Source organism: Vanellus vanellus, assembly GCF_965231255.1.
Source record: "Vanellus vanellus genome assembly, chromosome: 23".
In the NCBI taxonomy this organism is placed as follows: Eukaryota; Metazoa; Chordata; class Aves; order Charadriiformes; family Charadriidae; genus Vanellus; species Vanellus vanellus.
In genome coordinates this window covers 247,374-387,289 of record NC_138928.1, presented here as the reverse complement: position 1 = coordinate 387,289, position 139,916 = coordinate 247,374, and the positions used below count along the sequence as shown (strand labels likewise).

General features: G+C 57.3%; 3 protein-coding genes across 13 annotated transcripts; all 3 read right to left on the bottom strand.

Annotated features, from left to right (window-relative positions):
• Positions 1-32,183: 32,183 nt before the first annotated feature.
• ELF3 (E74 like ETS transcription factor 3) lies at positions 32,184-35,091 on the bottom strand (the record flags this gene model as incomplete). The annotated part of the gene is made up of 8 exons (XM_082494617.1): positions 32,184-32,304; positions 32,448-32,643; positions 32,825-32,941; positions 33,188-33,277; positions 33,473-33,592; positions 33,686-33,772; positions 34,033-34,254; positions 34,929-35,091. 8 exons carry the CDS (start codon positions 35,089-35,091, stop codon positions 32,184-32,186), a joined length of 1,116 nt encoding a protein of 371 aa, XP_082350743.1.
• A 9,804-nt stretch (positions 35,092-44,895) lies between these two features.
• Positions 44,896-83,774, bottom strand: KIF21B (kinesin family member 21B; the record flags this gene model as incomplete). 2 transcript variants are annotated; one of them, XM_082494442.1, is made up of 35 exons in its annotated part: positions 44,896-44,950; positions 46,213-46,412; positions 46,831-47,001; positions 47,750-47,867; positions 48,378-48,542; positions 49,413-49,593; positions 49,865-50,001; positions 52,079-52,117; positions 52,816-52,929; positions 53,098-53,172; positions 53,641-53,846; positions 54,349-54,406; positions 54,654-54,714; positions 54,992-55,157; positions 55,295-55,396; positions 56,237-56,431; positions 56,528-56,675; positions 57,070-57,299; positions 57,684-57,752; positions 58,186-58,293; positions 58,448-58,647; positions 59,294-59,485; positions 59,795-59,912; positions 60,924-61,005; positions 61,298-61,522; positions 62,016-62,079; positions 62,194-62,383; positions 62,787-62,982; positions 63,598-63,713; positions 64,234-64,401; positions 64,786-64,920; positions 65,159-65,308; positions 68,277-68,459; positions 68,811-69,033; positions 83,737-83,774. In XM_082494442.1, the coding sequence occupies 35 exons, from the start codon at positions 83,772-83,774 to the stop codon at positions 44,896-44,898; spliced, it is 4,878 nt and encodes a 1,625-aa protein (XP_082350568.1). The 2 variants fall into 2 exon arrangements, with proteins under 2 accessions (XP_082350568.1, XP_082350569.1); XM_082494443.1 differs by lacking the exon at positions 52,079-52,117.
• A 4,446-nt stretch (positions 83,775-88,220) lies between these two features.
• CACNA1S (calcium voltage-gated channel subunit alpha1 S) lies at positions 88,221-136,510 on the bottom strand. Of its 10 annotated transcripts, XM_082494402.1 has the most exons (45): positions 136,232-136,510; positions 131,190-131,295; positions 122,706-122,792; positions 122,177-122,316; positions 121,477-121,610; positions 120,726-120,878; positions 120,249-120,454; positions 119,541-119,644; positions 118,181-118,329; positions 117,091-117,172; positions 116,400-116,560; positions 115,454-115,679; positions 114,678-114,885; positions 114,231-114,351; positions 113,645-113,759; positions 113,424-113,517; positions 112,543-112,612; positions 112,183-112,315; positions 111,767-111,896; positions 110,968-111,027; positions 110,242-110,348; positions 109,748-109,835; positions 109,378-109,485; positions 108,476-108,528; positions 108,057-108,203; positions 107,582-107,783; positions 106,004-106,162; positions 105,555-105,665; positions 104,973-105,056; positions 101,465-101,521; positions 99,369-99,497; positions 98,660-98,725; positions 98,076-98,167; positions 97,414-97,573; positions 96,773-96,900; positions 96,241-96,337; positions 94,722-94,824; positions 93,479-93,580; positions 93,219-93,343; positions 92,039-92,167; positions 91,103-91,302; positions 90,285-90,349; positions 89,699-89,808; positions 89,019-89,135; positions 88,221-88,713 (listed from the first exon to the last, which is right to left on the bottom strand). In XM_082494402.1, exons 1-45 carry the CDS (start codon positions 136,390-136,392, stop codon positions 88,453-88,455), a joined length of 5,640 nt encoding a protein of 1,879 aa, XP_082350528.1. In that variant the 5' UTR covers positions 136,393-136,510; the 3' UTR covers positions 88,221-88,452. The 10 variants fall into 10 exon arrangements, 5 of the variants coding, with proteins under 5 accessions (XP_082350528.1, XP_082350530.1, XP_082350529.1 ...); XM_082494404.1 differs by lacking the exon at positions 89,019-89,135; XM_082494403.1 differs by lacking the exon at positions 122,706-122,792.
• Between the last annotated feature and the right edge of the window lie 3,406 nt (positions 136,511-139,916).

Here is a 139,916-nt window from a genome sequence, read left to right as displayed (position 1 = left end):
GCACTGCAGCCAGGAATTTTCCACCTGTACTGCTTTATTTTCTCAGGCTCTGGGGCTCGTTCCGAGATCACAGAGCGGAGCAGGAAAGACAGGGAACCACTGCTTAAAACCTGGCCCGGGCCCTTGCTGGCCGTTCCTGGCAGACAGCGATCCCCAGGAAGGAAGCAGGAACATCCTCAAGGTGTGACACCAGCTCCCGCATCGGGGACGCGTGTGCCTGGGCCTGCCTCCGACCGAGCGACGGAGCACTCATCTGCAGCAAAGAGCTGGTGGTGGTGGCAGGCTTGGCTGCTGACTCACGGGCTGAGAGAGGGCAGGTGCCTGTCCTGCCCCCCCCAAGTGTGAAACTACAGAAATTGCTCCTGGCTCTTTTTTTTTTTTTTTTTTTTTTTTTTTTTGCCGAGCATGACAGGACAGTGAACACAGGGAGTCAGCACAGAGAGGAGGGAAGGCATTTCGGGGATGGAGGGGGGCGCTCCGCAGCTGAGAGACCCTGCTGTTTGCAGATCTCATGGGGCTTTTCAAGTGGTTTGTGTGGCCAATGTCCCCCGTACCAGGGAACTCACATGTGACCGGGGTCTAGACTAGAGATTGACAGAGACGGCACTGTCTCCAAGGAGATTATTCATGGTTGCCATAGAAACTGGTTATTTTTTTCCCCCCTGTGTCCCTCACTGTTACTGATATGATAATTGAAATAAAACCTTATTTCAGTCCCTGGAGCTTGCTGGAGGGACGGGTGTATCCCAGGGGGTGCCATCTGCCAGAGACCACAGAGGTGCTGCCGTCCAGGTGGGTTCATGCCACATACAGGGTGATGAGAAGTGGTCAGGGAAGAGCAGCTACCAAATGAGGGGCATTGCTAAACGAGGACTGCAAGAAGGAGAAGAGGCTCAGGTCTGTGTCCTAGGGGCGACCCCCCAGCCCCGGCATGCCCTGCCATGGCATCTGCTACTCAGTACAGGGAGCATGGGGTAAGGTTGGTCCCCTGTAGGAAAGGAGCCCGTCCCATCCCATGCCCTGCTCCCTGTATGCCTGTTGGTGCACGTCCCAGTGCCGCCGCGCTGCAGGGTGGTGGCAGCCTGGGGGAGCACAGCAGCCGACAGTCTTATCGCCACCCTCTCCTGCCCTCCATCTGAGGGGAGAGGCTGCAGACAGGAGAGTCACACGAGTGGGAAAATAGGAGCAGCAAAGGACCAACCAGCTTTGTTACTGATTTAAAGGCATGGGTGGCCTCTGGATGTGCTGTGTGGCACCTCCCTGGACACCCTGGGACCCCCGGAATGGGGGCAAGGGTTTTATATCATGCAGGCAAGGGTTTTATATCCTGCAGGACCAAGAAGCCTGCCAGGTCCTGCTGCAGCAGGGACGCCGCAGGTCAGCCCAAGCCGAGGGAGAGCCACCACGGGCCGGTCCTGGGAGGGGAAGGGGCGACGGGCTGGGCTGGACGCACATTAGGGGACCCATTCCTGAGAAGCAGCAGATGTAAAACCTGCCGTGCCCATGGGCGCACACACCCTGCGGGCAGATATTCCTGGCATGGGGTGGGTGAAGACATTTCTCTTTCATGTGTGGGCCCTGCCCTCTCTGATGTTCCTGCTGCAGAGCCGGGGCAGCGGGGCAGCCGGGGTGAACGCTCGGGCACCGGCAGGGAGGAGCGGGCACCCGGCAGGAGCCCAGAGGGCAGCGGGGGTGGCTGAGCCCTCCCTCCCCAGGCAGACAGAGCAGGTATCGGGAGTGATGCCTGACCGTGGCACCGCACGGCCACCTCTCGCCAGCTGTCCCCGTGGCCCCGTGATGCCCGAGGAGCCGGCTCCCCAGCAGCAGTGAGCGTTGCCCGGTTGCCCGCCTTGCCCCTGCCACTGCTCCTGCCAGGCTGGGGACGCCGGTTTCTGCCTGCAGCTTGTAATGAGAGCTCCTGCCAGCCTGAACCTAGCTCGGTAACCAAGCAATAAAAATCCCAGGGACAATGCAATGACACAGGTCCCTTCCCAGCCATTGGCGCTGGGAACTGACATGAATCACGCCATGGAAACCAGCCAGCGAAGAGGCCGGCAGGAGACGGGCCCCCACGTGGTTTTCTCTGGAGGGCTCAGCCTTGCCCAGATCCAGACTGGGTTAACTGGAAACTACGTTTTGAGGTTAACTGCTGAAAACATCTCGTGTATGTGACATGACAAAAGGTCCTGGCTGGCCAGGCACAAGCAGTATTCAGCAGATGATGGCATCGCTCTGCGGTGCCCCATATCCAGGGTGGCGGGGATCAACACGGACCTGTTGAAAGCACCTGAGGCCTCTGCTGATTGCTCCATGGCCTCTTTTCTGGGGATCCCCATGTGCCAGGCACTCCTGCCCATGGTACCGCAGGTGCTTCCAGTTGCAGTGGGTTGCAGGAGCACTGGTGACCCTTGCTGTTAGGTGTTCATCCCCAGCAGTGCTGGCAGCAGCACGGCCAACTTCACCTGCAGAAGAAAGCAGGGATATTGATTGATTGATAGGATGAGGGGTAATGGTTTTAAACTGAAAGAGGGTAGATTTAGATTAGATACGATGTTGATGTTGATTCTATGATTCCAGCTCATTGCGGAAAGAAGTGTTGGTGTTTCTGCTTCTGACCAGCATTTCCCATCTCAAACTCCACTAGAAGCTGAAATGAAATAAAACATCAGTTGAATCTGTTGTCCTTGGCTTTCCTCTAGGGAAGTTTTTCAAAATAGCACATTCTGCTCTAAAACCATCCGTAGAAAGGGACTTGCCCATCACTCTCTGTGTCCTGCCTACTTGGGACACGTAACCTGGTAGCTGGCAGAAGGTGGCTGGGCGGTTGGGACGGCAATTAGCAAATGGTGTAAGGAAAGCAGGGGAACTTCTGTCTCTCTCCCACATGACATCATGTGGATATAAATTCTCTGATGTGCCACCACCTCCCCGTGGGTTGGGGCCGTGTTTCGCTGCACCCAGCAGCTTTTGGCTGCCCTGCGAGCACGCTCCTGACCTCGGCGTGCTGCATCACTTTCCCCTTGGGCAGAGGCAGGGTGCCAGCAGCAGCGCGGGAGCAGAGAGCTGGCCAGAGGCTCCTCACCCGGCTTCCCACCATGAGCCAGCGAGGCCGGGGTGGGGACACGGTCCCTCCTCTGCCCGGCTGAGCCTGGTGAGCAGGTTCAGGGCTGAGGAGGATGGGCTGTCCGTCCTGGAAGGCACCGGCTGCCCGGGTCCTGGTAAACACATTGCGAAAGGCTGGGTTTGGCTGAGCCTGAGCCTCACCCCCACCACATTGCAGCTGAGTCATCCCATGCTCGAGGCTGCTCCTTTCGCCGTCCTGCTTGGCCAGCCTACCCTCCCCTCTGCATGGTGGCGCCATTGGGGTCCCCCCCTCCTGCGGGCAACGCAGCACGGTGCAGGGTCCTGGCTCGTCCACGGCACTGCCTGAAGTGAGTCACAACCTCTATCCTGCCTTAGTTTCCCCATCCACGTTATAAAGTCTCCCAGGTAGGAGGCAGCTGACTCGGTTTCCCAGCAGCCTGCGAGAGGGCAGACATGTCAGATACGTCCTCTGCGAGGCCGAGCACATCACGCACTACACCCGTGTCAAACATACAGTTTCCCAGAGGGGTCTCAGAGCTGGGGACAGTTTCTCCATCCTGTGAAGGGTTGGCAGTACAGTCCTTCTGGATACCACCAGGATGGGCACCCAGGGCCAGCCAAAGCTGCTGGGCGATTGAAATGCCTCTTGCCAGAGCGCAGTGCAAATGCAGCTTGCAAAGCAATGTATGGAGAAAAAAAAAACATGTGGACATGCTGCCTGCTCTGCCCTGGAGAGTTTGGCTCTGCCTCTTTGAGCCAGCAGACACTGAATCCCTGGCAGTAGCGCTCAACTGGCTCCCCGTCTCCTTCATCACTGGGGTCCAGGCATGGACTGGTGCTGGGAGACCCTCAAGGACATCTCTACACCTTTCACTACCTCCGAGAAGAGCCAGCTGTGCCAAGGTCGTGTGAGGGAGGACTTTAGCTCCTTGCTCTGAAGCGATGCAATTCCCTGGCATGGAAACAAGCCACTGTGGCAGCATGCCAGGAGGGTGCTGCCACCCGTCTGGTGCAGCGTGACACCAGGACTCGTGGCGCAGGGCACTGGGCTGGCTGCCCCAGCCCATCCTGGGGAGGTACCCAAAGCTGTCCCAGCCCGGCCAGCTCCAAGCCCCCAGCTGTGGCTCTGCTCCCCAGCACCCCTGGGCAGGAGGAGGGGCAGGGGTTGGTGGGGGTCCCGGCTGGGGCCCCTGAACTGGTGGCTGTGGAGCAGGTGCCGGGGCTCAGCCATGCCCATTGTGCAACTCCTGACCCAGTGGCCCGTGCACAGCGTGGTGCAGGTTGCCAGCACCGGGTTTATGGGGAAAGGCATGAGCAGCCTTGGAAGGCAGCAGTGGGGCTCAGCTCTTGGCTCTCCCCACCACCTGTGTCAGGGCTGGGCAGAGCTACTGGATCACTCCCATGCACCTCGAGCTGGTCTAGGCACTGCCCATGAGCTTGGAGAGCTGGAGGCGATGGGCAGGCTCAGCTCCTGGGGTGCTGGGTGTTTCTGTCTCAGGCAGGTAAACCCCACACAGCTGTGTCCTCCTCTGCTTTACTGGTTTGCTTGCCACAGGGATCTCCCCATCCTTTGGCTTGCACATTGCAGGCTAGCTGTGGTGTGCAGCCATGCCCTGCACATGCTGGTGCGTATCATCCTAGGCACGTTCACAGCTTTTCCCAGCGTGGGTCTGCCCTGTGGCTCTGAGCAGCCTTGCTGAGCACGAGCCATCCTGCCTGGCACTGAACAAGACACCCGTCATGTTGGAAACGTGCTCCAGACTGGGTGCTCAGTGCGGGAAGGTGCCCTGGAGCAGGCTTCCTTCATCAGCCACAAGATCTAAATCTGGTCTCAACACCAAGTTGGGGTTTCCTTAAACTCCTCTCCCTCAGGAGCTGGCAATACTGGAACAGCAATAACCTCTGGGGAGATGGAAACACTGCAAAGGTGCCAGACCCAGCACTGCTCCAGGTGCTCAGAGCTCCCTGCCTGGCTTTCCCTGCTCACCTCCATGCCGGTCCCCCAGGACTCAGCACTGTAGCAGAGCTCTGTCACTCAGAGCTGCATCCCCAGCTCAAGCCAACTCAGCTTGCCCTCAGGGACCAGCGCCAGCCCTGTCACCTGGTCACTTACCATTAATCACCTGCAAAATAACCACCAGCCTGAGGGTGCCAGTGGCAGAGAGCTGTGCTCAGGCTGGCACAGCCTGGACCAACCATCACCTGGCAGAACCTCTTGGGCTACAGAGCCATCAGGCAGGACCCACAGCCAAGGAGAGCCTGGGCTAGCAGTCTCTCAAGTCTCCTGGGATCCACCTCTCCAGGAAACAGCCCAAAATCTCCTGGTGCCCCTGGGCAGTTTAGACTCCATCCCACCCTTCTGCTTAGCAAAGGACCTGGAGTACAGTGTGCACCAGGTGCTGTCTGTACCTATAGCTCACCCTTAGTGTCCTCCAGAGACAACTGCCTGATTTCATGTCATGCTTCAAGGTTGGCCAGCCCCTTTTCTTCTTTGGACCACTTGCTGGAGCTTCAAAATGGCACTGCTCACACTGTGAGTGCAACCCCAGCATCCCTAACAGCCAGGCGTGACCTGATGCCACTGTTCAGGCTATGTCTGTGCTCTTCCATGCTTCATCTACTTCTAATATATTGCTCAAGCCTTGGGACCATAGAGGCACAAGCTCCCCTGGTCTCAGGCACAAAAAAATCCCTCTCATGGTTTTGCCCCATTCTGTAGACCTCCTGCTCCACCATGGGCTGTGCAAGTCTGTGGGGAGTTGAAGCTACAGCAGAGAGGCTGGGCAGCCTGCTTGGCTGAGGGTGTCCAGACCACCCGCACACCCCTGTGAAGTTTGGCCTTTGGATAGATGGCTCTTGGGAGCTTGGACCTGGATTGCGTGAATCTCTGGACACGGTCAGGATAGGCAGGCTGGCTCAGGCAGGAGATTTACTTCAGCCAGTCCCAGGCTGTCTGCTACATCCAGGTCTCAGACCCTGCAGTGCGCACTGCCTGAAGCCAGTCAGGCAGCAAACTGAAGGATCACAGAATCACGGAGTCTTCAGAGTTGGAATGGACCTCTAGAGATCATCTAGTCCCACTCCCCTGCCAAAGCAGGATTGCCCGGAGCACATCGCACAGGACTGCATCCAGGCGGGTCTTGAAAACCTCCAGAGAAGGGCACTCCACCCCCTCCCTGGGCAGCCTGTGCCAGTGCTCTGTCACCCTCACCGCAAAGAAGTTCTTCCGTGTATTTGAACGGAACTTCCTATGTTCTAACTTGTGCACTTGTGCCCGTTGCCCCTCGTCCAATCACTGGGAACCACTGAGAAGAGCCTGGCTCCATCCTCCTTCAACCCACCCTTTAGGTACTTGTAAGCATTCATAAGGTCTCCCCTCAGCCTTCTCTTCTCCAGGCTAAAGAGTGCCGGCTCTTTCAGCCTTTCCTCATAAGGGAGATGCTCCAATCCCTTAATCATCTTAGTTGCCCTTCGCTGGACTCGCTCCAGCAGTTCCCTGTCCCTCTTGAACTGGGGAGCCCAGAACTGGACACAGTATTCCAGTTGTGGCCTCACCAGTGCAGAGTAGAGGGGGAGAAGGACCTCCTTCACCTACTGGCCACACTCTTCCCTGTGCAGCCCAGGATTCCATTGGCCTCTTTGGCAACAAGGGCACATTGCTGGGTCATGGATAATTTACTGTCTACTAGGACCCCCAGATCCTTCTCCTCCGAGCTACTTCCCAGCAGGTCCGCCCCTAACCTATACTGGTGCTTTACGTTCTTCCTCCCCAGGTGCAGGACCTTGCAAGGATGATGCAGGAGGAACTCTTAGGTTAGGTTAAGCAATGCCTGGCAGAGAGAAGAGAGTGAGGAGATCTTGTGAAGCCCTTGCAATGAGAACCTATGGAGAAAGAGTAGGACTTGCAGCTCCTGGGCAGGCATAAGCTAATCCCCTTATCCAGGCATCCATCCCTGCAGAGAGCACACAGAGCCAGGACAACATGCAAACACCTGCAAGCAAATTGTGTCCGCAGCTGCATGCAGACTCCCACTCATTAGGGCACATACACAGAGGCACACGCATTCACATGCATGCCAAAATGGACTTGCAGCACCTGCAGTGCCAGATGTGCACGGACAGCTTCATGTCTGCTCTGACACGGTCTCAGCTGGATCTCAGCCTTCAGTGGAAAAGGCACCCTCCTCCTTCAGGGATGCTTCACATGAAGTATGGGCTGGGACATCTGTACTGACCCAGAAGAGCAATTACCCGATGCAAACTGCCACATATGGCATGAGATGATTTGTCCCCAGCCTCCCTTCCTAACACCCCTACACGTACCGGTTTGGGTGTGGGGCATCTATCAGATCACCATGGCCTGAGTGTGGGGTGGACACTGGCTGGGAGCAGCCTCTAGGCCAGTCTGCAGGTATGAGTGGAAGATGCTGCAGGGAGCATGACAGACCCTTGAGCATCCTGGAGATATGCAGGGATCCAGTCTGATCCACCTCAGTGCTGCTTAGGGGAGGCAAATAGCTGCTGTGAAGCCCCCCACCTGCAGTAGACCCTTTATACATTGTGAATTCAGTTTTGCTGGGGCAGCAGGGAGCATGCTTGCCTCTGGGGCTGGTGGAGGGAGATGCAATCAAAGTGCAAGAGGGGCTGTGGCAGCTTATGGACGGCATGGTTTAAACAGGGCAAGTTGCCCTCCAGCTTGCTTATGGAGTAAAGCCACTCTCAAGCAGCAAGGACACATGCAGAGGCAGAGAAGCACGAGTTTTGGTACCATGGAGGCTCTTGGCTCCTTGCCCAGGTGGGTGCCAGTGATGCCTACGCAGTGTTGGATCCTCGGGGTGCCGGGAGTGGGTCAGGAGGCCAGCAGCACCCACAGGAGGCCAGCGTCTGGGTGGGCGTTTCTGTCTGGAGACTAGGAAAGGGTTAGCGTTCCTGGTGATGCCTGCATCCAGGTATGCGAGGTATGTGCCAGCACAAGCACACCAGGCTCAGCAGGGGAGAGACGCTCCTTGCTCCGGCTGGGTTGCCTAGAGATAGCTCTGCTGGAGCATGGTGGGGAAAGGGAGAAGGGGGGGGTGGTGCGGAGATGGGCTCCCACGTCCCACGCCCTGCTGACGACAAGAGCTTTGTGGGGCCAAGCGGAGAGGTTGGCCGCTGGCCTTAGCTGGTGCTCTGCTCCCTGGGGAATTTACCTGGCAAATGAGCAGGTGTCCCCGCTTCACCGCTCCTGCACTGCCTAGATTTGCTTTGCAAAACCAGAAGGTGACATCCAGCACAAGGAGAGGGCAACAAACGCACCCAGAAACCACACACAAGGACACTGCTGGTTTTGTCTGTATTATCCATTAATCGATCAGCCTGTCAGTCACCATGACCACAGCCTCCACAGCAGGTACTGCTGTAGGACCTCTGCTCCGGCTCTGGCATGCCCCATCCCACAGGGTCTGCCAACCCTCTGTGGGTACAGGTGAGAGGTGGGTTGGTGTATGACAGTGGAGCCAGCTGCTGCTGGAAGATGGAAGATAGTGGCCAACGCTGCTGGCTTCCCCAGGGACAACTCATTTTGTTCCTCAGGCTGAGAACAGCCATGAGATACTTGGCTCCATGATGGTGTAAGGGGATGATAAGCATCACCCAAGCATAGACCAAAGTGGTCAGATTGGACACAAACATGTCTTCAGTGCATGTCCCCAGAGCACTTGTGGGGACACCCTGTTCCCCAGGGACCAGACCTCGGAGCTCATCTACTCAAAATCTTGCCTCGTACCCCAGGAAAAACTGACTGTAACAAACCAAGGGAACTTGCATGACCGGTCCCCGTGCCTGCTGCTGGGGAACAATGTGTTGTTTTGACAAAGGCAAATGCAAACCACAGCCTCCAGCAGCCCCATGCCAAGCTGGGACCCATAGAAGGAGGTGCAGACTCCCAGGGTAGGCAAGGGAGCTAAGCAGGCTGCAGTGGGGAGAAGAAGGGGAGATGAAGGTGCCCCTGCAGCTTCCCAGGCTGGGGAAGGCTGCAGAGCTGGAAAAGGTACAGAGACAGACCATGTAGATGATGAAGATGCTTTTTTTCAGATGCTGTTTTTCCTGTTCAAAGTCTCAAAGGGGGACAAGGGCCAACAGGCTGTTGAGGACCTTCTCTCCAAGTCCTTCTCTGTTCTTGGTGACCAGCTCCTAGGCTCTGTAGCAGGGCTGTCCAACCAGCAAAGTCCATGGTGCCTTGAGAAATAAAGGCTTAGGGCTTCCTCCTGCTGCTCAGGCACTGGCAGAGTGCACCAGGCTGAACGTGCGGTCTGGAGCAGCGAGGGGTCCCAGGACAGTGCCTGAGGAGCTGCTGTTTCAGGGGCAATGCCGGGAGCCTTCCCCTCTGAAGGCAATACGCAGCACCGGTGTCCACCTTGCAGCGCCCCGGCCCAGGGACCTGCTCCGCGAGCCCTGACGTGACCTGCTCCCGATGGCGGGGTGTTGGGTGCGATGCACTGGGAGGCACAGAAACCCCCCATGTGCAGAAATCCCCCATGTGCCTGCTTGGCCCATCCCAGAGGCTGGATTTCGGGTTAGCCCCTGGGGCTGGGGACATGCAGGGGTTTCCCCCAGGGAAGCAGGATGGTTTTGTGATGCATCCTGGGGACCAAAGGCTCTCTCCCCGGGCTATGCATTGGGGAAATTTGACATCCTGGCAGTAAAAGCATCCCATTTCCCACGGGGAATGAGGACGCTGAGCTGGGTGGGCTCCTCCCACGGCTGTCCCTCGTTGTGTCACCCCCCCCGGAGAAGCAGCCAACCCTGATGAGGGCTTGTATGGAGGCGCATCCTTCCCGCACGCTGGCCTGCTCAGCACAGGGAGGGTCCAGCACACACTGCAGCATAAAGAGCTCATTGTTCCCAAATGGAAATCATCATCCTGGTGACCTGGAAACACAGAGCAGCTCTGTCAGCAAAGCTATAGGGTTTCAAAGGCTGAGATCAAAGGGCCCTCTGGGGTCGGACTCTGCCAGGCCTTCAGAGACACCTGTAATAAAAGGCACCTCCTTCTAATTATTCTTATTTTGCCTGTGACAGCCACTGTTGCACACTGAGGGAGCAGCGGCAGTGGCAGGGACATCGTCCCCGCTGTGACAGGCACGGACAAAGGGCCGTTGTGCGGGGAAGGGCAGGCGCGGGAGCTTCGGCAGAGCAGCCTTCACCCCCTCGCCTGCTGCGAGCCCCAGCTGCGCCCCTCGCCCTCTCCTGCCACCCACCATCCCTGGACAGGCACCCTCCACTGCCCCCAGAACATCCCCCGGTGATGTCCCCCTGACAGGTCTGTGCCACACAGCTGAGCAGGCTGGAGGCAGACAGAGCTGTGCTGGACTGATGGCTGGTGGGGACCTGATGTCTCCCGGTATGATTTGGCAGCCCCAGCACTGTGCACTGGGAACCGGCTCCGCTGCCTCTGCAGAACCCTGAAATCTCTCCTGGAGGCGGCTCCTCAGACTGCTTTCCTCAGCCTCTTATCTCCTGAACTTCAGACCCCACCGTCATTATCTGCAGACACACCTCGTGCGCGCAGCTATCAGCCTGTGAACACTGTATTTCTCTGTCTGCTTTAAATTGGCAGAGGTGGCCCTGGAAATGCCACTGCTTTTATGCAACCGGGCCGTGCTGCCCAGGGGCACATCCCTCCGGCCTGGGTCAGTGCAGCTCCTGGCACAGCAGGGACGCTAAGTCCTCTTGGCTAGTACCTACTGAGTAGATCACGGAGGGGTGAGAAGATATTTCAGGTTCCCTTTTGAGAGGTGTAAATTGCTTCCAAAGTGCAAGGCCAGGCACCTGCCTGCCTGCAGGTCCGTCAGAGAGCAAAGCTCCTCATGGCACTCGGGTGATGAGCGGGGTGTGTTCTCAGTAGGTCGGGCTCAGCATGTGTTAGGAGGAAAACTAGGACTGTCTCTGACCTGGAACGTCATACGAGAAATTAACATAGCTCCCCCGCAAATTGTTGTGCTAATTAGAGGAGGAGGTGGTGATTTACAGCCCTACAGCCAAGGGTCAGCCAGGTCCTGGACTGGTGCGGGGTTAGCTCTGACCATGGGCTGCAGGTTCCTGAGGAGCTGAGTGTGCACGGTCGCAGCATGGCCCTTTTTGGGTCTGCTGCCTTGAAGGCCAGGGCCCTAGAGATCTCACTCGCAAGGCCAGGCCAACACACGTCAACCTCAGATGGGGACATGACACTCCACCGCTGCCACCCCTGGTTTGAAGCCAGCTCATCCTTCCCCAGGCAGCGCTGGGGAGATACTTCAACATTTCCCTTCCCTCCTCCATCGGGGCAGCCAAGGGGAGCTGAGAGCGCAGGGGGCTGTGGGTACATCATCCCAGGCCCTGTGGCTCTAGATGTGACACCAGCATGGGACATGCCTGGGGCTCAGAGAGAAGAGCAGGGTGCTACATGTGGGGTGGGAGGGATGTTGCGGATGGGGCACAGTGTTGCTCCCCCACAGCGGGACTGACTGGTCCAGGTTCTGCTCCTCAGGACAGCGCACAATGGCAAATTTAGCTTGACGGCACCAACCATGCTCCCTGCTGGGTCCTCAGGGGCCACCAATCTCTCTGTTCCTGGGAGCTTGGTCTGCCTGGCTGACATGGTGCAGCTGTAAATCTGCACTCTGTGAACGTGGCTTAAGGCCGAGTGGGGGGACACTGGTGGGACTGCGGCATCCAGACCCCCTGTACTGAGGTCTCCCACGCCACAGGTCATCCAGTTCTCCTCCTGGGACAAGAGACCCTGCGCGCTGTGCTCTGAGCTGTCTCAGGGAAGAGGTGAGGGGCTGGCAGGGCCCTGGGGTGCCATCGGCTCTGGCTGTGCACTGGGAGCCCCCCAAATGCCGCTTGTCGCTGTGGCAAGGCTGCTGGGCTGTGCCAGCCTCTGTTTGCCCTCATTTCGGCTCCTTCCGGCACAGCCGTGTTTGCCTTCACATGGCACCCGGCGCTGAGCAAACAGTGTGTGGGGAGAGACAAGCAGCTGGCAGGGAGGGCCAGCGCCGGCCGTGTCCCCGCTGCTGCCTCCCTGTGCTCCCCCCGTTGCAGGCTTTGCAATAAAAATGCAGATCCAGTTTGAGCTGGGAGGCTGCAGGTTGGGGAGACCTGGGGAGCCACAACCGCTGGAGCAAGAAGGGTTGTTGTGGGGACTGGGAGAGATTCACCCGCCTTGCTTTCAGGGGCGAACCGATCCGCTTTACCCTACGGATGCTGCCACCCCTATACGATGGTGGTGGTGATGACATGAGAATTTCTACATGGGAAAGGCAAATTGCCGTGACAGGGTGGGTGCTGGGAGGAGGTGTGCACACTGGGTCTGTAGCAGTCTAGCCGCGAGTTCTGAACCTGTACCATCCTTCCTCCATGCCATTGTTGTCCCAGGGACAAGGTCTCAGCCATGGCAGCGCTCTGAACTCTTCCTTTTGCTGTTAGGGTTTGTTATCTCCTGTTTGGGGGCCTGAGCCATGGCTAGCTAGGGCTAATAGCCAGGAGAGCTCACAGGCACCCTAGGACTTGATCCCATGTCTCTGGCGCTGCCGGCTTAGCCAGAGACAGGCTCTTCAGGCTTCTCCCAGGCAAGTCCCCACTGGGAAACTGCACTGATCAAATGGTTGGGCTGGTTTGAAGTGATTTCTCCAAGTTCAGAAGGATAACATGAAGACATCTACAGACCGAAGTCTGCTGATGACAGAGCAAAACCCCTCTGGTCTCAGTCTGGGATGAATTCAAGGCAGTAAAGTTATACCGGTTGGTGCTGGTGTCTTCTCTCAGCAGAAATGGGACAATTGATGTGTTCATTTATGTCACTTGTGAACTGGTTTAAGCCAAACTAGAAGAAAGCCAGTGCTATACCAGCAAAAGAACAAACAGCTCAGATCTGCACTTGGAGAATGATCCTCAGGTTTACATGGGCTCACCAGCTCCACACAGGAGGGGTCCTAGTCAATACACAGTTTGTTATAGGCACTGTCTGGGTGTCCCGTGTGGTCATTGCCCTCCTGTGGCCATTTCCAGGCTGGCAGAGTCCAGCACTGTGTACGTGGACAAAGCTGGAGATGGGCCAGGCTGGCTCAGGACACCCCATCACCAGCATGAGCTGCACTCAGAGAAGCAGCTGCAGTAGATTGGGGTGTTCCTACAGCCCTCCCTGCTTCACTGCATTGGTTCCTAAAGCACTGCTGGCGATCAGCTTCTCCTGGTGATTAGCTTAAGTCTCACCTGCTCCCGCTGAGCTGGTCCCAGCCTCGCTAGACAAAAGGGCCATGGCAGCATGTTGCTGAGACACCACCAGCCAAGCTGCAGCAGGACTGATGGGCACAACCACACACACTCACACCATCACATCCTACTGCTCATCAGTGCATGCCTTCAATCCTCCCACAGGATGCCAAGTGGCCCAAGAGCTGGAGTGTCCCCAGAAGAACACATTTCCCTCTGCAGGTCATTAGCAGCAAAGAATGAGCACATGGTGCCAAAACACCTCGGGAGTCCCGTGGCACTGGAGAGGCAGCACCAGGTTTCTGGTCCTGACTCAAAAATGCTGCACTTCCCAGATGGAGTCATATCTGCAGCCATGATCAGCATGGGGCCATCTGGGCGTGACTCTGCCGGGAACTCCCACAAGGATCTGATGATCCTTGAGAGGCGGGACTGCTGTCCCATCCCCACTGCTGGGGAAGAAGGTGCCCAGGTGGACCAGGCATGGGGTGACAAAAGCAGGAGCTGGAGTGACACTGTGGTTAGTGGGGTGACATTTATTGATGGAGGATAAATATGAACATCTCAGCAGCCTTCTTCCACAGCCCCAGGTTGCACATAGGGATATAGTTCCCTTGAGCAAACCTACCAGCTTTCCACTTGGCCTGCCCCCCCAAAACACACAGACACTGCTGTTTGCAGCCAGGCTCCGCAGGCGAGCAAGCTGTACCTCAGGTGGGGAGTCGGTTTGGACAGCCAAGCTCATGCCATGAAGGGCATTGCTGCTGCCAGGCTGGTGGGAGTGAAGTCTCATGGCAGCCAATACCTGTATTTTTGGCCTTTTGTAGACATAAAGCTCCTCTGACCACAGGATAGCCCAAAGCTGACCAAGACCCTTCCTTTTCCTGCGGCCTCACTTATTTTGGCTCCTGTTCTCCTTCCCTACTCACTGCCCCCCGTCCCAGGAGCAAAGGGGAGACATGGCACCAGGTGTCACAGAATCATAGGATTGTTGTGGTTGGAAGAGACCTTTAAGATCATCAAGTCCAACCATTAGCCTAACCTGACAAAACCATTTCTAAACCACATCCCCAGGTACCACATCTACCCTTTTTTAAACACCTCCAGGGATGGCGAATCCATCACCTCCCTCAGCAGCCTATTCCAATGTTTGGTAACCCTTTCGGTGAATTTTTTTTTTCCTAATATCCAATCTAAACCTCGCCTGGAATAACTTGAACCAATTTCCTCTCGTCCTATCACTTGTCACCAGGGAGAAGAGGTCACCCCCCACCTCTCTACAAACTCCTTTCAGGTAGTTATGGCGAGTGATAAGGTCTCAGCCTCCTCTTCTCCAGGCTAAAGAACCCCAGCTCCCTCAGTCGTTCCTCATAAGACACGTCCTCCAGACCCCTCACCAGCTCCGTTGCCCTTCTCTGGACACACTCCAGCACCTCAATGTCCTTCTTGTAGTGAGGGGCCCAAAACTGAACGCAGTACTCGAGGTGGGGCCTCACCAGAGCCGAGTACAGGGGGATGATCACTGCCCTAGTCCTGCTCACCACACCATTCCTGATACAGGCAACCGCGAACCGTTTTGCTGCAGCCCAGCAGTGTCTTTGTGTGGTCATGAATCAAAGGCGCTGAGCTGCCCACTGCGGGCCCAGCGCTCCATGAGCTGGTCCAGATGTGGGATGAACTCATGTCAGGGCTGGGGCAGATCCAGACAAGCCCCAAAGGGCTGGATGTGATGTCTGCATTGGGTCCTGGCCACAGGACAGTGCTGCATGGACCCTGGGCTCAGGGCTTTTGCTTCACTTGTTGCTGCAGCCTCATGCTTCCCAAACAGCCTGCAGGAGGGTCTGGGTGGGCCACCCGCTCTGGGTTGGGGACTGGGAGAGAACCGGGTGCTCTGAGCCCTTCCCACCCTCCAGGGCACACGTCCGGCCCCGGCTGGGGGGTATGGTGTGGGGTGCCTGGGTTTGGCCTTGGCAGGGGCCAGGGACACAGGCACAGCAGAGGAAGAGCTGCCCTCAGGGCCCCGAGGTGCACGTTTTCCTTCCAAACAAGCTGTTAGCATTCACCTCCATAAATAAATAAATACCAGGAGCCTGGCACTCGCCTGCTCCCAGCCATTACAAAGAGGCCAGTGTTTGCAGCCAGGCTCCTCCTCCGGTGTTGTCAGGGCTTGCTCATCCCTGGGGCCGACGGGGTTTTGTGAAGTGGGCTGTTCTCCAGGGCGCGAGATCCGCTAGCGAGAGCCTGAGGGGCTGGCCGGGGGCAGAGCCCTCGGGATGCCAGGGTGCCGAGGTGGAGCAGGTCCTGGAGATGGGAGGGAGGGAGGTGGGGAATTTCCACGGCCAGCAGCTGAGCTGAGCCCGCTCCTTGGGAAGCCCAATGACACAGAGAGACGTGGTGGCCAACCCAAGGTCAGGCTATGAGTCAGCAGCATGAATAGCAAGGTGCAGGGCTGGGGACGAGCCTACAAACTCCACGGCACATGTAGCAGCGTCAGGAAAAGCCCGCAAGGCTGCAGGGTTCCTGCCCAGTGTGAACTGCCCTGCTTCTGAGAAGACAGGAGTGAAGTTCAGAGGGTCCCTCAGCCCTTCCCCTCCCTGCAAGCCCGTCCTTTCTCTGGGGAATGGGGGCAAAGTGCTGCCTTCATCCAAGGTGGATATCTTATCCAGTCCTTTGTTAAAAGGAGTAAGCAGCTCTGCCACACTTGCTAAGCCCTACATCTGCTGTTTCGGGGATGCACAGGCTCTGCCACAGCAGAGGGCAGAAGGCAGACAAGCACAGCGCAAGAGCAGGACTGCAGGGCTCCAGGCCAGGGGGAAAGGAGGGCTTTCAAAATGGGGTTTGGTTTGAGGTTTCCACTGCCACTCTCAGTGTTGCTTTTTATTACCGTGAGCAAAAGATTTGCAGGCAAATTAGTTTCAGGAACAGTACACCTCTGAAAAGAACCAGAGCTCCCCAGAGCCTGCAGCCCTGGCCCCACAGCTGTGCTGCTGGCACGGGGCTGCCCCGGCTCCGCGGGGTCCCGTCCCTGCGGCAGACCTGAGCCGCAGCCAGGCACAGAGCCACCTCTGCGCCCTAAACGTCCTCTGCAGAGAAGAGACCTCCCAGAGCTGCCGGAGGAGCAGGGTCGTGGCGGGGCTGACACACTCCTGCAGGAGGGGAGGCTGGGCCATGCCTGACCTCCTGCGCCCATCGCGCCTCTCCTGGGGACCTGCTGGCTCGGGCAGACGAGGTGGCCTGGGTTCTTCCTGTGCTGTGCCCTGTCCCTTGCTGCCAGATGGCAGATGGGGTGGGAAGGCAGAATAGCAGAGCGGGGGGTCCCCAGTCACTGCGGCCACAGACTGCAGACAGGGGCGCCTCAGCCAGGACATCCAGCCCCTGGCTTTTGCTGCTGCACCAAGGAACAAGAAAGTGGTGCTGGGGACCACTGTGGCTAAGCTGAGCTAAAAGCTGGCCACCCTCAGCAGCCCTGGGAGACCCAGCAAGCTTGCAAGACCTCCAGCTGCCCTGGAAATCTGGGTGGGTGCCGGGAACCTCCCGGCTTCCCGCATCTCTGCCGGGAGTCCAGCCAGAAGGCGATGATCCCCGGGTCCACGTGCCCATTGCTGGGGGAGGCGGGCAGGAATGCAGACCCAGCTGTTACAAACCCGCCAGGCACTTGGCTGGGGGGAATCCTCAGTCCCAAAACGTTTATTTCACATGAGTTGGTGGCGTGCTGTATTTATCCCAGGGCAAAGGGTTTCTCTCTGTCCTCCCACCCGCCCCCTGTGCCCCGCTGCCGCTCTGCTCTCCCGGGGTGACCTGGATGATGGAGGTGTGGTTCAGCCCGGGCGCTGGCAGAACCCACATCTACCCTTTATGTAGTTCATGACCCAACGTCTGTTTGCAAAATGAATGTCTGGGCGGTGCCGCACCCCTGGCTGACATGACGTCCTCGCTCAGCGCTGTGCTCGGGGGCCCTGCCCACACGTACATGCGCGCGCGCACACACACACACACACACACAAACCTCCCACAACACAAACAACGCTTGGGTTACACCAGCCCCGGATCAGTGGTGGTGGTGTGAGGCTGCAGGGGGGGTTCCTCCACTCACCACGTTGGGTAGGAAGGGACCACTCTGGCATTGGCTCCATGGCCCACCACTCAACAGTGTCTGTGGCTATATTTCAGCTGGGAAAGAGAAAATTTCCAACCATCATCAGGGCAGGAAGGAGCTGCAATCATGTCCCAGGCAAGCAGCTAGAGCAAGGACCAGACATGGTGTTAAGGCAATGCTTGATCTGTCCACAACAAGAGGGACCCACGAGGTCCCTCAGCCCCTGGGGGCAGAGGTCCCTGCTGGCCCCCTGCCCTGGGCTGGGGACGGAGCCAAGGGCAGCGTGGCCAGACCAGCCCTTTGCTGGGATCCGGCTGCTCTGCAGCCATGGGGCAGGCCTGGGGCAGCGCGGGGTGGATGGACCCTGGGAGCATCCTCAGCTCTCACAGTGCATCCCCGGTCCCTCCTTAGTTTTCTGGAGGCCTTGGCCAAGGCCAAATGTCTGTACAGACCACACGTGGCAGCAGGTTTCCAGTCCTGATTCCTCCAAGGGACCCTCTGGGTTAGCAGCCGAGACCCGCTCCAACAGCCAAACCACCAGCCCAAGGGGTAGAGCAAGGATGGACGTAGATGGGGGAGGCATTGTGGTACCTTGGATGCTCCTTCCTTCTCTTTCCCTTAGGATTTGTTTCCAGAGAAGAGCCTCAGGCTTGCTGAAACCTACAGACATGTTCTTTGAGCTACCCTGCCTAGGGCTGGATCGTAGCGCAGTGGGAGAAGACAGGTGTTTACAGGTTCACTGTGTTTATGGGATCCCAAAAGTAAAATGGGAAGAACCAGACAGCCCCAGGGGCCGGCACATATGTGTGTGCACATAGGCACACAGAAAAGATGGGTGCAAGGATGGGGAGTACGTGTGTGCAGGGCTGGGGCATGCATGAGAGGAGCGAGGGGTCTGTGTGGGCAGAGGGGGTGTAAGGTGCAGGGGATGAGGGGACAGCACCACAACCTGCCCAGTGGCACGTGGGGTAGGCATAGGGTCCACAGAGGCTGTGGCCGTGGCACGTCCCAGCTGGAAAAGGACCTGTTGGAGAAAAGAGGAGGAGCAGCTTCCCATGAAACATCGCCAGGTCTCCAAGGTACCCAGGGGGCCCAAGGCCTTGGGATGGCAGACCAGAAGGGCTGCTGTGCCCGGTCCCTGTGCCCTGTGGGGTCATGGCCCCACCAAAAGGAGTTTCCCCAGTTTGGTGACCAGGTGACCAAGGAGAGCCTGGGGAGGGCAGGAGGGGGCTCCTGGGGCCATGAAAAACATTCTGGTCCATCTGGGACATTTAACACACTGGGTTCTGTCTGGGAAGATGACAGTGAGGGACACACTGACTGTCAGAGAAGAAGGTCCTGTCCCAGCCAGCAGAGGGATGCTTTCATGCTGCAAAAGCCCTCACAGGGGGTTTCTGTTGATCCCATCCAGGTCAGGTCTCCTGATCTGACCCAACTGTGACCCATCCTGACCCCAAACCGCCTTTTCCGGGCTTGATGATAATTATGCCCCGCAGACTGTTCAGCCTCTCTGCCACACCTTGTAGGCGGGGGCAAAGTCTGCTGCTCCCCCGTATGTGCCCCATGGCTATACCACAGTGCCCGGTGCCGGGCTCCCGAGCCCCCACCTCCCCAGAGCCCCCGTGGGAAGAGGAGGGGGGCTGCAGCCTGCCTGACTGCCCGCACCCCCAGACACCCCCGGCTCCCGCTCACCTGTGGTTGCCCGGGGCCCCGGCGGACCTTGAATAACCTGTTCCTACTCCTCCTCTTGCCTCATGACAAAGCACCTGGCATGCAGCAAGGAGGGTAACCACAGCAAAATGAGCTCATCGCCACCCCAGGGACAGTGTGGGACAATCACAGGGCCACAGGAGCTGCAGCCAAGGGCCCCTTCCCCATCCAGCTTTCTCTGCGGCAAACCCATGTTAGGTGCCTGTTTCCTCGGGATAAATGGGATTTGCTCTTGGTGTTTGGGGACAGGGGGGCATCAAGCTGGAGACTATATTGTAGGCTCTGCATCTAGATTGCCAAAGTGCTGTTGTAGATCCAGGGTGAGCATCTGGCCTCCCCACCGCCCCGTGCACCAGCAGTTTAGCCTGGGTGTCTGCACGGTGCCAAGTCACTTCTTGCCATGCTGCACCCTCAGCCTTCCTCACCTCCCAGCTGCAGTCATTTGCTTTGAACGCTGGCCAGCACGTCTGCCTCATGGTAGACCTGATTGCCGCTTTCATCCAAGTGAACTCCCATCACCCTACCCCTGCTTTCTGGGACCTACGTGTTCTGCTCAACTGACAGCCCTAGGGATACTTGGTGGCCTTCTCCTGGGCAAACTGAGATAAAAACCAGTCGTTTGGTGTGATGGGTGAACAACCCACTGTGGCCAGCTTGCTGGGGCAGAGGGGTGCCCACCTACCTCTCCGCCTGGGCAGCTGCATGGCACTGTCACCCCAGCGTGTGGGGCACCCAGGGAGCTGGAACAGCTTCAGCAGCACCCCACGGGCGGGGGGGGTGCAGTGTTGGTGTGTGAAGCAGGGATCCCATGGGATCTTTGGGTTGCACCTCACAGGCAGGAGCAGCAAGAGGACACAGGACTGTCCTTCTGCCTAGAGGACACAGACACAGCCCACACCTCTGCTTTGTTTGCAAGAGGGTCAAGCTGTCTGCAGCCAGTCTTGGAGACCTTGAGCTGTTTGGCTTGTTTGCAAGTGGCTGGGCAAGATGCTGAGGCTCGTCGCCTGGGGCTGGAGTGGCCCGGCCGGATGCTGGAGGCTATTTGTGACCCTCAGTTAGGTGCTGAGGTGCTGTTAGTGCTGGAGGTCTCTGACCCCAGTGAGTCTGTCCCTGTAGTACTGAGCTCAGGTCACCAATATGTCCCTGGGGACCGAAACTAGGAAAATAAATGGTGTGCAATCACACAGCCCTTGGACACCGCCCACCCATGCACCAAATGGGCCCTCGCAGTCCCTGCTGAGGTGGGCAGATGGGTGCCAGAGCAGGCAGGGTGCTGGCCAGCACTCCCACAAGTACAGGCCTGGGATTGCCACCTCTTGCCAAAATACCAGGGATGGGGGAGAGTCCACCCATGGGCTGCTTGCACCTTCACCAGGCAGGGCTGAGGGTCAGCTCTTGACTGTAGGGGATACCTGCTGCCCCAAAACAGGGAGCGCTCATCCTGTATCCTCAGTTGCCCTTGCTTGTTGCTTCCAGCTGGCCCAGGGCTGGAGCAGGGCACGACACACCACTGTGATTCCTTGGCCCCATCAGCACCCCACAGGGATTTCTGCCCATCCCAAAGCCCTCCCCAACCCAGGGGGCTGGGAGCAAGAAGACAGGCTGGGGAGTGATCGGCTGGCCACAGTGGGGCTGGGGGCCTGGGGGGCACCTGGGCATCTTCTGCAGGTGGTGGGAATGGGGACATCAGTGTGACCTGGGCTACCACCATGCTGGGTGCAGCCTGTCTGAGGGGGTGTGTGTGTGTGGCCGCAGGTGAAGGGTTGTGTGAGAGCTCGTGTGAGTAACCGTATGTGTAACTGCTTACATGCTTGAGTAATGCGGTGTGTAATGCTGTGTGTGTCTGTCTGTACGCCTGCGACTACCATGCTGCGCGTGCAACGCACTGTGTGTCTGCGTGCAACTGTGTCCGTAACTATCCTGTTGTGTAGGCATCTGTTGTGTATCTGCGTTTGCAACTGTTTACCAGAGCAACACACTCTGCACGCATCTGTAACCGTATGTCTGCAAGTGTGTCTCTCACTGTGTAACCCATGGTCTGTGCGGTCACGCGCGTGCAACTGAGTGGGCTTGTGGGTAACATGCCACGGCGCAGGATGTCCCCCGCCAGCAGTGAGTTGCCTCCTGGTGTCCCTCTGTGCCAGAGTGTCCCGGTTTGAGCAACACAGGACTAGTTTATCTTCTAATGCTTGGGAAAACTGCACTTTAAAAAGACTCTGGTGCCTGAATTTGTGAAAATATTTACTTCATAGCCAGCAATGGTGTGTGGGGCTCAAGGTCTCAGTGTTTTTGAGCTCACCAGGTGCAGGGATGAGGAGGAGCGAGACCCGGGCACTTGACCCAAGCTGGCCAACAGGAGTATTTCATACCATGAATGGCACATTCAATACAAATTAGACAGTTTTCTGAGTTCTCTCTCTCCCTTGATGGCGGCGACCCTGAGAACTCCTTGTCCCAGTGCCGGACCCCTGAGCCCTTCCCTTCCTCCCAAAGCCGCAGTGCTCAGTGTCCAACATTGGTTGTCCCCTGTTGGGAGTGTACAGTGTCTTGTGGATAGAATGGGCTGAGTATAATCCTTGTAGCTTTCATATTGGTATCGGGATCAATACTAGTCCTTTAGTATTATTAGTGTCAATTATTTAGTCTTATCCTATTAAATCTCTTTATATTTAAACCCTCGTGTTTCCTTGTTTTTCCCCGATTCCCCTTCCTGGGTGGGAAGGGGTCATCGGGTGATAGAAAACTTGTCTAATCGACAATAAATTGTTGTGGGTTTCTCAAACCATAGCGCAGGGGCAGAGCCGCGCAGTCCCTGCAGGGCGCCACTGCTGCCCAGGGGTTCCGCTCCTGCCTGCTGCAGCGGGGCGATCCCTGGCAGGGCCCCGGCAGGTTGGGGCAGGCGTGCAGGCAGCGGGTGCCAGCAGCTGCCCCCACCCTTGCTCTACCTGTCAGACCGGTGGGGCTGGCCGCCTGCCACCGCCTGCCACCGTCACTTCTGGGAAGGGAGGATGCGGGAGGGATGGGTCTCGCCGCAAAGGTTGGGGACCTGCACGCAGCTAGATCGACCCTTGGGACCAGCTCCCTGGGGCAGCTTGGGAAGGGCTCCCAGTATCAGGGACGCTGGAAAGCCTGGAGGGCTGGGCTGTGTGTGCCCAAGGGGAGGGGACTGCAGCCCACAAACACTCAGCCCCTCCATGTGCCCAGCTCCTCTGCTGCTGTGCTCAGAGAACCCCTGAGGCACATCCCGGGACCCCTCCTCCTAGTCCCATGGCTGGAGCAGGGTCTCCTGCACTTGGGTCCCACCACCTGGTTGGAGTGCGGAAGGTGAAGGGCTTCCCCTGCATGCCTTGGGGAAGTCAGTGCCCATCTGCCCCTGTAGCTCCTACCCAGACCACCTTGGCCACGGGCAGAAGCTGACTTGGGGCCAGACACTTTCTGTCCATCCTGGTGGACCTGCTTCTTGCTCTGACCCTGGCTCCCGACAAGGCCAGCACCCCAGAAAGGCACCAGTTGGAGCCTGGTGCCAGGCGAGCCAGGTCTTGCTGTGCTCAGCTGGGTACTCTGGGAATTTACAGGGAAGAAAACTGGGACGCTCAGCAGCTCTGGCACCTCCACATCTGGAAGCCTGTGTAGATCACCTGATGGGCAATAGCCACGCTGTGACCACTGTATCAGATGCTGCTCGTGCACCAGAAAGTGCTTGGTGCCACTAACACAGAGGCTGTCCTTAGTGCAGGTGCAGAGATGGTCAGAACTGGGGCATGCAGATCTCATTGGGACAATGCAGATGGTGAGCATGTTGTATGGTCTCATCCCACAAGACTTTGCCCCAAAGTCCCTATCCCCCCTCATCTCAGCAGCACCTCCCTATGGCTCAGGCACTGGGCTTCTTATCAGTTCAGCCTGCTGGTCCCCTAAAACACATCTCATATAATAGTAATGGTGTAGGTGGCTCCCACAAAGCGTGCTCTGAAACTCAGCTCATTTTAGAAAGGCCTGGGGCAATGAGATCCTAGTGTAGAACCCACCCTTCGCCTGAAAGCAGGCTCAGGCCTGGGCTTGCTCGGCTGCAGTCCTGAAGGCAAAAAACTAGAGGAGTGCCAGCTCTCTGGAGAGCCTGAAGATCCCACAGGAGCTGCCACCACGTTACTCCATGATGACAGCACCTCAGCCGGCTGGAAGTGCCCCAGCTGAGACTAGTGTCTGTGGCCTGGACATTGTGGCCATGAGCGCTTGCCAGCAGATGGGGGTCACCTTGCTCTGGGACATGTTGGGACAGCAAAGACCCTTCCACCTGGGGGGTCAGTCCCCTGAGTGTAGAAAGCCTAGCCAAGCCAAGGGGATTAGCCCCCAGCCAGATCAATGTGAAGGGACATCCTCAAAGGCTTTGTGTTGGGATGACCAGGACTAGATCCTCAGCTCATCTCTGCCAAGATCTTCACCTCCCTGGCTCACCCCATCCTTTGGAGAAGTAGGGAGCTCTGCCACTCCACCCCAAGCAGACCTTTGCCCTGGGGCTGTGGAGGAGAGCACAGCTGACGCAAGAGCAGGTCTCGTGCTCAGCAGGTGTGCCCACAGTTCAGCAGGGCACCGCCATCCCTGTCTCTGCCTACTGACACACCAGGCAGCTGGAAATTTCTGATGTTCGTGGCCAATGGCAGGATACATCACTTGGGCTGGCGGGGGTCACCCTGCCCTGCATCGCAGCTGTGCTCTCTGGTGCTGTGTTTTTCTAGAAGTTTTGGAAGAGTTTGAACTGGGGCGTGTCCCCACTGGCCCAGCCATCAACTTCGGTGGCCAGCAGGCAGGGAAATCTGGCAAACACCATACCATATGGTACAGCAGGCTGGATATTTCATCTCTACTCACCGACCCCTTGAGCTCTCCCAGAAATAGAGACAGGAAGGGTGTGATGCTCCCGTCCATTGCCATAGCAGTCCTGACCTCCCAGGCCCACCGCAGAGTGAAACACTAACTGTGTGATGGTTTCCATATCCCCCCCAGGTGCTCTTGTCACATCGCTGGCCATCGGCAGCCCTTATGCCATACCTGGTGCTGGAGGCCAGGAACCCCCCCGAGCTCTTCATGGAGCACCCAGAAAGAGAGCATGCACCCTCCATCCAGGCCTGATGGACACAATAAAATGCTCAGCAAATGGTTCCCCACATGTCTGGCTTCTTTAGGCACCCAGGAACGGGGCATTGCAGTGGGGTGGTCAGCTTCTGTCTTCCAGCTCCCACCACTGCCTTGCATCTTCTCTCAGGTGTTTCACATACCAGTGCTCCCCATCTTTCTTCCCTCTCCACCACCTCGTTCCCCTCCTCCTTCCTCTCTGACTGCATGTGTTCATGTCGTCTGTCACGGGGTGCTGGGGTGCTTCAGCGGGGGAAGGCAGGCAGCTGGGACAGCCTTGCTCATACACCTCCATGCTGCAGCAAGGCAGGTCAGGCCAGGAGGAGTGTCCTGGCCACACTGGCTTTCAAAACTGTAGCTTCCAAGAGTTTCTCAATGACCAGTGCCTTGCTGAACTGGGGCCAGAATGGTACCCAAAACGGTTTGGTGGACTCAAACACCTTAACTTGCTACCTGTATTCTCAGCTGAAAACTTAAAGGTGAGCACGTGGCCACAGCTGGGTAGGACGGTGAGCAACAAATGGAGATAAGGGCTACTGGAGGCCTCACTGTGAAATGAATCTGCAGAAGCTGAAGGAAAGAAAATATCAGCTGGGAGCTGCAGGCGTTGAGTTAACACAGCTCTTGTCGTCCCCCCTCCCACACCTGCAGTGTCTGCAACTGTCCCCATCCCCATGTGCTCTCATCACGAAGCCTGGAGGAAGCCTTTCCAGGACACAGGGGTTTCAGGACGACACTTCCTGATGGTTTGACAGAGGGCTTCTGGGTTTGTTTCTGCCTGGCCTGCTCAGCAGGAAGCAGGGAGGAGAGATAGAGGTGTGTGGTTGCCCATGGAAAGGTAGGAGATCTCAGGAAGCGTTGGTCCGTTGAAATGATATGTGTGTGTAAAGGGACTTGGGCTGCAGTAACCCTGGGCAGCCTCTTCAGCATCTGCCAACCTGCCGCTGATGCCGTGAGCTCAGTCAGGACCTTCAGTTCATGCTGTCTCGTTCCTGGGCTTTCCAGCTTGCACACAGTGACTCCATTTGCAAGCTGGTGCGGTGCCAGGCTCTGCCGTTTGGTGGATAACAAAGGGTAGAGTTGGCCAGGAAACAAGAATGCGATGAACATTTCTTTTTGTTTCACAATGAAACAGGGCTGGGATTTTTGGTGGCAGTGGTAAGGGGGGAAGGGAGGAAGCTGGAAAGACACAAGAAGACCCACCAGTGCCACCACTTTGAGGATACCAAAGATCAAGACCTGAACATCTATCCTGACCTGGGCAGTACAGGATCTGGCATTTTCTGCAGGAGGGGGAGCATCTGCGCAGGGCAGATGGGCTGGGGAGGGTGCAGAGATGCAGCATTGTCAGACCTGTGTGGGAATAAAGCTTTGGGCTGGGAGCAGGTCCCCAAGTCTGTTCCTGAGGAGCAGGGACCAGCCGATGTGGCCAGCAGGAGCCACACGTGCAGCGCGGCCAAGCCACACGCAAAGCCCTGGTCCCAGAGAAGCAGCAAGCACAGCACGGGATAGATGGGGCTGGTGCTATCCATTCCCATGGGTGACAGGGCATCTTCTGCTTTGCTCCCAGGCTGTAGGGAAAATGCCTGGTGCAGAATCACCATGGGAGCAACCAGGAGCCAACTGCCTGGGGAGCCTGAACCCTCCAGCCCCATCCTGGATGTGCTGGGATGCTAGGGAGGCAAGCAGAGGACCTCCTAGTACAAGCCCCTAGGAGCTCTGGCTGGAGGCAAGGGATGGGTGGGATGCAGAAGCTTGAACTCAGTACTGGCCATAGGGAAAGGGGAAGATGGTCATGAACAGGCAGAGGCATGTGGCATGCCCGAGGGTGGTACCCCCGTGCCCTGCAGGTGCTCCCCGGTGTGCCCAGCCCACTGGTCGCCTGCTGTCTCTGGTTCCAGGCAGCCACCGCAGTGGCTTCCCCGTTCCTACAGCAGGAACAGCCACTCTCTTGTTTAACAACCAAACAGCCAGGCGTTTTAACAGTTCAGTTACCGTCGGCGGGTGGCTCTCCTGGACGAGCCAGACACCCCCGAGGCAGCTACTGCTGGAAGCAATTATCAAAGAAACTGTTGGGCTTCAAGGCAGAGGGGAGCGTTGTCTGGGAGCCCAGGTAACTGCTGTTACCCTGGGGAGGAGGGACGCAGCCCCGGGGGGCCTGCCCAGCCCCAGGCACGCCAGCCCAGCCCTGAAACCAGGCTGCGTTTGAACCTGCCGTGGCAGCACCCTGCTGCAAACCCCCGGCAGCACTGTCCTTCCCAGCTCCGACGTGATATATATCCCCTGGGCAATAACTCTGCCTTCCTTGTCACACCTGAGCAGCAACCCTCCCCTCATATAATTCAGCTTCCAGAAGCGCAGGTAGATACCATCCCCTCCCCTTACAGCACGCTCCCCAGCACAATTCACCTTCCTGCCCCCGGCACAGCCCCCAAAGATCCATCCATGAGACTCCTCACAGGACTGCAACCTGCAGCTGTGCAACCTGCCCCACACCCTGCACTGCGGAGATCGCCTCCCATGCAACGCCCTTGGTCCCCGAGGTGTTCCTTGTTCCCCACTCCATGGATGTCTGTCCCCAGAGCAGAGCCCCTCTTGAGACGGTGGGTCTCCTGCTCTTCCATCCCTGTGCACTAACCTTGGCCACCCCTGGGTCGGCTCAGGGGTATGCAGATGGGGTGCCCCAATAGGAGGATGCTTCTCCAGGCTTATTTGTACCAGCTGATTGCTAATCTTCTGGAAAAGCACCCAAAACAGCTGTGCAGCCGAAACTGCCTGACACTTCTGCTCTCTAACAGTTTCCATGGCAGTCTGGGCATTTTGGAGCCTGGTTCTGTCCGCGCTGAATCCCGCACGCCTGCTCCAGGTACAGCCAGTCCTGCAACCGGGGAGATATTAGCCTGGGTGGCAGAAAGCAAGCCCAGGGCTGGTCAAGGACTGGCAAGGGCAATGCCAGGTGAAATCCAGCAGGGAGAGGGTTTCTCGTCACAGCTGCAGAAGTCCAGCTGCAATAAGTGTCTCCCACAGACTTCCAAGGCTTTTTTTTTTACCCTGGATGTTTTTAGGAGGACCAGACCCAGCAATTTACACACCCTCCTTTCTTTCTGCAAGCTTGTTCCCAGAGTCTGAAGGGTTGATTCCCACCTGGACCAGGTACCCCAGGGAGAAACACACCAAAGAAACGCCCCACCAAAGAAACGTTTCCCCCGAGGAAAGAAGACATTGGATATTTGAGAGCCAACCTTCCTTTTGGGTCAGGTGCTGCCCTGGCCCCACACCTGGGCTCTCTCCTCCTGCCCTCTCTGTGGAGTTGGGGTTGGTCTCCATCCTTGTGCTACTGGGAGCTCCCTCGCACATGGCAATGGGAAGGCGTCTGGGAGCCCACACCCCCAGTACAGGGTTCAGTCCTGCTCCCCGATAGCGCTGAGCCAGAGGCAGGAGGGTAAGAAAGGGTGAAAGCCAGTTGGGACAGCAGGGAGCTTGAAGAAAAGGCAGTGGGAGTGGGAGGGAGAGCGGGGGGGTCCCAGGGAGGTGGTTTCTGCCTCCCGCAGGCTGCCCCCATCCCCACCACATTCCCATCTACCCTGATCCGCTGCAGGGATGGCCACAGTCCGGCTCAGCTGGAAAATCAGGTCATGCTGTTGTGCTCAGGGGCAGTTCATAGTGTGGCATGTGGGATATTGGACACCTTGCTGGCCCAGCTGAAACCTCTCCCCTCACCCCATTTCTCTGCTCTCATTTGCCACGTATCAGCCACAGCAACCTGCATTGGGTCCACGGGTCCCAAGCAAGCACTGGCCAGGGAAAACTTCCCTAACTGGGACCAGTCATCAGCAATGGCCCCTGTGTCCCTTTGGGGTGTCTTGGCAGAGAGAAAACACACTTTAATGCTCAAACTTGAAGGGTGACCAAGATATTTCTATGGGAACTCTGTGCCAGAAACATGTTCAGCCTGGGACCACCTGGTGGGAAAGGTCTCCCAGCAGACCCCAGTGTAAATGTGTAAGGGCAGGTTGTTTGGGAGGAAAATCCTCTTTTTCTCTATTTTCTGCCTTGGCTTGCCACAGCCATAAAATCCAGGCACCTCCAAGGAGATTAAAAGAAATAAATAAACCATCTCTTTTTCATGCCGATGTGCTGGAAGGCTCTGCTGGGTTGGCTCTGGGTCTATGGACCTCCAGCCTCCTGGGGACGCTCCCAAGCCTCCCGGCTGGTGTGCCCCCCGTGCGGTGATGGCAGTGGGGTGGCAGTGGTGGGTGGTGGGGACACCGGGGGCACAGGAGGCGAGGCAGACAGGTTCCCTGCTGCTGCTGGAACTGGTTAAACATTGTCCCAGGCCAGTTAGGTAACGCAAAGAAAGCAGCGGGAAAGAAATGAAACTGCTTGAGCAAACAAGGTGCGCTTGGCAGGGCAACAGGCTGCGTGACAAAGTGCTCCCCTCTCCCTGCCAACCTGCCAGGGTTATCTATTGATGGAGAATAAACACCTCACCCACAACCCCAAACTTGGAGGGACAGCAGCCAGAAGCACAGATGTCTCCTGCAAGACCTGGCCTGGGGCTGGGCTTGCCCTGCTCACCACGTCCCCTACTCGGACACATTGATTGCCGCCAAGCACCATCCCGGCCCCGTCTCAAGCCTGCTGCTTGTATGGGCAGCCTGAGCATCTTGGCATCATCCCTCCTGCCACCCTGTCCAGACTATTCCTTGTGGCAGCTCCAGGAGGTCAAGGATGGTCCTGGAGCACCCTCCGCTTGCTGGAGCCGGCAGATGCCAGCCGGGAAAACCTGTTCCCTGGGGAAGGTTACGCAAGGAACATGACGGACATCTGGCTGCAGCCCAGACCACGGACTGGCTCCTGGTTCACACCCAGGGACTGGGACCTCTTTCACCACAGGGCAACCCTGATGGCCTCATCTCAGCATGTGGATCTGGGAGCAGTAAAACTTCAGTCCAGCGCACTAGGAGGCAAGGGATGGAGGTTTTCCATATGATTTTGTCATCCCTGGGATTTTGCATGATTGAAGACCCCCTCTGCAAGATGCTGAATTGCCAGGGTGGGCATGGCATGGCATGGCATGGCATGGCATGGCATGGCATGGCATGGCATGGCATGGCATGGCATGGCTGCAGGAGACCAGGCATCCCAGCTGGACCAGTAAGGCAACTCTTCATGTAAACAGCAGTTGAACACATCCAAAAGAGGTTCGATCTGGTCCATGGGCACCTCCTGCCCCTAGCAAAGCAAATGGGTCATGCCCTTGGTGCCACTGTAGCATCTTCAGGAGGACCTTCAGCTGCTACTGAGCCCACAGCCTAGGGGCTGCCAGCAGCAAAATAGGCCACCTAGGGCCATGGCCACTGGGAGTCTGGAAGCAAAACAGGAGACTTGCAGCCGGGTCTGTAGTTCTCCCGGCCCCTGGACACATCTCTTGCTATCCACATCCTGGTGAAACAGGGGTCTGGTCTTCCCCAGGCAGCACAGTGGCTTGATGCTCTGAGCCACCAGCCTCATGCTTGAGCTGAGGCCAGGCAGACTGGGAGCAGTTCCAGCTGCTGCAGCCAGGACAGCCCAGGGGAGACATCACAGATGGTCCATGTGAGATCTTACTTTGAAGGACTTATTTCTCTCTCTCTTTTGCATCTGGTCACACTCTTGCAAGTGCAGGATGGGTGATTTTCAACTGTACCATGTCTCCAGCAGTACCGAAGGGCAGTCAGGGAACAATGGATAGGTTGTCCTGCCAAAAAGGCATCTCAGGCTTTGTAATGTACCTTTACTGCCTAGGGACTTCCCAAAAACTCCCTTCACTCCCCTGCTGGTGGGCTGGCTCCCCTCCTTAGTCACGCCAGGCACTGGCTGAAACCATTCAGAAAGATGTGGCATTGCATTCGCCTGGGCATCCCAGACCTCATCAAGCTCCAAGCTCAGAGGAGGGGTCCCAGGGCCTTTCCCCTTGAGGGCAAACAGAACCTGAGCAGTGCTATCCTCTGCAGGGTCCTGTACACTAGCAAGAGGGTAGGTAGCAACAAGACCCTCTAGTGCCCGGCAGTATTCAGGAAGACTCATCATGAAATGCAGGCAATGCACGCCAACCAGGAGCAATGTGTGGACCACTGTTTGCCAAGCCTGTGGTAGAAACATATCTGAGAGCCTGCTTGGCCTCCAACCCCATATCCCGTGGGTTGGACAGATCCTCCCAGCACCCCTGGGACACCCTCCCTGCCTCCTCACGGCTGGGATAGCTGGGGGAGGCTGGTGTTGCCATTGAGCAAGAAGGGCCTGATGATGCGTTTGGGCTGTCCACGTTGCCAGGCCTTAGCAGTTCCCTCTCCTGAAGACGTGGTCCTTAACAGGCACCCAGGTCCTAGGAGAGGCTCCCAAATAGACAGACTTGAAGATGAGCAAGCCTTAAACATATTGCAGCGCATGTGCTCCTGCTTGATGTCCCTTCACGTCTCAGAAGAGAGCACTGGCCAGAGAGGGGCTGGAGGTCCTCCCACAACTTGTGACTCCCAGCCAGGCTGGGACCTTACTGTGGGGGGAGCTGAGAGGGAAGCCCCCCCAGCAGACCATGGCAGACTGGGCTCTGGGATCAGGAATTTGCTTCCCAGCATCCAGTGCTCCAGGAAAGCTCTCCTGCAAAGATGAGTGCCAGGGATGAATTTCTGGAGGGTCCTCAGAAGAGACAAGGTTTGGGAGCGGGTGTGAGATGCCCCTGCATGGCTGGCTTTGAGACAAGACGGCCAGATCTCACTCCCACCAGCTTAGGGACAAGCAGCCCACCTCACCCTAAGGAAGAGCCTGTGACCCTGTGCCAGGATGACCAGGCAAGTCCAGGGCACAGCAGGCAGAATGGATGGTGGTAGACAGGATTCATGCAATAGGACACCCCAGGTAATATGAGTCTGGTCCCCACCATGTCTTTAAGAAAAACAAGCAAAATGACAGGGAGGTACAAAAAAACCCAACCAAACAACAATTTATTCCTCTTATGTTCCCATTAGAAAAGGAGGAGACCGCATGCACCGGCTGGGTGCCTGGCTGGGCTGGCATCCCCCTCCTGTGGCTGACACAGAGCCAGTCTGTGCCCCCGTGACATCATTTCAGTCCAGCTGAGCATCACCACCTGCCACAGGACACACGTGTGCCCTACAATGCACACTCTCACACGGGAACATCTTACTCATGAAAAAATATATCTGTACATTCATTCATATTTTGGTCTTACATAAATTAGAAGCTACTTTTGGGGGAAAGGCCTGTTTCTAGATACAGGCAGCCGGGCTGGAAATGCAGAGTGGCACTGCTGTGCCAAGTCCTCTCCCCATCTGAGGGCTCTCCAGGGCCAGGTGAAGCTCCACAATATTCTCATCTTCTCTCAGCAGGTGCCACACTGAGAAGCTTCTGCACAGGGGGGGCTTCACCCATCCCACGTGGAGCAAACAGGATGGTGGGCACCTTCAGCATGGTGCGAGCAGTGATAAGGGAGGACCCCGTAGCTGGGACAAGGTCTGTTCGATCACAGGTGAGAATGTGGTGCTGCCCCTCTGCCCAGTCAGGAGGTGGGTGACAGCAGGAGACCTGTTGGGCTCCCACTGCAGTGTCAGCTGCCACTCGAACTTCTCTTCCCCATTGCGTTTGTCCAGGCTTTGAAATAACCAAAGTCACCGCAACTCCAGTTGGAGGTACAAATCCAGCGAGGGAAATAACGGTTTACAATAACCTACTGGAGCCAAAATATTAGCTTTAAACACCTCAGTGCCGGCAGTCACCAGCACGCACGAGCATGCCCATGCAAAGGTCGGAGTTTCACACGCTGCACAGGGCAGCAGCTTCCAGATACAGCTGCAGGCAAAGTTTCCTGCCATGGAGCTCAGCTCGGGGCTGGCCCCGAGGGGCTTGTCAGACCCCAGCTCATCCAGGACTCCTACAGCTCCTTGTTCCTGTTGAGCACCTCCTCCTCCTTCCAGCCGCTGGAGTTCTTCCCAAACTTGTACACTAGCCGTCGCCCATCAACTCTCTCCAGGATCTCTCGTTTGTAGTAATATCTGGAGGAGATGGAGGTGGAATCAGGGCTCTGGACGCGGCCCCACATGCTGAGGAGCTGCTGTGGGGGCTCAAGGCTGAGCCCTGGTGGGGATGACCCAGCCCTGTGGGGCAGGTCCCCCCTGGGACAAGGGAGGGCACTCACCGCATGGCTCGGCTCAGCTTCTCATAGGTCATGCTGCTGTTTTTCTTCTTCTGGCCCCAGAGTTGAGCCACTGCTTCTGAGCGCAGGAACTTGAAGACGCCTTCCCGCCGGTCCTCCCACTTCATCAGCCCCTCGTTCAGCTCAGGGTGGATCAGGATGTCCCGGATGAACTCCCACAGGTGGGTACCTCTTGGGGCTGGAAAAGGAGAGCAAGCTGTAGAGGAGGGAAGATACTGCACGTCTCTGCACTTTGGATCTCCCTAAACCCCGCCTGCCAAGAGGCACGGCCAGCAGACACGGGCCTTCCTCCCATCTCCCCGCCATGGAGCCAAGCTGGGGGAGGCAGGCCAAGCTCCTGGCCTGAAGGGTCCACGTACAGTGCTTGCTTTTCCGGCTCTCCAGGCAGTCTCTGCTCTCCTTGCTGAGTTTTCGGGGCCGTCCCCGTTTCCGCTTGCCGTGTTTGCTGTCCCCTTTCTTGCTCCCTGCAAAGCCAACTGTAGACACAGAGAAGGGGACACGTTACGCCGTGCAGAGCCTGCTGAGTTGCACGCTCTCTCAATGGAGAGAAACAGACCCAGGGCACACAGAAAACCAGCCCCCTCCCTCCTTCCCAGTGTCAGCGTGGATATTCAGGTGGTGGCCCTAAGTCATTGCCAGATGGGATGTGCTCTGCAGCTACTGGAAGTGCCCGGGAGCAAGCCCTCCTCTCCCAGCTCCCCAGGGGGAAGCAAACAACTCACCGTCAGGGAAGAGCTTTGCTTCTGCGGGGTCGAGGTCGAGGTCACTTCCACCGGAGTCCTGGGAGTTAGGACTGTGGGACATCACAGGTCCTGAGAGGCAAAGGGACAGGGCTCAGACCTCCAGCTGCTGGCATCTGGAGATGCTTCCCCCTGCCGCCCCGCACCAGGTCCCAGCAGGCAGCCTGGTGCAGAACCCCAACCCGCTCTTGGTGGTGGGGGCAGTTCCCCACTGATCTCCCACATCAGCGCAAGCGAAGGCGGCTTTTTGCTGGGCAAAACACTCACCTGAGATATCAGAGCTGCCTGGAGACATGGCACCAGGCAAGCAGGTGAAGTCTGTGGATAGGAAAGGGTTTGTGGGCTTCATGTCTTCCAGGGAGTCCTTGAGACAGGGATTTCCCAGCTCTGGAAGGGGCAGAGAAGGGAAGAAGGTGTCAGCCCTGCCCGCATCAGCACGCAGTCCCTGGGGAAAAGGCTTGGCCGGGGTCCCTCTCTTACCCAGGTGGCTGGAGTTCAGGAAGGTCTCCTGGGAAGTCGCATCCTCTTTTTCCAGCAAGTCAATGATCCAGTTCAGCTCATCAGAGGCTGCAGGGGTGGGGGAACTGGGATTAGCAATGCCTGTTTGGTATGGAGGGGAATGGTGCGTACTGGGAGCTGAGCCCAGCCCTGCCTGGACTCTGGTCTGTGCCCCCATTGTCCCTCTGTGCAGCCTCCCCAGTGAAACCTCCCCCAGACAGCCCTCCACAGTGCCCAGGAAGCAGAGGGTCCTGGGTTGGTGGTGGGGGTCTCAGCCTTATTCTTTGAGCTTCCAGGCTTGGGTACAAAGGGGACATTGGGACACTCACTGATCTCGTGCAGGCGGTCATAGAGCTCATCCCCCAGGGGCCCAAAGATGAGGCGCATCTGGTCCCTGGTGCAGTGGCAGAGCGCGTGCCCGTCCATGTTGCAGCAGGAGAAGTCGATGGAGCTGGCATCATACTTGTTCTTCTCTACATGGTAGCTGATCCACTCCAGCACCTGCACCTTCGTCCAGAAGTATGGGAGCTCACTGAACCACTCCGGCTTGTCTGCAAGGGACGGAGAGAGGGGCTCAGGGGCAGGGCAGCGGTGCCAGCACCGTGTGGCACGTGTGGGCTGCCAGCTGCAGTTGGGCACCGGGTCCAGTCCCATGGCGATCACGCGGGGCATAGCGGGGCCCTGCACTTGGAGGGTTATGGGACTGACAAGCACTTAGCATCTGCTCCCAGATCACCTCACTCGGCCCTGCTCCTGTCCTGGGGGACAGCAAGGACCTGATGCTCCCCCCACCATTGGTTTCAGTGCCATTTGTCCTCTCAATGCTGGGATCCGCCCTGCTCTGCTGGTGCGTTTCCTGTGCCTCCCCCAGGGCCATCCCATGACGGTCCCACTGGTGGAGTGGTGACCCCCACCACCGACCGTACTTCCAAACTGCTCTCCTGGTGAGCCCTGGCAGCCCGTCCCCTGGGACGCACTGATGGAGCGGGATAATGATTCCCTCATCCACCCCATGGGTCTGACATGCTCCAAGCAGCTGCACTTTGTGCCACCCAGGGTCTCCTACAGCAACCTTTTAGCCAACACATCCCTGGGGAAACTGAGGCATGGCGGAAGCTGCTGACTTGCCCCAGTGGGACAAGAACCTTTCAATGCTCTTCCAAGCCTCGCTGCTGCCTTTTATGCTGGCTCCCCTGGGCAGCCACCACCGCTCCCCTGGTCCTACCTGTGCTCTGTGCCGGGGGCTGGCTGGTGGGGAGGTTCAGCCCCAGTGTGCCGTCGTCCCCAGGGTGTCCCAGCATGTCCAAGGTTGGCTGCACCTCATCCGGCTGGTACATGGCGCTGATGTAGTTAGAGAAGATGTTGCTGATCTCGCAAGATCCTGCCATCAAGCTCTGTGCCGGGAGACGACAGTGAGCCCCGGCCCCATGGAGGTGGGGGGACCAGAGCCCGCAGCACCCCCAGGACTGGGCTGGGTGAGGCCGAGCTCTCCCTCCCTCCCTCCCTCTCTCCCTCCACCCATCGTCACCACTCAGGTCAATTCTGCAGAAACACCCGCCCAGCACCCGCCAGCTGGGGCTGGGGCCTGACTCACCACCGCCCCGGGGCCGGGAGCGAGGGAGGCTGAGCCGGAGCAAACCGGGGACACGGCGTCACTGTGCCTGCAGAAGAGCCCTGTCCCCGGCAGCCTGGCCTCACCAGCCCCACTGGCAGCCACAGCAAGCAGGTGGCTCGCAGAGAATGGCGTTGGCCAGCCCCTCTGTGGGGACGGGCATTGCAGGGCACTCAGCCATCCAGCGCTGCCCCACAGCACAGCAGTGCTTGGGCTGGCACAGCCTGCTGCCCCGCTGCCCACTGCAGGGACTCTGGTGCCGGCAGCTCCAGTCCTCTCAACCAGTTGCAAGAAGCACATCCCGGTAACTCTGCAGCCAGGAGGGGACCAAGCCCCTGCCCGACCCTTGTGGAAGAGCCAAATCTTCCTGTTCTCTTGACAAAACCTGGGGGCTGGAGGGGGGCCCCTCCAGAAAGCCATCTCGTCGGCCCCCAGAAAGGTCTGGGAGAATAGGCGTGCGGCGAGAAAAGACCAAGGGCATCCCCCGGCGAGAGCGAAGATGCACAGGGAGGGGAGCAAAACAGCCGTCTCAGGCTGGGGGACATCAACAGGCCCCAGACGAAAAAGCTTTGGTACCTTCTGCGATGGCAATCCCGGCAGCGGCAGCTAATCCAGAGAGCAGCGAGGGGAGACGGAGCGCGCCCTGCCCGGCCGCTAGCCACTGCTCATGGGCCTGGGGAGGCTGGTGCCGATGGGCAAGCCCTGCCCGCGTCTCCTCTTTTATAGCACGGGCGGCGTAACGCGATCTGGCGGCCCGAGGGGAATTCCAGCCCGAAACGTTCATGCTCCCAGATCCAGGTGATTTGCATAATATGAACCACCGGGTCCCAGCCCAGCGCTGCCTTGCCGGGAAATCTGGGTTGGCCAGTTTAATCATTGTCAGAGCCCTTGCCCTACTGGTGCCCAGAGTTTCACCCACACCAGCTTCGCGGGGTGTTTTCTTCGCTGCCGTTTGCCCGGTTCGTGTTTGTTTGCTCGCAGCAGCAGCAGGTTCACTCAGCTCCGGCTGCCAAGCAAACACACCCAGCAGCGCTGGAGCGGGCTGCGCATCCCTCCCTGGGGCTCTGCCGGCGGCAAACGGGCTGGGACCGCTGCCCGGGGTGCCCACCCAGCCGTGTGGCATCCCCCTGTCCTTGGGAGGGCTGCCCATCCCTCATACCGAGAGGGTGTTTGCATGGGTGCCTTGGCTACAGTGGGCGCACAGGCTCGGTCACTCCGCAGTCTGGCACAGGCACAGCTTCTCCCAAAGGGGGAGAAAGGACCCGGTGACCCGTCTGGGTAGATGCTTGGAGCGGGACTCAGGTGGGGACACGTGGTCTGCGTGGGGATGGAGCAGAGACCAGGCAGGTGCCCAAGTATTGCTGCGCTCTGTTAGGATGGGTTGATTTTTGCCTGGGGGGAGGTCTGGGACAGGCTGCAGAGCCGTGATGGCCCACTCCCCAAGCGCCTGGCACAGGCACACACATACACTCACCAGGGACACGTGCCAAGGGGCAAGACAGGGTTGTGGGATGGATTTGGGGAATTATCTTCTGGTGGTTCTTGCCTCTCTGGCTCTTGGGCAGGGGTACTTGGGATCCTGTCTGGATATGTTCATGCTGGTTTTAACTCTGTGCTAACAGAGGAGCCTCAGGCCAGTCCAAGCGAACACCTTGGCACACTTTTCCCTGGTGCTGGTACTTTGCCGAGCCAGCCACATCCACGCCACACATGAGCTGGCACTCATTGTGTGAGCAAGGCAGACCCCGGCATGACACAGCCATCTCTATGTCTTTGTCACTTCAAACCGGTGCCTGGCAGCAAACCATCTCATGTGACGAGGTGGTGACAGACTGTCGCAAACGTGGATGCTCTACTTCGGCCCATGGGCCAGCAAGGGCAGGGTGGCTGTGTGCCCCATCCCCCTTGTCACGTCACGCTGGCCTGCCATGCCGTGCTGTGTCCCCAGGGCAGGCAGGGCCAGCGTGCCAGCCAGGAGGCACCAGGTCACGCCAGCTGATCACCTGCCCCAGCTTCATTCCTCCATGGCACAGTCACAAGTGCTGGGTGCTGCCAGGCCCTTTTGTTTCCTGGGCACAGCATCCCACAGCGCACAGGGACATCACTGTGCCGGGGAGCAGCCCCTGCCGTCGCTGCCACAGGGGACACCAAGACCACCGGGGAAAACACTGGTGCTGAGCAGACACAAGCCTGAAGCCTCTGTTCAGCCGGGAGCTGAGCCCAGGGCTCCACTCTGCCTGGGGACCTGGCCACCCGGCTGGGCTTCCAGTGCTTGTGGTTAGAAACCTGCCCCTGGGGAAGCTTTTTCCACCCACTGCTGAAATGCAGGCATCTCTGCAGCAGAGTGGGACACGACAGCTCTGTGCTGTGCCCTGGGCCACAGGTCAAGGGACAGTGGAGAGGGCATTTAGGAGTCTCCTGCCCAAACCCTGCCCAGGCCACCAACGGTTCTCCCCCACCCTGGGGGATCTGATCTGATGGGGCACTCTGGCATGGACCACACTGAGCATCCCCTTTCCCAGGTCTCCCTCCTCAGCAGACTCACAGCAGACGCCCAGGTCAGTCCATGCACCCGGGCTATGCCACTGATGGGAGAGGTGCCCTCAGTGGGTGACATTCCCCCGGTCCCTTACACGTGCCTGATATGCTGGGAGCCCTCTGAGTCCTCCGGGGGCCCAGCCTGCCCCCTTCCTTCCCCTTGTGTTTGGGAGCCAGCATGACAGAGGGCCTGACAATCCTCCCCAACACCCTGCAGGTGCCCTCCAGCTTTACTGACCTGGAGAAATGGCCTTCCTGCCCATCTGCCCGACCGATGTGCCACAACCCAGGCCCTATAATGGGCCATGGGAAGAAGATCACAGTGGGGGACACTCCCTGGAGATGCTGAGACACTGTGCCGGGAGCATGGGAGAGCATAAGCCTCTCCTGGGGTATCCCCGTGCCTTCCCCAGAGCCACAGTGCAGCAGCAAGCTGCTGGATGTCATCCATGGGACCCTCCACCGCTGAGGAGCAGCCGCAGCACTGATGGGCTCAGAGGAACTCCTCCTTGAGCCTGGAGATGGGTGGCAGAGGGCTGCCACAATCTCATCACTGGAGCCACTGGCTCCTAGGGGCGTGTCCCTGCTGGCCCCTCGCTGCTGGTCTGAGCTCCCACGGCACCTTCAGGTATGTGGGGAGCATGGCACAGGGTGCTGCCTGGGCGGCTTGGCACCTTGGCTGCAGTGAGACAGAGATGGTCATGAGTTTAGAGTCAGCTGGTGACATGAGGGCCAGGTGTCTGTGGTGCAGTGAATAGCTGGGACACTGGGTGGGAGGGGGATGCTACTGATGTCACCTGCCCTGCCAGGAGTCATTGAGCCTGTGATACCCCCACATTTGTTGCCCCTACGGATCCTGCTTGCCCCTGCAGAGCTACGGTGTGGCTGTGGTATTGGAGGCTCACATCGCGATAAGCCATAACGCAGGCTGAGGGTGATGCAGGACACGGTGCTGGGGACTGGTATGGCTCTGGGCACTGCCAGCCCTCCAGAGACACCGCTGGGGCTGGACTGGTACCACTCTTAGGCCGAGCACTGCAAGGTGTATTTGGAGCCCAGGGTTGGGGTCCCCAGCTCTCACCCTGCGGCAGCAGCAGGGTGTGGGGTGCCCCAGGCAGGGAGCGGGGTGCGTGCCAGGAGGAACCGCATCCGGGGTGGTCGGTGCGGGCACAGCCCATGGCTGACGGCTCCCCGCTCAGCTGCTCTGTCCAACCAGTTTAACCAGTGCCGACTGGCTGGGAAAGAGAAAGTGGAGGTTGCTGGGGCTGAGGCCCTGCCCCGCGGGGTTGGGGGTACAGCTCGCTGCCCCCCTCCTCGGCCCTACAACACCCGGGGCTGAGGCAGGTTGGCTTGGGGGGCACAGGCTGGTGCCAGCTTCGGTCACCTCTGGACTCTCAGTGGGCACCACATGCTGACACTGGGGTCACCCTCCCCTCCACCACCACCAGCATCCCCCCCCCCCCGCCCCCAGCATCCCCGCCTGGGCAGCCGGGGGGGAACCCTGCTGCCCCCAGCTCCGGCGGCTCTGCCGAGCCCCGGGCCCCGTGGTCCCGCAGCCGGGGCTGCCACCTGCCGGCTGTCCCCAAAGCCACCGCTCCTTCAGCCAGCCGGGCTGCTCCCCGGCACGGGATGGGCGCCTGCCCCGTAGCCCCAGGGAGCCCCCAAGCCCCCAGCCCCAGGAAAACCGGCCGTCCCGAGGGCTGTGGGCAACCACCCGAGCCCCCACCCCATAGCACCTTTCCGCAATCCCAGGGCCCCGCCAGCTTGGGGACCCGGGGACCCCTTCCTCGGGGGGGGGGGGGGGTGATGTGATGCTGCAGGGTTGGGGATGCTCTGACTTCTGCGGGGGTTGGCTGCCGCTTGGGACCGCCTGGGTGGCCCCTTTCCTGCCCTCCTCACCGGGAGAGAGGGGCAGAGCCAGCCCGGCTGGGTCTGGGCTTCCTCCACCTCCCACTGCGATCACGTCTGCCCTGTCTGCCTGAGGACTCAGTGGCTGTAAGGATGCAGGTCACCTTCTCACACCACCCAAGGTAGGGCCAGAAGGGCTGTAGCAGCATCAGTTCACCCATCCTTTCCTCCAGCCCCTTTGCCAGCTGTATCAGGGTGGGACAGGGGAAGCCCTCTTCAAAGCCACACCTGCTCCATCACTTCATTTCAGTACATTTTATTTGTGAAGACAAAAGGCAAGGAACAATCACAACCGTTGAAAAAAAAAAACAAAAACATGTACATCATGAGACTAAAATAACTTACACTATTTACAGGAACACACCGAGGTATAAAATATATGTACACGCCCTGGCTCCTGCCAAACCCAGACCGCTGGGCTGGGCTGCACGACCCAGCAGAGAAAAAAAAAGCCTTCACAAGAGTTGGCCTCTAGAAAACAGCTCCGAGCAAGAAAAGGCACCTGCTATTTGCGATACTTGCGCAGCGGGAAGGGGTGACAGAGCAGGCGACGCGACGCTCCAGCTGCCCAAGCCCTGCCGCAGAGCTGGAGCGGAGGGTGCTGGGTGGTCCCAGGACATAAGGGATGTGGAAAAGCTGGCAGGTACCAGGGGCAGAGCTGTGATGGATGAGGGGACAAACCGCCAAAGGCGGGAGGAAGGTGCAGGGCTGTGCTTTTCTGGGTGTGAGTCCCAGGAGGGCAGGACAGGGCTTGAGGGCTTGGGGGGGGGGGGGGGGGGGGGAGTGTCAAGGCTGCACTGGGCTCCCTCCCATTTACAGCTGGAGCACCATGCAGCACATGGAGGGGCCAGGGTCAGGGCTCCCCTTCCCTCCCCAGGAGGGTGAAGGGGACTCAGGGAGGGCATGCAGCCTGCAGGTCAGAGCAAAGCTCCGGTGAGCTTGCTGAAAAGCAAGTGAGAGCGCTGTGCTTTGCAGGGATCGTACCTGGACCCCATCCAGCATGGGACAGGGGAAGGACTGGGACAGGGGCACTGGGAGAGCACCCTGGGGAGCAGGCACTGGTTCTGCAGCACCAAGGCAGGAGGCAGCATCCAAGACCCCAAAGCAGCTGTGCTGAGAGGTGCTGGAGAGGAACAACGTACCTGGAGGGGACGGGACCCTGGTGCTCCAGCTCCTCACAGCTGGCCAGACTGGGAAATACATCGCCAGCCTGTCCTTTTGTGCCATAGGCGCTGTGGGTGCCAGGGAAGGCTCACAGTGGTTTGGGGGCTCAGTGCTTTCAGGCTCCTGAGTCATCTCCACCTCTTGTGTGCAAAGCTCAGCTCTGTTCCAGCACTACACCCTCAGCAGAGGCTGGAGCTGGACCCCTGTGTGCTGGAGGGAGGAGACCCATGGAGCAAGAGTCAGGGCCCGGGGAGAAAAGCATCACCCAGCAATTTGAGCAAGGGAAGGACCTCCCTGGACTGCAGGTATCATCACACCCTTGGCACAAACCAAGGCACCGAAGGGCGAAGCGAAACGAGGTGCATGGTGCGAAGGCAGCTCCAATCTGCCCCTGAAATGGTCGGGGGGGGGAGGGGCTGGCAGTGGGGCTCAGAGCTCACAAGAAGGGACTTAAGCTATGCAGCAGTGCAAGTCCTGAGCCCCAGGGGAGACCCTAGCACAGTGCAAAAGGATGAAACAGCTCACATGCTTCCTCCGGCAGGCAAAGAGCCCTCACCATCATCCCTAGCCTTACCTCCACTTTGGTTGTCCAAGCCCACGGCCCAGTCTGAGCTCTGAAGGACCAGAGTCCAAGTGGCCGCCCTTGCTAGACCACCTGCACGTTGGGACCTTGTGCTTTAGTGTTTGGGGGAACCTTCCACCCCCAAACTGACAGTGCGGCTCAGAGCTCCGAGCCCCTTCCCAAACCCCATTGTGCTGGGGGAGGGGGGCACGGCCCCGTGTTGGCTCCCCAGCCCTGAGCAGGGGACAATCTGGGGGTTCCAGGGTTACGCTGGTTTACGTTCAGTGCCTGGGACAGGATCTAGATTCAACTATGTTTTGGGGGTGAAAAAAAAAAAAAAAAAAAAAAAAATCAAACATCACACATGAGAATCAGCTTCCCTCACAGACTGCCCCCACCCGCAGAGGCTTTTACAGCACCAGTTCCCTGCTGCTCCAGGATGCCACCGAATCACAGCAGACTCTGGAAAATGGGGACTAGGACCAGCCCGTTCCAGTGATGTGCTTTGCATGACATTTTCCATACAAGAAGGGCTTCACTGCATCCACAGAGAAGATCTGTGAGAGCAGAAGCAGGAATAGAGGCTGAGCTGAGCCTTTCAGAGGTCCCTTTCCATACTTCAAAGGGATAAGAGGGACTACTTCCAGGCTGCAAATCAACCCAATAGCTAATGGAAACAATGCCAAGCCTCAGTCCAAGCATCCCAACAGCAATGGGAGCAAAATCTCAGTGTTGCGACTCAGCCAGGGGATCCCACTGCAAAGGTGAGAGCTGGGAGCACAGGGGAGAGCAGGATGCTGGTCCTGCTGCGCTGCCCGGGAGGAGGCAGGAAGGGGGACACGAGGGGCGGCTCAGACATGCAGTGGGGGAGTGGGGGGAGGCCACGTGTCCCCAGGACAAATTCAAGTCTCAAAACAATAATTAAAAGAAGAAAAGAACTAAAAACACAGTTCCCCACCCCATCCCCAAAACAAAACCCAACGGTGACAGCACCCAGCTTGCACCGTGAGGTAGGTAAACCAGCTCAACACCCGAGAAACGCTCTTCTGCATGGGAAAATAACAACCCACACAGATACTAAGACATACACACACACACACAGAGCTATGGGACCACAGTCATCCCTCGCTTCAAAGACATCCCCTTCTCTGGATGCTTGCTGCTGTGCGACAGCACAGCTCCCTCCGCTCGCAGGCTGCAAAAGCCTTGAAGCCCCCTCAACATGCTGCTGGACGTTGCAGCGGGGTGGATGCTCAGCATCATCCAGGATTGGCCACTCAGCCTTGGGAAATTAAGCAGGCACTTGCAGCCCTACGCACAGGAAGAAACTGGTGGAGAAAGGCAAGGCAGATCTGACCCCCAAACCCCCAAGAGCAGGTCCCTTCACCAACTTCAGGAGGGAGCAGCGAGAGGTTTCAGGTCAGGCACTGGCAGATCTTGGTGCAGACACTGATGTACATGGTTCACCTGGCTACAGACAGACAGACCGAGACACACACACACACACACACACACGCGTACGCATGATGCAGCTGCCGGTCCCGGGCTGTGCAGGGCTCGGCTGCGATCATGAAGGACTGGTCCCTTGGCAGGGTCACACCCGCACGTGCCATCACACCCTTCACCAAGGCAAGGCAGCAGGATGGTGTCTTTTCCCCCCAAAAGGCAAAAAATCCTCATGAAATCAACAGAGATGCTCCTGCCTTTCAGGATGCAGAGGAATTCCAGTGCTCCACCTGGATTGGATGGCTGCTGGCAAATGACCTGGGGCTGGTCCATAAGTCATCATGGTTGGAGAAAGCAGAGGGAAAACAGTCTGTGCTTTATGGGGCAGGTCCTAGAGCCCCTGGCCTCAGAGATCCCAGTTCAGTGCTGGTGGGATCACGTGAAGAAATCCTTAAATTTGAGTTCAGATGCTGCTTCTTCTGTGACAGAGGTGAAGTGAGAGCATGTGAGAGAAGAGGACCACTCCCAGGGTCTCCTCAGCCATCCCACAAAAAGCCTTGCCTGGCCCAGGGCAGGGGGATGGTCCAATGAGCCACAGGAGAGAGAGAAGAAAGTGTGAGACTAGGGCCTTGCCAGCCCCTTGCACAGGAGAGAGGATGGACATAGCCTGGAGAAGCTGTGTCCTTGGGGACACACTCCTGGATGGAGCACCCAGCCTTTCATGGAGGCTGGATTGTGCAAGGTCATCCACTGCAGGATTGTCCTTCAAGCATGGGATGAATCAGGGGACTTGTGCGAGACCAGTGTGTGCAAACCCTTTCTTCATCCCACTCCTGGCACAGCCGACTCCATCCTGGCCGCTCCGGCTGCTCCGTGCCTCACTGGGCCCCCTCTGGTTCTGGATCCACAGGGGCCGATGGGCCAAACCTGAGCTAGGCCCCTCCCGGGCAGAAGGCTGAGAGCAGAGCCTTGGGGAAGGAGTTACAGCTTCCAGCTCCCAGTGATGGCAAAACAAGATGGGCCACAGGGGTGGGGGATGACAAATCCAGCCTTGGCTGCTTTGCCCCGTAACCTCTGTTCCTGCTTTGTTTCTCCATCTCAAGGGGGTTAATATGCTGCAGGAACCCACCACAAAACCCCTGCTGAGGGCCAACATGTCAAGAGCAGGGCTAAGCAGCCCTTCCCTTCCTCACTTCAGAGCAGGGTGGGCACATGGGGAAGACCCCAAGAGCTACAGGTCACCGAGTTTACAACTGGGGTTTGAAGAATGTTGAAGGGAACTGCAGAGGGTTTGTCTGGAAGTTGCCTGACGGTTGGGTCATGGCAAAGGAGCTCAGAGGTGTACACCTCCAATTGCTAAGGACAGGTAGATGGAGGATCAGGAATGGTGGGATTACCTGGAAATCCTTCTGCAGACCCCCACAGCAGAGAGGCTGTCCCATGAGTAATGTCTCCAAAGAAGCAGCCCCTCTATGCTGTGGTCCTGGCCAGTAGACACCAAATGTCCTCATGGCCGTGGAGAAAGACTCCTGCAGGAACCAGCCCTGGAGCCAACAGGGACAGAAGGAGCACATCATGGTGGAGCCCACATGAGCTCATGGTGGCAGGAGGGAATTGGGTGTCTCTGAGAAGAAGCCAAGGAGATCTGACCCCCAGAAGTCCCTGCAGGCATTGCAGCAGGGTGGGTGAAAAGAGAGACGAAACATTTCCTGGTCACTGGAAAACCATCAAGAAACCTCAGCAGGAGGGAAGGTGGAGTTGACAGTGCCCCATGGAGCTGCCTTCTCACAGGAGCTGGCAGTGCTCAAAGTACCAGATGGGACATCATCCACCCTGTTGGGTCAGGCACAAAGAAATCCCTGTCCCTGGGCTGAGCTCCTGTAGATGACAGGGTCTTGATAGCAAGGGAGAGGTACCCCAACCTTCACCCTCCTGGCATGTCTTCCAGTTGTTTCGCAGTTCCTAGTTCGACCCTGCAGGTAACCTCCTCCCACTCCAGAGCTTCACTGTCAAGTCGCTGAGAAACAAAGGTGAGAGGGATGGTGTGACCCAGAGGTTCCTGTAGGAGCCCCGCAGGCATGCTGCAGAGAGGCACCGCGAGGAGAAATGCTCCCCACCCCCAGCCCACGGCAGCATGCAGCCCACAAGACTTCCAGGCCCTTTTCTCTTGGCAGGAGGTTGCCCGATCCATTTTGGGGAGCAGGCAGGCCCAGTGGGGCTCAGCCTCCAGCTCACCCCACTGGCAGCAACTGGGGACAAAGGGAAATGATGACTTCCAGGGCTGACCCGAACAACAGGGCTCCTGCACTCCTTGAATGAGCTCTAACTAGGTGAAACCACAGGGAGCTGCTGTGCTTGGTCTCTCCAGGGCATGGGCTGCTTCGGGGGTGGCTGCTGACTCCCGCCCCACCATCCATGCAAGCCACAGCTTCCATGGAACTGCCACAGTAGATGTGGGCACTCGGTAAGGGGGGGAAAAAAAAAAAAAAGGCAAACCAAAACAACATGGGATTATGGCTGGGACAAAGGGGCAAGTCACTGCTAGCAAAGATTTATCAAGTGGGAAAAAACGCAAAATAGTTTCATACCGTGAAGAAGCAGCTCAGACCAGAGAGAAAGAAAGAAAAAGAGACAGAGGAGCAAAAGCAAGCAATAGAGAGAAAGACAGAGGGAGAAAGAGATGGAGAGAAAGAGAAAAGGAAAGAAAAGACAGAAGAAGAGCGCATGAGCAAGAGAGTCAGAAAGAGCAGGAGGGTCAAGGCAGACTAGTAGCACGGCCCTTTATGGCAAGGACGCGTCGTGGAAGGCAAGGGGTGAGCCCAGGCACGTAATTCCATAACTTTACCCGGCAGTCACTGTGGCACAGATGGGAGGTGGGGCAGAGGAGAGACAGAGAGAGACAGAGAAAAAGGAAGGGAGAAAAAGGGACATGGTCGAAAAGAGGATATCAGAGTCTTGCTGCCAAAAAGCTCCCCGAAAGCAGCAGAGGATGCCCAGCCCAGGGGAGAGGGGTCCCTGTGTGGGAAATAACCCAGGGCATCACCGGTGCATGGGCAGGGGACGGCTGAGGGAACAGCTCTTGGCACTGCAGTGGGCAGGCCGTGTCATGGGGCAGGCTAAGGTCAGCAAAATGAGATGAAGGAGTGGAGGGACTAGAAAGCTGCAAGACTCCCTCATTCCCTCCCTCCCTGTCCACTCAGCACAAACCCACCCAGACCCGGGTGTCCAGGGGTCTCCCACCTCCTAGGGGCTCTGGGGAGCAGAAGGCCCAGGACTCACCTGGAGGCTGTGAAAATGTGCTTTGAGTTGGTGCAGATGGCGTTGATGGGGCTGTCGTGCCCTTTGATCTCCCCAACTGGGGTGAAGGTGTCCACATTCCAGACTTTGATCATGCCTCCTCGGCAGGCACTCAGCACCATGGGGCGTCCAGGGATGAAGGCCAGGGCACAGACCCAGTCTTTGTGGGCATTAGGGATTTGCTGTAAGTACAAGCACAGAGCGGAGATCATGACCAACCTCATCTGCAGCACCACCAGCAGCCTCATGCACCCAACCTGGGAGGCTCGCCTGGGGCTAGTGATGCAAAGTTAGGAGGCCAAAGGGGTGGATTCAAGAGTCAGGGTTTGGTTTGTCCCCTAGGCAGGAGACAACAATCCTGTCTTCAGAGAGGAACACAACATCTGGCACTGCAATTGATGCTGCAGCCTGCATGCCAGGGGGAGCTGGCAACCCCGAGTACCCTACAGCACAAACTTATGGGGGTGCAAAGCCATCTCGCACATGCGCTGCCAGATTCCCAGGAACGGGAGCGCCCGTTAGCTCAGTGCAGGACCCCGTAGCGATACTCCTCTGCCCCACGTTACCATGAGGACCTCTGCTGTATGCTTCCCTTCAGACCTGGATAAGTTCCTGCTGCTCCAGATCCCACTTCTTTATGCCGTTGTCCCTGGAGCCGCTGAAGAGGATGTCTCCTTGGATGGCCAGGCACTCAATGCCGTCGTAGTGAGGGGGCTCAAAGTTGTGAGTGGGGCCAATATTGCCCACCATGCCCTCAGCAATCTCAAACACCTAGGGGAAAAACAGCGGGTGAGATATTCCAGACGGCCCTGGAAACAGAGTTGAACATCTCTGGGAGAACTTGACCATTACCCTCTGTTTTCTAGGCTCAGGGCACCCAGAGTGATGCTGGAAAGGGGAGTGGGCATTGGCCAGTGGAGGCTTTTTTGGACCTGAGGTCTCTCCAGGTGTCCTGCTACCATCAGGGGAGGTCTGCCACCAGAGACAGCCCCCATTCTCCTGCATTTTACTCGTGGTGAGCTTTCGCACACCTCCATGAGATAAGCTAACAGCTTGCAGCTGTTAGAAGAGTGGGGTCCTGCCTCCCTCATCATCTCACCATCCCTCTTCACTCCCCTAGTGCCAGTTGCAATTCAATCTGCTAAAAACCAGCAAAAACCTAAAAGGGAGGGGCAAGCTGTGCTGGAGCTGTGAAGGAGCAGGTGCAAAACACCTGTATTGGGGAGGAGAATCGAGCAGAACAGGACAAGCTGCTAATCTGGGTCAGCCATAACATGCAAGTACCAGCCACAGAGCCCGAGGGATGAGAGATGCAAATCCATCTCCAAAGGTGCATTTGTACTGTGGACCAAGCAAAAGGCAAGATTTGGGGTGAGGAGGTGTGCAAAAACCTTGCATGCAGAGGTGAAAACAGAAATCTGGGCTCAGATTTCAGGAGGAGAGAAGACACCTTAGGGGTTGCTAACATCTGGGCTTCCCTATAGGGACACGGGGCTCTCCTCTCCAAGGAGCAGAGTACCTTGACGTAGTGATCTTTGGAGCCTGTCACCACCAGGTCATGGTTGCTCGCCGTCTGGTTTACCGTGAGACACATCACAGGCCCAATGTGGCCGCTCAGCTTCCCGATGGGCTGCAACCTGAGTTCAATAACATGGATCAGCCAGCCCCTTCCCGGGTGCTGAAGCTCCTCCAAGGTTCTCTCCCAGGCAGAGACCCCCACAGCCCTGGAGCAGGGACACCCCCCTTCCTAGTGATGCCAGGGGAGGAAGGCAGCCTCGGGACATGCCAACCCCTGGCTATAGAGCCTAGGCTGCCGCACAGGGTCAGCAGCCCAGTGCCCACCTGGCAGGGAGATGGGCAAGGGGAAAAGCAGGGGAGTAGTGCTGCTCATCCCACGTGTCTTTCCCTTTCTCCTAAGCTGTGGCCCAGCTCACGGACAAACCTCCCACCTCAAGGAGCTCTATTGCTGGTCATCACCCCTCGAGTCCCATAGGAAAGGGTCCTGAAAGCCCTTATTCCGGGCAACTTCCATCGCTAAAAAGGCTTTCACTTTCCCTATGGGGAGTCATTTCAGACCCCTCTGAGCAGACCTTGTCTCCACTCAGCACCCACAAGCTGTCCTGCCCACCCTAGCACTACCCCCTCACCTGCTCAGCTCCCAGATGCGGACAGAGTTACCAGTGGCAGCATAGAGCGTGGTGCCAGTGGGGTTGAGAGCAATCTGGTTGATCTGGTGCTCCCCCTGCACACTGGTGACAGTGCGGGTGGTGGTCCCAGCACACGCGTCCCCAGAGATCACCTGTCCAGAAGATCTAAGAGAGAGAGAGAGATCGAGGGATGAGCAGCAATTAGAGCCACCGAGGCCCCACCGAGGAATTGCATGGGTCTGTTCACTCCAGGCTGGCACAGGTGAGTCCCACATCAGGGAAAGGCTCTAGAGGTATCACTGTCTCTCTGGCCATTGTGGGATCAACAAGACCTCTGTCCCCTAGGTCAGTGCCCTTCTTGCAGACGGAGCCAAGGATAGCAGGTGCCTGCATGACATGGAGCAGCCTGCCCTGGTTTCCATTTGAGGGCTGGCTCTTCTCCCATTCCTCTTTGCTTCCTGCAGGAAGAGCTGACTAGTGCTGGCAGTCAGAGGTATTTGTCCTCTGCGCCAGGGGAGAAGCACCTTCAGGCCAAGGTAGATGAGCTGAGGCTGGAAGGAAAAAGGAGCTCTATGCTGGAGTAAGCTGGTAACCCTGGCCTGCCATACTCTCCTAACATTTGAGCCCTGCTCCAGACTGGCAGACCAGTTAGAGCCTGTCCCAATGCTCCTTTCTTGGTCCTCAAAACTCCTCATAACGATTTGAGTTTCCCACTGGAGAGCCTGTGATTTACTCAGCCACGATGTTGTTAGTGGCTGTGCCTTCCCTACAGAGCTGCTGGCTCTCTTGGCCACCCCCAGAAGTAGGTGCGAATCTCCTCAAAGCTCTTTACCCTGAGCCTTCGCTGCACAAGGTCCCCAAGTGTCCCCTCACCCCAAGCTCCCTGTTCCCTAAAGATGCAGCGCTGCAAACTGGTACTAAAGCTGGTACTTGGCCCTGTCCCCAGCCCCAGTAGGTCCTGGGACCGGTTTCTGCAAAGCCAGAGATGCCCAGAATGCCCAGGTTCCCCCACAGCTGTTCCCGCCTGCCACATACGTGAGGGTGCGGATGCACCGGGCCGAGTCCCGGATGTCCCACACTTTGATGTACGACGTGGACACAGTGAACACCAGCCCCGTGTGGCTGCAGTACTTGATGGAAACAACGTTGTTGGGGTGACCCTTGAGGGAAGCAATTTCTTGTCCCGTCACCAGGTTCCACATTTTGCAGCTCCGGTCTGTGGGAGGAGGAACATGCCCAGGAGTGTCAGGCTGGTGGCAATACCCCTTTCTGAGCATTGCCTCCCCCCACCCACAGGGCCAGAGGAAAGGAACCAGCCAGCCCCAGCACCGGGGCAGTGCAGGGCAAGGCTCAATGCTGAGGACAGGAGAGAAACCAAGGAGGAACCATCCCTATGGTGCCTGGCACTTCACGTAATTCCCTGTGCCGACCTGCTCCCATGAGTCTGCAGGCCAGCAACCCCCATGTCCTCTCTGTCCATCACGCACCTTTGGACCCAGTGAAAAGCAGCTCATCGGTGGCATCCAGGCAGAGCACAGGCTTGGTGTGTCCTTCTGCCACAGAGACGCACTGCAGCGGGGCTGTCCGGGCATTCTTGGTGCCACCCACCGGGTTAATGATGCCCCTTGCGTGGGAAAGAAAGAAGCAGCATGGTGGGGGGAGGTGTGCGGAAAGGCTCTGTGCTACACAGTCCCAGGGGCATAGGAGTGCAAGAGCTGCCTCACTCCAAGCATATTCCATCACCTGGTGGGCAATGAGCCTCTCCATCTGAACCCAGCACGTCTCACCAAAGATCTTCATGGAAACCCTGGAAAGCCCCTGCCTACTGCTTCTGCCCCATCAATACAGACTGGGAAAGGGGCTGCCCAGCAGCCTCTGCTTTCCTGCTGAACCTCTCATGCCTGGCCAGCATGGACCCAAGGAGACGGGAAACCCAGCTCGTTGGTCCTCAGGTCAGTTTGCAACAAACTACACCCTCTCCAGGTGTAGCCCTAAAGGGGCTACAGGAGACATGGGGAGGGACTCTTGACCAGGGAGGGGAGTGATAGGACAAGGGGAAACGGTTTAAACTGAAAGAGGGGAGATTTAGATTAGATATTCAGAAGAAATTCTTTCCTGTGAGGGTGGTGAGGCACTGGCCCAGGTTGCCCAGAGAAGCTGTGGCTGCCCCATCCCTGGAGGTGTTCAAGGCCAGGTTGGATGGGGCTTTGAGCAACCTGGTCTAGTTGGAGGTGTCCCTGCCCAGGGCAGGGGGGTTGAACTAGATGATCTTTAAGATCCCTTCCAACTCTAACCGCTCTGTGATTTGGAGACAGGGACCTGCTCCTTTACATAAGACCACAAGGGCGACAGGACAGCCCTGGCATTTGCATCCAGTGTCCCTGTTGCGATGGCTGTAGAAGTTCTGCACCCACCACTGGCTCTGGGCAGGAGAGGACCTGTCCCTGGCAAACCTTCCTCCATGGGACACCTGCTGCCTGTCCCTCTGGACACAGCATCTGCCATTCCTGTCCACTTTAGCAGTGCTCAGGGTGCTGAGGACCAACAGTCCTACCCTTCCAGATCCTAGTGTGCATGGCCATCAACAGCTCTTCCCAGTTGGTGTCCCAAAGCACAGCTTCCCCACAGCCATGGGGCCCTGGTCTGTGCTCATCTCTTCTTATAGGTGGGGAAACTGAGGCACAGGGCTGGAGAAGAGCAGGCTGGAGGCCATGTAAGGTTTGCATTAGTCATGAGGACTAAACACAGGCTCATTAATTTGGGTTTGGAAATCACACGCATGTGATTCTTCTTTCTCAATTAGCAGCTGCACTTACAAACTCAAATTAAACAGCCCTCCCCTGACCCCTAGTGTTTCTACCAGTCTCGAGGTGACACTGAATCTAAACAGAAATCCCTGCTCCCCACGGTGAGATGTCATGGATGGACTTTGATTGCTGCCTGACTGCAAACTGCTCAAGGTGCTGCAGCACAGACACCTCTGGTGACACCACGCCAGGGACTGTGGGAACTCAGGGCATGGGCAATGTGCAGGAACACCCGGGTACTGGAGGTCTGATGTTCTTAAAGGATGGGGAAAATGTGGCCCTCGTGTTGGGAAACCCCTCCTACAGGCAGGAGGTTGCAGTGGGACAAGCACAGGAGCAACTTAACCCCAAGACTGAACTTTGCACCACAATCTGACTTGGTTTCTTTGGGAAAGACATCTACCCACCCACAACCCAGCACCAGGGAAGCACAACGGGGTGTGGGGAGCACCTGGAGATAATTTTCCTGGAAGATGCTTGCAAGAAGGACACGCTGGGAGTACCCAAGGTTACTTGCCCCCTTCCCCAAGATCACACCATCCTGCTGGAGAGCTGGGGGACGGGATGGGACATGGTGGTGTCATGCTGATGACAGCCCATCAGAGATGGAGGAGAACGTGCTGCCACCCCAAACCAGCCAGTGCCCATAGGTGAGCCCAGTGACAAGTTTCCAAGGGCTGATCAGAGCAGGGAACCATTCAAACTCGCAACCGAGAGGACAGTGTCAGGCACTGGAGGTGACATGCCAGGAGGGGACAGCGCACACAAGCTGGGAGGTGGGGGAGAGCAGCAAGGCGCAGGTGGAGCATGCAGGGACAAGGGAGAGCAGACTCGTGAGACAGAGAGAAGGAGGAGGAGAGGAAGAAGGGATAATAAATAGAAAGTTGTCTATACCTCAGCACCTCCGAGACAGAGGAATCGCTGTCATCAGACCTAGGGGCAGAAAATTAGCAGGATTATGGGAGAGAAAACCCAGACTAGAAGAGGCAGCAGAGGAGTCAGAGATGGAGGATTGTTATTGCATCCAAGCCAGTGTAGGACAGAGAGAAGGAGGAGGGGAGAGAGGGAGAAAGGGAAGCACACATGGAGAACCAGGGGAGAGGGCAGAGGAGCAGGAGGGCATGTGAGGATCAAACAGCAGGTCTCCATCAGGGAACGTCAGCGCTGCTAGCAATACTCCGAGAAGCGGACAGCTGCCTGACCTGCTGCAGGGAGAGGCTGGGAGGCTGGAGCAGCATTTGTGGGTTGGTGCCGGTCCTTCAGCTTCCTGCAAGCCCCCATCCCGCCTCACCCCATCCTGCTCCATAGCCTTTTCCACTGGTCCAAGTCTGGCACCTCCGTGTCTCCAGGTAGGGCTTAGCCAGAGGACAGGACTGCAAGCTCCTGCAAGCAGCCAGCTCGCACGGGAGACACAGCAGGTGGGACAGGGCAAGGGTCCAACACGGCCCTTGCAGAGCATCTGCTCCCTCATGGAGAGGAGCAGGGAGTGAAGATGGTGGCAGGAGGCTGGCTGGACCTCACCCAGGTCCTGTACTCCTACACCCCACCATGGGACCCAGTATGTGCCGGCTAATTTGCTGTTATGGTACAGGTCCCCCTCCCTCACACCCCCCCACCCCACCAGGACTTACTTATCCAAGGCAGACCCCTGGCTCTGGTTGCTCGTGAGACGAGAGAAGACATTGCGGTCATTGCGTGGACGGGTGGGTGGTGATGAGGGAGGTGTGAAGCCAACATCTGGAGGCCTGAGCCAGGAAGGATTAGAGGGACACGTGACTTGGGATTTGCTCACCTGGCAGCTGCCTGGCATACCAGTGCCCAGCAAGAGCCAATGCGGCCAGCATCTCCCACACTTGTCTGGGCTACCCAGCCTCTCCATGCCCAGATGGCCATTTCTCCAGCTCCCAACTCACCTGGCAGGTTGCCCACGGTCATAAGATTTCCTCCTTGTCAGAGGCGAAGTGTCTGAGCCACGAGATTGCCTGGGACTAAAGTGAAATAGCACAGTGGGTGCCTGCTCCCCCTGTTGGGATCCCTCCATGCTGAAGAATCCGGCAGAGCAAAGGAGAAGCTGGGCTGCCGTGGAGTCACAATCTCAAGATCAGAGGGTGCCTCAAGTCATCCCATAAGCGCAGAGGCTTTTGGCAACCCAAGAAGCCTCCAAGAATGCCGATAGCCTAGGGCAGCGAGCTGGGGATCCTCGCGTGCCCTCCTTCTTTCCCTCCTCCTGGAGTACCCATCTTTCCCATCTGCAGAGGACACCAATGTACTTTATACACTCTCCAAAGCCCGCTGGAGAAACCTGCCACTGCTTGCTGCAGACAGGCCTGGGTAGATGCAGAATTGGTCTCACCCTCACCACTCTGCAACTCCACAGCCAGGGCACAGCTTCCCACCTGCTGGCCCATGCCTCCACGAGCCTCCCAATGCCCAGAGACCCCTCGCCCCATGCTCACAAGGTGCTTCCTCGCGTGGGCAGGCTGATGGTGCGTGACACCTTCTCCTTGTAATAGGGGTCTCGGATGGAGAAGCTGATCCCATCCTCTTTGATCTCCATGAGGGATGCCAAGGACTTGGTGATGTTCTTGGTAGAGACGTCCAGCGTGGGTCCTAGACACTCGGCTGACACTGCCTTCATCTGCCCTGAGAGCTTTGGCTCTCCCTGGAGCAGGACAGAGGGCTCAGGCACAGGCAGCACAGGGGGAGGACTGCAGGAGCAGCCAGAGAGCTGTGGGATGGAGCAGCTCATGCTCTCTGGCCACAGGAGGCTGAGTTCTCCCTACATTGTGCTGGGATGCCCATCACAGTGCTGGCTCTCCATACTCTAAACAAATGCTTAGAGGTGCTTTCCTCCACTTTGCCCACAGCAGATGTAGCACTGCACAGGAACCTCCTTGGTGCCCACCCAAATTTGGAGGGTATTGGCTGGTATGGTGGATGTTTCCCAAGTCTCTGGTGCTTCAGAGGACCATAGGACCAGGAGGCCTGGGTTCTGCCTTGCCTAGAGCTGACCCCACCCAGAGATGAGCCATACTGCCTTATGCCAGGCCTGGCTCTCCAACGGTCAGACTACAGAGCAGAGGTCTGGAGCATCGCTGTACAACATGCCCCTCCATTCTTCCTCCCATTCCTTGTGATGGGGCCACACAGAAAGGCCAACTAACCTTGAACTTGAAGTCATCCTGGCTTGCTGAGCCCTTCATGGTGAAAGACTGGGAGATGCTGCAAGGGAAAGGGAGCAAAGATAGATCTTCAGTGCCGAACCCCTCTCAGAGAACCAATTGCCACCAGCCCATCAAACTCCTTGTGTCACCCCCTGCTCTCCAGCACCCTTTCTCCAAGGGATGACCTAATCTTCTCTCCCTGCTAATGTCTAAGACTCCTCTCTGCGAGGTTCTGTGGGTGGCACCAGATATCTCACCCCACCCCTGGCCTCCCCAGCCACCACCAGAGGGTGGTGGGCACTCACCTCCCATCTGAAGCTAGGCTGAACTCTGAGACCTCCTCATCTGTGCTGGTGTAGCCATTCTCTGTGCAGGAGGGAGACAGAACATCAGCAGTGCAGAGAGGACCCACCGTGAGGCGGAGGGGACAGCACAGGCAGTTGCGGGGGGCAGTGGCCAGTCCTTGTCCCTGTACTGTGGTGGCCGGAGAACACATCCCCACCCAGCATCACCCTTGGGGGAACCCTGGGCACACTGGTACCAGCCATGGCACCTCCGGGTGCTTCTTGGTGCTGGCACACGTGGGTACCTTGCCCCAAAGACAGCATGCCCGGTGCAAGGACGCGCCAGCCCTGGGTCCTACCTTGCTGGACATTGTGGATCAGGGCCTGCAGTTCGGGATGCGACTCAGCCTTCTCCCGCAGGGCATCCAGGATGGCGTGGTTCTGCGAGGAGCCTGTCATGTCCGTCTGCCGCAGGCGCCCCTCCAGCAGGCGGATCTGGGCCTCCTTCTGTGCCACCTGCAGGCCCTGCAGAAGGACAGACACGCCGGGCCTCAGGTGGGTGTTTCGTGTCCCTGCCAGCAGGTCCCCACCCTGGCACCCTGCTCCCCTCCCCAGCTGTGGGACACTCTATCACACATCCATGTCCTGGCTTGGCCCCGCACCTTGTCGATGGAGGCCTTCAGGAAGTTGTCTAGCAGGAGCCGGGCTTCAGCCAGGGAGCAGGAGCTGATCACCACCGAGGTGTCCGTGGAGTCTAGCTCCTCCTGAAATGTGGAGGGACGAGTGTTGGATGCATCAGGGGAGCTTTGCTGCTGGGCGTGGGATGGGCAGAATGGTCACCACAGCCAGCACAGCACCTCCACCACCCTGCCAGCACTGCCCAGTCCCGACACTTGCTCTCCTCAGTCTGCCCAAGTGGGTACTGGGAAGATCCAGCCATGGAGATGGCCAACACAACTTGAAGGGCTTCTGTGTTGCTACAGGAATCCTGGTGCAAACACTTAATTAGACACTAATTTGCAGACACCAGCCTCATCCAGACCCACGGCAGATGAGGTCACTGGTCCAAAGGCCAGTGTGAATTAACAACAGCCCCTTCTTCCCTGCCAGCCTGGGTGACAGCCGGGGACAATCTGAAGACAGCACACAGCCTTCAGCCCAGGCTGCAGCCACTAGAGGGGAGCCAGGAGCTGCACAGCATCTCTGTGGCATGCCCAGTGTCTAAACTGGACACAAAGCCTGCACGGTTTCTGCTAGAAAGAAAGGCAGTCCTCCCCGATGTATCCAGTGCACGAAACTCCCACGGGGACAAGTGACCACCAGCCCCACGGGCAGGATGGGAGCCACAGCTTCCCTACATCCTGGGACAGTGGGGCATGGGGCACCAGCAGCGGGTGCATGGATGTGCAAGGACCTGGAAGCGCTCCCCTCCACAATTAACCCCCAAATGAGGAGCAACTGTGCGGGTGAAGCCTCATGGAGTGCGTGGCATGGCTCACAGGAGGACTCCGGGATACCTAGACTGGCCATGCCCATGGACACCCTCGCCTCCCAGGGATGCTCCTGCTCTCTCTCTGCCAGCTGGGCCCAGTCCAGCCGCCTACCTTGGTCTCCTCGATCTGCATGATGGTGGCCTGGCAGTCAGAAATGCTATCGTTGATGTAGTCAATGTTGGCCCCCAGCACCTCGATCTCCTCATTCAGCTCCTGCAGCCCCTTCTGCTCCTTAGGGCTCTCTGCCTGCAGTTTCGCCCTCTTGCCCAGCAACGCTTCCTGCAGCAGTGCCAGCTCCTCACGTTTCTGGGGGGAAATTGAGGGGGATTTGCACTGTCGCCATTCTATCCGCCTGCCCCGCACCCACCACCCAGCCCTCTCTGTCCCCATTGCCACCGTCACCTTGATGAGCCGCTCCATGTCAGCTTCTAGGTTAACGATGGTCATCCTCTGCATGACGATGTCAAAGATGCGCCGCTCCAGAGACTGCCACTTGAGGCGGGCAGCTTTGCTGAAGGTCTGGCTGGCCCCCTTCTTGGGGAACTTCTTCCTACAGCCAGAGGGGAGAAGAGGCAAATGGGTGACCAGCCTGGAAATCTGTGCTTGCCCCAAAAGGATGCTTGGCCTCTGGCTGGCCAGGAGCAGAAGAGGCATCTGCATCGTTTCTGGATTGCCCAACTTTTCCATTGTCCCTTAGCAAAGAGAGGGACAAGAGATGAGCCACGAAGGGTTTGTGCCATGGTGTTCAACACTGGTGGAAGGCCAGCACTCTGCTCAAGCCCAGGTGACAGTCAGTCACACACCGCCAGCACAGTCTGTCATCGGGCCAGTGGTTTAACACAGGCCAAATGCACAATAAGAAGCTGGCATTCAACCTTCGTCACCAGCCAGACATGGGAGTCCTGGCATGGCTCATCATCCATCCACACAGTCCCTGCCCTGACCTGGTGGGCCGAGCCCCATTCACGGAAGACGAGGGGTCTCCCAGGAAGTTGTTGATTTTCCTGTTCCACTGGCGCACGATGCTGGAGACGGAGCGAGCACCAGACTCGGGCTCGGAAGAGGTGGTGCTGGCCGAAACCTCCGCACCAGAGTCCAGCATGGCCGGCTTCTGGCTGGTCCTGCCCGCGACCCGGTCTGACATGGGCTTGGCGAGACGGCGCAGCGCCGAGACCTGCCCAGAGGAGAGGTGGAGGAAAAGGGTGTCAGACAGCCCAAACCTGTCACCATCACCCCCAGGTCCCCACGGGGTCAAAAGCAGCAGTTCTGGAGACCTGAAGCCCTGGGGCCACTTGTGCCCCATGGGTTTTCCCCTTCTCCCTCAGAGCCCATCCTGCTGCCAGGCTCAGCTGCCCCAGGAGACAGGCAATTCCCTGCTGCCTGCAACCATCTCCCACCTGGTTGCTGAACCATAAAAATCTTCCCACCCTTTTGGGAAATCCACTTCCAGAGCTAGCACTGTCTGGAGGACAGGGTGCCTCTGAGCCAAGAGCTGGGGCTGGGACCCCGATGGGGGCTAGGGGTTGTGTGGAGGCAAAACCACCCCCCTACCCCTCACCTCCTGGGTTTTCCTCCGCAGCACTATTTCCTGCTGCCGCTTCTGAGACTCCAGAGCCCGGATCTGAAACTGCACAAGAGAGATTTAGAGAGTCCTGGGGTCCTGCCCGGACACCCCAGCGATGGTCGCAGTCCCAGGGCTCCCACCACCAAACCTTGGAGCAGTTACTTCTGCATGAACAGTCTCACTTCTGATTTTAACAGTGAGCAGGTTTCCAGCCTCCACGCTGGCCCCAAGGACACATTGCCTCCCAAGCACGGCGAGGAGCTCACAGCATCTCCCACATCCACACTGGGAGCTGTGGGAAGCCCTTGGGAGCCATTCAGCTGGGGCTGCGTGGCCCCTGGCGAGGCCATGGGTGCAGTCATGGGCCCCGAGCTTCACCGACTGGCATTTATGAGCACCTTGGAGTGCCAGAGCAGGACAAACATCCAGTCCCAGCCAGCCCAGTTCCCCCCTGCGCAGAGACACCCAGCAACATGCGGGCAGACTGGGCTCTCACCTCCTGCCGGCGCTGCTCCTTCTTGAGCTGTGCAATCTCCCGATTCCTCTTTGTCTCTGCCAGCCGCCTCCGCTGCTGCTCCTCCCGCATCTGCTTCATCAGCGCAACCTGGAACCGGAAGGTACCACTTGTCGGTGTGGACACCCAACCACCAGACAGACAGATGTTCTGCACTTGCTACCAGGGGTGGAAAACATCACTTCTGAGCAGGGAGCCAGACTTGACCAGGGGATGCCCTCCCTGCCCTGACATGTCCAGGTACCTTTGCCTTCTTCATCTCAGCCACCTCCGCCTGCAGTTTCCTCAGCTCCCGCTCGTAGCGAGACTGGTTCTTGAGCAGGCGAGCATGCTCCTTCTGGGCTGCCTGGAGCTTCTGCAGATCCCGGTTCATCTCCTTCAACCGCTTCTCGTAGTCTGCTTTGATCTTGTTGGCTTTCTCCTCTGTGTAGCACTCCATGGTGCCTGGGGGGAGCAAGAAGAAAGCTTGTGATGGCCGTGCACCCCAGGCTCCTCCTGCACCTACACACCCTGCCCAGAGGCACTGGGCACTGCTCCCTCCCCATCCCTCTCCCCCCTGCTCTGGCCCCATCACAGGCTGGCGTCTGCCTGGGGGCACCCACTGGAAGAGTTGGGTTCGGGCTCAGAGCAGGGTGGGGACAGTGGGTTACAGCACTGGGCTGAGAGGAGCTGCAGACCCTAGACCCACAGCCACATGCTTGGGTGATCCTGCCCTGCTGAGCCCAGAGATCAGCTACACCACTAGGTCTTTGGGGACTCCATGTGCCCCTCAGCACCTCAGTTTCCCCAAGTATTCCCACATCCCATGAAGCAGTGTTCAAGGCTAGAAGAGGCATTGCCTCGCCACCCTATCCAGCCACCTCTGCAGCACCAGTGGGGTTTAGGAGCTCTTTAGCTGACTGGTCCCTCTCCCACAGCAAGACAAGCAGGGTCTTTGAAGTCCCAGGGGCTCAAGCAGAGGCAGGGGGGTGGCAAAGCTCTACCAGAGCGTGCAGGGGGTGGATGCTTTGTGTCTGAGTCAGCTGGGTAGGAGTGGGGACTGGGGCCCGACGCCGTGGGGATGGGATCCCATAGCTGAGGCAGTTCTCACTGAGGTTCTGCAGGACCCGGTCCCGCTCCAGCTGTGTGTCCCGGATCTTGTTCTGTAGCAGGATCAGCTTCTCCTCATACTGGTGCTTGAGGGTCTGCAGGCGCCGCTGGCTGTTCTCTAGCTCATCAATCAGCTTCTGCTTGATCTCTATCTCGCAAGTCAGATCCGCCAGGTCGGCCTGGAAATTCACGGCTGGAGGCCAGTGGGGAACAGTTAGGCTGGGAGGGATGGGGCAGCATCGCTCCCACGGCCCCACTGAGCCACAGCACAAGGAGAGGGCAGAGGAAGTCAATGGGAACCCACATCGCTGGGGAGCAGCAGCACCCCAAAGAGCATTGGAGACTCCCTGCAGCAACCCTGATGCTTTTCCAAGCCCCCCAGAGGAGACGTGGCTAGGGCATCCCAGCAGACGCTCCCTTCCCAGGACCAGAGCTCAGGCCCAGGAGACACCAGCAAATGCACCCCCATACCCTGAGCTGCATGTGTGGCTCCACTCTTTACCCTTCTCCTCTGCATCTGAGTCTGAGTCCACCAGGCTCTCTTCACTGCCAGAGTCCTCATCTTCATCCTCACGTCCATCCTCTTCCTCACAGCCGCTCTCGTCCTGTTCTTCCTCCTCCTCCTAAGAGATCACAGAATCACAGAATAGTCAGGGTTGGAAGGGACCTCTGGAAATCATCTAGTCCAACCGCCCCGCCAGAGCAGGGGCACCTACAGCAGTTGCACAGGATGGCGTCCAGATGGGTTTTGAATGTCTCCAGAGTGGGAGACTCCACAACCTCTCTGGGCAGCCTGTGCCAGTGCTCTGCCACCCTCAAAGGAAAGAAGTTCCTCCTCATGTTAAGATGGAGCTTCCTGTGGTCAAGTTTGTGCCCATTCCCTCTTGTCCTGTCACTGGGCACCACTGAAAAAAAGACTGTTCCCATCCCCCTGGCACCGTCCCTTTAAGTATTTGTAAGCATTAATAAGATCTCCCTTCAATCTTCTTTTCTCTAGACTAAAAAGACCCAAGTCCCTCAGTCTTTTCTCATAAGAGAGATGTTCCAATCCCCTCATCATCTTTGTAGCCCTTTGCTGGACCCTTTCCAGCAGATCCCCATCTTTCTTGAACTGGGGAGCCCAGAACTGGACACAGTACTCCAGATGCGGCCTCACCAGGGTGATGAGTGCCTGACCTCAGCTTGCAGCATGCCCTTGCCCTTCTCTCTGCAGCTCTTCCTTCCTCCAAACCTGAGCTGACCTCACAGCAATGGGCTGCAGCCCTCACAACAGGCTTCCCACCCAGGATGCCCAGGGGCTGCAGCACTGTTTCAGGCCTCCCCAGCGTACGCTGTTGAGAGGAGCAGCTCAGGGCCCCATCCATCCCCTCCCAGCTGAGTAGCACTGCATCGCCCAAGCCCCCTTCACCTACGCTTGTTGAAACTAATCCCCAAAAGATGTGGGCTTCTTGCTCCACAGCAGGACTGGCAGGGGACCATCCAGCTCCTCCCTACTCCAGCACGGAGCTCTCGGCTCCACAACCCGTCCAGCCTGCTTGCAGAGCCAGGCTGGGCTTGGACCCTCTCCCACGTGGGGCAACGACAATGCTCCACACCCAAACAAACTCGGTATGAGCACGAAGCCCACTCACCTCTTCCACCTCATTCTCATCTGTTTCCTCCCCGTTGTCCTGATGCAGTTTCTGCCGCTTCTTAAACGCTTCCTTCTCCGGGCTGGGGGAGAGCAGAGGGGAGCCGGTGAGTCTCAGCACGGGGAAGTCCAGGGATGAGTCCTGCTGGAGCCCCCCCTCATCTCCTGCTTTTGGACCCTTTTGGGGAAAACAGCCTCCAGGATCGTGTGGTGGGTGACCAGGAAACCAAGGAGGGGAACCCAGGCATCTGGGCTCTGTTTCAGTGCTCCGGCTTTAGCATGGATGGGGGAAGAAGCAGGATACCTGACCCAAGTACAGACAGGGACCGACACGCAGCCTTGTCCTTCCCAACGCTGCGCAGCAGCTGCCTTCACCTTTTCCTCCGCTGCCTCCTCTCTTTCTTTTTCAGCCGCTCCAGGTCCTGCTTGGCCCGTCGGAGGACGTCGGAGGCCTCTGTCTCCACCGGAGCAGCAGGGCTGCACAGGCCAGCCAAGCCAGGTGCTGGGGACGAGCCCATGGAGTAAGGGGGCCGAGCAGAGACACGCGAGAGGCTACGACGCAGAGACTCATTCATGGACTCGCTCTCCAGGAGCTTTGTCCTAGGGAGCGAAAACGGGATGTGGTTAAAGAGGGGACATACCACTGTCCCCAGAGGAGGGGATCTTGCCTGGTTTAAGGATGGCGTGAGCCAGGGACAGTCACCACAAAGCCGTTCCCCTTCATGCTGGGTCAGGAATGAAGGTCAGGATACTGCAAGACAGGGTCCTGGGATTGTGCAAGACATTGGGATGGACCCAGCTTGGGTGGGGGGACGGGACACACCTGTCCCTGGGAGACACTAGGAATTCCTGCCAGGATCTTCTTCTCCATCAATGGCCACACAAAGGACAAGACTGGCCAAAGCAATATCTGGCACCAAGGCTGGGACTCCCACAGCCCCAGTGGTCTTGGCTGCTACTCCATCAGGGCTGATGACTCACCCCAGTGACACTGGAGGCACAGAGCTGTGAGCCACACCTGGGCTCAGACCCCACCATGGCACCCACTGGACCAGGGACCCAGGTGACTCACCAGCCCCCGTGCCCCGCTCACCTCAGCTCTTCAATCTCCCGGATGTAGTTCTGGATGAGGGCACCAATGGCTTCATTACCATCACCTGGAGGAGCAGAGGCGTGGGTGGATCAAGCCGAGACATGGGCTGTACCGCATCACCCATCCCAGCTACGCTGGCTGGGCTGACCCACCATGCCATGCACTAGCCCAACCTCACCTGCCTTGGCCAGCATCAGATTGGCCTCCTGGCTCATGAGGTGGGTGACCCTGCTGTTGATAGCATCGATGGCCTCCTGCATGGCCTTCACCCGCATGCGCAGGGCGCTGTTCTCCTTCTGCAGCATGGCGTTCTCACGGAAAAGGTCACTGTAACCCTCCGAGCCATCCTCCCCAATGACCCGCTTGCCCTGTGGGGACAGGAGGGGAGTCCCTGAGTGCAGGGTGAACTGGGACATGGGAGCCCACTGCTGCATCCCTGGGGGCAGCACCAGCCACCAAAGCAGGGGCAGGGACAAATCTAAGGACCAGGTAGCCTGAGCTCAACAGATAGAGGGTGAGAGATGCTTCAAGGCTCCTCCCTGCCTCGGCATCCCCAAGAGACTTGCTCAAGGTCCTGCCTGTGGCAAGGCAGGAGCTAAGCCCTCGTCTCTTAAGCCTCCTGACCTCTCCTCGCAACTACCCCTATTAACAGGGGCAGAGCGCGGTAGGCGCGAGGGTCTTTCCTGCTAAAATCGCTCCAATTCAAACACGTGGAGGAGGCTTTCTGCTCCTGCCTCCATCCCACCTCTGCAGGCTCGCTCAGCTACTCACCGCTTTGTACTCCATCAGCTCCATCTGCAGGCGGGCGATCTCGGCCCGCAGGGCGCTGATCTGCTGACTTGTCTTGTCCTGGTTCACCACCACCTTGTTCTTGATGTTGCGAGCCCGGTTGGCATACTTGAGAGTATTCAGGGTCTCCATGAAGTCCCGGTCAGATGGGCTCACACAGGCGATCATGATGGTTTGGCTTGGGGAGGTGAAGATCAGGGTGAAGGGACGGTTTCTCCCACCCTGTGCCAACTTGGCACATGGACACCTGGGACCCAGCACAGGCCACGTGCCCCCAGACCCCTATCCTATGCCCTTCTGTGTTTTATAACCAAGGTATAGACAGGCAGGGTTCAGTCCCTCCCAGAGCCAGAGCACTGGCAAGACCCCACGAGCAGCACATCACGCAGCACTGAGCAAAGCCAACCTCCACCAACCAACCTCCACCAACCAGGATTGCTGGGGAAGAATGGGCTCTTTGGAGCAGTACCCTCAGAGCAGGCAGGGAATTCAATCCATCCCATGCTAGGCAACACCACCTGCCAAGTCCCAGATCTGCAAGGGTTCTGGAGTGTTTTGCACCAGCTAATTCTCCCAAAGCTGGCTAATTGCGCCTGGGACTCATGAGAAGCCAAGGTCTTTACATCTGCAAGCATCACCTGCCAGGAGGCATCCCCTCCCCACTGGGCAACCCATGTGGCATTTGAGTCCTGAAATAGCTTCTCCATGCTCCATAGACCCTCTGCCCTATTAGCAGGGGGACAACCCCTGCAGTCCTCTCCCAGAGCTCAGCCCCAGCCTGGGATCCCCTTACCTGTTGCCCCCAAGGGAATCCTGCAGCAGGCGGGTGAGCTTGGAGTCACGGTAGGGCACGTGCACAACTTTCTTGCTCTGGTCTCCGAGGGCACTAATGACGTTCCCCAAGGCCAGCTACCAACACAAAGGAAAAGGCAACCCCTAAATTCATCCCCTGCAGAGAATACAGCTGTCACCTAGCCAGCACATCAGGCCCGAGACATGTGCTGCGGCACAGGTTTCGGGTGCAAGAGGTGGAGGCATGGGGCTTCCCTTGCCAGTCTCAGCATCCACCCCTCATCCCTGGGCTGTGCATCTCTCCCACATGCACTGAGGAGCAGCATCGAGCCCCGGAGGTTTTTTTTCAAGCTCAAGTTAGCAGACCTCGACCATTTGGGGACTTGCACCCTTGTGCCAGCTCTACCCCTCCCCATAGTACTGCCCTCAGCAGCAGAGTTGTGCCCTCACCACTGGTATTTTGGATTGTGCATATTTCTTCCTACAGGGCCAGGTAGCATAAACCCCAGCAGAGACAGCAGCAACCCCAACAGCCCAGAGCAGCTTCAAGCAGGACTCAAAGGTGTCCCAGGTTCCCCCATGCAGGCTCTGCCTCCCGCCTCCCCCTCCCCTTGCACACCAGTGCCCAGGGCCGTACCAGCCCACAGTTGATGGAGATGCCTTCCTTCGCTCTCTCGCCAGTAGCGCCCGTTCGCTTCAGCCTCTCTGAGCCAGCCAGGTCTACGAAGTGAAACTTGGCCGTGAGGGTCTCATACTCGGTGGTGGGTTGGGTTCCATCCAGGAGGCTGGTCACCTCCCCATTCACCTGCGACCAGGCACACATGGAGAGGGTCACCACCATGAACCCGGAGTGGGCAGGAGCTCCCTTGGCTGCACTCAGATGTCTGTAACAGCCTGAGCATTCCCCTTCCGCATCCCGTCCCTCAAGGAGAGGGGAGAGGATCCCAAGAGCAGCTTCCTCTTGGGCCAGCCCTTGGGCCAGCCCATCCCTGCCTTGGATGGGGCCACTGCAGGGCAGACCTCAGCTCCCATTAAATGCTAACTCTGGCTATGACTGGAAAGAAGAAAGACAAAGTCCTGCCTCTCTTTGCAAGACTTCAAACCCTCTCCCCTTTCCAAGGGACCCCCACACATTGCCTGGGTATCAGATCCAGGAACAGCCCAGCCACGAGGCAGGGGCACATCTCACCAGCTCTGGGCGGGTGCACACTCTCATCTGGCACAGGTGAATGGTGAAGATGGCGTGGGACCGGGAGCTCTGCACATTCATCTGGGTGCTGGCGGTGGTGCGGGAAAGAGCCCCCTGTTTTAGGCACTGGATCAGCTACAACGACACGGGACAGAGAAGAACGAAACCTTGAAGCACCCTTCAAAGGAGTCAGGAGAGTACCCTGCTGCAGCCCAGCAGGCACGCCGACCTCTCCCTGCATCACCCCGGGGCTGCTCTGTCCCATCCTGGGTGAGTTCCTCCCCCTCGTCTGACTGTCCCCATATAGCACATCCCTGGATGGTGAGCACCCAGCTGCCATCCCTCCTCCATGTCTCTCCCATCCCGCACCCACCTCATCCTGCGAGCTGATGAGACGCGATGTGACCCCCGTGGTGTAGATGCTCCCGCTGGCATCCTCATGGATTTTGATGTTGGATTTGCGGTGACGTGCGTCAGGGTCACGGGCGCTGTCAAAGAGATCCAGGATCTCCTCGTTGTAGAGCTGGGCAGGGTGGAAGCGGGTGCCGGGTGAGTAGCAGGAAGCAGGAGGCTGCTAGAGTCTGGCACAGCAGGACCAACAGGATCTGCCCTCTGCCATCCTGCTGCTGCAGTCCTGGGAGCCAAGAGGACAGGCCGCACAGCTGGTGCGTACGTGTGCTCACACATATGTCCACATGTGTGTGCTTAGGCAAGACTGAGCAGGAGAGCCGCTGTGCGTACAAGCGTAGGAAAGGATGCACAAGCACGTGCACGCAGATAAGAGATGATGGACAGACGAGCTCTGACCCGCATGCATGGGTACCCAGCCGGCAACGGGATGCCCAGAAGGAATGGTGCGTGTGTGCACATGTGTGTGCAGGCGTGCATACGTGTGCCTGTCTGCCCCGCTACCAACCTGGGTTGGTTCCAGCTCCCTGACAAGCAGCTGTGCAGGAACCAGGACATTCAGAGCCCCGTTCCCAGAGCCTGAGCGGACACCCGGGAGCTACCGGGAGCACCCCCCAGAATTCCCTGCTTACCCAGGGAGGCCCCGGCCACACAAGCCAGCGGAGCCCCTCTCCCAGCACAGCTCCCCCTGAGGTCACCTCTTCTGGGTGGAAAGGGGACAAGGGGGACCAGAGAGCGCTGGATGAGCGGGGAAAACCCTGAGGACCCAGAGCTGAGAGTGGGTGACCCCATATCTTGACCCTTTACCATCCTCTCTCACCCTGGGGTGGAGGGACACCCCTGCCCATCTATCTCCCTGCCACCCCCACTCAATGCCACATGTCACCCTCTGGCACCATGTCCCAGTGTAGAGAGCAGGGTCACCCGAGGACCGCAGGCTAATCCAGGCTAATCCGTCCCTGGCTGTCCCAGGTGCAAAAGGGCTCCCCAAAGGTTTAAACCCCGCTCTGACAGCCTGCTCCCAGGAGGAGAGTCACAGGATGGGGATCAGCAGGTCCAAATCCTGTACCACTGCAGAGACAGTGGGGTTGGTAACCGGGGTCTGATACAGCCACGTGCCCACGCTGGCACAGGAGAGCCGTTACACAAAACCCTCCCTGGGTTGCACAGCAGCATAAGAGCTCCTGGTTTGATGTCTGCGCCTGCAGGGTGGACCAGTGGGCAAAGGCCTCGACAGGTTCCAATGGCCTTGGTCACCAGGCCGTCAGGCAACGGATTTTTACTCTACCCACGCATAACAGAGCACTTGGAAAGCTTTCAAGCCCCCCCAGCTGGCAGATGGCCCCCCATCCCGGGACTGCCAGTGTACCACTGGGCACAGATGGACTGGGGAGTGCAACCATGAGCAGCTTTGAAACACAGCAGAGGAAGCCTTGCTCCCATCCTCCACCACAGCCACCAGACAAACATCTCTGAGGCTATTTTAAGAGCCAAAACCACCACGGGTCAGAGGTGGTGAAGAAAGAGAAAGGCTACAGGAAATGCCCACGGCAGCTGGTGACACTCCATGCAGGGCCACTGCTCCATCACTCCCTGGGGTTGCGCTGGACCTCTTGGTCTGCGGACATGCTTCCTAGGATGGCCTGGGACAGAGGCAGCACAGGAGTCCCCTCCCCAGCGTTCATCCTTCACATGTCCCAACCCCAGCTAACAGGTCACCCAGCTCCTTGGGACAGTGTCAGGTCATCCCAAACCGATCGGGAGAAACTGTGGCAAGAGAAACTATAGCAGAGGATCTCCTAGAGGGCAGATGCAGGGGGCTGAGAGGGGAGGAAAAGTGTCACATCGGGTGAGGGGACACACTGATGCTGGCTGTATCTGATTCTATAGCCCAGGGAAGGCAGGACTATGCCCCAGCCCCAACAGAGTTAGGGGACACTCCACCAGGGAGGAAGCGCAACAAGGTTCATCACTCAGAAGGACTTCAGAAAAAGCAGGAAACAGTCCCCATTTCCATACCAGCCCACAGGTCCACCAGAGCACAGCCCCACGAGGCCAAAGATGTGTAGGAAGGCAGCCAGGAACTCAGACAGGCCAAGTGGTGGGGAGGGAAGGATGTGGCCAGACACATCAGCACCATGGCAGCTAACAAGGGCTCTGCAGATGGAAAGCTGATGGGGAAGGATTTCTCCAGCAAGGACGTCAGGCCTCCAGGCTAGGAGGTGACTCTGAGTGCTGCTTTCTCTCTCCAGGCCGTTGACATCTGGAGGAACCCAGATGTGATGGCCACCAAAGCCACACAGAGGTAACAGCACAGCACAAGGCCTCTCTCTCTGCCTGCCTGTCTCCTCCGGGCTGTCACCCAGATCAGCACACCAACCAGATGAAGTTTGTTCGGGAGCTCAGCTTTGCTCAACACCACCCTGTGTTTTCTCACCGGGGCTTTAAACCAGTTCCCACCTTGAAATTCTTTGTACTTTCACCCCAGGACCTGTCACTGGGAAACTGCTGCAGACAAGGTCCACGGGCTTCCTCAGACAAACTTCTCTAGGGAAAGAAGTTCATAGAAGAGGTTTTTGAAATGGGCAGGCCAAAGCAGAGGCGGGAGAGGATGCAATGAAGCATTCTCAAGGTCAAAGGTGCAGCAAAGTATGTGGGAAAAAACACAGCCCTTCCTCAAATCCCCACAAGAATAGCACTTTTTCCTCTCCTTGTTTCACTGGCAACACTGGTCCAGCCCCAGGGGAGCAGGTATGCTACTATCCTCAACCTCAAACAGGAGTTAGCGAGCCCAGAGCCCCCAGAACCTCCAAGGAACCAAGGCATAAGCCCCTTCCCCACGGGGGGCAGCTCCCTGCAGCCAAGAAAGTGCCACCCCAGTTTGTGGCCATCATGAGGTCAACAACATTCAGGTGCTTTGAGTCTCCTCAGCCTGGGCACGCATCCCTGGCCACACGCCTGCTGTGGGGTCAAGCTCAGCCAGGGAGCAGCCATGACATGGAGGACTCAAGGAGCCCAGGACATGGGAGCTGAGCAAAGGACAGGGCAGGGCCACAGTGTCACCCAGATGTGCTGTCACCAACCTCCAAGAACTGGGCGCTGACTTTGAACTCGGGTGCCGCCACGCCCTGACTCTGTGCCGCCCGCTTGCGCTCCTCGATGCCGCTGAAGAGGTGGCCAATAGCCCGTGGGATGATGCCCTGCTCATCCTCAGAGATGTTCATGTCAAAGCCGGTGCCCATGGTGTATGTCTTCCCTGCGCCAGTCTGCGAAGAGGCAGTGAGGGGGGAGCTGGCTGGTCCCTCACAGGTTCAGCTTTGCCCACGGTGCCCCACACCTCCCCCCGCCACCCCAGGCTCCCCAAACGCATCTGCTGATCCCCACCACCACACTGGCTCCCACCCCAGCCCCGCTTCCCTCTCCTCCCACCCAAGGCTGCCCCCTGCCCCAGCTCTCACCCAGCCCAGGGACAACCCTCTGTCCCCTCTGCACCCGAGAGCTTATACACCTCCACCTTCCCTAACCTCTGCAGGTGCCATCTCAGCATCCCCATCACCCAGTACTGCACGAGAGCCCAATGCCCAGGGCAGAGCCCAGGGAGCGGGCAGAGCATGTACCTGGCCATATGCCAGCACAGTGGCGTTGTAGCCCTCGAAGCAGCCTTCGATGAGCTTGCCCACGCACGTCGTGTAGATCTGCTCCTGCCACGTGTCAAGGTCAAAGACAAAGTCATAGGTGAAGGCCTTGTCCTTCCCCAGCAGCACCTGGGGCTCACCGGGTGTCACTGAGGTGCAGATGTGACATCCCTCTATTTTCTCTTTGGACAGCTGGGGACGGATCCTGTAGGAAGAGAAGCAGGCTGAGGGCAGCCTCAAGGGCTCACCCCCATCCTGGGGTACACAAGCCTGGTCCCAAGGGTGCTAGCGTGGCCCATGCTGGAACCGTGGCTACAGGGGACCAGCAGCACCTCCGCCTGCAGCGCGCAGCAAACAGCACAGGGGATGCTTCAACTCCTGCACCCAGCAACAACCTTGATTCCTTTGTGGCTGAGAAATAGAGGTTGGCGCATCCTGGCAATGCCACCAGCCGCTTCCGCCGGCGAGGTGACAGGCAGGGCTGGGTACCACGGCACAGGCAGACCCGGCAACGACATGCAGCCTGCACTGAAAAATGCCCTCGCACCAAGAGCTGAATCGGGCCCAGCACAGCCCATACGGGGCCAACCAGCCTCCCCACGCCTACGCTGGCTCATTCACCGTCATGCCCCCGGCCAGGCGGCGAGCTCTGGGCTGCACGTAGACACCGATCAATACATCAAAGCAGCCCTGACAGGGACAGCCAGGGTACGGGCGGGCAGCTGGGATGCGCTGCAGCCAGCCGCAGTCGCTTGAGAGGCAGCGACATCAAACTGCAGTTACAAAGGCTTGAAATGCGAAATGCAAAAACACGACGAGACAGTCCCAGCCCCAAAACAAGCGTCTAAACCAAAACACCGCCCAGCCCGATGGCTGTCCCCGGCCGCAGACTTCAGTAGATGGGAAGGGGACAGGCGAGGCTGTGTTGGGCTCTTGGCTCTGGCAGCATCCCCAACCAACCCGCCGCATCCCCACCCACCACGCTCAAACCCTCCCCGAGAAACTTGGGTACAGAACAGCCAGACCTGCGCGGGTACAGCTCTGCTGCCGTGTAGGCACTGGCGTGTGTTAGGTCTGCAGCAGCTCTGGCTTTTGGTGGATATGCCGGCTACGGGAAGCTGGCTGGTCCCAGGGGACTCATGGAGAAAGAGGGAGAGTGGAGCCAAGCGCCACGGCAAACAGCTCTCATTAGAGCTAATGACTGCACATCTCCCCTCCCCGGGTGCTTCATAAACACAGCTATTAATTCCTCCGAAGCCACATCGCTGGCAAGCCGGCGCAGCGACCGCAGCAGAACCGGGGGCTCTGCACGAGCCGCCGCTCCCCGCCAGCCTGGCTGGCAGCAAGCGAAGCCCGGGAGGGCCAAAACCCACTGTGTTTGGGGGGACACTGTCCCCAGCGGGAGCACCCCAGTCACCCCACCGGACGCCTGCGCAGCAGACCTGTGGGAACAGCTATGCGCGTCTGTGGGTATATTTAGCTCCGCAGCCACAACAGAAAGCAGCTTCTGATGTGCTCGGCCCTAGGCTCGCCCCTGTCGCCTTCCCAGGGTTCCACCCTCCTCCAGGAAAATTAACCCCAGCTTTAATTACTTTTTGACGAACATAATGCGCTTCCCCCCTTCCCCACCCCAGACATGCACAGCGACAGTGGCCCTGGGGAACAAGCTGAGGAGCAAACTGGAACCACAGTATTTTTGGAAAACATTTTCCTCTCAAGAAAAATGAATGAGAACATGGTTTTCAGCAAAAGATTTCTTTCTTCCCCCCCCCCCCCAGGCGATTAAATATGTGCAGGTGGGTTTGGAAGAGAGGATGAGCAGCAGTGTTGGAGGGGTGCGCGCACATGAATTTTCCGTAGGGGACCCACCTCGGGCCTGGCCGTGCTGGCCTGTTCCAGCTGTCCACACACCAACACCGATGTCTCCCCCCACTCCCGGCTCCCCAAACCTCGGCTGCCCAGCCAGCTCCGAGCGCTCGAGGGACCCCATCGCTCACTCTGGCTCTCATAGCCAGGGGACCTGCGAGGGCTGGAGGGGGACCCAGGTACCAGTCCTCAACATGCCTCCCTGTGCTGTGTGTCTCCCCAGGGTGACTGGAGACGCAGGAACCGCCTGGGAGGGTCCTGTTGTCCAGGCAATCGGCCAAGCATCACCCAGGGATGTCCTTGGGAGCTGCTGGCAGCTGGTACGCGAATACTCCAGACCCCTGCCTACGAGAGCGGGACAAGCAGAGCAGGAGGGCAGGTACGAGCGCCAGCAGCCACAACCCCACATGGGACAGCACAGAGATGCATCACAGGAGATTTACGTGGCCACCAAGAGACAGCACAGAGGGTTTCTCTAGGCCAGTGCAGCTGCTCCTCCTGCTCCTCAGCAGCCAACTGTCACAGCTCTCCCACACCCGCGGAGTGCCATCCCTGCCCTCCCAGGAGGAACATCGCCATGCCAGGCACTGGGAGACAAGAGACCCTAGTCAGGGCAGGTAGGTGTACATGTGTAGGTCAAGTCATGCCCAGGCACCATGATACATCCTCCAAACATGACATAAGCATCTGCAGAGCCAGCACGGGCTCTCTCCTTGGCCCTGTCCTCAACACCACCAGGTGACACTGGGGTAGCTGACAGTGCTTGTCACTCTCTGCCTCAGTTTCCCTCCTCTGCGACAGAGATCAGCAACTTTGGTGGTCACAAAGTCACATCTGAGTGCGTTCTGGCACTCCTTGTCCCTGCCTCTACTAAAAAAGACGCTGGCCACGTCCTGTCTGTCCATGGGTTTGCAAGAACTGGGTATGATGCTGTCAGGGCCCAACCTGCAGGACAATGGACCTGCTCCCTCACCTGTGTCTGGACACAGCCAGCCAACCTGCTCTGCGCCCGGTCAGGGGCCACCAGCCAGAGGTACAGCTTGTGCCCAGCACCAGGACCCCACTGCAGAGCCAAACACACCGGGGTGCCCCGTCCTAAAGGAGCCCAGATCATCCCCTGGGAGCCCATGGCACAGGCTCCTATGGTTATGTGGGAATTAGGGATTTATCTGGTAAGTAGCAACCAAAATAAACCAGCACTTAACCAGTGGGGTGCTGCCTCGCCACCCCCCCCGCTCAGGCAGGAGCGGAGCAGAGCCCCAGCTCCACCGGGCAGTCTGTGCCCAGCTGTCCCCATGCTGGCACAGGTGACTGCTTCTCCTGCTTGATGCTGCCGTGGGGCAGACACAGGCTGTCCTGGGGCCAGCAGGATGATCAGCACCAGCCTCATCTCCCTCCCCACCATGCTGATAAACCAGCCTCGGCACAGGCAATACACTCCGGGAGGAGAGAGCCAGCAGGATCCCAGCAATATCATGAGCCTGGCCACCACCTCGGGCCCCTCCACACTCAGCTCACTGCAAACGGACGGTGACGATGGACCGAGTGCCCAGGACAGAGCTGCATGGTTCCGGCCGAGTGTTCCTGACAAGCAAACCTGGTTTCTTCCCGACCCCGGGCACCCAACGCATAGGGTTGGGAGGCAGACGGATACACAGACAGAGACAGAGGCGCAGGCAGGGGTGGAGATCACTCCTTCCCAAACCGGCGGCTCTCGCTGGGGCGATGACAGGCAGTGCGACAGGAGCCTGCCTGCTCCAGCATCAGCATCCAAACTTGGCAGCGCGAGTAGCGTGTGTGCCAGGGAGAGCCTGCAGCCAAGTGGGGACAGAAAAGGGACTTCGGCTGGGAGCTCTCCTTCCCATCCCTGCCGGGCTGGCAGGCTGTGAAAGCCCCGTCTCCACGGCTGGGCTGCCAGGGCAAGCGAGCATCTGGGAGGAAGCGGGGAGCGGGTCCCGCACCCCGAGGGGCAGGGAGCTCCAGCGCGCACATGGGCTCGCTTGGCGGCAAGCACAAAGGCCAAGTTGTTCAGTGCCGCTGCCCTATGCCAGCGTTTGGCCGGGGATGGGGGAGCCGAGCGAGACTGGGAGCCAAGCACTGGATGGGCACCGCGGGGCAGGCACTCCTGGGAGGGTTAGCTCGGGGGTTCCTCCACCCCAGCAGGAGCGGTCCCCCATCCCAGCATCCGAAGCCCCGCAACCGGTGGAGGGTATGGGGTTCACCACACCAGGCACAGCCAGTATCCCCATGTCAGGGCTGGACTCACCAGCAGACACCACCCGGCCCCCACATGCACCGAAAGGAGGCTGTTTTCCTTGCACAGGAAGGCACAATTTGGCTGACATGGACTGCTGGGTTTATGTCCTCGTGTCCCCCCCCGCCTCCTCACCCGACTGCCTCCGTTTCTCTCCTCCCAGCCCACTGCCATGGCAACCCTAAGGGGCTCCAGAGCATCCTTTGGCCCTCAGCGCTTTGCCAAAGCTGTGGCTGCACACTCCCATATCCCTCTGGCCCACGGTGAGAGCCACGACGCTCCTCCCCACCAAACTGCCTTCGCCCACAGCCAGACGCACCCCGAGGTCCCCCCAGGCTGCACCACCCTGCTGAGACACAGCCTCCCGTGGGGCTGGATGGCCATCCCACCCAGCCCACCTTGGCAGGAGAGGATGGGCATGGGGGCAGCGGGGATCCAGCATCCTCTGCCTCACACAGGGGCTGTCCCAGCCTTCAGCGCTCCCCAAGGAGGCTGAGCACACATCCACTCACCACCATTTCCCAGCACTGGCAGAGGGCTCCAGGGCAGCCGCTCCAGTTTGGGGGTGTGGGCAACCCCCGCCCCCCCCAGCTACAGCTGCCTTTTATAACCTTGCCACTGCAGATGGGCAGAGGAGAAGGCTACCCAGCTACAGCACGGAGATCCCATCCCTCCGAGACTGTCCTGGGAGGGGAGGGTGGCTGCCTGCAGACCCCCTGCAAGGAGCCGTTCCTCTCCCCGCTGGAGCCGAGCAGGCTGCCCAGCCAGGCAGAGCTGGTTTCCCCGGGGAACCCAGCCAGAGAGTTGGGGAGCGGTGGGTGGAAGAGCTCCACAGCATTTTCCTTCTCCGTGCCGGGCCCCAGAGGCTCGGAGCCACTTGCTCTTGTTCACTCCATCTCCAAGGCTGCCTGCTGGGATGGCGGCAACCCTGGCACCAGGTGAGGGGCTGGGGTACTGCCCTCCGCCTTGCTGGTGTGGGCTGGCAGAGGTTGGAGCTGGCAGACCCCCACCAGCCGCATGGCCCAGCTGCTGTGGATACGCTTGCCAAGACAGGCGGGCTGGGCAAGCCCAGGCAGCACTTGGCTCTGCTCCCCACATTGCCCGCATTCATCCTGCTCCCATCCCCGCTCCCTGCATCACCTGCGTTCACCCTGCTCGCACTCCCTCCAGCCTCCCCAAAAGCAGAGCTGCAGCAGCATCTGCCAGACAGCCCAGACTCGCTCGTAGCCCGTCTGCTGCTCTCACTACCCTCTCTGCTTCCCTCACGCTTTGTTCTCCTCTGCCCCAAATCTGCCCTTCATGCTTTGCTGTTGCCTGCCCAGCAGCATAGGGCACCCAGGAGAACAGCTTTAGTATCGCCCTGTGCTCCCCTGGGACATCACGGAATCACAGAGTTTTCAGAGTTGGAAGGGACCTCTAGAGACCATCCAGCCCCACTCCCCTGCCAAAGCAGGATTGCCCGGAGCACATTACTCAGGACTGCATCCAGGCGGGTCTTGAAAATCTCCAGAGAAGGGCACTCCACCCCCTCCCTGGGCAGCCTGTGCCAGTGCTCTGTCACCCTCACCGTAAAGAAGTTTTTCCGTGTATTTGAACGGAACTTCCTATGTTCTAACTTGTGCCCATTGCCCCTCGTCCTGTCACTGGGAACCATTGAGAAGAGCCTGGCTCCATCCTCCTTCAACCCACCCTTTAGGTACTGGTAAGCATTCATAAGGTCTCCCCTCAGCCTTCTCTTCTCCAGGCTAAAGAGTGCCAGCTCTTTCAGCCTTTCCTCATAAGGGAGATGCTCCAATCCCTTAATCACCTTAGTTGCACTTCGCTGGACTCGCTCCAGCAGTTCCCTGTCCCTCTTGAACTGGGGAGCCCGGAACCGGACACAGTATTCCAGTTGTGGCCTCACCAGTGCAGAGTAGAGGGGGAGAAGGACCTCCTTCACCTACTGGCCACACTCTTCCCTATGCAGCCCAGGATTCCATTGGCCTCTTTGGCAACAAGGGCACATTGCTGGGTCATGGATAATTTACTGTCTACTAGGACCCCCAGATCCTTCTCCTGAGAACTACTTCCCAGCAGGTCCACCCCTAACCTATACTGGTGCTTTGCGTTCTTCCTCCCCAGGTGCAGGACCTTACATCCTATGGGTCAAGGACACCCCGAGGCACTGCAAAACCCAAGAGGCAAGGCAGTGTGTGACACATAGGGTGCAGTGTGGCAGAGTACGGGGCGAGCAGCTCCCCAGGCAGCCAGGTGCTGCTGGCATCACCAAGGTTAAGATCAGAGCAAAGCGCTCCAGGTTTTCCCATATCTCCAGGCCAGCACAGCAAGTGTGGCTCTGCCCGCTCTCACCAGCGGGCAGTGGCTCCCCAGGTCTCAGCTCAGCACGGCTTGATCCCGTGGGGGGGGATCTGCCCCCTCGACCGGGAAGGGATGCCCCATTCCCCCCTGAGCACGGGGTGCCAGGAGAGGTCCGGCTGCCAAGGGCTGGCTGTTTGCACACAGGTTGCTTTCGACCCAAATCAAGACAAAGTTAAGCATTTAATTACCGCGGCAGACAAGCGGCTCAGCAATCAGAGAAAATTGAATCAGGGTCCCCAGGGACTGCCAGGTCTGGTCAGCAAACGCTCCAATTAAGAGATATAGCAAGCCACCTCCTAGCAGGAGCGAGCGCAACACGGGATAGCATCGGGCTCAGCCCGCCTGTGGAGCCACCCCTGCCATGCGATCGCTGCCTGTGCTCCAGCCAAATGCTGCCAAAGCGGAGGGTGCCACGGCCAGCATGGCTGGACCAGCACCAGGGGCAAGACGGAGCTCCCTGGCTGCTATGTCCCCGCTCCGCCACAGCGCCAGGCAGCCTGGGGACAGGCAGGTCCCCACAGAAGCGGGGTGTGCATGGATGCGCGCTGGACATGGCTGAGTGAAAGGCCATCCCCTAAGGAAGCAACCCCAATACAGATCCTCCGCGTGGAAATGCTGGCTGTCCCCAGCTCCTCCCCTGCGGGGCAAACCCTGCTGCCTTGGACCCCCGAACCCTTCGGGTCCCCCTAATCCTCCTGCTCCGGGCTTAGGGAAACCTTTAAATCAGGCCTTGGCAGCTGCCTTGCGCTGCTCATTAACTCTGCCAGGAGCACACCAGTGCTGAGCGGCGCCATCTGCTCTAACACCGAGACCCGCCGCAGGTCGGGGATGAGGGATGTGCTGCCTGTACAGGGACCCAGCACCTGGGGACACCCAACCCAAGGCAGTAGGCAGAGACCAGCAGGGCCTGGGGAAAGCATGGGATCGTGCTTTACCCAGCCTAGAGGGGAGCAGGAGCAGACAGAGCCTGGGATCTCCCTGGACTCCTCCTTCACCCCCATAAGCGACTGGCAATGCCATCAGCTCTGTGCTGGACCTGCCCAAGAGAGGAGGTTGGGAATCACCACGAGGACGTTTGCAAACAACAGACCCAGGACAGTCACCCGCAAAGGGGTGCAGGGCTCAAAAACCCCTGGTGGGGTGGGCGGCACGAGGAAACGCACGTGTGGCAACACACAAGACTCGACGCACACCCCTGCAGGGCCCCCGCTCCCCTCCGACTGCGTGGAACAGCCACGAAACCACCAGCTCAGCATCAGCAGTTACTGGAGGGCAACAGGAAACCATCGTTTGCCAGGAGGCTCTGGGCCTGATGGGCCATCGGCCTGACCTTGCTGGGAGCACAGAGGTGCCACGTGTCCAATGGAGACAGACGGACACACTCCCCCTCCCCATTCTGCACCCCGGTACTTAGGCTCCCATTTCCCCCCAAGCCAGTGAATCACACCCTCTCTCCCTATCCCACATCCCCCTGTGAAGTCCCCGTGTCCCAGTCCCACCCCAGTACTGGTGCACCCATACTGGAGATAAGGCTTTCCCAGCCCCCCAAAAGCAGGCACTCCTGCAGCCCTCCAGCACACACCGATGGCCACTGGGAAAACAACCCCGTCTTGGCAGAAGATGCTGCAGCCCCGGAGCCCACAGAGGACATCGGGAATGACAAACCCGCAAGACAGGAGAGCAGGTGGCACAAAAGAGGTACCTCTCCACCGCCCCCCGCCCCCCCCCCCCCCCAAAAAATAATCCCAAGCCCTTAGTAAGCAGGACAGGGGATGCTACGAAGCACCCAGGAGTGAAACTGGTATCACAGCCGGGAAGGGAACAGGCACGTTTTGCCCTAACATCCTACCCAGGCAGGTGCAGCATGAAATGATAGATGAGCAGAGACCACAGTGACACGGCCCGAGAGACACCCCCCCCTCTCCCCCAGCGCCCTAACGCGGGCAGGGGCTGGGTTGTGCCTCCCAGCCCTGCAACACCACGCCAAGGAAGCACCCTTGCTCAGGGCTCGGAAGGCAGAGAAGAAGGCGAGAAGCAGTCTTGGGGAGGGCCAGGCCGGTGGGACTGGCAACACTGGGAGAACAGACACAGAGCTTGGAGGGGGGCTGCTGAGCCACCCCACCCCCCCCCCCCCCCCACACACACACACAGAGGTACCCACCAAGAACAACAGCCAGGCAGGAGTGGATGGGCAGCGAGGTGTTCACAGCCCCATGGGGTTACGTGGGGTGGGAGACCATGGGACAGGGGAGCTTGGGGCCAGGCTTGGCTACAGCAAGCTGTGACAAGAAACATCCACCATGTCCCAGCCCCAGGGAGCTGCAGAGGAAGGGAAAGGCTTTTGCTGGGATCCCTGGGACCTGGGGCTCAGCCCTGAACCCTCACTTGGAAATGGGGAGGACGACTGTGTTGTGTCCACGTGGAGCAGAGCAGAGGAGCAGACGCCAAGTGGGACGAGGCCACCAGCCGCCCCTGGCCTCACAGCAGTGCAGAGCCGGCGGGGACACAGGGACGTGCCACCAGCCCAGCTCCTGGTCTGCCCAGGGGGGAAGGAGTGGCAGGAGGCCAGTTGCTTTTCCTCCCATCAAGCCAGAGCAGAAATCCACCAGCATCCAGCCAGGGCAGGGAGTCACCCCGTGGCATGCTGATCCCTGCAGCAGAGCCCAGCGGCAGCTGCCCTTACGATCCACCACATCCCAAACCTGCCGGCTGTTTAACCAACGACGGGGACTGTTTTGACAGCCTGCGGCAGGAAACAGCCCCGTGGGACCACCGGGGCCAGCCCCCCACCAGCAGGAACAGCACGACAGCCACCCGCCCAGGGCTGGCTCCTCAATTAGCACCGGGCTCAACGGGGGTATCGCCTTCCCTCTCCGGGGGCCAGGAGCTGTGTTCCCAACAGCTTTGTTTAGGGCTTCATCTCCTGCAATTTCCTCCTGCCCCCAGTTTCACTGCTGGTGCAGGAAAGCCGCAGCTGGCTCCGTCCTCCGGCTTAGAGACAGCCCCAGCTTCCCAAGTTCCTGCGACTTCATGGCATTACGTATTTAAATCCCTTTGCCGATGGGTGATGGGTGCAGGCACCAAAAGCCTCGTAAAGCTGCTTTGCTCTGAGCGATGCCGCAGGCAATGGCGTGTCTGCGTGGGACCGCAGGGTGCGGCTCTGCTCCCCCCCCCTCGCACCAGCACCGGCTCCATCCCCTTTCTAACATTTCCGCTGTAAAAGCCAGCGAGTGCGCGCCTGATTGAAGCCAGGCACAGAAAACCCCCTCGCGCCCACACACCTGGGCTCAGCACTTCCCTCCGAGACCCATTGGGGCCCCCCACCCACCACAGCCCCTGACATCTCTCTCCAGACCGGGAAGGCCAATTTAACCCTGCTTGCCAGGAGCCGAGAGCACGCACACCCCTTTGTCACGACGGGGCTGGGAAGCCCCAAAGCAGCTCACCCGGTTGGGTTCATCAAAGCAGCGAAACAGCCGCAGGACATGGGGGGCCCCCACTGCCAGGGCTGAGCTGCCCTTGGTGGAGGCAAAGGATGGGGAAAGCGGCTGGGGATGCCCACACTGGTGCTCTGCCGGCCCAGCACCCCCAGGCTACAGCAGCCTCCTGAGATATTTCCTTCCTGGGATCAGGGCTGCCTCCCAGCTCCAGTGGATGGGAGATGGGGCACTCCAGGGCTGGGCTGTGCCACCACACCAGGACAGGCTGTCCCCTGCCATGACTACAGGAGCCCGGCACATCCCATGCAGTGGGGTGGCTTTGCCTCATGTCTCCACTGCATGACCCTGTGACAGCTGAGCAAAACCAGCCCAACACCAGCCAGACCTGGCAGGAGACAGCGTCCCATGGGCCACCCCACAGTGTCCCCTCGGGACCACGTGGGCCACTCCACAGTGTCCCCTCGGGACCACATCAAAGGGGCTCAGAGACGCAGCAGCACCGCGCTGATGGTGGGCAGCCGGTACCAGGCTGCACCACCCCTCTCCGTGCTGGAGCCCTTGGGCAGCACACGCACCGGTGTGGCACAAGTTGGGCTCACACCACTTCTCCATCCGGACCTAAAACTGCCCCAGGAGGAGCTGGTTCGGAAGGGCTACAACAACTCCGCCTCCTTGGGGACCAAACCCAGCTGGTCCTGGAGCCTTCGGGTTCCCAGAAACCATCCCGTAAGGCAGAGGAGCCCCAGCCACATGGCAGCAAAGATGCCAGGACGCTGGCAGGGCCGGGAGTCCAGCTCATCCCGGCAGCTGACCTTTGCAGCGTGTTCCCACCGAGCACGTGCTCCAGGGCACACGGCGATGGGTGCCTGAGTCTGTCCCGACCCGCTTCCATCCTTCTTCCCGAGGAGGAGGCGGGAGCAGCTCCCTGGGGCAGGAGACAGACGGCATCGGTCTGCTTGCGCAGAGCATCATGACACGAGTGTTTATGAGAACAGCAGAGCACTGGAGGTTGCAGGGCTTAAATAAACTTGAAATACGACTCAACTTCCTTCCCCAATTTCACAAGCTCCGTTTCCTGAGTCTCCGTAGCCGGCCAGGCGTGCTTGGGTGCCGCGGGCAGCTCTGCCACAGGGGCTGCCACTTTCTTTTCCAGTTTGAAAGTGGCCTCAGGGAACATTTCTGCAGCCAGCCCGGCTTCTCAGCCCTCTCTCCGCCAAGGAGTTTAACGACCTCTGGGTGAATACGCGCCATCAGCCCCTTCCTGACACGGCAAAACCACCTCTGTGCAGCAGGACCGGGCTCCGCCTCCTGCAACCAGCATGGTGGGTCCCGCTCCCCCCGCACCCGCACCCCCCGTGCGACTGAGAGCACCCGAGCGTGAGCTGGGGTGCTGCAGGGAGGGGGGGGGGGGGGAAGGCAGGAGATGGACAGCTCTGCTCCCGGATGGAGGGCACGAGCAGGGAGGGAGCTGGCTGCATTGCAGCCACCCATTTGAAGGTCACCTACAGAAGGAAACGGCAGTTGTGGCCGTCCCAGTCCCTGAGGACCCCCCCCCAGCAGCAAGGAGCTGCCCCGCTCAGCACCATCGCAACGGGCGGCAGTTCCCCGGCTGAGACCGTTATACCGGCGCCCAACCCGACCGCTGCCGGCAGCTCGGCCCCATCGCTTCCTCCTCAGCGGCGTCTGCTGGAGCCGGCAAGCTCAGACGTGCCCGTGAAGCGACACAGCAGGCTTAACGCTGATGGGCAAGTGAAGGCAGACCTTCGGCAGACTGAACGCTGAAGGCAGACCCTGCCTGCAGGGAGGGCAGGACTCGGGGCAGGATTCAGCCCTTCCCTTGCAGGCAGTGCAGGTCTTAGTTGCGGGTACACGGCGCAGATGTGAATCAGGCCCCGAGCCAGGAGAGCTGCTGGGCCTGCATTTCCCTCTGCCGACAGCAGTGCCGCAGCAGGTACCAGCCATTTCACTCCTGGCACGAAGGAAGTCTAAATAACACCCCCGGGCCCCAATCAGTGGCTCAGCACCCGGGTCCTTTGGACCCTCAGTGCCAATGGGGCAAGCCGGGGGTCACCCAAAGGAACAATGGGAACCTGTAAAGTTGACAACAAAATGCCACAGCATCTCTCCTGCCTCCTCCTGCCAGGCCAGGAGAACCAGCAAGAACTGGGGTCCCCCCAAGGACACCAGAGCCCCACTGCCCCTGCTCCTCTGTCCCCACTCCTCCCGCCCCGAGGGCTCTGCAAGGCCCCAGAGAGACAGGTCCCGATGGCTGCAGCACTCTTGACATCGGCTGGACCATCCCCATCACCCAGCCATTTAATCCCATCAGCACACAGCGCCTTCTTCCAAAGCCCCCATTGCTTCCCCGTGTCCCTGGTCCCTCCCCAGGTCCCACCTCGCTCCCCCCAGCAGCACTGACACAGAGACCCCAAAGAAATGGCACAGCTGGTACACTCATGTTATTATATAGGGACAAAAGGGGAGCTTTGATCCGTGTCCTGCCACACCCCAGGGGCATTCAACCCCCTCTTATGCTCTGACGGCCGAGGGAGGTGGGATCTGTGGACAGGTTTGCTCGGAGGGGGGGGTCTTGGAGACTGCCGCTGCCCAGCCACTCCACCGCTGCCCAGCCACTTCTCCAGTGGGGTGTCATGAACACTCACAAAGGAAACCCACGCTCTGCTCCCAGCCCAGGCAAGGAGGGGACCCACCATCAGCCCCCCCCCAGGGATGCTTTGGCAGAAAAGCCAGGTGATCCACAGGGAGAATAACTCGGTCCTTGTGCACTCAGGCCAGCCTCAGGAGCCACCTTCCCGCATGGCGCTGCGACCTGCCTGCTTTGTCTCGCAGCCTCCTTGCTCCCAACCCTCCTCCTTTGTTCTGCACGCTCACCTTCGCCACTGCATCGCCCCAGCTGCCTGGCATCCCATCAGCCACACCAAGTGGGATGCCAGCTCACTCCCTCAAGGAGGTGGTGGGACAAGAGTTGGACATCCCCCCCCCCCCCCCCCTTCCCAGATCCTCGCCATGGACACCCCAGCCCCACTGCAGTGCTGCATATTTAAGTCACCTCCTGGTCGTGATCCCCTCCCCATGCACCAAACAGTCCTTGACCCCATCGCTGGCTGGGGCCAAAGGGATTAGGTGGGAAGAGCCTAGCACAAACGACTCCCCAGCCATCATCCCCAGTGGCATCCATTCCATCTCCCAGGCAAAAGGGACCCCGGCCTTGAGCGGGGCCTTTGTTAAAAGGCTTCATCCCGAGAGAAATGCAGGATGGAGGACGGGAAGAGTCTTGTCAGCAGGAAATCTCCACCCCCAGCCCCCGGCATCACTCAGTTCCCGGGTCAGTGTCCTGGCACGGACACCCTTGCCCTGGCACAGCCCAGCCCTGCCCCTGGGCAGGCACCCCAGCATCACCCACGCGAGGGGGATGCTGTCACCTCCCCTACAGCTCCCTCATCCTTTAAAACCACAGCCTGGCCCCGATTCTCAACCTCTCGAAAGGGAGCAAGGCAGAAAATCACACCGCTGCCTGCTTCTAAGTCAGGAAGACTGGATGGGCAGGCAGCGCTGGGAGGTGTCCTGCTGCGCACACACATGCGTGCACACGCACACAGACATGCACACCCGCACACAGACATGCACAGCCCCACACCCATCCTCTCCCTCCATCATTGACGCTGCACCCAGCATCTTTTGTGCTCTCGCTCTGCTCAGGCAGGCGGGCACCAGCCAGGGCAGTGCCCTCTGCAAATCCTCCTCTGAGGGCTGGCGCAGGCTGCCGGCAGCACCCCAACCTGCCTGGTGCCATCAGGGGTGCGGACAGGGGGACACGGCGTGCCCTGCCCTGCCCTGCGGGAGCCGGGGCAGGCACAGCCGCGGGGCAGGTCGGGGTAACCTCGTGGGGCCGGGCCTGCCGAGCCCTGTCCCCACGGGGGCCCGATCCTCCCCTCGCCCGGCTCCACTGCCGCACACCCACCGCTCGGGGCGCCGAGGGCCAGGCCGGGCCCACGCGTGTCCCGCAGACCCGCCACGGCCACCGGGCGAGTAGGGGGGGAGCCGCGCTCCCGGGCCCTTCCCCACGTTGGTTCCCACGCGGGACGGCGGCTCCGACCGTGCCTGGGTCCCCCCCCCCCGCCTCTCCCGCTGGCTTCGGCGGAGCTCGTACCCCCCCCCCCCCTTCCTCCGAGGGCTCCTTCCTCCCTTCGGGGCAGGGCGAAGCCAATCGCCGCCGGGCTGCGGGACCCCAGCGGCAGCGCACAGAATACACCCAGCCTGGCACGGCGCTAACAAAGACACCTCCCCCAACCCCCCCAACCCGGGTTTCACACCCCCCCGCGGGGCTCTGCGGACGATGCGGGGTCTGCCCCGCCGGCTGCCGCCCAGCTCAGCGCCCCCCGAGGAATGAGATGCCACCGGCAGGTCCTTTATTGAGGTGCACCATCCCAGGCGCATTGTTCCCAGCCCCGAGTCAGCACAAAGGACACCGCGATGCCGCATCGTTCCCTACCACGGGGGGAGGGGGGGGAGGGGGGGCGGCAGACAGGGACCCCCCACACACACACACACACGGCATCTTGCCTGACGCCCAGAACGCAGCACGGAGCGGCCGAGCTGCAAAGGATGGGCTCTCCAGGTGAGGGGGCCGGGGGGTCCCTGATTCATCCCCCCGTCACCCCCTCCCCGGCCGGAGGAGGGGGAGGGGGGACATCGCTACGGGGTGAAGGGGGAGTCAGCCCCGAAACGATGCGGGGGTGGGAGGAGAATAGCGGCGGCGGTGGGGCTGGGGGAGGTGGGGGACGACGGACGGACGGACTCACTGCGCCGAGCCCCCCCCCTTCCTCCCCAGCCCCGCACACAGGCAGCTGCAGCCCCCAACGCGCCGGTGGGCACCGGGCCCCCGGGTGCGCCGAGCTCCCCGTGCCCCGGGGGGGGGGGGGGGGATGCGCCGAGCTCCCTGCCCTTTCCCCTCCTTCTCAGCACTCACCTCACGGCCACCTTCACGCAGCTGTCCGGGGCCGCCATGCCCCCACCGCCCGGGCACCGCGGCCGCCGCTGCCCGAGAGCATCCACGGGCGGGAGGGGGGGGAAGGGGGAGGGAAGGGGCGGGGCGAGGGGCGGTCCCAGGTGAGGGGCGGGGCGGGGCGGCGGGGACACGCCCCCGCAGCCGCCCAGCGGGGGAAAGGGCGCGCACACGGACAGACGGACGCAGAGCTGTCGTCTGCGCCCCCGCACAGCCCTCCCCCCCCCCTCGTACGCACCACACAAACGCATCCAGTCCCCCCACTCACACACACACACACACACACACACACAGACACACAGACACACACACAATCTCTCTCACACATATACACACACTCACACAGACACACTCTCACTCACACACACTCTCAGCCGTGGTCCCTTCTGCCCCCTGCAGGGCCAGCGGCCCCGCTCCGGCCTGCGCACGGCTGTCCCGGGATGTAGCGGGCTGATCCGGGCTGTACCGGGGCTGTACCCGGCTGTTCCGGGCTGTGCCGGGATGTACCGGGTTGTGCCGGAGCTGTACAGAGCGTCTCCCCCTGGGGACAGCGGGAGAGCAGCCTGGGGTCCTGCGTGGTGGGTGCTGCCCGTCCTGGTGTGGAGGGGACCCCGCGGGGGGCTGGAGGAGCCTGTGGAGGCCGTCAGCTGCCTGCCAGCCCAGTGCAGCCCAGTGCCAGCCCAGTACAGCCTGGATCAGCACAGTGTAGCCCAGTTCAAGCCAGCGCGTCCCAGTGCAGTCTGGTGCTGCCCAGTGCATCCCAGTGTAGCTCTGGTCCAGACCTGACTCCCTTACCAGCCTTCGCAACACCCAGGCCCCACAGAGGATCTCGTTCCACCTGCCCTTTTGCCCTGTCCTGTCCCTGAGCCTCTGCCTGTCACCCAGCTCCTCTGCCCCAAGGTGCGAATGGGAGAGGCTCGCAGCCAGCCCCGCTGGCTCAGGTGCTGCTGTGAGGGGACACTGGAGCTCTCCCTGCTCTCCTGCCCATCAGTGGGACACAAGGAGGGGCATGATGTCCCTGTGACAGCCCACCCCCACCATTGCTGGCATGCAGCCCCCGGGTGGCCCTCAGCTCCCCGCTAGCGGACAAACACAGGGGACGTCGCATCGAGGGGCTGGCAAAGGCAGCTCATCAGCAGTGGGGCAGCCTGCAAGAGACCGCTGCATGTAGCTGAGGGTGCAGGTGCTGCTGGGTGTGTGCAGAGGCAGAGGCAGGGGTGCTGAGCACGGCCGTCACCTCCCACACTGTCCCCAGCCACCCACCACTGACAATGCCACATTACGCTTGGCACTGAGGAGGGAAACACTCCCCTGCAAAGACAATGATAGCCCTGCATGGTCCCCAGACCAAACATTCCAGCCCTATGGTGCCGATAAAGGATGTTTCCAGCCAGTTTTGGGGTGTGGTGACTTGGTTTGGGACAGGTGACAGGACCCTGCAGGTCCCTGCCCCTGCAAGCAACAGTGCCTGGAGGAGGACAGAGGTGAATGACCACCTCCAGGGCTTTTCTTCCCACACGGTTAGCATCACTCAAACACCTCCGTAGCTTCACCTGGTCCCATCCTGGAGCTCTGTGGTGTGGGGGGATGACACCATTGAGCAGCAGGAGCCAGAGCAAGGCAGGGGTGAGCTGGGTGCTCCTGCCAAGAGCCACTGGGACTAGGGGGCTGGTGACCCTGTGGGTTGCCCAAGGCCATGGTGAGACCCCATCCTAAGAGGACAGGGTGTGAGGCTGATGGCATGGGCATGACAGGACAGTGCCCAGGTGCTGACACAGCTGTCCAGCATGGCTGTGGGGGGCAAGGAGGAAGTCGGGCACCCATGCAGCAGAGGATGGTGCCCACAGGGCGATTGGTAGCTCCCGTGACCTGCTCTTGGGAGGGTAGTGAAGGGAACATGTCCAGGGCCCATTATGGAGCAGGACTGGGGACAGTCAGGCACCAAGGAGCTGAAGAAGTCCTGTCCTGGCTTCACATTGATGGGGCTGATGCCAGATGGACATGCTGCCCTGTGCTGGCAGTGCGGGCAGAGCCTGTGCTGCCCAGGGACACAGGCAGCCTCTGGCTTGGCAGGGAAAAGCATCTCCCAGCCTGATGCAGGTGTGAGACCTACAGGGGAACCCCAGCCTTGCAGGTTGGTGTTGATGTCAGAGTGTACAGCAATGGAGTGCGAGGGGGAACACTGTGCACGCTGGAGTGCATGCTGAGGTTCACTCTGAGGAGCCCCGGCTGTGTCCTGGGAGAGGTTGTCCGTCTGCTCTGGGACAGCCAAGACATGCCAGCACTGGTGGCCGACAGCAAATGAGTCAGAGCTGTGCCCAGTACCTGCCCTCTCCTCTGAGGTCCGAGTGCCTTCACATCAAAAGCACTGTCCCTTCACCCTGTCTGCTCGTGCTCCTCCTGAGGCTCCCAAGGCACCAGGGCCACGTGCCATGTGTGCAGAGGGCTCTTCACCCTGGGGGAGCTGCCTTAGCATATGCTGGGATGGGTAAGTTCCAGGGCACCTCATGCTGGTTACAGCATCATGGGGATGAACAGGATACAGCCTGTCTGTTGTCCTGCAAGGATGTGAGGAGCTGGCATTTCTCTTCCTTTGTTGCTGGGGGCCGTGTTTGCAAGGACACCTGGGATGGGGGCAACTGCCCACACTGAGCTGCCATTTTGTCTGAGGCTGGACCTTTCCCCACCAAGCCTCCAGGCAGAGAGGGGCAGTGACCGTGCTGTGGTGTTGCTGGCCCTGTCTTCCTACTCCCACCCTTGTGCCAGCCGTGTCACAAGCCCAGATCTATCCCCCAATTCAGCTAGGAATCAAACCAAGAAAGACCCCCTAGATGCTAGTTTGGGGCAAATCAGCCCCTGTGCAGCCCCAGACCCCAGGAGAGGGTGCAGAGGGACTGCCCCATCACCTCACTATGTCCCCACCATAGTGTCACTCTTTGTGTTTGGAGTCCCCGGTAAGCACCCCCCTGCCGTGGAAAGCAGCACACGCAGTCCCCCCACCTCACTAAAGGGGCTGTGAAACCATCTCCATTCACCTTGGAACTAATCAAGCATGTCCTTGACATCCCTCTGGCAGAGCAGATGCCAGAGCCTCATTGGCAACCACCCCGTGCCCCTTCCAGAGGAGCGGGTGGATGTGAGTGTGTGAGTGTGTGCCTGCGTGTAAGGGGGTGTACATCCTGCCCAGGGCAGTGAAACATGAGCAAGGGGCGTAGCAGCTACCCCTACATCCCTGCTGATTGCCTGCATACCCTCAGGGGAAAGCTGTCTGCGCTGCCATGTCGTCGTGTGTGTCGTCCCCCGTCCCCCCCCTCCGTACAGGATGGGCTCTTTGGCACTCAGGCTGCAGCTGGAGCTCAGCAACAGCCATTTCTTTTTTATTAAGTTAACAAATAAATGCCCTGCTGGAGAGCAGGCAAGCTGTATCGATTCAGCACCTCCCCTGGGACCCATTGGTTTGCTGCATTTTAATATATATTAGGCAAGGAAGAGCCCTGCATTGCCCAGTTTGCCTGGGCGCTGGGCCCTCTGGAGCAAGATCCCAGCAAAAAGATGGTCTGGGGAGTCAGGGCTGCCCCAGTGCTTGCTCAGCACCCAGACCCCGCCTGGGACACCGAGGTCTGTAAAGCGAAACCCCTGGGCAGACCTGTTCCTGGAGAGGAATAACCTCTCAGGTTATTCCAGGCAGCAGTGGACAGTGCGCAGGCAGCGCTGGCAGCGCTGGCGCCGGCCCGCAGCACGTGCTGCACTCCCCATGCTCTCCCGGCTGTGGCATCTCTGGCCTGTCCCCAGCAGAGCAGCGGGGATGTCTGTGGGCTGGATGAGACCCTCCTGCAGGCTGGGCTCAGTGATGGCTGCCGAGCCCGAGAGCGGTGTTTGGAGGAGATATCTGAAGCGACAGGAATCACACCGCTGTGGCCAACTCTCTTCTTGGTTAGTCCCAGGGCTGCTGCACTGACCTGGACACGCTCTCATGCCTCTGCCCCATCCCCAGTTTCTTACCCAGCTGGGAGAGGGAGCCAAGAAGCTCCCAGGCCTCACTCCGGTGCAAAGCCCGTACCTGTCTGCTGCCCCAGCCCAAGGTAGATCTGCCCAAGCCACATGTCTTCCTCCCCACAGGACAGGCTTGGCTGCAAGCAGGAGACATAAGCCAGACAGCTTGGCTGCTCCAGCAGAGACATAAGGACGCTGGGTCCAGCTGCTGGGATACCAGGACGCCCCAAAAGCTTGGGACCCTCAGAATGGCTGGTTGAGGCATAAGCCTTAAGGACAGACCCCCCTCAGCATGGGGACTGGTGGCTGCCACAGGAATTGCTGCCAGCTTTGGTTAAATGTGGTCTTGCACGTGCAGCCTCCTCCTCAGACTCGGCTAGACAGCAAGCAGCCGTGGGGCACAGGCTGTGCAGGCAGGGTGGCAGGGGAAGGAGGGGTCAGAAGGATCCATGGAGTCACACAGCAGGAACACTTTAATGACCTGTCCAGCTCTTGCAAGACCTTGCTGGCACAGCATTGTCCTGTCCCGCACTAGCATCCTGGTGACCCAGCCCAAACATCCTCCTGCAGCCAGACAGAGCCCACTAGGACTCTAGGCAGAGAGGGGGAGCAGTTCCGCATTGCTCTCGTAACCCCCCTACAAGCTGCTGAAGGGACTGTGCCTGCTGGGCTGCATCAGCAGGCGGCTCACAGGCGAGTGGCAGCCATGGTCTTTGGGGAGGGGGCTGTGCTGAGCCTCGGGGAGCTGGCTGGTGATGTGGCTGAGGTTTCCTGGGGGGCAGAACCAGTTTTTGTGGCCTGCAGTGTTTCTCTTCCCTTTAGCAGCTCCACGGCTGCTTTCTCCACTTCATCCATCTCCAGCTGGCTGCTGGCCACCATCTCGTCCCTGGTCACTGCTACAAAGGATGGGTCACGAGCCAGAGCCACAAGGCCACCGGAAATCAGAGCCTGCAGCAGAGAATGAGGTTACAGCATCACAGAGATGAGCAGGATACGGCCTGTCTGTTGTCCTGCAAGGATGTGAGGAGCCCAATGTGTGGTCACTTGGTAGAAGTGTCCCTGGCTGCAAGGCAGCCAACCCTCACCTCCTCTTCCCTGCTGCCCTCTGCACTGGCACATACCTGCTCCTCATCCTCGTAGCTAAGCTTTGCCCTCCAACCTCCCAGCTTGGCATAAGCATGGCACCCCTGCCAGCCCCTTTCACTCGCTGGCAACCCTGCCTTTCCCTTTGCCAGGCTGTGCCCCTGCCTTACCTCCTGAATGAGGAAGGTGATGGCTGGGGTGGAGGATGTGCTTGGGTCACCGCTTTCACCTTGCTGGTAGCCTGAGCTGGACACTGTTCCCATCACAGCGCCATCCTCTCCAGGCAGCTGGGGGAGAGGAGCAAAGAGCTGCAGCCTGGGCTTGGGAAATGCCCACGGAAGTTCTCTCCCATGTTAATGGGGGGGCTGCAGGTACTGTCCCCAGCCGGGACGTGCGTTCCCATCCTGGGTCCAGGACACACCCATAATGGGACCAGCAGTGCCATGTGGGCAGAGAGAGCTGGGAATTAGCTCTTATCTCCTGCCCTGGCACTTGCCAGGTGATGAGCCACTGTGGCCAGCCAAGGGCAGCCAGGGGAGTATGGGAGCAAACCTGACACAGCCCTTTTTTCTGCCCTGGCTCTGGAGGCAGGTGGGGAGCCAGAGACACGCTGCTTCGAGCTGTCCCAGCTTGGATGAGCACCCTGTGCCCACTGCAGCACTGGGGTGGGGGCTTGGCTCCTTCCCTGAGCTGATCAGAAAGGAAAGCTCCAGCAAAGCTGGCTTCGTGGTGGGGAGCCCTAGAGACCAACTCTTCCCCAACACAGCTGTGACAGCCTTTCCCAGGAGGGGAGGGAGGTTCACCCTTGTCCCCCACTTTGCTGCCTCTGGACATAAATTGCCCCCTTTACCTCCTGGGGCACTAGGTGCAGCTCTGATGCTGGGCGACCCCCAGAGGTGGCCCCTCGCCTCCTGGTCAGCCTCCATTGCAGCCTCTCCATGGGTAAGGGGTGGTTGCGCTCTGGGAGAGGGAAAGGTGAGGGGACATAAGATGGGCACAACAGCAAGGACACCACTGCCACCCAGAGCTGGGAATGGGTTAACTAGAGTCAGGGAACCGAAGGGTTTAGGGGCTCAGGACCAACAAAGGTCCCAGCGCCTGCCCACTGCCCTGTGCTGGCTCCTCACTCCCAGCTGGGAAGCAGAAGTCTCTGTTCATGGAAATGGACATGGTCTTGTGGGCCTGCTGCCTGGGGGTGGCCAGTCTTCCCCCAGCCCGAGACACTGGCTCCACACTCCATCACCCCCGAGGGTGGGAAGGTGGGACTCCCGGAGCTTCCCAGACAGGTCCTGCTATGCTCAGGGCTCTCAGATAACCTCCAAGTTTTTGGGGTCTGTGTCTCCTTCTGCCTGCCAACATCAGCCCCTGTTGTAGGAGGACTTCCCTTGCCCTAGGGCTGATCCAGATCCCCCAGAAGAGTAATGATGCTGACTTACCCCGCACTGGTTGCCTGGATGCTGCTGGCACCGTCTTTCTCAGCACCTCATCCTCATACTCCATCCTGACAAGGACAAGCAGGTGGGTCAGCCTGAGCAGGGACTATATGCTGAGACCAGTTCCACCCACAGGTGCAGCCCTCCCCACCTTCTCCACCTTGGGGAATGCAGCTGGGGGGGCAGACCAGGAGGGGCACCTGGGACAGATGAACAGGGTGGAGACCCCAAGAAGTAGGATTAAGTACATCCTCTTACATTGGTAACCCTTGTCCCTTGTACCTGTGCTGGTGGCCCCTACCCAGCCTGGCACTCAGAGATTGGCGGGGAAGGGGGAAGGGTCATTCCTGAGATCCCTTGAGCTCTGCTGTCCACCTCGATCCTCACGACACCGAGATGAAGGAGTGACGGGAAGAACAAGAGGGGGCATAGGAAGTCATACATGGTGATGCGTGGAGCCACACACCAGTCCTGGAGCTACCCTGCATGTTCTGGGGACATCTCTGGGAGTGCCAGGCTGGGGTATCTGCCCTCCGTGCCCCCTGCCCTGGGCCCTGGCTCAGACCCCAGGGCTGAATTTCTGCACAAAGCTCCTGTGTCCATGGAAACACTTTCACGGCCAGTGCATGATTCCCCTCCCCCAGTCTGCAGGGACCTCGCTGCTGCAACTCAGACACTTCTCCAGACCTTACCCATTCACAAAGAGCCCTTTGGCAAGACCGATGTGCAGCCAGCGGTCAGCACAGCCCCACTAGGAGCCTCCAGGCATGGCCCAGCTCTGCCCCTCCTCACCTGCCCATGCGAGGCTCACCAGCCCTTACCCATCCAGCCAGTCATTGCTGTTGGCATTGTTGACGTTGGTGTTGCCTTCGTGGGGGAAGTCATCAAGGAAGACGGGGGAATCGAGATCCTCACTGCCCACCTCCGTGAACTGCAGGGGCCTCTGGCTGGCCACATGTGGCTGCAGGGGGCTGCTGGGCTCTAGGAAGCTGTCGACCTGGCCAAACAAGCCACCCGTCCTCTGCAACCAACAGGGAGGGCATCAGGGGAGGCCTGGAGCTCTGGGCTGGTCTGGGGCCATTCCCATCAGAAGAGACATGGGGGGCAGACTGTGGGAACAGCAATCTCCTTGTCTCCCTGCTCGGGCCTCGCAGACCGTGTGGTTTCAAAAGCCTCACTGCTCAGGTGGGGAAACTGGGGCACTGAGGGGTGATGGTCATGCAGCAGCACTGGGAAGAGAGCCAGCACTGTGCGTGACAAAATCCTGCCACCTCTGTGGGACAGCCTGAGCAGAGGGCACCGCTGGACGCAGCAGGAGGTACAATCCTGCAACACCAAAGCTGCCCAGGTGTCTTAAAGACTCCCAGGAGTGGGAAATGAATCTGTTCCTGCTCTGGTGATGATGACACCTGAGCTGTCTTGCCTTAGCCTGGCAGAAGGTGTGAATGGGGCCCTCCAAACCTGTGGGTATGCATTCAGCACACCCCCTCCAGGCAAATGAGCAGGGCCCTTTTACAGAAGGGAAACTGAGGCAGACAGCAGGTGGCCCCGGATGACTCAACCAGGATGTCCTGATGCTCAGGAAGAGGAAAAAAGTGCTGATCCATCCTTGTGGTCCACACTGTCTTTCATGGTCAAGCACACCTCTGTGGACTGTCCTCCAGCTGCTGGTAGCCAAGCTGACCCACCACCAATACATTGCAATGGGGGCTGGGTGGGACTACCACCACCTGGGGTTCCCCGAGGGCTGTGCTCACCCTGTATATTCCCTCCTCCATGGCAGCCTCCACCATTGCTCTCTCCAGCTCTTCCTCAGCAGTCAGGTCCCCAGAAATGGCCCGATGGATTTCAGGAGCAGCTTCTTCTTCAATGCTCCTCAGCCCAGCCTGGTAGGGACAAGAAGGCATGGCTGGATGTGTCCTGGCCCCACCACCCCTCTCACTTTGGGCTTTGGAGAAGGAAACATGATGAATCATACTAACCTGGTAAGCCACACTGCCCTGCCAGGTATTCTACCAGGGACAGGCCACGGGTCACCTTGCAACTGGCTGGCTCTGTGCTTGGTGAAACAGCTTCTGGGCTAATGCTGTCCGCAAAGGGGTACGCTAAGGGCAGCCCGATGAAGGGTCAAGCTGGTGATACCCACGGGGCAGCTGTACCTTTGTCCCTGATCTGGAGCTATCTGATTTGGGGCCTGGCTCTTTTCCTTACCTTGCACCTTTGGGGTCTGGTCTTTCATCTCTACAAGTGATTTCCTCAGGAGAGGCTGTGGACATCCCAGCTGCTCTGGTCATGTACATAAATTCCCTCCCATCCCACCCTGACAGCATCCTTCAGGGCTGCTGCGCAGGCTTCTCTGACTGCAGCGGTCCTGCTCAAGACCAGGCACATCAGCCCCTCTCCACCTTATGTTGTACTCGGCAATGAGAGATGATACAGAGAGCACCAGGCACACAGAACTATCCGCAACACTGCTGAGGTGAGGAAGGAAGAAGGCCTTGAGAATGGAGAAGAGTAGGTGGATAAGGGCCTGGATGAGCAGCATTCAGCCCAGACGTTGGTCTGTGGTGGGCGTTTCCAGGCCTTAAAACTGCTTGGTAAGTCTCAGACCCTGCTGAGCCCTCTCTGCGGCTGAAGTCAGCGGGTCAGAGAGTTAAAGATTTCCTTTGCTTCCAGAGTTACCTGCACCCTGGAGACTAAGGTCACCCTCAGTGGTGGAGTGCTCAGGGCCAGTTCAGGGCTGGTTCACTTGGGGCCACCTCATTTCCAGAGCCTGAGGCACAGAGGTCCCTATGTCATTGCAGTTCTGTCTCTCTAAGTCACCCTGGACTTCCTGAGCTGGGGGAAGCCTCTTCCCTGATCTGCAGGGCTCCCGACCACAACTTGCCTGTCCTCAAGGAAGGGTCACCCCTCCAGCACCACTCACACGCTACCAACCTGGATCTCCACAGGGTTCTTTTTGGGCCGGTACCCATAATACTCCTCCTGGCGCTTCATGAACTTCCTGAAATGCTCTTGGATGAGGAAAGTAGCATAGAATTTGCCCACTGTCACCTCATCATCTGCAGGAGAGGATGCAAACCTGACAATACCAACCTGATGATACTGCCTATCACAAGGCCCCAAGCTGTGGGAGCAGCTGAGACCCCGACCAGGTGTCGCCCTGCCCGTCTGGGAAGTACCACTAGGTGACATACCTCCAATAGGTGGGATGACCTGGTCCAAAAGCTTCATACTCGTTCGCTTCCAGATTTTTTTTATAATGGCTCTGAGCTCCTCATTGGACTGCTCAAAGTTACCTGTGAGAAAAGCGAGCAGGACAGAACGGTTCATTCCCAGGGGAACATGAACATGAGTTAAGACAAAGCATGTGAAAACCTGGCCAGACTCCTCCAGGGTGTAACAGCTCCTCTCCAGCCTCCCCACCCAACAAAAATGAACTTTGTAAGAACGAGGGTTTGATTTTAGCAAAAAGACTTTAACTATAGAGTGAGTCAGACGTAGCAAACAGGTGGAGCATTAGTGCCATCATCTCTGTTCTGGTGATCAACAGATTTCAACCTCCCCTTTGGTGCTCTCACAGGCTCTACCATTCCTACTCGCCTACAATCTCCATCTGTCTCTGTGCATGCTCCAAGATCTCCTGCGCTCCTCCCAGAGCTGCCTGTGCTGTGCTTGAGGCCACGTTCGCCACCCCAGCTGGAGGGAAGGCACCCGTGCCATGCTGCTGGAAGACACCAGTCCCAGTGGCCCACCACTGCCCAACATTACCTCCTGCCAGAGCTGGCTGCCCTAGCCCAGCCATAGAGCTGCTCGTGTGATACTGGCTAACCCACAGGCATGGAAACAAGCTGGCGTGGCATCTTCCCAAAGCAGGGCTTTGTGAACCATGCTGCTGGCAAGGAAGGGGGTGAAAGCAACTCCTCCCCAGCACAGCTAAATTCAAAGAGGATCCATCCCCTTCCATTCCAGTCTGAGATTATGCAAAATGGAGCAATGCAAAACTGGAGCAAGTGGTGCTATGCTGGGGGCAGGGGGAGATCAGACTACACTCAACAGTGCAGGAAGGGAGGCCAGTGGTTGTGCATTGTGGCAGGGATGGGAACTGCATCAGAATCGCTCCTGAGCTGTTCAGAGTGAAGAGACACAGCTGGGGTGGCATCGGTTCACTTTTCAGGGCTGCAACACCTGTGCCCGCAGCTAATAATGTCCTCCAGGCTTGGCCTGAGCAGCCCCATGCATGTGCCCACAGTCTCCAGTCATAACATAACGACATAATTAATAGCACAAAGCCAAGGGTTGCACCAGAGGGTCTAGCCCCATAGGCAAGTGCCCTGAGGTACCCGGACAGAGTGGGAGAACAGTGTGTAACCAGCACCCTGCAGCACAAGGAGACAGTTCCCCCATCAGGCTGTAGAGGCAGACAGGAGCATCACTTACCTTCTGTCTTGATCTTGAGGGCTGTCCTCACCAGCGCAAAAAGGGTTGCATTGAAGGTGACAGTGCCATCGCTGTTCAGGGGCATGTTCATGCACACTAGACGCTGCACAGTGAACCAACAACTGTGACCCCAGGTGGCAGAGCAGGCTGGCAGCTCCCCGCAAACACACAACCTGTCCTGGCTCAGGGGCAGCCACACTGGCCCAGGAGAGGCTCTGCTTGGGGCACTGAACTGCCAGCCAAGGAGTCCTCCCAGCTCTACTCGCTCTGCCCAGGCCCGTGAGGCTCTGCACCACTGCTTGGCAGCACATGGGACAGGAGCAGCAACATCACTCGTCCTAACCAGCCAACTAAACCAGACCAAGCTGTGGGGAGAGCCAGGTCAGATCTGTGGCAATAACCAAACCTATGGGGCAGCGGTGCTATGGGAGAAAATCATAGAATCATTTAGGTTGGAAAAGACCTTTAAGATCATTGAGTCCAACCGTAAACCTAACACGGCCAAGTCTACCACTAAACCATGTCCCAAAGTGCCACATCTACATGTCTTTTAAATACCTCCAGGAATGGTGACTCCACTGCTTCCCTGGGCAGCCTGTTTCAATGCTTGACAACCCTTTCAGTGAAGAAATTTTTCCTAATATCCAATCTAAATCTCCCCTGGTGCAACTTGAGGCCATTTCCTCTTGTCCTATCACTCGCTAGTTGGGAAAAGAGACCAATACCCACCTCACTACAACCTCCTTTCAGGCAGGTGTGGAGAGCAATAAGGTCTCCCCTCAGGCTCCTTTTCTCCAGGCTATACAACCAGGCAGCAAGAGACACAACATTGCACTCAAGGAGATGGGAGTCACTCTGTCTTGCGCTCCACCCTCCAGAAAGTGCCCCAAGCTGCTGTGAGGGATCTGGGGATCAAACCTCCTAATGAGTTTGCCCAAGACCCATGAGGACTTACACACTGAGTGCCTGAGCCCCTGCGCTATGTGGTTTACACGTGAGCCTCACACAGACCCTGGATTTGTGCAGAATAAGCTAAGCCAGGAAAAGTGTACTCATGCTTCCAGAGCCAGTGTTTCCAGCTCCCTCAGTGCTATCAGCCCTTGGAAACAATTCTATAGCCCAGTTGACGTGGCCAGGTACTCAGGCCCAGCATTGCCCTCCTGCACCAGATGCAGATGTGGGGTACCCCAGTGTGGCTTTGGAGTGTCTCTGCACTGAAGGCTCCAGGTCGGGCAGATACGGACCCACCTGTGCCACCCCCCTTGGTGTGAGGGTGAGCATAGGCAAGTCCTTATCTTCAGGAGCCTGAAACACATCAATCCCATGCAGGTTAAGACCATCTCCCCCTGCCCCCAGAATACTCCCCTCCTTTAAACACAAGAGGTCAGAGCATGCATATAAATCATGACATGGGGAAGCTGGCCGGATTGTCACCCGTAGCCTCCCTGGGGAAAATGCAGAGACAGCTTGGGGAAGGTGCCCCTGTGCTCACACACCCTGCCACCCTCTTGGCTCTTACCTTACAAGCTACACGGTGCGGGCAGAACTTCCCAAAGCCCAGAGGAGGCTGGATGCGTCTCAGCAGAGTCACTACATCCAAGTGTTTGATTCTGCCCCTGCAGAGGCAACAAGCTGCATCAGCAGTGTGGTGGCAGACATTGGAGACAGTGGTTCAGGCAGGGGCTGGGTGGGTTCATCCTTATGGCCTGACCCACGCTCCTGCAGTGGGCAAATCCCTACACTTCCCTATGTGTCTCTCAGGGAAAGCAGCTGTTCCCCATGGCACCAGACAGCAGGTGAAAGTGCGCAGTGGCATGGGAAGAGCTGGCAGCATCACCAGGGTTGGATGAAGAGAGGACTGGAAGTCTCATGTCCCCAAACATCCTGATGGCTTGTATCAGCCCTGAAATACACTGGCAAGTCCCCATCCACCTCTGAGATGCTGGGACCTAACTCTTTGACAGCGCCACAGCTTGCACTGCCATATGTGTCTCAGGGCAGCCCACCCCATGGACCATCCCCTCTGTGCTACTCCCACCCGTGTCACTCACTTGGCCTCGGGGTCGTACTCGGCCCAGATCCGTTTGAACTCGTCCAGGTGATGGGGCCCAAGGATGGACCAGTCACGTGTGAGGTAGTCAAAGTTGTCCATGATGACGGCCACAAAGAGGTTGATGATCTGAAAGCAGAGCAGCGGGTGTGAAGGATGCAAGTTAGGGTAGGGCCAAGCATTCAGCGGGTCCCCGGGCAGAGGGACAGTGAAGCATTGAGCCCTGGCCAAAGCCATGGGAAAATGCAGGCAGGTGCATTCGGGAGGAGAAGGGGTCTGGGCTACCCTGGAGCTTGGAGACGCTGTGTGTCACCCCCTGCAGGGATGGGCCTCCCACCCAAGGAGATCATGTGAAAGCCTGCAGCAGACACAGGGCATCTCTTCCCTCTCCACCCTTGCAACAGCCAACACGGACATAACTGCATATGGGGGCTGTGAGAAGGAACTAATGATGGACCCTGGGCCACTCAGGAGTGCAGTGCCAAGTTTACAGCATGGCTGGGTAGATGGGCTGGGGAATCATGCCCCTGGGAAGAGGGTGCTGTGGGCTCAGCCCCACAAGGTGCAAGGCTAACTCAACACCAGGGGCTGCCTAGGGCCAAGATAGAGGTGCCAAAGGGAGCTCCATGGGAGTCAGCATACCAGGAAGGCACAGAGCATGTAGAAGCTGATGAAATAGAAGTAGGCGAAGCCCGTGCCGCAGGTGTACTCCTCGCCCTCAGCAAAGTCTGACTCAGGGTCGCACAGCTTGCCATAGCTGCAGTCCAGCAGGATCTCCTGCCAGGCCTCGCCGGTCGCACACCTGGGGAGAAGGGATGCCTGCTTGTCCCTGCCTGCCCTGTACATGAGCTGGGCACACAGGGAGGGCTGTGGCCAGCCCAGCACACAGGGGAATGGGGAGGCACTGGGAAAAGAGTGGTCAGGATCCTAGGCTTGTTGTGCTGCTGTGGGGACTCTGCTATTTGAAAGCTCCAAGATGAAGTGTTTGGAGTCAAGGAAAGCCTTGGGCTGAGCTCTTGCTTCCCCTTGAGCTTCTTCACAATTCACAGATTAAAATCCAGCCTGGGAGGAAACATTTGGAATAGAAATACCAAAGTGCCCCTCTCTCCTGCAGCTCAGCCACACCAGGCAAACCAAAAGCCACTCCTGAAGTGCTTCCACTGCTGCAAGAGATTTTTCTGTAGGGCAAAAAAGAAATCAACTACAGAAACACTGGTCTCCCTTAGTCCAAGCTGGTGGGCTCCCCTGCCGACTCTGAGCCCAGCTCCCTTCTGCAGCTGCTTGCTTGCCAAGACAAGACTGACCTGAAGAGCAGCAGCACAGCTTGTGGAAAGGTTTGGAAGTTGTTATTACGGTTGATCTGTGTTCCGTCCACCATGGCGATCTTCCCAAACATCTGTAAATCACATTGTCAGGTCCCCAGCATGCTTTCTCAGGCACTGACCACCCTCCAGAGCACCCCTGCCCTAGAGTTCCTCTTCCTCTTGTTTACTTGGCTTTGGGTGTCCCCAAAAGAGACTGAGACCAGGCTGTGGGTGCTCTGGGGCTCACGAGCTCCTTGGACATTCCTGCCTGTGCTGAAAATGCCCCTGTCTATACTGCACTTCATCTGGGCCAAGGAGGCGAGGTCTTAAGAACCAGACACAAGTACTGGTGACTGTGTGTCTAGGTTGTGCTGTTGTCTCTGAAAGAGCTATTTGTTGCATATTTCAGTTGCCCTAGCTGCATCCTGGGGATGCAGTTAGGGTTAGGGTTAGGAGGAGACTGCTAGGGCTGTAAGCATCCTTGGCCAGGGTAAAATGGTCCCATCATATGCAAAGTCCCAGGGAGTGCCTCGCAGAGTTTCTCTCCATCCCGTCTCCCCAAATTCCACCCCTGTGCCTCTCACCTGCATCCCGATCACAGCATAGATGAAAAAAAGCATCACGATCAGCAGCGCTACATAGGGCAGAGCCTGTGACAAAAGGACCATGGCTTATGTGAGAACCCAGCCCAGAATCAATGTAACCCAGGGACAGGAGGCTGGGCCTGGAGCTACTGCACAAGGCCAGCATCCAGGCCTCCACTGTGGGAAGGGGACAGCTTACTTTCTGCCTGTTCCTCTAACCACCCTCCCACTAGCCCCACTCTCCAGTTCTCATGCATGGGGAACTTATGCCAAACCCTCAAGGGAGCACTGGGTCTCTGCAGCTGGGACAAAGGCTGAGCACAACCCAGGTATGCTCAGCACTGAGGGCGCTGCCCAGGCTCAGGGACTGTGTGCTGAGATGGTGCAGCATGCCCTTGAGCTACCCACTTGGTGCAAGCTTTGCTGGGACCAGGGCTGATAGGCCCAGGCAAGCCCTGCCTGCTTGCTCAGCCCAGCTCCGACACATGGTGGTGTCAGCCAGGGAGACCTCTCACATCTTCCCACCCATACGGGCAATGTTCTCCTACACAGCACAAGCCCCTGGTCCAGTCTGATGCCAGCAGGCTGCCAGCACTGCCTCCTCTGCCTGGTGAGGACAGACTGCTTGCCCAGCTAGCCTGAGGATCCGAGCTTCTTGCCAGCCCAGGGCATGTGCTTGTCTGGGAGGGGAGCACTGATCCTCTCGTACCTGGAAGGACTTGATGAAGGTCCACAGGAGGGTCCTGACACCTTCCCCCCGGCTCAGCAGCTTCACCAGCCGCATCACCCGGAACAGTCGGAAGAAAGTGATGGAGACACGGGAGTTGTCATCAGAGTCCTGCAGGAAGAGCACAACACTTGGAGGGCAGTGGGTGCTGATGCCTCCAGGCAGACAAGGGGGTGTCCAGGTCCTGGGGGTGAAGGGTAATGAGATTTCCCTTCCGAGACACCAGTCATGGTCCCCACAGCCCTTGCCTGCATGGAGGACCAGACTGCAAAAGGGATCTGCTAGCACTTTCCTTCCAGCCTTCCCAATGAGTTTATCTCCCCAGCCTCATTTTGTCACATGTCTGCCCTCCAGGCTGCTCGGGATGCCTGGTTATGGGTATGAGGGCAATCCCATTAGCTAGGGGGACGGGACACTGCAGGGAGAAAGTCATGCTGTAACGCAGGCTGGGAGAGCCGTGCTGTTTGCTGCGTGCCAGACAGGGCCACCCAAGGACAGGCTCAGGTCCCTCCAGGCTCTTGCCCAGCACATACCATATGGGATGCTCCCACCTCAGGGCCTATTTGTAAGGCACCAGGGACACGAAGGGTTAATGATGGCTGTTTAAGCACAGAAGGATAGGCTTGAGAAGGTCCTAGCAGGGCTTTCATGGACCAAAGGAGCCGTTCAGGCAGGGTGACTCTGGGGAGGATGCTGCCCAGTGTCACTCCTACCTGCAGCGATGCTTACTCTCTTGGAGTGGCTGCAGGCCTCTCCTTGGAGGGGCAAACAGCCATGTCCCAGGGCTGGGGACTCCTGGGTTTGGCGCAGAATGGGCAGGCAGGAGGGGAGCCAACAGGCACAGCTCCTGGGCTCAAAGGGCCAGCTTTTTCTGGGAGCACCTGTGACACTGGCAGTTGGAGATGCTGGGAGCCCTGTCACCCAATTCCTTAGTTGCTCCAGCATCGCACAGCCTCAGCCCCAGCCACTGCCACCAGGAAACATGAGCAGACTCTCCTGGCCTCTACCAGGCGCTGATCCTTCCTGACTCCATTGCCACTTGGGATGCTTTTCCCACTGCCCTCTTGGCCTCCCAGACCTTTACTGCTGCCACCATCCAGCCCTCCCACTCCCAGCTATTTCAGGACCACAAAGCCTAGCTGTAAACATCACTCCCCAGAAGCTACGTCTTCCCCAGTCTGGCATTTCTGAGTTCCCAAGGCTGCACTGGAAAACACCGTCTCCTCTCCCCACTCCTCTTTCTTTTGCCTTTCGCTCTCCTAGTTCCTAGCACCTGCCCAGGGAGCACAGTGGTCAGGAACATTTCATCAGCTCCCATGCACCATGTCCCCACCAGTGCCCAGCAAAGGCCAGCTTGCCCTCTGTGGTTCCCAGCACCAGGTCCCTGGGACCCCTGGGAAGAGGTTCCAGTGCGTGGGACCCTGCAGCCAGCCTCTCCCCATTTTCAGAGCTCCTACAGGAGCTCCTATGGGTCAACCCAGGGCACCTGTACCCCACTGCACCCCCATGGTGGTCTCAGCTACCAGCCCAGGACTGGGCCCACTCAGCCCCCCTGCACATCAGGCCAGCAGCCATGGGACACAGCCAGCTCCCTAGGGGAAGGCATGGTGCAAGAGTTGCCCCTCTAGCCAGTTCTCCAGCTAAGTGTCAGAGGCTCCATTTGCACATGCAAATCGCTTCAGGCCTTACACAGACAGGTTGATGGTCAGAAGAACCAAGGCCAACTGTCCTGCTCTCAACATCAAGGGACACCTTTGTTAGATGCTCTGCTCAGGTCAGGTATTGCAGTGCTGGGAGGTGGGATGGTGGAGGGCAGGGCTGGGCCAGCAGATCGACCCAGGAGGGCTGGGGATGGGCCAGCACATCTCAGGGTGGGAAGTGGTGTATGTGTGTGGTGTGTCTCGCCTCCCAAGTCCCTCTCAGCATGGGGAGAGCTAGACCCTGGAGAGAGCAGCTGGGTCTGGTGTGTCTTCGTGACATGCAGGACACATGCAAACACTGGCCGCAGGCAGGCTGGCATGGCCATGGGCAGCGAAGGGGAGAGGGGCACACTGCAAGCACATGCAGCTGATATTTACAATGCCATCACAGCCTCCGCCGAGGCAGTACAATCCACCACTGGATGCAAGAACAGTCTGTCAAGAAAATAAGAGAGTCAGCAGAAGTGAGGCAAGAATGAGAGAGAAGGAAGGATGGGTGGTTGCAGAAGCAAAAGAAGACACAGACACAGAAGAAGGATTAAGACGGAGATTGGGGGAAAAGGAGGAGCACAGGGGAAGGGCAGGCAGAGATCCACTGTCACTCAGGCTCACGGACAAGACAACGTGACTTTTAAGGGGCAGGGGCAGCAGATGGATAGGCAGGGAAACACACTTACCCACTTCTGTGCCCCATTGCATCTCACCTGCTGTGACACATATGTCTGGGGCAGGGTATGGCCCAGGAAATCGGCCAAACGTGTAATTTTGCTGCCTCCCATGGACACCCCCAGGTCAGGCCCAGGGCTGTGGCAGATGGGATCTGGAGGTAAGGTGACCAGCTCAAACCAGCCCACGTCTCCTCTGCAGCAAGCTGGGCTGCTCTCAGCACAGCTGCTTGGACACCAAGACGAAACTGATGCAGGTTTGCTGGCAGAGAGCAAGACTGGTAGTCCCAATGTGTAAGTAGGAGGCAAACCACTGCCTGGCACCATTCACGCCCTAACCAAGAGGCAGGAACTGCTGGTCTGCATGCACATCAGCACACACAGGGTACACACGTTCACACATAGAGGAGTGCTCACTCAAACACCCACCCCCCCACACACGCACACAATCCCTTGAGGCTCCTCAAAGCTGGCTGGAGACACACTCCCCTGCAGAGAGCTCGGGACACTCTGTGGCAGGGGCACTCCTTCCCAGCACAGACACCAACACCTGACCCTTGGTGGGGTGGCCCAGCCCCAGCACCCTCTGCACAAAGCAGGTTTGTTCCTGGGGACCCAGCCAGCCACTGCAGGAGGCTTTGGGTAGGCTGGCAGGTTTGGCCCTTGCAAAGGGGCTGAGCTTCCAGGGCAGGCAGAGCAGGAGTGACATAGCAGCACGGACACTGCCAGCCCCCTACACTTCAGAGCTTGGGGTAGCACTGACAGAGGGGCCCCCATCCCTACTTCCCTCTTGCCCCAGATCCCTCAATACCCCCTGTGGTCTGGGGGAACTCAACAACCGAATAGCTGCGAGGGTCTGGCTAGCAGAGGGCTCCTGACAGCACAACCCTCCCCACTGCCTCACCCTGACAGCCACACACAGAGACATGAGGAAGGAGAAAAGAGCCAGAATAGAAAGAGAGGAGGAGAGGACAGACTTTGCAAACCAGAGTCGCGTGTGCGGGTTCCACCCAGAATGGCTCGGCTGCTGCGAGGTGTCACCCACCGCTCCTGTACCATGGTGCAGGCTTGTTTCGTGAAAGCCACCCTCCTGAAAACACTGCAGCCCCCAAGGTCTGCCTGCACCGGCACAGTGATCTATGGGGGGTGAAGTGGTTGGAAACAACTCCTGGGGATCAGAGGTAACAGACACACCTTGCACTGATCTCTCAGCAGGGAGGAGACTTAGTGGAAGGGGAGGTGAGGTTGCCCCTCCACCTCCTAATCCTAATCCCCCTGCACATCACCAGATGGCTGGGAAAAGATCGGTGACACTTGGAAGAGATGTGGGCTGGATGGAGAAGAAAGCACATAGAGGAAGGGTGGGGCAGCTATGAGGGGCTCTGCTCTCAGGAGGGGACACAGATGGTCACAAGAGCATGAGACTGGCCAGAACAGGACTGCCTGTGACAGAGGTCCCTGAAGAGCCTGGAGGCCTGGGAGGTGAAACTGGCGCTCTTAGTGCCCCAGCACCCAGACCTGGGGAACAGGACCAGGGAAGCTCAGGCCATATAGGACTATTCTTGAAATCCTGCCTGGCCTTCCGCACAGCACTGCCACTGCCAACAGTGTTGTGGCACACAGAGCACAGCACCTCAGTGAGTCCCTGCCAGCCCAACCAGGGCACTGGACTCCTTCGGATGCCTGTGACCTGTGTCCCTGGACATCCCCACAGACCCATGGCTGAGCACAACAGTACCTTAGCATCTGTGCCAACAGACCTGGTCTCTCGCTCCACAGGGACTGCAAATCTCTGCCCAGTGCAGGGCCTTGAGCACCCTTCAAACTTCATTCCCGAGTGACAACAGGATGGGGAAAGAGGTAGCACACTAGGAAATGATACCCTGCCAGCAATGGGAAACCAGGTGACAGGTGCAGAGAGCTGGCGGGACAAGGCTGGGGTCCTGGAGGACATGGTGATGGATGAATGCTGCTGGCACTGGCATGAAGTCTGGGAGCTCATCAAGGCTGAGAAGCCCAGAGGCTAGACAGCAGTATCGACCTGCAGGGCTGTGCAGGGAGGAGCATGTTGCTGTCACAGGGGAGGAAGGTGGATGGTTTTGCTCATCCCAGCTCTGTGAGGCCTGGACCACCCTCCAGACAAGAAAGTGACCACCACCAAGGGTCCCTAAACACCTTCTCCTCCCCAGCACAGAGAACAGCTGAAGGGTTGCAGTGGCAGCAGCTCTGCCAGATACCACCCTGCAGTGCACCGGAGCTGGCAAGCCCTGCTCCCAAAAGGAGATGGCATGCAAAGTCACTAGAGAGGGTTAATCTATAATCTACCTGATCCTACAGGTGCTTCTGGAGTTACCATCAGATCTGCTAAATGCAGCACACAATCTCCTAGTGCAGAGGAGCATTTTCAGTGCTAGACATGGGGTGTGGATGTCCCAGTGCTATGAAAGGCAGTGGCATGCTGGCTTCCTAGCACTGCTCTGAAAATGCTCCCAGCAGAGCGCTTACCATATAGCCACTGCCCGCAGCCACCCAGCCACACAGTTTATATGGTGTAGAGCTTCTGAAATAGTGTATAGAGTACACATATGCACACATATACAGTCAGTATGTGTATATGTATGGATCGCTGTATAAAGGGACACACACAAAGCAAATGCCTTGAAATTTGAGGGGTCTTACCCTCCCCGGCATGGCACAGCAGTGTCCTGTGGGTGCAGGGAGCTGTGGGAACCCTTTTTCTTCCCACCTGCACTGATCTGAGGTTGGATGTGTGGGTGACTGCCTGTCCAGGCATGTGCACGGGGTGTGTTAGGGTGAGTGGGGCAGGGGCTGGCACGCGTCCTGCTGCTTATGGTCCAGTCATGAGTGAGCAGCCTCTTTTCCACAGGATCCCAGTGCCTACAGATTCAGGGGAAGGGAGGTGCCAGTGTGATATGTCAGCCAGCTGGGGATGGTCCCCTACTTTTTAACAGTGCTTTAAGGGCCACAGGGCCATGTCTGTGATCTCCATGCACTCATGCCATGGACCAATCCTGGCTTCTCCCTCCTCAGAACCAAGCAGAGCAAGGGAAGGAGGAGAGGACACCAATACTTTGCAGAGCTGGACACCACACCAGCATCCTTGTCTCACCCCAGGGCAGGCACTATGGCACAGGCTCAGGCGGGTGCCATCAGCGGTGCTCTGCAGGGATGCCCTCGTGCCCAAGAAGCCTGACACTTACATCAATCTCGCTGAGGATGACATCAATGATGCTGCCAATCACTATGAGGAAGTCGAAGACATTCCAGGGGTCCCCGAAGTAGCCCTGCCAGGGAAGAGCCATAGAAGAGGAGTGAACATACAAGGGTCAAGTTAAGGAGGAGGTAGTTGCAGAAGCCCAGAGATAGGAGTGCTGGAAGGATCATCAGTGACCTCTGGCACCTCAGGGAGAACAAGAGGAAGGGATGGTGGTCAGACCTGGTACCCTCTGGACAATTGTTTGGTCCTGTCTTGCAATGTTGTGAAATGAGGAGGGTGGATCGAGGTGGCTAGAGCTATGACCCCACCAGTGACAAATGACTCTGAAGATGAAAACTGCATTGGGTTGGATTTGGCTAGCAAGGGTAGCCCTGACAAAAAGTAGTCCTTCCAGAAACTCACAGGTCCTGTTATGGGGGTCCCCAAGGGTCACACAAGGGGAAGTTCTCTGGAGTTGCAGACCTGGGGGTGCTTGTATTGGAGAGATGCCAAATGCGGGGTAAATGGACCCCCCTGGCCTGTCCCAAGGCCCTCTCCTGCTCTCCAGACCATGCTCTCGTCTCACCTTGGCTTTAAAGGCCATAAGCTTGAGGATCATCTCCAGGGTGAAGAGGATGGTGAAGGCCACGTTGAGGATGTCTGAGATATGGTTCATTTCTGCAGACTGGTTGTAATGCTGAGGAGAAGGCAGGAGCAGCTGTTTTAGCTCATGGCAGGTCCAGCCTCTGTTGCGAGCTGCGGTGTGTGCTGGATGCAGACCCCCCTTCCACAGACCTATGGCTCAGCAATGGTCATCAAAAAGGAAATTTGCTCCCTGCAGCCCCTTCTGTGGGGTCCCCACATCCATCCAGTCCCACTTTGCCCCTATCCCCAAAGGTACTGAACACACACCATGACCTTTGTTGTGTAGGAAAGACCTCCCCAGAAGGTCTCTGGGAAGTGGTAGGGCTGAGCTAGCCTGCCCTCTGCCATGGACTCCCTTCCACCACCTGCAGTGGGCAGTGTGCCCCTTACCTGCATGCCTAGGCAGATGGTGTTCAGCAGGATCAGGAAGAACATGAGGTACTCAAAGTAGGAGGAGGTGACCACATACCAGATCTGGTACTGGTAGGGGTTCTTAGGGATGTAGCGCCGCAATGGGCGAGCCTTCAGCGCATACTGCACACACTGGCGCTGGGGAGAGAAGGGCAGGTGTGATCCCACAGAGGGGCACAAGGCAGTACCAGGGGCAGAGGCACAGAGTCAACAGAGTCAACACCACTAGCAACACTACATATCCCCACAGACACAAGTTGGATCCCCCCTTTTTCTCTCAGCCCAGTGATATGGGTCAGGGACAGAGACGGTTCAAGTACCTGCTGTGCTTTCTGCAAATACACCCCCAGAGCACCCACATGGGACCAAGTGTCCAAAGCCACCGCTTGCCTCCAGAGATTGCCGTGCTGCCTTTGTGATGATCCCTCCAGTCCTGAGTTTGCCTGGTTGTCATGGCACTTTCCCAGGGTCTCTCAGGACTGGCCAAGAGTAGCCTGAAGACCTCACATGAACCAGGGATGAAGGGGGCACTGAGTTTTCTCTCTGCACCTGGGAGGTGCTGAGCAGGCCCTTCCCTACCCAGCTGGCTGGGGCCATCTCTGTTGGGTTCATGTGCAGCTCACATCACCCCCAGCACCCTCAGCTCAAGGTGCCCATGCTGCCTCTGCTCAGCACACGAGCATGCCAGCACCTCCTCGCATTCAGCAGGCATCCCTGTCTAAACTGTCATCCCCAGCACTTGCTACTTCCTCTGCCGATGCCAGTCTTGCTTCTGCTACTTTCAACCTCGATGCCCCCAGACAGAATCACAGCATGACAGCATCACAGAAGGGTCAATAGCGGAAGGTGCCTCTGGAGATGGTCTAGTCAAAGTTCCCTGCCCAAAGCAGGGCTAGCTACAGCATGTTGCCCAGGACTGTGTCCAGTTGGGTTTTGAATACCTCCAAAGATGGAGACTTCACAGCTTCTCTGGGCAACCTGTGTTTTACCACTCTCACCATAAAAAAGGGGTTTTTCATGTTTAAATAGAATTTCTTGTTTTCTTCAGGTTGTGCCCCTTGCCTTTTGCCCTGCTCCACCTTCTTTACGCCCTCCCATTAGGTACTTATACACATAAGTAGGATCCCTATGAGCCTTCTCTTCTCAGCACCAAGCAGAGTCAGCTCAGCACCAAGCAGAGTCAGCTCTCAGCCTCTCCAGACCCTCAATGATCTCAGTGGCCCTTTGCTGGACTCACTCCAGAATATCCATGTCACTTTTGTACTGGGGAGTCCAAAACTGGCTCCAGCTGGCCTCCGCTCTAGCTCAGTCTGGGCATCCCACCTGCATCAGAAGGCCCACTCCCTGGTTCTGGACCACTTTACCCTTCCCTTGGAAGGTTTGCAATGTACCAGGCACGTGTCCAGCTGACCCTGCGCCAGCAGCAAACAGACCCAGGGCAGGTTCAACTCATCTGCACCAGCAGTGCCACCACCGAGGCTGGCTCCAAATCAGCCAGCCCCAGCAGTGCTAGATGCAGGGCTGGTCCACCTTGCCTTGTCCCAGCAGTCCCATTACCTGGTTCTTGTCCAGCTCACAGTTCTTGTACTCGCTCTCCCCCTGCTCCTGGAAGGTGACAATGACAAAGCCCACAAAGATATTCATCATGAAGAAGGCAATGAGGATGATGTAGATGATGAAAAACATTGCAATCTCCACCCGGTAGTTGTAGATAGGGCCTGTATCCTCAGCATTAGTGTCAATGGCCATGTATAGCAGCCTACAGGAGGAAAAGCGAGGCAACAAAGATCCTAATTAGGAGGGAAAGACTGTCTCTCCTCTTGAAGGTTACAGAGAGCTCTGGGGACAAGCCAAATCCAACAATGGTGGGACAGGGCTGCTGGGATGACCTTGTCAGCTCCATAGCCACTGCCAGGATGGCTAGCCCTGCTCCTCAGCCTGGGCAGCTCTTCTTTCTTTACCAGCTGGCAGCAGTGATCTGCTCCCAGCACAGACCTGTCCCTCAGCAGGCCGTGCACACAGCCAGACTCACTCTGGCCAGCCCTCAAAGGTGGAGACAGTGAAAAGTGACATCATGGCTGAGAAGACGTTGTCGAAGTGGAAGTTGCTGTGCAACCAGACACGCTCTTGTAGCTCAATCTGCGTGGGGTCCCCGTCCACGTAGTTGATGAAATGGCCCCTGCAGCAGAAGGGATGTGGTGCTCACTGGGCAGGCCCCTCCTCAGCCCACCCGCTGTGGTGCTGGCCCAGGTCTCGTTGGTCCCTGGGAGGGGATGATGTCCCTGTGCTTGTTTCTGATTTATGGTAGGGTGAGGAAGAACAGCACAAGACCTAAGCCCCACTTTTCGGATGCAATATCCCCATGCAGAAACACAAGTGGCCCCCACCACACCCCCCTCCTCCCCTCCCTGGCTACTGCCCTGCTGGGGCTGAGCTCCAAAGAGCTCTTACCTGCACTCCTTCTCTGTCATCTTGGATGGATCTGTGCATCTATAGAACTTGCCCTGCATTTAACAGAGATCAGGAGAGGCTGTGACTTCAGAAGCCCTGGGGAGCTTTGACTTTTTCACAGCACACAGTCAGTTCCCACCCTGCCTCTGTGCTGACTCTGGCCCCTGTCTCACACCCCAGCTGGCTTCCCCACTCTGCATGTCAACGCAACCCAGTTCACAGGGTCTTTCAGGAGCCATGGCAGACCCTGGGGTCAATCCCAGGGTGATCCAAGTAAATGTTGCCTAGTGATGGGAATAAATCTTCCTGGGTCCTGAGCTGAGACCTATCGAGCTCATCCTATCTGGGAGCCAACTATTTGGAAAACAGGGAAGAAAGCAGTAACCATAGAATCAACTAAAAGTAAAGGTATGCTGACAGGTCTGCTAAACCTGCAGGGTGTCCTAAAAGCTCTCCCCATGTCAGCTGGGAATTTAAGCTCTATTGTTGGAACAAAGCTGAGCTCAGCCAGGGCCAACTCTGCCTTGGAGCAACCCAGGCTCAGACAGCAAGAGTAGTGCTGTGAAAAAGGAAACACTTTGCATCCAAAGCGCAGAGGAAGTCAGAAGCACTTGCTGCCTTAGAAAGGGAAAACCGAGGCACTAAGTGGGGTGAGGCAGATGACCCCTTTACATATGCTGTCTGGACCTGACAGTATCCTGGGTGTTCTCTGCCCTCCTCCCACTGCAGGCTATTCTGCTGGGACGCCTGATGCAGGCAGGTCTTCTTGCAGAGCACAGAGAGTATGGCCTGTGCTGACCTCAACACTGGGAGACACCATCCCCAAGCGCTATGACTAGAAGAACCTGTCCAGGATGTGCCTGAGCAAATTATCTCTCCTGACCATCTGAGACACCTCTCACCTTGAAGAGCTGGACCCCGATGCAGGCAAACATGAACTGCAGCAGTGTCGTGACGACCACAATGTTACCGATAGTCTTGATGGCCACGAACACACACTGGACCACGTGCTGTGGAGGTTGAGGACAGAGCACACATGAGCATGTCTGGTAAGAACCTGCTGCATGTCCCACAGCCTCTCACTGCAGGGATGGGCCGCAGGGACAGTGGGAGCCTACTGAGAGCAGTGGGAAGGGGCCGACCCCTTCCACAGACAGGGAGGGAGAATTGGGTTCCTGGCCCCGCAAACCTCACAGGGCATGCTGCCTGCCACAAAACGTCCCATCAGGACTGCCATGGGATGAGGACCCCCAGCCCCAGCCTCTCTCCTACCTTTAGCCCCTTTGCCCGGTTAATGGCTCGCAGAGGCCTCAGCACCCTCAGTACCCGCAGGATCTTCACCACTGAGATGGCGCTGGACCTGGGAAGGAAGGCAGAGCTGAGACGGAGCCATTCCCCTGCCCAGGCCAGCCTGGCACAGCCCCAGCAAGCAGCCAGGGATGAGGGGCAAGGGATGGCAGAGACACACGGGTGTCACTAAGCCATCATCACCTCACGTAAGGCCAGGGGACACGGGCAGCTGGAGACAGCAGCTCCGCATTGAATTCCTTCCCAGCTCTTTGACACTCAAGGAGTTTGCCTCCCTGCCTCCCAGTTGTCCACGCTCTGTCCTCCTAAGCATGACTTTATGGACACTAACACCCGGGCTCATGCCCTGCCCTCGGGCTGCTCGCTCCTTCTCCATCCAGCAGAGAGCCGCAGCAGCCCAACTGCCCTGCCAGGCTAAACCTGCCAGCGCCCACCCCGCAAAACATAGAGGTGCTTACTCAATTCCCATGGAGATGAGGGAGACAGCAACCACCAGCAAGTCGAGGATATTGAAAGAGTTCCTGCAGAAGGAGCCTTTGTGCAGGAAAGCACCATAGGCTGTCATCTGGGGAGCAGAAGGAGTTGGGAGAGGGGTCAGGCAGGGCTCGAGGACACAGTCCCTCCACAGCCCTGCGGTGAACGAGGCATGGGGGGCTTCTCATGGCTCCATGGCCTGGGGACCCTCTCCTGCTCAGACCTCTACCTCTGCAGCCAGGCAGGAAGCTGACTTTGGCTGGCAATCCTCTGTACTGTACGGGCTGGAGACAGAACGCTTCCCAGCCATTTAGCAAAGGAAAGAGGAGAAGAATAAGGAGACTTGGAGTGGGAGCAACATGCAGCTGCTGCTTGGATTGATGTTTTACTCCATAGATTTCTATTGCTTTCTCAAGTTTTTCTTGAGGGCATGTCAGAATGACAAAGCTGGTGCCATGGCCCATCTGCCCCCGTGTCCCAGCACAGTCGGCTCGGCTGCTTGACCTCACTGGAGGGGACGTGTGGCCCCTGGGGCAGGTCATGCGCCACCTGGACTGCTTGAACTCTGGGAATGTGAGGATTAGCCGGCAGCACCTCCTCACTGGGACCTCAAGCTTGTGCCCAAAGAGCATGAGTGCCCATGGCCAGAAGGGTCTAGACCCATGTCTGGGTCATGACCATGGCCAGGACCACAGGGCAGAGGGACTCACCTTCAAGACGATTTCGACTGTGAAGACAGAGGTGAAACCAATGTCAAAGTATCCGAGAATCTGGGGACAGAAGCATCAGAACTGGATGAGATTTGGGTGACACGGGAAATGCTCCAGTGTGTTCACACATCCTGGCACTGTGGTTTTGCTGTCCTCTCTGTGGACTGGAGAGCCCATCTAGCTCAATGGAGTCTGTTAACTCAACGCCAAGAAAACTCTCAAACTCCCCTCAGCTTTGCTGATTTTCCCCAGTGCATGATCCAACCTGTAGCCTGGGACCAAGGTCTCAGTTTCCAAGTGAGACTTTACCTGATTCACCTGAAAGCATCTGATCTCCAAAAGCACTGAGCGCCCTGGGAAGCTGTCTCAGGTGAGAGCCCCCCAGTCCCTGCCAGACACCAGACGGCTGCAGACCTATTTGTGCCTCATGTGGCTAGACCTGCAGCTACCCCTGCTCCATGCCAGCAGGATTTCAGAGTGCTGCATGTATCTGTGGTCCGGTTTGCCGCCTCACGGGCTGTCCCTATCCCCAGTAAGCCACCACAGGCTTGAATCAAGCACATCCTGTCAGGTGGATCTCTTCATCCAGAAGTAAACTGAGACACGGAGCAGTAAAATCTTGTCCCAGCTGTCCCCTGAATGGAAAACACAACCAGACTCTCTTCCCAGAGGCAAGGACAAAATGACAACTGCCTGCCCAGGCACAGCATTTGGCAAGCAAGTCTCTGCTTACTGGGGAGCTGGGGCTCTCCATGAGGTCTCCCTACCTCATCCCAACCCTCCACAGCCATATGGGCACCTGGTTGCGGAAGGACTCGGCCCGGATGGGATCCTCGGCTGCCAGTGAGATGCTGCTGAGCAGAATGAAGAGCAGGATGAAGTTGGTGAACCAGGTGGCGTTGACAATTCTGTGGCACAGCATCCGAAATCTGCCAGGGACAGAAATGGCATGAGATGCTGTGAGAGGCCAGAGGGACATCAGATAATGCCATGGGAGCCTGGAAGAGGTTTATGGCTGAACCTTGAGGACAGGAAGGCCCCAGGCATGAAGGGATGTCTGTGCCAGTCCTTCCACAGAGAAGACTTTTCCCAGCAAGTTGGCTCCCTTCAGAGCTGGCTGTTATGCAGAAGTAGGACCCCATTGGGAAGGGTCAGTGCCAGAGGTACCCAGGCCAGGCCTGGCTCCACAAGGCAGGGAGAAGGGTCAGTGCCTACTTGTTGGTTGGGCTGAAGATGAAGAAGGAGCTGGCTTCAGGCATCGGCACAGCCTTCTCTTTCAGCTGTAGCTCTGCGAGGGGACGTGGCCGAGGACTCAGGGGGATTTCAGGCTCATCTTCCTCATCGTCACCTGCATGATAGTCACAAGGAGGGAGAAGGAAAAAATCACCCAGAGAGAGAGACAGAATGTGACCTTATGGACAATCCTCTGATCCTGATTGGGCATCTGTGCCAGAAGGACCTCAGTACCCTGAAGCTGGTGGAGGATCCTTTGCTCCTCACACAGCCTGGGTTCTGGCACCATCCCTCTGCAGCGCCTCCCCATCTTTCCTGCTGCCCTGCCAGCACAAGTCTTACCTGGGAAGTCTGCAGAAGGGTAGGGGTCTTTGATCTCATTGACGTTGGATTCAAATTCATCCACTTTTAACTGAAACAAGGGAGAGAGAGAGAGAGAAGGACATGCAGCTGCATATGCCAGTATTGCTGCCAAATGTTGCATGTTGGCCAGACCCTATCATCTTGGAAACCATCTGGGGCAAGCAGTGTCTCTGCATTTGCTTCGTACAGCACCAAGTACATGGAGCCCTGGCCCAGGATGGAGCAGGGTGAGGGGAAACACTTCAGGGATGCTGCAATCTGAGCAAAGAACAATACCAAGAGGATAGGACAGGGGACTGCGTGCTGGGCAAGAGTCTGGGGCCATACCCATGGGTGGAAAAAGACACGGGATGACTCCTGGGTGAGTTCCCATGGGGTATCTCTGGGAATTGGATAGCAAAGCAGCTGCTGGCCAGATGTTTATAAGAAGCAGCTCGGCACACAGTCAGCACAGCTGAACAGAGAGGTTTGCATACAGGGGGTGCTGGTGTGGACATAAAGGAGGTGTGGACATAAGGATGCTGCTGACCTCCTCTGCTCCATACTAGTGTGTACTGTATGGGCTGGAGACAAAATGCTTCCCGGCCATTCAGCAAAGCCTGTCTCAACCACTGACAACTGGCTGTGGCCAAGGAAATTAATCTGAGGATACCCAGCAATGGACCTGTTTCACCAGGCAACATGTCCTGCGTGTGCCCAGAGAGGCCCCATCACCAGAGGCTGCTAAGGCAAGGAGTGATTCTGGCCCAGAAGAGTCCAGACCCAGGCTGGCTCCAAGCCTTTGTCAGTCCTGACTGGTGGGAGGAGGAGCCTGGTCCCTCATCAGGAGCTCCCCAGGGCCCAGCCCCACCAGCACTGACCTTGGCTGTTGTGGGAATCCCTTCTCCCTTCGCTTTCTGCTCAAGCTTCTTTGCCAGCATCTGCTTCTCATCTTCAGACTTCTCTGGGTAACCTCTGAGCGGGGAGGGGAGAGAAGGAACTGAACTCTGGGCAGAGGCATGGGTGATGCCATTCTGACCCCTCACACCAAAACACCTGGTTTGGGAGCTCCCACTGCCGCACTCAGGACTGCAGCACTCACCTGGACATCTTCCGCCGCTTGCGTTCCTCTGCTTTGGCCTTCTGGGCTAAGGTCAGGCTCTCAGCCTCGGCCAGGTTATCAACTGCGATGGCCAGGAAGACATTGAGGAGGATATCTGGAAGGACAGTGCTAAGGATATGAACTTGGTTCTTGTTTGGAGGATGTGGCAAGAGCTGCCTCTGGTGTCCAGGATGCCCCGAGAAACCTTCCTGGAGTTGAGCCCTTGAGATAACCCTGGCTGGTGATTCCTAACTCCGCACCTATCCTTGTGAGTACTGAGCTCTGGGTTGACTGCCCTTTCTCTGCCTTAGCTCAGTCCATCCAGCTTAGTCTTGTTACTGCATTGACTGATGGCTGAATCTACGCCTCCCGGTCATCCTGACCTGCCCCGTAGCATGCTTTCCTCCAGACTCCAGCCCCCAGCCCCCACCACTGCAAGCCCTGAAGCCTGTGGTTTGTTCCCCTGCTGTTCAGAATGGAAAAGCTTAAGGAAAGCACTGAAAACCTTAAGGAATCAGTCCTGCATAGCTGATGCTATGGGACTGGGTACAGGAAGCCTGGGCCTGGCTTCGCAGGCAGAGGATACAGTTCCCACAAACAAAGAGGATGATGAAGTAGATGCAGACCAGCATGCCAGGAAAGGACGGGCCCCCGTAGGCCATGATCCCATCGTACATGATTGAATTCCAGTCCTCTCCAGTCAGGATCTGGGAGCACAGCAGAAGTAGAGACTCAAGACCAGAGAGTAGAGCATGGCAGAACCCCACAGCTCCATCCTGCCCTCCTGGCTCCAGCCCCAAACCCTCACAGCCCCTACAGCCCCATGGCCAGACCCCACCTCCCTGCTCAACCCTGAACATGCACTACTGCTCGTGACCCCAGTCGCATTCCCTGCTTCTGCCTCAAAGCCACATCACCTCCCACAAACCCACATCTCACTGAGCCCCAGCTCTTGCCAGGAGACCCACGGCACAGGTGAGACTCCTCGCACCCTGTTCTCCAGTCCCCTGCTGCCCTTCCCACAGCCCCATACCTGGAAGACACTGATGAGCGCCTGGGGGAAGTTGTCGAATGTGCTGCGTCGCACTTCCATGTCCTCAAAGTCAAACTTGCCCCCAAAAAGCTGCATGCCCAGCAGTGCAAAGACGATGATGAAGAGGAAGAGGAGGAGGAGCAGGGAGGCAATGGAGCGGACCGAGTTGAGCAGGGAGGCCACGAGGTTGCTCAGGGATGTCCAGTACCTGGGGAGAGGAGAGGAGAGACAGGAGTGTGCGGGAGGTGGAGGAGTGGGGAAGGTTGTGGGCAGGACCAGGCAGGCACAGGGAACAGACCACCGGGCCCTGGGGCATGTGCCAGCAGCCCAACAAGGGGGGTTCTGAACCAGTACCACTCACAGGCTGGGCACTGGGACCACTCCAGGCAGTCCCCAGGAGGTGGAAACGAAGCTCTAGGTGTGGTGTCCCAGGCAAGACACCCTGCTGCCTGCACAGGGCACCAGCAGGCAGGATGGGGAAGGGGGAGGAACACACAGCGGGTGGGTACCAGAAAGAGAAGCCAGGAGTTCTGGCCCACAGCACCCCCATTTATAACACCCCAGAACCCAGAGCGAGGGAGGGACCCCAGTAGACTTCCAGCAAGCCCTGCTGTGTCCTACTCGCCACTACCAGACCATCTTCTGGGGACAGAAATCCCCAGCTTGGCCTTGTTCCTCTATCCAGAAGCTACCAGCTCTGCTCATGCTGCAGCCCTCCCCAGGGACAAGGCCAGTGATGCCTGGGGACCATGAGCCCACAGAGCTCCCTCCCCAACCTGGTGATCTTGAAGATGCGGAGGAGCCGGATGCAACGCAGCACAGAGATGCCCAGGGGTGACAAGGTGCCAAGCTCCACTAGGATGGTCTCCAGGATCCCCGCACACACCACGAAGCAGTCAAAGCGGTTGAAGAGTGACATGAAGTACTGGCGCAGGCCCAGCGCGTACATCTTCAGCAGCATCTCAGCCACAAAGAGTGCTAGCAGCACCCGGTTGGCATTGTCTGGGGTGGGAGATCCAGCCCATCAGAGCAGGGACCTCTTAATCTCAGCATGGCACAGCAGGAAGGGCAGGAGGGCAGTGCTGACCACCTCCCTCCTCTGCCCACCACTGAGTGCTGAGCTGTACCTGCAGCAAAGGCTGTTTTTCAGGGAGCACACAGGACAGGAAGATGAGGAGAAGGGTAATGCGCAACTGTGCACTTGTACGTGTGAGAGTGTGGCCGAACTGTCTATGCAGTGCATGCACACTGCGATCTGTGTGTTGGTGTACATGTAGCTGAGCTGTGTACACGCAATGCATAGCTATACCCTGTGTGTCTGTGTGTTTGTGTGTGGAGGGGTGCAGGTAGTGTGACTGCATGGATAAGTGTGTGTGGCTGTACTGTATGAGTGCATGCAATGTGCGTTTGTGTGCACTATGTGTGTACAGCTGTATAAATGTATACACTCTATGTGTGTTCATCATGCAAAGCCTTGTTCCTAAGAATATATACGCTGTGCGTGTATAACTGTATACACTATGCATGTCCAATGTGCAGGTGTGTGAGTGCAGTGGGGATGATGTACACACACTGGTGTGCTGACTGTGTTTGTGTGCATGAGCAAGTGTGCATGTGTCTAACAGCCCCTGTGCCATGCCAGTGTGGCTATGCATGGCACAGTAAGAGTTCATACGTGTATCCAGGGCAGCAGGGTGTCCTGGGCCCTCCCTTTTTGCTCACCTTGCACCTGTGTCAGCCATTCTGGCTGGAAGTGGTGCTCAGAGGCGATGGAGAGGGTGTTCAGTGCCACCAGCAGGATGACAAGCCAGTAGAAGAACCTGGACTTCACCACATCCCGGCACCTCCTACGAAACATTCGGTTCCAACGCCTCCACTGACGGCTGGAGAGATAGCCAAAGGGTCAGCAGAGTGGGCCAGCAGGTCCTGCCCAGCCCAGGGCTGTGCCTGCAGACCTCAGAGCAAAGCCACCCCTGCTCCCTTCTCCAGGGGCCTTCCCTGAAAAGGGCTGAGGAACATAACCCTCCCTCTGGCACTTGATGCATTCACCCAGGCACTGCAGTTCATTCACACAACCACCTCCTGGCTCCTTTTTGGCCTACAGTCACCTCTGGTTGACTGCTACAGGCCCAGCTCCTAAATCACAAGACATGCTGCATGGGCCAGGAGAGGATGCTCGGAGCCTGGTCCCAAAGCAAAGAGGTTGTTCACCTTGATGTGGCTTTTTGCCAGTACCAGAGCAAAATTCCATTTGCTGCCCACAATGTTTGCATCTCCTCCTGAGCACACAGTCCCTGGGTCTTCCCCATAAACCCATGGCTGGCAAGGAAGCCTGGCCCAGCCTGGCCAGCAAGCGAGAGACTGGGCAAGTGCACATGCAGAGCAGCAGATGGTTCAACCAGTGCATACTTACAAGTAGAGAATCCACTTGTTCATGCCCTCAATTTCATACAAGCTCTCTGTCTCTGACCCTCCTTCATCCGATGGCATCATACCTAAGGAGGAAATGACATCCCAGGCTTTCCTTGGAGCCCTTGGGAAGAACACATGGGAGGGAACTTCTCCCAGGAACACATCAGGAAGAGCTTCCCCATCAGAAGTGAAATCAAAACATTCAGTCCCAGGTAGACAGCAGCAAGAGTTTGGCCAGAAGGTTTTGAGTGTCAGGTGCGAACCAAGTAGGAGGCACCAGGAACACCTGCCCTGCAGCAAGAGCAGTAGGAACCCAGAGCAGCAGCCTGAAGAGACAGCAGTGTGGACGTAGGCTCCTCAGTGCCAGACACTCCCAGCATGGAGAAAACTGGGGTCAGTTGTGATCTGAGCAAATGCTGAACAACAGGAGGTTTGTAAAAGCACTGGCCACAGGTGTGGAAGAGGCATTTTGTCTTTCCCACTGTTTCCCAAGGCTTTTTGCACACACGCATCACTCAGCTTGAGGCATCAAAAGTTACTTCACTAGGCAGGGTGGCAAAGCAGCAGCTCAGTGGCAGAGCTCCCCAGGCCTTGCTAAGACTTTGGCTAGGTGCCTGTATATTTACCTCCTTCCCTAAGCCCTTTCTAATCCCTTAAAATTGTCAAGAAATGGCAAGAAATTCATGCATCTGTTAATGTGCAAGCTAGTAAGCCCACGCTCTGGCCCTGCACACAAAAGTGCACATGCTCCTCATGGCTTCTCATAGCCATTCCAAGTACATTTTGCTAAAGGAGACCTAGGCCTTGCTAGTAGTTTGCAAATATTAAATACAGTGGTCGAGGTGGAGATTTAGCACGAGAGCCAAGTTATTGCTAGTTGGGGTCAGATTCAATAAAATGATTCAGGAAAAAAAAAAAGAGAGAGAGGAAGGAAACTGCTCTGCAGAAGTCAAAGCGTTTTGTTTCATATGTTTTCAAGCAAAATGAGTCTTTGTGACTTCTCCCAAGGTCTCTACCCTGCCCCTCTGGGATGGTCAGTGTTAGTAACTCAACTCTCACACTAATGGTCTTTGACCAAGCAGAGCTGGTACCTTCTCCCCTGGTCCGGTCACTGTCCATGACTTCAGCGTGGGTGATCCAGTCCATGTAGCCCTTCAGGTCCTCCTCCAGCTGCTGCTTCTCCCGCAGCTTCTGAAATGTGCCCCGCGACTTGGCCTTCTCACGCTCTTTGGTGAACTCACTGGGACAAGGCAAGCATCAGAGTGAGACTCAGTAGGGAGACAGCGTGGAGGTCAGGTACCAGAGCCCTGTGCCAGGTCAGTCCTTGCAGAAAGAGAAAAGCCTGAAACACCCTACCACCTAGTGCTACCACTAGATTGCTCTTTCTTGGCCCCGTTCCATGATGCAAGATCATGGGGGACCATCACCTGATGGCAGGCAGGGTTTCTTCCCCATCGCTGGCTGCTCTTTAGGAACTCCTTGCTGCCGGATGCTGTGGTTGGACAGGCCAACTACCGCTAGACATAGGAGGCTGTGGGAGTTCTCCAGCCCTGCTGAGGATTAGAGCAAGCATGGTCTCACCCATCTGGGGGGCAGAAAGCTGCCCCAAGCTCTCCACCCTGTGAGCTAATAGAGAAAATGAGCGTGATCCACTTGCACACACCAGATTGAAACATACAGAAAAGACCCTGAGCCTACACAGAACTGAGGAGAAAGGCCCCCCTCACTCCCCAGGACAACATATGCTTCCCAGCGACAAAATGGGGATGCTGGCACCTCACCACAGTGACGCGTAGTAGGTTGAGCGTTGTGCCAGAGATATTTTGTGCATAGCGGCTTTAACTGCACTACTATGGAAATTAGCACTAATTGAGTCATTTGGTTAGGAACATTGTAACCAGACTGATGATAGTGCATTGTTGTATTTGGATGAGACTTAATTAAATAACAATTCTCTTGGATCCCTTGCATTCATATCAAAGGTGTTTTCCTTAGGTTGGCCGTAAGGAAATCGTGTGTGCTCCCAACAGGATGGCAGCGCTCTGGAAGTCAGAAGGAGTGTCTCTACTCACAGCCATGGGGTAAGGACTGCTGCTTTGAGCTCCCTGCTTAACTTCTTTTACTGTGAGTGCTGGCAGACCACACTACAAACACCTAATAGTGTGTTCCATGGCTGTGTTTGCTGACAGCTGCTTGTGATACAGGGAAAAGATTTCTGTGCTAGGTGTTGAGCTAAAACCTCAGACAGTCATGGACACTACTACAAAAAGTAACTTAAGGCTCAGGGTTTTTAAGCATGCAAAAAAAAAAAAAAAAAGGGAGGGGAATGGGAGAGGAAAAGAAACAGAGACTTCCAGTATTTCTTCCTGTACAGTTAAAATCAGCCAATGTCCACCCTCTGATCGGACTCACTGATCTGCTGGCAAAAAGAAAGGCCAGGGTGGCACTTACCCACTGAGCACCCCCAGCACCAGGTTGAGAACAAAGAAAGAGCCAAGCAAGATAAGGCTGACGAAGTAGATCCAAGGCCACTCATTCCCAATGGCATCATTTACCTGGCAAGGAGGGAAGCAGATGAAGTATCTGGAACACACTGTCTGCTGTCTCCTCTTAGGGCCCTCCCAACAGCCTCTGGGAACTTTGCCCCCTCTAAAATGAGTGCTTGGGATAGTAGCAGATAGATAAAACTGATTCTGAGCCCCGGCTCCTTATGAATCTGCATTTGGTTTTAGCAGAGGTAAAGCCAGACCCAAGCATTTTGGGAGGGGATTTAAACATCCACCCCATGCCTAAGCCTCAGCAAGACAGTCTCCCAAGGACTGCAAAGCATGGGGTTTTGCTGGAGAAGCATCCATCAGCCAGCCAGTGCTGTGCCCAGCCTGTACACCTTCACAAAGGTGGGAGCTGGAGCACCCTTCTGTCTACTTGGAGAGCAAGGACGGCTTGGGCAGTGCCTGCAGAGATGCAGAAGACATGCCTGGTGCACTATGGGGTGTGCATCACAGTATGAAGCTTGGTGGGGGCAAGAAGTCTTTCACTGGTGGAGAGACCTAGGCCTGCTATGGGGTCCTGTGTCCTGGAGGGAATTCCCTGATGTGAGGCAGGACCAGCAGTCACCTCTGCTGAGCTGGGCACAAGGCCCAAGCTGCTGGAGCCTACCCAGTAGAGGACTTCGGTCCAGCCCTCCATGGTGATGCACTGATAGACAGTCAGCATGGCAAAGCCAAAGTTATCGAAGTGAGTGATGCCGTCGTTAGGTCCCGGCCAGCCGCTTCGGCACTCAGTGCCATTGATGGTACAGTGTCGCCCGTGGCCAGAGCTGGTGCATGGGGCTGGCTTCTCTAATGCCACCGTGGCAATCACATCTGAGGGGGAAAGCCGTGGTGTGAGCACTACGTCAGGCTAAGTGGAGCAGGTCCCAGCACCTCCCAGCCTCCTGCAGAAGCCTTTCCCCTTTCGCCACCTCCTCCTACCATCACCAAGCTGTGTGCTGTAGCAAACATCCTTTGGTCCTGCCACACTCCCAGGCCTGACACTGGCAAGACCAGACTTTCTGCTACCCACAGAAGCTCTGTAGTCCCCACAGCAGCCACAGAGAAACATCTCTGCCATATCACCCCCCTGCCACAGCCCCACCTGTCCCAAGGTAGTAGCAGGTCTTGTGCATCTTGCCCTTGAAGAGCTCTTGCCCAACAATGGCATAGATGATGATCATGAAGAGGACCAGCAGGGCGATGTGGAGCAGGGGCACCATGGCCTTGATAATGGAGTTCAGGACGACCTGAAGGCCTGCACCAAGGAGAAGGGAGAGGAGGTCAGCCACTTCCTAAACAGCTTTGGGTGCACGTTGCATTCCTGCCATCCCCTCTGACAAGCAGCCTCTGAAATGCCCCATGCCAAAGGAAGAAACAGACAGGCGGTTTGGGACTGAAATCTCTGAAGCAAGAAATCCTTTCTCTACCCACCCTGTGAGCATGTGGAAGACCCCAGCAGTGCCAGGCACCTAGGCAGTGCTGGAGGTTGCTTCATGCCCCTTCATTTGTTCTGTTGCTCTCATCCTGGCTGTATTCATGAGTTATGAGAGAAGGAGAGCCCTGCCCTGAGAAACTAGAGTGAGGTCCCGGCCCCTTTCACATTGGCCATACAAAGGTGCTGACACTGAGCCACGGAGGGAACTACATGTGTGGCAACCTGCAGATCCCCAGTGTTGACAACAGCAAGCTGTAGGGATGAGCAAGAACCTGTGGCTCCTCCACACCCGCCTTGTGGCTGGGCATGACCTAGCAGCAACAAGAAACCTGCCCCATGGCCCCCACCCTCGCCAGGCACAGGGAGGGGTTCAATCCACCCACCATCCCTTCACGCTAGCATGGCACCCAGCACCCACTCGGCACTCCGGACACCAGGCGCAAGGGCCTCAGCACACGAAACGCTCGCAGAGCCTTCACGTCGAAGCCGCCTTTTCCCCCTGAAGTCCCTCCCTGCTTCGCATTGACCTGCTCCAGCGTCATGGTGATAAGCCTGAAAGAGCCAGGGCACAGAGCAGGGAAGAAAGGGGAACAGCAGAAGGAAGGACAGGGAGAAAGAGAAGGGCATGAGGACAGAGACCAAGAAATCTGTCAGTGTTCTGCAGGCAGGAAAGCGAGGGACGGGACTCTGCCAGCCACACTCAGCCTGACCCAGGGAAGAGCTCTTGGCTAAGTCCAACTCCTGGGTGCAGTTGTGGCTGGGCAATCCTCCATGGGGTGCCACCTGCACTGCTGAGCAGCCGGGGGCCCTCCCACCCCTTGGTGCCCCATGGACCCTATCCCTGTGTGCCAAACCCTGGAGGATCCCATGCAACTTCCATTCTCCAGGGCAAGGAGACCTAAGAGCCGTTAAGGAGTCAGACGGGAAGAAACAGGAGTTAGAGAGGTTCCCAGGGGATGTCAGGGCATGAATAAGGGGCCCATGGGAGACGGCCATGAACTAAGTCTAGGACTTGCCCCCAAACCCACTGCAGTCACTAGAAAAATCAGTGTAGATGATGGGCTATGGACCAGGCCTGGCACAAGCTGAGCACCAGTAGCTTCCCCTCCTTGCATTACCCTAGGGACACGATGGAGAAGTCGAGCACATTCCAGCCGTTTCGGAGATAGGCATCCGTATGGAAAAGAAACCCGTAGGCAATTATCTTGAGCATTGCCTCAATGGCAAAGAAGATCAGGAAGGCGTATTCAATCTTCTCCTGGGGATTGGAAAGGCAAGCAAAAGAGGATGCTCCATTAGCGCAGACTGTCACCTCCCTTGGCATCACCACCATGCACAGCTCTTCCCCACATGTTTCTGGATCAGCCCCTGCTGCCAACCCATCTGTGATCTCCCATGCACACCAGGCAGCACTGTGGCTACCCTGGGATGGAAGGGGTGACATGCTGAGCCACCACATGCCACTCTCTGGCCTGCAGCATGATCCCCTGCATCCCTTCAATGGCACACTGCCAGGACCATGTCCCTGGGCTACAGATATCTGTTCTTACAAACCTTGCTGGCAAAGCCACCACTTCCCAACCCAGCACCCAAAGCTGCCTGGCCCAGGGCACTGCACATCTCTGGTTCTCCTCCCTGCTGTCTCACCCTCTCATTCTCCCATAGCCTTCCTCCCGCAGGTAGAACTGATTCCTTCTCCTCATCCTCTCCAGCTGAGGGCTTCCTGGATCTGTCCTGGAGACACCACACAGTCACCATGGGACAAGCCAGCTGCATTGGGGCTCCCCTTGTGCCCTGGGCTTCCAGGGAAGTGAGGCTTTGGGCTCAAGACCTCCTGCCTAATGCCAGATATCTGCCTGGCAGAGTGAGCTGCTAGAAACTGGCCTGGGGGCTCTGCTGGGCAGAGGCGTTGCACCCACTCCCAGGCAGGACCTGGCACCCCAGTGCAGGGGCTCAGCACAGCTCTGCAGCCGTGGGGCCCAGAATAGCTCGTCTTCCCCCGGAGCGTGGCCAAGAGCTGCCTGTGCCCACCTGGTTCTGCCTGTCACTGTGATCACCGCCCTTGCTGCTGATGGCCCTTTCCAGACTGGCATTAAAATCCCTCTGAAGCAGCCATATGGACAGGGCTATTTATATTTCTGGTTTTCCATGGCTCCTCTCCTCCATTTGCACCCCATGAAGGGCAAGGAGCATCCCTGCTTGGGTTCTGCAGGGAATTGCACCCAGAATGGCAGAAACATCTCTCTGAGACAAAACTGAGAGCAGGAGACACAAACAGGGGAAGGCTGCAGTGCTGCGAGCACACCTTCCTCCCAGGGCCCCTCTGGCTTGCCAAATGGAAAATGCTGTCTATTTAAGAAACCAGGGTCAGGGCTCAGACAGAAGCATTGCTTGCTCAATTACCACGTTCAAAAGCAGTGGCCATGCCAAGTGTCCCTGTTTGATTGTCACCCGTACAAATGCCAGTTCCTTGTTGGATCTGAGGGCAGCAATGGTAAGAGCAGAGACCTAAGCATTGCAATTATTGGTGTTATCAGGGCTCTGTCTTCAAGCTTGTAGCTAAGGCAACTCAACGCCACTCACCTTGTCCCCTTATCAGTGACAGATTTCCCCTAGACTGTCCCCAAAAGCCTGTCCTTGCAAACCATGACATGTAAATACAACTATCGTGAGGATCATTTCAGGTACGGAGGGACTGCACAGCTGCACCAGCAGCCAGCGATGTGGTGGGGTATCTCCCCTGCTGCCAGTGGAGGAGCAATGGGGGAGCCTGATGCAAGCTACAGGAGCCTTGTGGCTGCCAGGCCCAGGCTGGTGAGTGTCAGGATCCAGCCTGGAGCCCCAGCACTGCAAAAGCTAATTCCTCTCCCTGCTTCATCCAGCAGTAGAGAATCAGGCTCCAGGCTCTCTGACTAGCAGGGGTCTCCCTCTAAAAACCCCTTGCCCAGAATGAAAAGGTGACCTTGGAGGTCCCTTTGAGAAGCCCAAACCAGATGAATGGTGCTTTGGCCAGCTCCAATGGTACTTGCCCCCCATGTACAGCCAGTGAGCAGCAAAGCACAAATCTGGGCCAAGGGAGACCCATCAGGCAGCCCTCTGCGACCTGGCTACATTCCCTCCATCCTGGGAAAGGCAGTAGTTGCAAATTTCATTACAGTACCGGCTCACTGTTGTGCTTTGCAGACCCAGCAACACACACTGAGCTGGGTCATCCTGATCTGCTGCTGTAACCCCTCTAGTACAAGCAAAAGTCTTGGCATGGCCAGTATGAAGATTCTCTGCAGCAATCCATCAGTGCTGGCTGGAGGGATCCATCGTCACCTGTCCTACAACTGTGGGTCCAATTCCCCTGTCTTATCTGGCTGTAAACTGTGGGCAAGTGCTGATGTTAGCAAAGTAAGAGCAGAGCAAGAGAAGTCAGGCCTCTGTCTATGAAAACATCTCACAAGCATCTTTGTCAGTAGGCCAAGGTGGGACAGGTCAAGGCAAACTCTGGATTCTACAAGCAGTAGGTGTAGCTGCAGGACACATATTGGCAATGAAACTCAGGTGGCCACAAAGCAATGTCCCAAGCCAGGGCAAACTTACTGCTGTCTCCAGATACCAGCAGAAAGAAGCTCAGGGTTGTTTTGTCCCAGCAGACTTTATACCAGGTCAAGCACCACATGTCCTGCACCTGCTGCAGACCCCACTTCATGTGCCTGGGCAGATTTCAGAAAAAATCAGCCACGTACTTCCCCCCAGCTCTTGGTGCTGCCCATGTTGCACGTCAGCACAGAGACCATACCACCCACGATTCATGTGGCCACCCTGTGCCTGTGCCATGAGGAGACACAGCAGACCCTGCAAGCCAGGCACACACCGTGCACAGGCACAACTCCGCTGACTTCACTGAAGCCCTGGGCCAGTTTCTAGCAGCTGAGGATGCACTCTGTGCCACCACCCCCACTGTCCCCTTATCACCCCCAGAATCCAGAGCTGGGAGCTCCCCACGGTGGGAAGCTACTTAGGGAAGGATGGCAGGGCTGCCTGGCAGAGCTGGGATTGGGTATATGAAGAGCTTGGCCGTCAAAAAGCCCCTATAAAAAGATGCAGGTCTTCATAACACACTGGGCTGCTACACACACACATGCTTCAACCATGTTAGGGGACAGAGTCACCTGGCCTGTGGGTGCTGAATGAGCCACAGAGCAGCAGGAATAATGGCGTGAACCACGCTGGTGCACTGCAGTGTGAGACAGCTCCAGCCTGCTCAGCCATGTCAGCTCCCAGCCCCTACACAGGGCTCTCCAGGATAAGCCCCAGCTCCACGTCCCTGGTATCTCCTCCCAGGCCAAAGTGGGGAATAGAGGGTGAGGATACAGTGTGACCATAACATGGCCAAATAGCTACCCCTGCTTCCCAGCAGAAGACATCTGCATGCAGCAGGACTCACAGCACTCACACTCCTCCCTGACCCATCCAAACTGTCCTCAGCCTCCTGCCCTCTTCCGTCCCCTCTGTTCCTGCTCCTGTCCTGCACCATCTGCCCCTGCACCTCCCCTAGAGCCTCTCAGTCCCAGTGAGGCCCTGCTCCCCTTTCCCCTTGCAGCTCCAGCCCCCATCACCTCTGCTGTCTCACACTGCCCTTCACTGCTAGCCTGAGGGTGGCCCTTGGCAGTTGTCATAGGTCACAGGAGGTTTGAGGCTGGCAGGGATCTCTGGAGGTAGCCTGGTCCAAGCCCTCACTGCTTAAAGCAGGGCCAGCTCACAGCAGGTTGCTCAGAAATTTGTCCACACAGGTTTTGAATGTCTCCAAAGAGTCCAAAACCCCTCTGGGCAACTTGTACCAGTGTTTGACCACCCTCCCCAATAAAAGCGTTTTTAATATGTGCACCAATGGGTTGACCAGGATGCATGTGTGGACTGCCAGGACACTCAGGGCAGGTAGCTGAGCTCCTGAAGTCTTTCATAATGGCTTTTTAAACAGAAAACACTCATAAGGGCATTCTCCAGAGGTCTGCAGCAACTGTGTTTTGCAAAACAAAGTAGCTCTGTCTTTCTCCCTTTCCCCTGAATGTAGATGAGACAAGCCCTGCAGATGTGAGAGGGAGAAGGCAACAGGACAGCTAATGAATGTATGAGAACACAGTTACGGCATTCTCATAGGCTCCTCCCCTTCCTTTGGAAATCCAGATAAAAATGAGGGCTGGAGAAGAGGAAGGCACATGGTGGGAAACCCTGGTACCTGTCACAGGAAGGGCACAGTGGAAGGCAGGCAGGCCCCTTGGGTCTGCTGTGAACCATGTCCGGGAAGAGACATTGAGAGAAACATTTCTGCTTTTCACAGTGGCAGGGGGAGCACTTGGGATGGGCAGATGTGCAGGAAAGAATTTGGGAGAGCTTTTGAATCGTTTGCACAAATTTTGTAGAGCAGGCAGTTGGACTGGATGATCTCCAGAGGTCCCTCCACCCTCAGCTGCTCTGTGATGCTGTGATTTTCCTGCCATATCACCCAGCCATAGGTCCTCCTCTCCCATAAAAAAGTGACAGACCTGGGCTGGAGAAAACCCAGGGCTGCAGAGATGGCAATCAAGAAAGCAATAAAACCTCTTCAGCAGTTACACAAGCATGGAGGGGCCAGGCCCTACAATGAGTTGTTTCCTACTGCGTTTCACTCACTCGCTGTCCATAGCAAGTCCACAGACATTGCTCCATGTCCCTTCCCTATCACACCAGCTGCCCCACAGGTGTTCGTGGGACACCTTTATGGCATTCCTGAGGGCTGTCACTGGACTAGACACTCTAGGTCTGCTTGGTTTGAAAAGGCTTTGCTGGGTCCTACCACCTCAGCCAGTAAAACCATGGACAGGAGAATGAAGCCTTGCTGTGGACCTGGAGACCATGGGGTATCCTACTTAATGGTAGCAGCTTTGGAAGCTGCTGTATTTTTACTGGCATGCAGGACAAGCGATCAGCTCTGCTGGACAAACTGGAGGGCCAGAGCTGCGTACCAGCAACGGGCAGCAAAAGTCACAGCTGGGATCTTAGCAAAGGGGAGGTGAAATCCTCTTGCCAGCTCTGTCCATGGGGGAAGGAACTTGAAAGAGGGCAAACTCGTGATGGTAGGGCTGTATACGAAAAGGCTCCCGGGGTGGCTGCGCACCTGTAAGTAGGGCAAGGAAGGGACGGCAACACAGGGATCAGAGGGGCCCGGCTCAGCTGCCTACCCAAAACCCCAGGCTGAGCCACAGGGGCTGCGAGGCTTGCCAAGCCACAGGCTGGGCAGGCTGCCAGCCTTTGACAGTGGCCCCAGCCCAGAGCGAAGCGGAGGACTGAGGCAGGGGAAGCTCATTCAGCTGCATCTTTATGTGCATCCCTCAAGACTCTGGGTAAAAGAGCAACAGTAGTTTCTGAAGTCCTGCACACTGAGTCTGTGCATGGAGATGTGCAGACATGTGGTCTAGTCTCACAGTTGTTAGAGGACTCCAGGAGATCAAGGATGACCCCTAGGCTCTAGGAAAGCCACAGGTAATCAGGACTTTCCTGCAGTGAGTGACCCTCAAGGGACAGACACCCGACCTCTAATGGTTGGATGTGATGATCTAATGGTTGGACTCAATGATCTTAATGGTCTTTCCCAATGTAAATAATTCTATGATTCTATGACAGCAAGTACTCGCTCTTCAAAACTAGCACTGGACCAGCAATCTCTGCTCAAGGACTGCCAGACATGAGTCAGCCGCCCAGATGTAGCTGTTTTCAGTGCTACTGGAGATGCCCTGCGCTATACAAGACAGCCCTGGGGTGGCAGATGTTACACATGACCCACAAGCAGGTCACACCTCTCCAGAGCAGCAGATGCAGGTCTGAGACACCTGCAACAGCATCACCCACCTATATTCCTGTAACTGAATTGTGCCTGGGGTTGTGTTCAGGCTTTAAAACACAGGGGTGCCCTGACCTCTGTGGCTGAGATGCAACCCAATACAACCCAAACTGGTGGGATTTTCAGAAACATACTCCTTTACATTAAACATCTGTTCTACCTAAACATAAAGCTGTTATCTGTGATACTAACAGAGTGCCTGCATGTAGGCCATTACCTGTGTTATTGAGTGTCTGCTGAACAGCTTGAGCTCCAGCTCTGTCCCCCGCTCACCAGGCCCATGTTCTACATGCTTACAAAGCACATGGGCCTCAGCCCAGCTGTTTTTGCATGCTTTGAAAGGGTGGTCTCCTTCTGCACAGTCACACTTGGGTCCCATTAGTGGGATAGAACAGGTAGTTTAGTGTGTTGCAGCATGTCAAACACTGCCCACCAAAACTGCAGGAGGAGACCAACCACCCTAGGAGACAAACCCTACTCTAAATATGCCTTTATTTCCCCGTTGACCATAAATGGAGTTCAGGCAGCCAGCTCACATGCAGACATATGTATATTCTTGGGTGAATTCCCTTGAATGACCTGCCTTGCTAAACACGTTTCTGAACTTGCTTGCTCCCGGAGCAAGGCTTCTAGTGAAACACAAACAGTGTGATTCGGAGCTCACTGACAATTCTGGAAACTCAAGTCAAAGTGAAAATAAATGCTGTGAATTTTTGATCAAGTTGAAAAGTCAAAATCGTTCCATCAGGATCAAAGAAAATATTTTGATTTCATTAGAATGAGACAAAATTAGACAAAAAAGACTTCTGGATCAGAAGAAATCTAATCTATAAAAGAATAATAATGAAATATGTTGAAATTAAACAACTGTATTTCCTCTAGTATAAAGTGAAATGGATTCATAGAAGATTAAATATACCTTTTTCACCCCCCATAATGAGTTCTGCTTAACAAATTCTAAATCTAGGGTAAACTCAGTGCGCAAATCTTCCCCGGGTGGTCCTGGAAAGACAGTCACAAGTGTGGCTGCTCTCCAGATTTTCCAAACTTGCAGGAAGAAAGGGGCAGCAGAGGTCTTCCAGGAGATCCTCCCTTGCTGGAGACCCTCAGCTCTAGAGCAGAGTGTCTTCACTGCATTAAGTGCCTGGGATGCAGGAGGCTCCTCTGAAGGAAGTTCGGACTGGCCATGCTCCTGCGCACCATTAGCAGTGAGCTCTGATGAGAGTGACCCTCGATCCTGCCTCCACAAATGACATGGGGCAATATCCTCACTGCTCTGACTCAGTTTCCCCTCACACGTTTTGCCTCCTCAACAACTTAAAGGTCTTTCGATAAACTCAGTCCTCTCCACAGAGGACTGGGCAATGATGAGAGCCAACTGAATGAGTGACAGGGAGAGATTAAATGCATCGCAGCATCTCTCTGCTCCAGGAAGAAATGCCTCCGACAAGACTTTGTTCCACGACCTGCGGGCCCCGTGCAAAACACAGCCCGATACCCGAGGTGATAGGGTTCTGGCTCACCTCTGAGCTAGGATTGCTCCTACAATGCCACCACAACATGAGGACAAAGGGACATGCAGAGTGGGGATTAAAGAACAGAAGCCTGGGGCTGCCAGGTTCCTCATACAGAGGGCTCTTGGCATGGCAACAGGCTAAAAAGTCCCTCAATAGGATAAAGCATAAGTGATCTAATATACAATAAATATAGACAGATGAAATTTCATTTATGCATGACATTACTCAGTATAGGCCTGCCTCCCATTAATGGGAAAGGCTGTTGGTCCTTCTTGGGCAGCCCAGGAGCACTGCGAGGCGGGTTGCTGCCAGGTTGTTCCCCCCATCGTGCCACACTGCCACATGCTGCTGGGCTTTCTCCAGCTCTGCCCTCACAAGCATCCTGGTCTCAGCCAAATTCCAAACCCTCTCCCAGTGGGAAGGCCCCATCCCTGCTGTCCCCACCTCTTGCTTTCCATGCTCAACCTGCACCGAGTTTCGCTTTGCCTTTTTAACCTCTCAGCTGAGGTAACTGCACCTTCCTTATCCTGTTATGCCCTCTCAGCCAGGGAAGAAACCAAAAACCACGTCTTGAGCTTAACTCTGCCCCAGAGAAGCTGGTCAGACAGCGCACCAGAGGCTGAATGAGCACCCCAGGAATTAGCTCTCCGTGGGTATTTTTAATTGCCCTCCTCTGTGGACCTGTCTTGGTTTAATTTTTAAAAGACATAACACATTGCCAATAGTGACCCTTTTCTTCTTTTTCCAAGGAAATGGAAGTAAACAGTAGCTTCACTGCCTGTTGAGAGGGAAAGAGATGAAAACACTTTGAGAAACTAAAAACTGTACAAGTAAAACCTTACTTTGTATTTTGCATCTCAGATTCTTTGACTGCTTTAATATTTTTCCCTGTAGAGTCTCTAAGGAACAGGCAAAAACCAGAGAGGTGCTTTTTAAAGTCACAAGTTGCCAGCAGTACCTGCACACAATACACCCCACACAACACTAAGGACTCCCGAAATTAGCAGAAGAGAACATTTCACTAAAAAAGCGCAGATTTAGATGCTTTGATTCAGTCACCAAACTCAGCTTCTCATTGGAAATCAATGTGGATTGAACCACAGTGGGGATATGAAGAGAGGAACGGGGTGGCAAACTAAAAATAGTGCAAACTATTGATTTTGATCACATCAAAACATCTTATTCTTGGCAAAACAGAGTAACTAGGGGGAAAAAAAAAAGGAATAACTGATTGGAAAGCAGCAACCTCTCTGCTTAACAGAGGTTTTTTTTCCCTCTTAAATAAAAAGCTCCAAAATTAAAATACAGTTTTGAAATGAAAGGTCAAAAATTTTATTCCAAAAATGCTGAAACAAAACATTTGAGCCTTTCTGGAACAGGATGTTTCCTTTTGGAAGTGTCACAATAAAAAATTGAGGGAATTTGTTCTTTTTTTAGCATCAATTCTTCCTTCCTGTGTACTTCACACACCAACATGCTGCCTTTGATCTCAACCTAGGGCTGGTTTCAGCCCCTCTGAAAACCCATTTTGCAGTGGTTTCTCCACCACTCTGCCTCCGTGTGACTTTGCAGCATCTCTCGCTGGACCGACGACACCTGACTGCGCCCCACTGGGCAGCAGCAGATGCTCCCACTACAGGTATTACCACCTTGCACCCATGCCACACTGAGCGGACCAGCTCCGCAGAGCCCTCGAAGCTGAGCACCTGGCTGTCCAGCAGGGCAGTGGGAAGGGATGTGTCTTACCAGGCTGGAGTTGGCAACATTGGTGTCATCCTCAGGCATCGGCAGGTAGATGGCCAGTGCAACACAGTTGGCAAAGATGGTCAGGAGGATGATGATCTCGAAGGGTCTGAGAGGAAGCATTAAGAAAAGGAGACAGGAAGGAAAAAGCAGATACAGCCCTGCCCCTCCACTGTCCTGTCTGGGTATGTGTGGGGAAACCCCACCGGCTATGGGGAAACAACCTCCCACTGGGGCAAAGAACCAGACAGAGAGCAGCCAGTCAGACTTCACCACACAGCCCCAGTTGCTGCCCATTTCTTGGGTCCCCGAGCAAGGAGGAAAGGGGCCAGGATGAAATTCAAGGCCTGGACGCTGAGCACATAGCTGCTGGAGAGGGGCAGCTTTGACACCAGACATAAGGGGAGAGGGCACAAATTAAAAGGCTGCAGTGGAGGAATAACGAGGGGATGGAAGAGGTGTTAGTTTCCTCATCATCATCCTTCAGTAAATCATCCTGAAGGATCAGGACCCTCTTGCATAACATAGGCTCTTAACCAAAGCATTACCCTTCGGAACACGCTAGCCATGGCTCCCTCTCTACCCTGCGTCTGTGCAGGAGACACTGCTGAGTGGCAGCTCTTGGGTGGGCCATGTCTCCCTGACTAGAAGGCATCTAGAGGCAAGACAGCTCAGCCAGGGTCTCCTCCAGCAGAACATCCAGCGGCTAACAACCCCAGGTGTCCTACAGCCTCTGTACCCCAGTGCAGGCAGTGCTCCTGTGACTGTCCCCAGGACTGCCATGGGCTGGGAGTAATGGGACTGCTCAGCCTGAGCCCATCCCACTCCCTAGAAGGTGGAATTGTGCTGTTTGGGCCCTATGACATCTCTGAATAAATGGGGTGACTTGCTGTTTTCCCCTGAAGGCCCTAGGACTTGGCACTTGGTCACTCCCAGGCTCCTGCTGCTGTCACTGCTCTGCCAGGGCCCTGAAACAGCATGGTCAAGCTTCAGCTATCATGTTCTTGAATTTAAACTCCAGCTCCAGGCCCTTGTCCACAGCCAGGCTCTCACCCCGCTCTCTATTCCTCCCAGCGTGGTCCAAACCTGCCACCTTGTGGTACCTTGGGAATGCAGTCGATATCTGGTCAGCAGAAGACAGCCATCACCTTTTGCTGTGCTGTGCCCCAGTCAACCCCATGTGTCCCAGGGAGCTCCTCTACCCATGGCACCCCACTGCCTTGCTCAAAGCTTCCTCTCCTTTGCTTTGCAGGGTCATTCCACTGCAGAGCGAAATGACTTTGCAGCTGCGCAGCAGGCTGTGTGGAGGCCCAGGAAGGCCACAGCACCGAGGGAACTGATCACTCCCTGCCCACAGCAGGGAGATAGCATGGGAGAGCAACTCCTGCCGCTGCTCCAGACAGTTTTGACACACTTTGGAGGGGGCCGTGCTGCAGCTCTGAAGTGCTTGTGCCAAGACACTGCACCATGCAACTATGCACATACCTAAAAGCAAAGGGGTCTTTTCCACTCATCTAGTGGCCTCATGCTGCCAGAAGACAACTGGGTACACCATGACACAGAAACCTACAAGAAACATTTTTGGTCACAATGCTAATCTCAAAGCTTCCTGGCCAATAATGTTTCTTGATGAGTACATCTCAGTTGTCCCTGATCCACTTGCCTTGCCTGTATCCCTGCAAGCCACTGAAACTAAAAGCAGATGGAGGAAATGAAAATGTTGGTCCAGCTGCCCACTGGGCCAGACTCACCTACAGTGTAAATCAACAAATAGTGATGAGCCAACACCCACACTTAAGACCACAGCCAGTGCCTACCCCCATAAACTCTTTTGAGACCTCTCATTGCCACCCCCACTTGTAACTACCAACCTGCCATCACAAGCTAACTGGCAAATCTTATCCAGTGGGTTCAGAGGCTCCAGTACAAGACAGGATTTCCCAGCATCCCCATCTCACTTGGGACAGACCTTCCAAAGGAGAACAGCTTCCAGCAACACACTCTGTGGGAACACCTACAGCTCAGCCATGCAGACTGATGTCACTACAGAGCTCAGCACAGCCCTTGAAAGTCTGTGCCCCAGCAGAGAGGCTCTGCAGCCATACTGACACTTCCCTACACCACGATTAATCAGCTAATTAGCTCAGCTTTCCAGGTAATTATGCTGAGGCCTGCCTTGGGCTGCAGTGGCCATACCACTGTCCAATCCAGCACCATGGGGCAAGGGACACCTGGGGAGCATTCTCTCCATATTGGCCTGCTGAGCTGGCTGAGTGCTGTCAGTTGTGTCTGACGCTCATCACACATACTCTGCCTTTTCTGGACACTTCTATCCATCAGCTTTCTGGCACTTTAAAAACTAAAGTCAGCTGGAAAAGCTGTTCTCCTCTGTGTTCCAGGTTAGGGGCTTCCCTGCCTGCTCTGACAGGGTGAGAAGAGCAGCCCTCCTTGAAGGGTGACCTATCTTGTAACTGGAGCTGGAATCAGCTTGCTGCTGGCCAGTCTGTCACTGTTAATAGGTGGGAATGCAATGGGACAGCTTGAACCAAAAAAGAGGCACGTGGTGTCATTGGGCATGGTGCCCCTGACTCTTGCCACTGAGCCAGAGCCTCAACATCCTCTTCATCTCCTTGTCCTGCAATCTCGCTTCTTTCTCTCCAGCAGCCTCCTGCCACACAGCATCCAAGGGCCCCAACATCTGCCTTGCAGTAGGAATTAGGCCCTTAGTAACTTGCAGTTCTGTCATCATTCAAGGTTCCTTGTCTCCTTGCTCATCTGCCTTGAAGTCCTACCGGCTGCAAAACGACCTGTGACACCACAAAGCTAGACATGTCCCAACAACCATCAGCATGCTGGGCCAGCTGCTGAGCACACAATACCCAGCGATTTGCAGAGTCCCCAGATTTCCTTGTGCTAACAAATGTGAGGTTTGAAATGTGAGCAAATTTCAGCATAAAAATCCCTCTGCCTCAAGCCAGCCTGACTTTCACCCACCCTAGGTTGAGTGCAGTGATACTCCCCACCCTCCAACTGCCTGGAAAAGACCCTGTCCCATTTGCTGGGGCTCAGCTTTGTGCTCTGACAGCAGAAGCTATACAGCAGAGATGGGCCCAAAGAACAGGACTGCGTACTGCCATACTGAATCCAGATGCCAGGTATCCCCACAGAAAATGAGCACAGCTAATCTCCCCTTGGCAGTCTGCCTGGCCCTGAAGACCATAACAACCCGCAGGAACTGGAACAACCCTGTCATGCCTTGCAAACCCTGATCCCTGAATGAGGAGAGCCAGGTGCATGTGGGTATAAATACAGCTAGGCACAAGAGAAGCGCTGGAGAAACCTGATGCCCTGGATCATTTGTCCTGCACAGGTCAGAACCACCTGCACCTGCAACCTTCCTGGTGGGACACGCACCTCTCCCCTCCACACTCCCCTTCCAGGGCACCAATGTGGGAAAGACCCCCTTTGTGTTGCACACTCTCTCTGGCATGCGTTGGCCCAGGAGGAGGAATGTGTTTGAGCATGTTGGAAGATGTAAGTCCTATTTCCAGCTCTTCCCCTGCTGCTAGGGTGTATGCAGAAGTTTATTCCATACTCAATGCCTATTTAAGACACAGACACAGTTTCCTTCCATGTCATTGTAGAACAACCCAGTCCTCAAGCTACACAAGTAGAAACAGAGAATTCCCCAATTTCAGCTCTGCTCCCTCTCCTCAAAGTACAGAGAGCCCCTTTGCAGTGAAGGAACAAGGGCTCAAAATCCATGGCCAGCACAGGACCCCCACCATGGGGGAGAGCATATCCTGACTGCCTGCAAATAGGCATTGTAGGCTTTGAGATGCCATCCTGTCTTGGATGGCATCTCTGGCAGTGTGCTGGCATGGTTTTGGTGTCACCATAGCACTACGTCTACAGCAACACAGCCAGCCTAAGGCAATCAGGCCACTTCTAAGAGGACCAATGCCTGGCCAGGGCTGGGATGATCCTGCCAAGGCCAGGAATATGCAGACAGGTTCAGCAACTGAAATGAGAAAAGTTGGGGAAGAAGAACTGGATTTTCTGGAAACATCCCCAGATTCCATCATTTTTGCGTAAGCCCAAATGTTTTGCTGAAGCCCAAGGGAAAAGTTTCACCTCCCATACCCTTCCCTACCATAAAATACAGGTGAACAAGGCAATATCTAATGGCCTAAAATACTTCCTGGATGGGGGGCAGAAACATGACATTTTGGTATTTCTGAGCTCTAACGCCCCACTGTTGATGGCCAATCAAAGAGCAACCACCCAAACCCCATCCCTAAATTAAGCCAGAGGAACAGAGAGGTATTGTCCCCCTAAAGAGTATCACTCACAAAAGCCTTCCCCTGTGACAGCAGTGCCAAGGAGGAATGGGAAAGTGGGGGGCTGAAAAGGCAACGGTGTCGGCAAGGATTTGGGGGATGCTGGCCAGCCCCCACCACCGGGGCAGGGAGCAGCTGCAGGATCAGGCATGTGGTGACACACACAAACAGCCATCCTGAGCAGCTTGCCACGGTCTCACCACCCACCCCCAAACCTCTTCCCTGGGGCAGCCTTCTGTCCCCACCTCCATCCTCAGCTCCGTCTCCCCCAGCCTGGCCCTCCTCCTCTGCCTGGCCCCATTCCCACCCTGGGATGGGCACTGTGCCCCCTCCTCATTCATCAAACCCTCTCCCCTCCCGACAGGCAGTCCCGTTCTTCCCCAGGACAGTTCCTGCCAGCACAAAATGCATTTACTCCCACAAGTCCCTTGCCACCCAGGCTGTCCCTGACACCACCCTACTGAAGGTCCCCACGGCCTGACCCACTTTTCAGCCCCAGCTTCCCCCACAAGCCTATTCTTGCCCCCAGTTTGCACAGCTGTTGCCTTTACTGATGCATCCTGCCGGGGCTCCCTGAGCGCCTTGTTGCCTTTTACAGACCTTTTACAGGCATACAGCACAGGCTGACAGCTCTCCTGCACCCCAGCACCCCTGCTCATAAGCTCACACACAGGTGCTCCCATGCCCATGCAGCCAGAAGGATACTTCCACTCCACAATGCTGATGCATGCCTTCCGCAGTGGGTTTTGCAGGGTTAAGCAGAAGAGAGCCCTGGCTGGCCGGGGGGCTGCTGGTGGCACCGGCTTCTTGGACTTCTCCTTCTGTTGCCTCTTCTTTACATCATCCTCAGGAGAAGCAGGTTCCATGGTGTTTCTCCCCTAGCTGTTTCTCCCCCTCCTGCCCCACGGCTGAGCCCCCCTTCCCTGGGTCCCAGCCTGATGGATCTCCTCTGGATCTCCCTTCCTGTGGAGTCTGCGTCCTCCGCGCACTGGGGGAGGCAGTGGGGAGTGAGAGCTGGAGCCTGCACTTGCATGTACAAACACACAAAGCATGAGTTTAAATTTAGATCCTGGCCTGGCTGCCGGGTGCTGTCACAGCTCCTGAGGCAGCAAAAGGGCCCCTGCAGCTGTTGCTTCTTTAGCCGGTGCATTGGGAAGGCAAGCAAGTGCTTTGCATGCCACGGAGCTGGGATGGGGGTGGGAACAGGCTGCCCAGCCATGGGCACACTGCCTCTGAAAGAAAACAGCCTTTGTCCCAGGTCAGCTCTTTCTCCAGCTCCCCCAGCCTCCCTTGCCTGAACTGGGAAGTTGGGCTGCTTCCCCTGAGGAAGCTGGGCATGCAGCCCTTTTTGCTGAATCACATTATTCAGGGTGAGATGGAGAACCCAACTATGACCGGTTCCTAAAGAAGTTTACCCCATAAATGGATTAGTCCCCTCTCTCTGCAGGATTTCACCTTCATTTGGCGCAAACTGCTCAGTTGAGCCCTGGACCCTGGGGCTGTAAGGCCCCTGCAGCTGGGCCCATCTCACTGACAGGGACTTTGACTCCAACCTCAGAGCTCCAGGGAACCGCAGCAAGTCCAAAAAGTGCTCTGGCTTCTTTTTCTGGAGGTACAGAGGAAACGTTTGGCTGGCACCGGTCACTCAAACAACCCCTTGCTCAGTCTTGCCTCCCCAGTCCCGCTTGCAGGGTATGGAAGATGCCTGGGGATGCAGAACCCAACAAGCCTAGGCTGGATTGTGCCCTGGCCCAACAGGATGAATGGTATGGACAGTTATGGTAAATCCTGAGCTGGAAGGCAGGCAGGGAGAGAGGCAGGTTATCAGCACCTCTTCACAGCAGGGGAAACTGAGGCACCAGGAAGGGGTGCTCTTGGGGTTTTCTTCCTGGGGTTTCCTGAAGCAATCTTATTGCTTAATCTTACAGTTATGTCCCATGGCAAATGCTATCCCTGCCCTCCAGAGATGTTAGTCTGATGTGACTGGTCAGCTGTGCCCCAGTCAACCCCATGTGTCCCAGGGAGCTCCTCTACCCATGGCACCCCACTGCCTTGCTCAAAGCTTCCTCTCCTTTGCTTTGCAGGGTCATTCCACTGCAGAGCGAAATGACTTTGCCGCTGCGCAGCAGGCTGTGTGGAGGCCCAGGAAGGCCACAGCACCGAGGGAACTGATCACTCCCTGCCCACAGCAGGGAGATAGCATGGGAGAGCAACTCCTGCCGCTGCTCCAGACAGTTTTGACACACTTTGGAGGGGGCCGTCAGTTGTAAAGGGGTTAAATTAGTAACCCATCCCCTCCTACACCACTCTGCCACATTTTGTGCAAATCATAGAATCATAGAATCATAGAATCAGTGAGGTTGGAAGGGACCTTTAAGATCATCAAGTCCAACCATTAACCTACCCTGATAAAAACACCACCACTCCTAAACCATGTCCCTAAGCACCTCATCTACCTTTTTCTTAAACACCTCCATGGATGGTGAATCCACCACCTCTCTGGGCAGCTTATTCCAATGTTTAATAACCCTTTCAGTGAAAAAATGCTTCCTAATATCCAATCTAAACCTGCCCTGACATAACTTGAACCCATTTCCTCTTGTCCTATCACTTGTTGCCAGGGAGAAGAGGTCAGCTCCCATCTCTCTAAAACCTCCTTTCAGGTAGTTGTAGAGGGTGATAAGGTCTCCCCTCAGCCTCCTCTTCTCCAGGCTAAACAACCCCAGATCCCTCAGTCGTTCCTCATAAGGTTTGTCCTCCAGACCCTTCACCAGCTTTGTAGCCCTTCTCTGGACACGAGAGTCAAATCTGGACATCAGAGTCAAATCGTTCCTGCTGAGGGCTTCAGCACTGTCTCCACAGTGAGAGAAGTGTGAGGCAGGTCCACGCATGTTCCCAATGACCATTCAGTCCTCATTCTTCCCCCTAAACCCTAGCGAAAGCCAGGAGCAGCAAGGGTGTGGGGCCCATCTAGCGGTGAGCCTGAGAAGAAACCTCTTTCCTCATCCTGGGAAAGTCTCAGGGGAAAGTGCTGAGCCTCAGTGTTGAGCCAGCACTGTGCCCTTGTGGCCAAGAAGGCCAATGGCATCCTGGGCTGTATTAGAAGGGGGGTGGTTAGTAGATCGAGAGAGGTCCTCCTTCCCCTCTACTCTGCCCTGGTGAGACCGCATCTGGAATATTGTGTCCAGTTCTGGGCCCCTCAGTTCAAGAAGGACAGAGAGCTGCTGGAGAGAGTCCAGCGTAGGGCAACTAAGATGATTAAGGGAGTGGAGCATCTCCCTTATGAGGAAAGACTGAGGGAGCTGGGTCTCTTTAGTTTGGAGAAGAGGAGACTGAGGGGTGATCTTATTAGCGTTTATAAATATATAAAGGGGGAATGTCATGAGGATGGAGCCAGGCTCTTCTCAGTAGCGACCAGTGATAGGACAAGGGGTAATGGATTCAAGCTGGAACACAAGAGGTTCCACTTAAATTTGAGAAGAAACTTCTTCTCAGTGAGGGTGACAGAGCACTGGAACAGGCTGCCCAGGGAGGTTGTGGAGTCTCCTTCTCTGGAGACATTCAAAACTCGCCTGGACGCCTTCCTGTGCAACCTCATCTAGGTGTTCCTGCTCCGACAGGGGGATTGGACTAGATGATCTTTTGAGGTCCCTTCCAATCCCTAGCATACTGTGATACTGTGATACTGTGAAAGTCTCAGAGGAAGAGGGCCAGGTGAGCGAGCGAGGGCTGCGCAGCCTGCTGCGGGCCGGGGCCTGTGGAGGGGACTCTCAAGGCCTCTGTGATCTCCTCCACACCCCTTCGCTCACACACCCTGGGCGCAGCTGCTCTGTACTTTGCACAGGGCCATGCTGGCAACCACCAACCTGATGTGGCTTTAACAAAACACACTGCAGCTCTGCTCAATGGATGTGTTCCTACCTGCCCCACAGGGAAATACTGTGATACTGTGAAAGGTTCCTTCCTCGTGAAACTTCTTCACACCCATCCTCGTCTCCCTTGCACACTTCATGGGCCTTCAGGTTCATCTCTGGTCCCGTCGCTGCACAAAGCCACAGCCTTCAGAAGGGCCTCATAGGCAGTGAGCCCACGATGGAGGCCTGCCACGCTGGGGGGGGCCTCTCCAGCCACTGGCAAGAGCGGGGATGGAAACGCTGCCTGTGCTGCCCATTCTCCAGCAGTGACCATGCCAATGAAGCCCTCACACAGCACACACAACAGATGGCAGCAGGCAGCTGGTCCCGCTGCACGCCCACCGCCCACCGCCATCTCTCCCTCCTGCAGGCACCAGCCAAAGGCCCCACTGCCCACGGGAACCTTCAGCCAGAGCCGGAGTCCCGGCAGCGGCCCCTCCCGTGCCGTCAGTGCCCGGGGCATGGCGAGGCAGCCT

Coding starts and splice junctions, on each gene's coding strand:
- CACNA1S (XM_082494402.1), bottom strand. CDS start 136,392: ATGGAACCTGCTTCTCCTGAGGATGATGTAAAGAAGAGGCAACAGAAG. Junction 122,317..122,705: donor GGCTATGGGAGAATGAGAGG/GTGAGACAGCAG, acceptor TCCAATCCCCAG/GAGAAGATTGAATACGCCTT. Junction 92,168..93,218: donor AGAACCCTGTGGAGATCCAG/GTTGGTAGCGTG, acceptor TGTCCCTACCAG/GCTGGGCTGAGGAGCATTGA.